Raw genomic sequence first — 144179 nt, forward strand, 5'->3', positions numbered from 1 at the left:
AGCCCCTTCCCTGGAGCGCTCGCTGCTCGAGATCTGGGTCTCGGGGAGGCTTCCACCGCGTCTGTGAGTGGAGCTATGTGCGGGCAGCCCCCTCCCCGATGCCAGCCCACGGCGGGTGGGCTGGGAGGGGGCCGTGGGCTGGGCGGCTCTCCCAGCACGCCTGCCGGGTAGAGTGTCGGTGCCCAGCGGGCCGAAGACAGCCCCGGCCCTTTCCAGCCAGGCCCGGCGGGGCCGCGCCCGCAGCGGGAAGACGACCTCCCGGGTGCGCAGTCGCCGGCCGCCCTCCCTGGTCACGGCCGGCTGATCTCCCGCCGCCCAGAGGAGGCGCTCCCCGCGCCACACGGCGGGCAGGGGCAGGGGCAGGCGGCAGCGGCCCTCCGGCGCCCCGCAGCGCGCTAGGACCTGGCGGGCCCCGGCCGCGGCCTCCCCGGGCGCCCGCTGCCGCGTACGCGGACCGGGAGGGGAGCCCGGCGGAGGCCTGCTCCGGCGCCCCTTCCCCTCCCCGCGGCGGGATGCGTTCGGAGGCGGCGTCGCAGCCGGGCGGCCTGGAGAGGTTCGCCAGCGCCGGCAAGGGCCGGGGGCTGCGGGCGCGGCGGCGCTATGCCGTAGGGGAGCTGCTCTTCAGCTGCCCGGCCTACACCGCCGTGCTGACCGTCAGCGAGCGCGGCAGCCACTGCGACGGCTGCTTCGCCAGGTAGGGCCCGGGGAGGCCTGGGGCGGGCCCGGGGGGCGGTGGCGGCTCGGCGGGCGGCGGCGGGGCCGGCCCCGGGGCGGCTTCTCGCGGTTCGGCCGGCGGCGGCCCGCCCCAAGGCAGCGGCGGGTCGGCCCACCCGCGTCCCCCACCCCGGCCGTGGCCGTGTCAGTCGGTCGCGCGCAGGCCGCTGCTCCGCGCCCAGGCCCCGCGAGTGCTGACCGTGGCAGCAGGGCCCCGCAGAGGGTTTGCCGGGGGGCTCCGGGGGCCTTTCTTCGCAAAACTTTCCTCCTCCTCGGCCCGTGGTTCTCTGGCGGCAGCGCCGTGACGAGACTTTTAGTTCACAACTGGTTTTCCGTGCTTAACTCTTCAGGAAAAAGAAAGAAGAAAGTTTTGCTCTTCACGTGTGCTGGCAGTTAACGTAGACACACGCGTGACCTTGCTCTCGCGGGAAGTTTCATCGATCCGTCTAGTTTTCCAGTAATGTAATATTCACTGACTTTAATGAAGTTTTGACAAGGAAGAAAGGGTCTGCAATTGCCTAATTCACGCTTTGCATTTCCATGGTGCAAACAGAATATATATGAACGGAATATATATCTGTAATGAAATATACAGAAATATTTCTGTATTTCTGCTTCTCTGTCCGAAACCTTAGTCTTCTGGCAAATTACTTTTACTAGGGCAAAGCACAGGCAGCAGTGAGAGGTTCGTTAGGGTGTGGTTGTGAGCCTTTAAACTCGAGTGCCTCGTGCGCTGACGGCAGGCCCGCTGCTGCGCGTTCTGTGGCTCCCGGCTCTGGCAGGCTGCGGGGTGCTCGAGTTTTCTGGGGGCTCAGCAGCTGCCCTCCTCGCCTGTGTGGAGAGGCGGTTTGACCTGCTGCGGGTGTTCCAGTGGTTGCCGTAAACCTCTCAATGTCAGCTGCTGCAGCAAAAAAAAAAAGCAGTTTAGGGTTATCGTTAGAAAATTAGGCATGGACGTGACACTGTGGCATGTCACACCACACCGCATTTTTAAAAGGTATAGTACTTTCCTGACTTCTGGCAGCTTACTGAAGAATCGCAGTGCTTACCTGTTATAACTCGGAACAAATGTTAGTGTTTGCCTCAGTACAGGAAAACAACTGTTGTACTTTTTCTGTTTTTATCAAAGTATTGCTTGCATATGTAGACTGAGAGGCAAACTGAAGAATATAATTATTACACTCTAGTAGGTCTTTTCATCTCTTGTCCTGTCATCTTAACTCACTTATGCTTTTCGTTTTCTTGTTTTCTCTTGACCTTGTCCTTTTTCTTTCCTCATCACATTATCTACTTATATGACTTACTCTCTTTATTCACCCCTCTCTTTGCATACGAACACTTAATATAGTTCCTAGTGAAGTCAGTGATGCAAGTCCCATTAACCTGAAGAACTGTAGAACTGAGGTGATTTTCCTCTCCTTCTTCACACCAGTGGCTTTTCCTAGCTGCTGTTTTGTTTTTTTTTTTCCTCTTGTGCCTAACCACAAATTCCCTTGTGCCAAAGAAACTGGCTAGTTTTGTTTATCACATCCAGAAGATTTCTCTCTGTAAAAGGACCAAGGAATACTTTGCATGCTGCATTGATATGAAGTAATACTGTAGAGATAATAGTTATCTCATGGAATAGCTTTTAAAGATCATCTCCAGGAGCAGCCTATTTAAATGCTGCTTGTTCTCCATGCAAGCTTCTCCCATGGAGCTCTGGAGAAACACTGTGATCAAGGAATATACAGAATGCAGTACCATAGCAGTTACAGTGGGGTAGTCTGAAACCTATTTCACACCAGGGTGATGAGGTTCCACTAAGAGGAAAGATATCTCAGTGATGTAACTTGACCTGCCAGTGCTCAGAAATGTGTTTTGTGTCTGCGCCCCGTTGCATTAGCGCTGAATTAGCACATACTAGATTACAAACTGTGCTTGTTGAACTTGCAAAGAGTGTTAGGAGGAAGGTTGTGGGGCTCAGCACTAGTCTTGGGAAGAGAAACTTTGCTAAGTGGTCATAGAACTGTTGTAGTAAAATGGGCAGAATGAGAGTAGAACATTGTATTTGCATCTAATAGTATTTGTTACTTTGAATATGCAGCTATGCTTGAGGTACATACTGTCAGCAAGCGAAGACATGATGTTAGCCTGACTCACTCACGTTGCACCTTCTACTTTGCAAGAACAACCAGAGGATGTCAAGACTTGACAGGCTTTATGGACTCCGAATGCTGGTGACCGCTGAAGTGTTGTACACTATCATATTGTATGAGGACACTCACCCTTGTTTTACTTCAATGAACTTACCTCAGTTTAAGACAATTTTTTTGCAACTTATACTGGGGAGGGTGTTGTAGACTTTTTAAAGTATTCAATACCGCTGAGAGACCCCTAGTGCTGTCACACCAAAATGTCACGTATTGGGTAACTCATGCTCTATTTTTGATGGAATCTGCTGCAACGCATGCACCTTGAAGCAGAAAAGGACCTTCCTTTTGGCAGTTCCCTGTGTTGGGATATATACAAATATAGAAAAAGGAGAGTGTGAGCCTTCAGTCACCTTAGAATACACAGATATCGGAGCAGACGTTAGCAGGACAGTAAGAGGCTATGTGGTGACAGGAGGTCAAACAGTGTATTTAATAACGCAACGTTTTCTTGGTGTTGGGAGGCAGTTACGAAACAACAGTCACGCTTTCTGTAACGAGGGAAAGAAACAATGGAACTGGCAGAGCAGAAGCAAAGGGTTAATATTGGTGAGCAAGTAAACAGCAGTTGGGAAGTTTGGAAAAGAAGGAAAAATTAGCTATCAGTATGCATCATATAGTGGCAAAAAAATGACGCTATCTGTCAAACAGCATAGAATAACATGTTTCCAAACCCAGCAATTTATCAGGACAGCAGAGTGCTTTTGCATAAGGACAGTTGTTAGGAAAAACTTGGTTTTGAAAGTCTAAACAAATAAAAATAGTGTCTGCTATCAGAAGATGGGGTTCAAGCTATAGTTGTAGTGTTCTGAAGAAAATACAGTTTTCATTGTGAAATGCAAAATACTGTGCAAAAAGTGATACAGGATACATTCGTATTTCATTCAGATTTATAGAATAGAATAACTTCTGTTTTCTTTTTAAGGAAGGAAGGATTGTCCAAGTGTGGAAGATGTAAACAGGCCTTTTATTGCGACGTGGAATGTCAGGTATGGTAATGCAATTTGTGAGGATGCGGGGGGAAGGAGGACGGGGGTTGCTGAACTCCATTTTTTGTTTGTGTGGCATTGATAGTCTCTAATTGTAGCTATGGTTAATAGTAGTCCAGTCAGTTTCAGCATCCCACAGATGCTGACCATGGGAGTTGTGCATTGGACAATTACAGGATTTGGACATGGGCTGTATGAGTCTTTCAAGATCAGTAGCTTCAGGGCTCGGTACCACTGAGACTTTGATTAAAGCTGCCTGTCAGCCCACTAATTATGTCTGTATTACTTCTTTCTTTAAGCACAAACCAGATAATTTAACATTAGCTCGCTAAACTGGTAAGAGAGTCGGTGTCTAATGGAAAAATCAAATCACTAAATAGCTATCTTAATGGTTTTTTGTTGGTTTTTTTTTTAGAATCTTTGCAAATATTTTGGGTGGCCACAGCTGACAGTAGTCATAACCATTTGGAACCTACCATGCTTTCTCCCTAACTCGCTCATTCTGGCAATGTTTATTCTTTTTGTATACTTTGTTTTTTAAAAGCCCCTGAAAATAGAATATAAGTGTACACTAAAGTAGAGCAATATGAAGACATCCAAAACTTTTGCATGCAGTTTTAATTTCATTTTTACTTCAAACTAGGATAAACACCTTTAAAAAAAAAATTTTTTGCCAGAACTAATATCTAGCCTTTTTGGGCTGTCAACTTGATATGGAAGAATTATCCAGTTTACGTGTGAAAAACTCAGCTGGATTGCTAGCTAAATAATGTAAGCTATGTAAGATCTGTGGTGCTGGGCACAGAGTATGGAACAGTGCTCGTGAAGGATTTGAGTCACCAAAGGTCTGGCATGCAACTATGTGTTAGCTATAAATAATCCAAACCTTCTCCTGCATGGTAGCGTGCTGTTGAGTGTGTGGGTGGCATGCAGAGTATTCTCCATTCTCATTATCTGGACGGAGGTGTTGTGGTTTGGGCTGTTCAGCACTTTGGAGATGGCTACCGCTTTTATTTCAAGGATGTATCTTATTCTCCCATTGCGCAAGTTGCAAAGCGAGCCTGGCTTCCCCTTAGTTTTCCTTCTATTGCCTCCCCAGATTCCTGCTTTCTCACAGTGTCTTAGTGGGTGAATCAAATGGCCTTTTGGTTTTTAAGCACCAGGAGGACTTAAAATGCTTAAAAGAAATAAGTTTTTTACAAAATTTGCAATAGTTCACAGAATATTGGAAGACTGACAGCCAGCAGTTGCTGGGAAGAATGAGAATGCTTACTGTATGAGCATCCTTAAGGCTCTTGAGAGAAATCTGGATGAGTTTTAAAGACAGTGTAGAGAAAACCCATGATTCATTCATGAGAAATGCTATTTGTAAGAAATGTTTCCATATGACATTATTTCTTAGGAAGCTTTTAACTAGATGAGGGAAGTAAATGCTTGAATAAAGCAATTTATTGGCTGTTTAGCGCTTTTTATCTGAGATTGTGAGTTTCTTCTCCTACCATGTAAAATTCACAATGGTTTATGAAGCAGGTAAGCAAGATGTACTGCAGTTGGAAAGCTAAGTGATTTGTGCTCAGAAAAATAGCAAGTAGATATCATGAAGTAGAACAACTTATTTCTGCTGATCCACGGTCCTTTGCTTTTACCTTCGAGTCCCTTCTTTAGTCCCTCCCTTGGTGTCCTGACTTCTAGCGTTGACAAAGTTTATACTTTTATATTTAGGAACAAGGAGGTTTTTTTCTCTCTTTCCCCTGGGTAAAGTCTTATACATGTATTGCTTTCTTAATTCGATTTTTTTAAAATTATTTTTTTTGGTGGTCAGAATACTCTTTCTCTAGTGGGGCATATTCCAAGAATAAAAAACTGAACTGCTCAAACTGAGTGTCCTTAAGACTGCAGGAGATGATGCTCAGCAAAAGCCTGTTTGTCTGATAAGTTAATGAATTAAAATCTTTTCCACCCGTTGGTGTGTAGTATGATGCTTTATATATGAAGGCATTTTTTTAGGTGTTGTGATGTCTAGACAGTAGTATGACAAGCACAAGTACTAGTACTTCACTCTTACTGGTGATATGCATATGGCTTTTCACTCCCTAGTTGTTATAACATTATCTTCCATGTTTTGGGCCCTTCTTAGGCAGTCTGATGAAATTTATGAATGTTGCTGAGATTGAATTCTTTGACATTCTTTCAAAGTTATCTTCAAGCATAATACTCTAGAAACCGGTCTCCACTGACTGTATGTGCTGCACAGACAATCTGCACTGCATCTTCATCCCTGTCTTGTTCAAAGGCACTTTTCAGCAGTTCAGCAATTCTTTGTCAAAGCCAAAAAGGACATCTGTGCCTTGATACTGAACTTGTAACACTGGGATGTACAGTAAATGTGTCCCTTTTGCCTCCGTGGATGTGAGACTTCTTTATGCAGCACTGATAAAAGGGCAGGCCTGTACCTGAGAATTGTGATGGCATTGTTCATTTGATTTTTATTTTTTTTAAGTTAATTTTCTCTGTAAATCCATGTTTTCTTTGCTCAGTTCAGCTAAAAATTACATGTACCCAACAAGGACATGGTATGATTTCATATGTTGGTTAGTACCTTGTTACTCAATATAATTCAGTTTGACAACTGTTCATCACATGAAGTATACTTGTATGGGATAGAAAACCAAATTTTTTGAGCTTACTCTTTTCTTACTTAACGATCTGCTATACCACAATTCATAGGAATTCTTTCTAGTGGTAGGGAGAGATGGATCAGAAGGAGACAAGAGGAAGGTGCCAAAATGTGCAGCAGGAAACAAATTTTTTGATGTCTTTTTCAGAATTATGGGTTTTATAACTGCAGACATCTTCCTCTCTCTAGTGTGTTTATGTTGAATGAGATTTTTTTTCTCTTTCAGAATAATGTGGTTATTGAAAGAAAAGCTAGTGACACTGCATGTATTTCCCACTCTGTTGAGAAACACAGTGTCCTTGTTTTGAGGTTCTTAAAATACTTTCCAAGCATTTAATGAATGAAGCCTCACAGCAGCCTTTGTGGCATTTCTGTTTTTGTGAATGGGGTATAAGTACAGAAGGATACATTGACTTGCTGAAGATCCCACAAGTGGTAAATGCCGTATGTCCAGGTGTTTGATGCATTGACCAAGTCCTGCTTTGCAGTATAATTCCTTTGTCCTGGTTGCTGGGAAAGGTGGTGTCACACTGTATGTGAGGGACTGAACCCAGGGGAAGACAAAGTCTTGCAGTGATATAGTGGCTGATTTATTTAGGACTCTCTCTATACACACACGTATGCACATGCTGGCCCTGGCACAGTTCCCTTAGTGCTAACATGTGTCTTTTGCCTGTTTTGGTCTATAATATTGCTTTTAAGATAGATAACCTTAAGTTTGACCTATATAAAGCTGGATGTTTGCATAGGCGTAGATTCAGTCTCAGATGCGGGACACGTAGGAGTGGAAGTTGTCTTCACTGCCTGTCCTTGCTGCCTTGAATGTTTTGTGGGTTGGTAGGATCTAGCCTGGGTTTGCTGCGTCTGTCTTTTCCCAGCCCCTAATCCAGTTTTCCTTTTAAAAGGGTTTGTGATTTCCAGCTGATTCATACCATTCTGCTCTCCGCTATTGCCTCCTCGAAGCACAGGCCTGTTATTATAGTAGTGGCTTTCAGACCCCATCTGCAGCTGTTCGGGTCTTGACTTCTTAAATTATAATAATTTTAGTCAAATAGCAGGAGACCTGTGCTCATTTTTTCTCTTCAGAAATTAGCTGCTGAAACACTCTGAAGAGAAATGTTTTAAGAGGGTTACGTGGTTGCAATTGTGGAACTGGTGAACTTGAACCAGCTCCTCTTTCTGTTATTACACATAGCCAGTATTTATCCCAGACAGAGTGGAGATCAGCTAGCCAAAGTGCAGAAAGAAATGTTTTTGTCATGACTTTCCATATTTGAAATATATTTGGAACAAAATATTTACGGTTTTTTCTTAACATGTCATGTTAAAGAGTGCTGTAGTTGGTATTTCTGGAGTAAGGGAAACATGTATTTTTAACCAGCTAGTAAGCCTCAAAATGTAGTTGTAGACCTGGAATTAGCATCAAGCAGACGTGTTTTAAATGGGACCTTGTAGAAATTATTCACTCCTCTTTGGTGAGCTCCAGAAAAAATATGAACTTCTTGCTGTAATGATTCTGCATAAGAGGAATCCGACACTGCAAGACCCTGCTTAAGATTGCCTTGGGGAAGTGTCTGTCCCCCTATCCAAAAACTTTCTTCGTGTAATTTTCTTCGATAAATGTCTCCTGTGAATCTTTTGAACATGAGCCCATGGAAGTCAAATGCCCTCTATGGCCCAGCATTCAGTAAATGATGGTAGGGAAGGATGGTTGTGAAGACGTGTGAAACTCTTACCTTCACTGCTTGGTGAAGGACTGCATCAGAGAACTTTACTGGAAAATATCAGACATCAGAAGTTGCCTCACTGAAATTCAGTTAAAGAGTTGGATACCATTTGAGCATAATTGGGCCCTAAGCTTTTGAAGAAGTGGGCTTAACCCCTACACTGGCTTGCCCAGCATTTCTGTCTGGTATTTGTGTGTGTTTCTTTTCGATCAAGTGAAATACAACAGAAATTTTACATGCTATTGAAAAAGTCCATGTGAGGAAGGAGGTGCGAGGATATTTGTTTGGACTTGAATCTTATTTTTTTGAGTACTCCGTTTTGTTGTTTTTTGGGTTTTTTTTTATGCTGAGCTACATGTCAGTGTTCTGGGAATTAATCCAGTGGTCCTGGACGGTGGAATCGTTTTGAAGAACTTGGTGGAGAAAATTGTTTCCATGCTTTGATGTGAAAAGCATAAGCTTTAAAGAACTTCCCTTCCAAAAATGTTGTCACTCACTCCTAAATGAAGGGAAAAATACTGCGGATGTAATGCACATAGGAAGAAAATATCATTAATGTAGCATTAGGGATTCAACTAGAACAATGCTACCTGTTATCATTCAAACTACTTAGCGAAAAACGTCGAAAAGAATGCAAAATACAGTCCTGCTGTGATCGCAGGGAAAGCTACTGTCACAGTGTTTCCATCCCAGGTATTACTCAGTCATCAGTACTCTCTCTTCTTGTGGCGTTGCAGGCTTTTATCTCATTTCGCACAATTCAGCCGTATCTTGTCCCTTTAACCTCCCTACTAGTTCATATAACTCAGTATGATTCTGCCTGGGGAAAGATTTTAATTAACAATGGATAAAGAATAAAGGGAACAAACAGATTTTTAAAAACACTGCTTTGAGACAGGCACGTGATTTTGCATTTTGATTTTTTTGTTTTATCAGGTAATCTCTCCTGTTTATTTAACCGGTGTGTATGGATGCGGGTCCTACAAAACTTCAGGTTCTGCGCCTTCGCTTCCTGAACACCCAGCAATCACGCTGAAGCTGGTGGGCGTTGTGGGTGTGCCAGAAGGGGTGAGAGATGAGATCTCCCTCAGTCTCTCTTCTTAGCCTTTAGCCTGTGGATTCCTAAGCAAAGGCTATCGGGAATTTTCCAGAAAAAGGTCTTGGGGCATACATAGGAAACAGGCCTCTCGGGGGACACGTTTTGTAGTGTGACAGCTGTAGGAGAGCTGAGAGTGTAATTTCACATGACATGATTGCAGCGTAATATACTATTTTGGTTCTCCTGGTCTGTATTGCCATGTCCTCTTAGAACATTTACACTGGACCTTATTTCAAGCAGCCTGTATGAAGGTTTTTTAGAAATACTACACTGAGATATCAAGGACAATGAAGTTGACATTGTGAGGGGCTGAATACCCTTGCAGTGTTGCACTGTTTCAAATCCTACATGAGGCTGGGGTGGGTGTTCACCTTTCTTTTCCTAATAAAATAAACTCCTAAAGCTGCCCGTGCCCAGGGCAATTAAAATGGCCATTTTCAGTGGATTTTTTGGCGTACTAACTCCGAAATTAGTGATCTCGGCTTTTCTTTTGATCTGCAAAGCCTGTAAATAAGTGGACCAGCAAAGGCAGGAGACACTGGGGCTCCTGATTCAGCTGAGTATTTGAGGTGCCTTGGGTTGTCCTATGTGGCCTCCAGCTACAGCTCCCACAAGGCCTGCATCTCCCAGTAGACCTGTATCGTATCTACTGGTCTTACATAGATGTTTTAGATAGCCTAGGGTGTCTCAAATGGCTCTTGCCATCAGTGGTTAGGCAGCTGAGGGAAACTCTGTGTTTATTCTGTTCCTGCCACTCAGTCATTCTGATGGGCTATATTGATTTTTTTTTTTTTAATTATTTTTAAATTTTTATTTGAGTGGGCTAACACTGTGTCTGTGATACCGGGTGAATCACAGTAAGGGGAATTAAGAACTTTCTGGAGGCTGCAAAAAGTTTTTCAAATTTTCACTTTCAATCAATTATAAATTTGTGGGATTTGTTGCAATTTCTTTCCTCTAGTTTCCACCAGTTTAAATCTGGTCTGAAAACAAAACTTGATGGTCCCTGTACAGGCAGAACACTATAGGTCTGTTCTAACACACTGCTATAAATGTGTATCTGGGATGAGATCTAGAAATAAATAACTGCATTGCTTGAATATAGAAATAAGAGTATTTCCATGTTTGAATAAATAAATAAATAAAATGAAATTTGATGTAGTCTGGAGACAGCCCGTGCCAGGCTCTGTGTGCCAGTGCAGAGGGTTAATCTGTGATTCTGTGCTCATCTTTGAAAGTTTCTGGTGCTTTGGAGGGAATCTGTGGAGTGCCAAAAGCCAGTGGCTTCTGCCATCACTCCAAGTGTTATTATACGTTGAGCTAGGAACATGCTATACATTCTTAACCAAAAGGTGTTTGTCTTTATTAGTGTGTTTACATTGCCTAGCTGTGCTCTTATTCTACAACATTTAAGGAAAAAATCTGATAATTCTATTCAGTAGGTCTGGTTTTGACCTTACATATACCGATTCTTACAGTGATTGTGAATCCATTGACTTCAGACACATTACTCCTGATTACACCAGGGTCATCTTGTAATGAAGGGCCAAGGTATTAAATGGAAATGAACCCAATAAAGCCATCAAGCTCAGACCTACTCTCTCCTCACGTGCTTGATCTGAACAGTAAGAACTGGTGATTTATAAATCACGTTGTCTGTTTGCTTCTTCGTCATTTAATTCTTCTTTTCCGTTGAATAAATGAAGATGTTCTGACCTTAACTCATCCCTTGTGAATTTGTTTGAAAAAAGCAGGATAGCTGTACCCCTTAAATGTGACTCAAGCTTTTGTTCAGATTTAGTGAGCGTCATCTTATTTTTTTAAAGGAAACACATTTCACTTGACCTCTAGGATCTGGCAGGACTTGCTGCATCCTCTTTTTCATCACTTTATCTTTGTGGCTTTTTTTTTTTCCCAATATTTTTCTACATTTTCAGAAGGAAGACTGGCCAATGCACAAGCTAGAGTGTTCCGCCATGTGCGCTTTTGGGCAGAACTGGAATCCCTCGGAGACCGTGAGGCTAACGGCGAGGATCCTTGCCAAACAGGTGAGCAGGACGCTAGACTTGGGAGGTACGTTCCTACTCTGGGTGCCAGGGAAGGCAGGAAAATGAAAATTGAGGGACAGTCACTGTCCCTGCAAAGCACATACGTACTAGCTTCTTGTGTACAGGCGGGTGTGATATAGAGCATGGGCAGCTGAACGAACTGACCATCAGACCACTGCAGCAGCATCAGGGCCACCATAGTCCAGCTGGAGACTTTTGGGGGAAGATGGCAAAAGGCTAGTGAGGTTTTAAGCTGTGTAGCTGCTGCTTACAGTCAAGGTACTGTTGAACAGAGTCTGGAAAAGTTTACTGATAGTTTCACAATGTGCATGGTGTTTCAGCCTCCATTCTGGTAGATTGGAGCTCTTGGTTACATGTGTGGGCTAGCACCAATGCCATGTTAGTGAAGAGAAAGAAGAATGAGGCTTAGTATATGTGGTTAAATTCTGAGGAATGCTCCTAGTGTTATATGTCTGCAGACACTGACATCTTTATGAAGCAGTTGCCTGTTGTACTATTTTTCAGCTATAACTGCGTAGCATTGTGTAGTATATAACTCCCAGTTACATTTGTGAGTACATTTGTGAGTCAAGAACACCTCTGAGGTATTCAGGTTTAAATGTTTACGATTACTGGAGTTACCTGGTGAAAAACAGAGATTGAGAGAGAAATCTCAGGCCCTTGGTCTTTGGAGAAAAAGAATATTATTAGTAAGGAAATAAGATTGCAATGTCAACCTCCAATTCAGTGTTCCCTAATTATATGGATACTGAGGATAACACAGGTGCTTGCAGGGAGGGGAGGGGATTCATGAGTGTCAAGGTTATTATGGTGTATATCTCTGTAGAGCTCTAAACTCTCTCTGCAAAAACAAGTCCTCTTTGAAGCATATCTGTGTGATTGAGGTCTCCTTATGTGGCAAGGGCAACCTGGATACTGTATGTAGTGAGGATTTTGACCTGCTGGGAAAGTACCTGCATACTTGCTCTGTGTGTAGATGTGCGTGTGTGAACATATGTGTGTGTGACTTAATTAAAGCGTGGTTTAGTGGTGATCCACAAACAAAATCGAATGTTTAATGACACAAAGTCATTGGAATAAATTTGTGCTTTTATTGCTTACAGGGAGGGGGGAGAACCCTACATGTCATATAAAAGCTAAATATGCAAACCATAGTCCCTGAACCTCAGCTGCTGGGCCACCTGCAAAGCCATATTTAATGGCCAAGATTACAAAGAAGTGGCCTTAGGCCAACAATGGAGCATTGCTTTTGAACTCTGTCAACAGTCAGTTTATTCACTTTCCTCAAAGCAAAGCCTGTCTCCTGCCTGCTTGCTATTGTTAGCAGCTTTCTGGATGTCTAGAACAAAGCAAATTACATATTTAAAATACTGTTCAGTTTATGTATATGAATTTGATAGGAGTTAATATTTGGCTGCCTAATTTGGTGCAGAGAGAATATTTCTATGGCTTTACTAAGGGTAAAAGCCAATTTAACTCGTTGCTGTTCATCAACTTCTATAAATTCCATACAGTGGGGATTTGGATTTGTTTTACAAGTGGGAGTTAGGAGCTTACAAATGAGTAGACAAAACTGCCTACTTAAAACATTAAAATATTTTCTTGTTTTTTTCCCCGTATTGCTAGAAAACTCACTCTGAAAGAACTCAGTCAGAGAAGCTGCTTGCTGTAAAAGAGTTTGAATCACGTAAGTAAAAAATGCTTGCAGGTAAACAGAGGCAGTTACCTATATTCATTATTTGCTTTACCCCCTGGTCCCCCTCCATCAAAACCTTTCAGAGCATCCCACTCCTGTTGGAGGAAGGGAGTAAACAAAGAGAATTGTGGTTCCTCATTTTTTGAAAGTGCAGTGCTCTTCTTTCTTTCTTTTTTTTTTCTTTTTTTTCTTGGTCACTTGTGGGGGCTGTGAAACAAGGGTGAAAACCTAGACAGGATTAATTATGTAGCATACATCCATCTCATGGCTTTTCTGGTACTCTAGCGTCTTTTGAGAATTGTAATGTTGTAAAATTAAAATAGCCGGCATTTGTTACCAGGAGGCATAAAATCAGAGGCAGCACAGTTGCTTGATGGTGACAGTGACTAAGGGGCTAATTGCAGAACCCTCTGGACTGTGCTTCAGTATCTGTCACTGCCAGTCAAATCTGACATGTTATATATGATTGTGTTGAAATTCCATGTCCTAAATGCTCCAAAATAATCCAAGGAAAGAGATGAGGCAATGGTTTGCTTTTAACTGGAAGGCTACTGTTTACGTCTGGTGAGGCAGAGTTAGAAATTGAGCAACTAGAGGACTAGTAACCATCCTGGCATAGTTTTCACTGGTCTTGTCCTTTCTCTTTCTTGGTGCTTGGGTAATATACAAGGAGACAATAGGTTTGTATATTCACATTTCTCACTCTGATGGTTTGCAAAACCCTTTATAAAATGCTGAATAAATGCAGTCATTGCTAGGACTTGTGGTAGCAGAGTAACCAAGCGTAGCAAGATTACAGTCTTACTTGCTTCCTGGACAAAAGCTCCTGTCACAGCTGTTGGGACAACGGGGGAAATAAGGGGGAAAAAAAACAACATTTGACTTCGCCTAAGGCAAGGATAGGTAGGTTAGTAGGATTGAAGTTGAGGAGGATGGGTAAGTGCTGAAGTAATTTCTGTATATTCTTCTGCATTGCAGCTTGTCTTCAATAATTTATTAATTTGGGAGCTAAAAGGCTGAAATGATTTTCTGTTGCAATGTCCCCCTTGTCCTCTAGGAGCCCTTATTTCATTTCTGGTTTTGTTAGTAAGAACCCCTTGTTCCTTCTGCCTTGTTGACTCTCCTCATCTCTTAGCACGCTTTTGCTGTGTTCAGCAGTTGCCTTACTCTTTGCAACACCCTGCACAGGAGAGGAAAAGGCACCTGGCTGTCAGTTGGAAGCTCAAAATTTCTTATTTGTCCTAATTCTCATCAAATTGTCCCATTTCATTTTCCTCAGTATTTTTTGTGACTCTCCTGTCATTCACATCTGCTCTTACAAATCGTTTCCCCCTTCTTCCACTGTTTTGCAGCCTTTTCCTTTCCTGCATGTTTTCTCTCCACTATTACTTTGAGCTGGAGAGGGGAAACTGATGAGTGCTGGCTCTCTCAGAGCAGGAGTGAGCTGGTGACACTGCCACTGTGAGAGAGGGGATTAGGAAAAAAACTTTCCAACACTCTGCTTGTGAGGAGAGAAAAGGGACCAGGAGTATGTGGTCGATCACCTAGCTTGCTCTGCATGGACCAGGCAGAAAAAGGTTCAGTGGCCACAGCTTTGGCTAGAACCTGTTATGGGCCTGAGGGTAAATCTCTGAACAAACCCATAAGGGAATACACTTAGCAGGTGTGCCAGGACATTTCCACTGATGTTCCTGCTGTCTCCTGTTATCCTCAGATATCTGCAGGTTAAAAGCACCTCTGTTGATGGTCACCCATCAGCCTGTGGAGACATGGGCGTGCTCAGGTAGCTCATAAGGTTGTGTTGGACAGCTGAGGATAGCTACCCACAGTTGATAGGCTTCTAGCGGGCCAGGGCTAGCTGGTCTGTTTGCTAGGGTTAGCAAATGCATTTTAAACACTGTAATCCTACTCCCAAGAAAGGGAAATTTGTGTCCAATTACCTGCTAATGTAAAGATGTTAGAAAATGCTTTTTAATCCTGCATGTTCTTGTAGTGCACGTGTGGCTTTGGCAGAAGCAGCATTACGTTTATGGAAGAACAGAGACTTCTTGCAGTACTTCCAAGTAGTTGTTCCTTGAGGGGTTTCTGTTTAAGTCCGGGCCTGTTCTAGCCTAGGTCTAGCTGCAGTTCATGGGGGAGTGTTCCTGTTACTGAAATGGAATGTATTCTTTGTCCACAGACCTTGACAAACTAGACAATGAAAAGAGAGAGCTGATTCAGAACGACATTGCTGCTCTTCATCACTTTTACTCAAAGCACTTGGAGTACCCTGACAATGCTGCCCTTGTAGTTCTCTTTGCACAAGTAAGTTGGCTAGAACACAGCCTGTTTAGGTGGATAGTGCTGTAGGATTTTAGCCTTTGTGAAAGGGGAAAAATGTTAGCAGCAATGGAAATGGTAGCTCTTTGCTTATCTTAGGGAGAGCTGAGTGCGCTTGATGGAGAAGATCCACTTCCTTGATCAGAAGTGGCTGGACATGCCCCATTTCAGTAGTGAGGGGAGACACTCTTGTCTGCACACTTTCTATGAGGTGCTTCTCAAACACTGAAGAAAAGGGGAAGCAGCTTGTATTAGACCCTGTCAAAGTTAGGCTTCTTGTGGGCCAAGCATAGTGCAGCTGTTGTTGGACTTGCATGGAAGGCTGCTGGTTTGAGATCCTGCAGAGGCAAAACCTTCATTCAGGCTTCAAACTTATGGAAATCCTTACTGGTTGGATCATCATTGCGTTTAACCTTCACAGGGAGTAAACTTCAGAGAAGTAGAAAGAGCAGTCTGAAACTTCTATCTGGTGTGTGCTTTTAAATGCAGTTAGGTAGTTTGGTCATCTGGAGAGATGAAGGAAAGGGAAGATGTCTTGTTAGGTAACTTCTGAAATGTGTCACCTCTTTTTTTCTCACCTGCTTTTCATGTGCATCTAAATGGAATGTATTGTAGTGGATGGAATAACACACCAGTGGAATACTGAAAGATCCATTTCCTTCTTTTTCCTCATGTACTTCAAAATAAGCTAGTTTTAAACTTAAATGTTGGAGTAAAAAGTTTAATTTTTTTGAGTTCAGGGCAAATGTTGACTGCCATGATGAAAGCTGAGATGGCCATACCCTGGTTGGTAGAGCTGGGCATCTACCAACAAGGAGGCATGTTTACTATTACCTTAATACAGAGGTACTGTTATTTTGTAGGGGAATGATTCTTTAGCATGTTAGCATCTGCTCATCATCCATTGTGTTATTTCTAATTATACATTTCCCTTCAATGAAAAGTTTTTTTCTGTTTTGAATACTCTGCATTTTATATTTGTCAGACGGATACTTTAAAGACATTGGTACATCTAGTTTCTTGTGGTGTTTCTGAATATTTTTGTTAGAACGTAGCCAGAATCCCCAAAGATTACATTATTTTGTCTATATAGACTTTCACTTCATGTCCTGTCCTGGACCAGCTCCACCAGATCATGGTACTTTAACTGACTTCTGTGAACTGCTGACTCCCAGATCTGATATTCCATCCAGTCTTCTCTGTAGATGTCTAATGTCACCCTTAGGTGTCACCTTAAGCTCATTCTGGTCATCAGGCAGCTATCTGCCACTGTGGACATTGCAATTTTTTGAACTAAAAAGTCCTAACTCCAAAGGTCATCTGGATGCTCCTCAGAAGTATTTTACAGGACACAACCTTTTGAGGTTTTAGCTCCAGCATAAGTCTTTCTAGAAGAAGGGGAGGCATGTTTGTACTTGATACTTACAAGCATGTTTCCTAATAATTAATTAACTTGACCTAAAACCAATAGTATGGATACGCTGCTGCTCCTTTGTTTTGCTTCAACACTTCTCTAGCCTCATGTTGTCTACTTTGCTTCTCCATTCAGCATTCTATCTCCTTGTGGCTCAGAGCAGTCATTTGGGACTTGGACACCTCTGACTCCTTGCTCACTGCTTTTTGGGGGCCTTGTCTGATGTTGTTTCTTACTCATTACAGCTAAGGTGTAATTGGTCCTTTTGAGTGGAGCAAAGATTTTTGTCCAAACCATCCTTGCCTTTCATTGCTCTCTTCCCCAGCTGTTGGTGTCATTCTACTCTCTTTTGTCTCTGTGGAACATAGCTCTCGAGACTGGTGCTCTTCCTCCTCGGTCTCACCTTGTCGTACTCTTCAAACAGTTTCTCTCTTGTCTCAAGCTCCAGCGTCTCATCCTTTCCTTGAAGACCTTGCATAATTTTGTGCCTCCCTTTGCACATTCTCTTTCCCACCATTGGGAACAAGCCTGAGCTCTAGTTTTCTCGCTGTTGTCTTTTTACTCCATCCACATTGCCTTTTTTAGTCATGCATTCATCTGATGAAACCAGTGGTATCTCACCCCTTCTAATTCTTCCTCTTGTGTCATTTCTGGTATGATGCATTCAAGAAGTGGGTTGTCTCTGGCTTAGTGGAGTGGAGTTGATGATAACTCACTACATATTTTTAAATATTTCCCTGTGATTCAGAACCATCAAGCTGTTCTTCATGTCAGCCTTTATAGCCTTATGTTCTTACTTGCTGTTGATATAATCTTTCCCTTCTATTGTTTTTGTATTCAGCAATTACATTTTGGTTTTGATTCAGGTATGCTCATACATTGGCTAGTGCAGTAGCATGCTCATCTTGAGAGACAGGGAGCCTTTGGATGCTACCTTGCTAAAAATAGCAGGATAAAGATCAAGCAAAGATAGCAAAGATACCGGTGAGTAAATCAGAGAAACAGGACACTTTCCTTAATTGTGAACTCATCCAAAACAGTTCATACCTGAGGAGTGGCTTTGGGAAGTATTTGTATATTTCTAAAATCCAATCCGAGCTGCATTCCAGCTTGGGGGTCGTATCATTGTTGGTAGCGTTTGTTGTCAACTCTTGCCCTTCCAGAACAAATGGCTGTTCCTGTGCCCATTGTAGCTTCAGCTGGATTTGCCCATGTGACAGTAGTTGTTTTAGTGCTTTTCTGGCACTTCTGTGAACATTTTGATGATTGTAGGGAGATGTTGGTGAATGTGGAGAGGGTTCTTTTTATCTTGGCATTTATGTGACTCGCGGTGAAAGTGGAATAAAGTACTTGATTGCGGTGCGTTTTGGTCACTTAAAGTCACACAAACCACATGAAACAAAGCTGCAACTCCTGTAAGATTCTCTTGTTTAGTGAGAATAAAAGAGGGAGAAGGTTTTAAAACCTGCTTGAATCTATTCTATAAGAAAGATTTGTGAACAGGCTCTTTTTGATCCTGTGTCTGTTTAAATTAGGAATACACTTCCTCTCATACTCTGTCCTTTTTCTGTCCCCTCCTATTCTATGTCTTTATTAGGTTCAAGTCTTTCTTGCTGCCTTTTTTGTTCTTTATCTGTGCTTTAGCTGTAGCTGATATGTGCAACCCTTGATGACAGATGTCATTGTGGCAAGTCTGTGTAATATATGCTCCATTAAAGCTCTGTACTGCCCCAGCCCGGCTGAGTTTGCTGCTGTTTGTCTACACTGCTCCTTGTGTGTGTAGTTCTGCTTCGACCCTTTACTTGTCATGGCCGGATTAAGTCTTTTTGCCCTCTGTCGGTGTCAGACTTTTTTCGTGTTTGCAATGGTCTTGCTTTGTCTGACACTCTTTCTAGCGCTCTTCTCAAGCCCTGTTTCTCTTGGTTGGCCTTCCGAGGAGCAATCCTGTAGATGTTGTGTCCTGAGCAGGTGCAAGTGTTGGACTGTCAGTTCTTCAGTGTCCTGCACATTCCTTTGGTTAGGGACTTTGTCCTCACTTCACTTTTTGAGATGTCATGTAGCTCCCTGTGAGTACTGGTGAGGTAGAAAGAAAATTGTAAGCAAATTACTGCAATTGACTTTGAAGTATGAGAATGTGATGTGTGAGTGTGGAGTACTTAGCTGACCAGAAGCTGATCTAATATCTTTCTCTTTTTCCTTAGGTTAACTGTAACGGTTTCACAATTGAAGATGAAGAACTCTCTCATTTGGGATCAGCCATATTTCCCGAGTAGGTTGATTTTAATATCTTTAAACATAAAATTAACTTATTTAAAAACAAACAAAGGTTCTTGCACGTGTATGGAAGTAGATCTCTACTGAAAGAAATTCAGTTAAACACTTAATTTACCTTGTTTTAAATATCTTTAATTAGCTAATAAAATGTGGCCAATGATTTGCAGCAGTTTTATTTTTAAATCTGGTAGATTTGGTAAAATTGCACTTGCAGTTTGTTTTGAAGCTTAGATTGTGAACTATATACAGGTTGGTAGGACACAATTACTTACTTGGCCTGCAGGTTCTGGGCAGGGACATCAGGTAATGAATGATCAAAGCGAAATGAAAAGGATTGCAGGTGACTTGCTCTACTCACAGCTTTCTGTTTTGGCTGGGTATAATCCTTCACCTGGTGTTCTCTGAACAACATCCCTTCTACCTTTGTTCCTTTGCAAACGGTAAATCCCTTTCATAACTTCTTTCAGCCTCCTCAGATGTTTTAAAAACTGCAGTGCTTTATGTTGCTATGACAGTGGAAAAAATATGTACAAGCTTCTTAGCTTTACAAATAAACTGCAGATGTTAAGTGCTAACTGCAGTTTGTGGACAGGGGAGCACAGCTCTCTTTAAGGCTGAGGAACATTTCTTCCATTTAAGTCTGTCCTTCCCACTTAATGTTGTAGCAAAGGAGGATATTTTCTGCCCCTGTTCTTTACAAACCCCGTACTGAAAGTATTACCACTGCCTGCTTAGGTTGACTTGCTTGTGAGGCATAGATTACTAGTAGCTTATCTATGCCAAAGTAATTTGAAACTTACAGATGATGCCCAATTAAAGCAGGACCTGATTTTGCATACAGACAGTACTTGCTTCACAGATTCTCCTTCTTCAGGCAGGTCTGTCTGAAGTCCGTATCCCTGATCTACAGATTGGAAATTAAGGTCTTAAAATGCCCAGGATTAGAGTCGTGGTGGAGAGAGGAGAGTATTAAACCAGGATGATCTGGAAACATGTCCAACACCATCCTTTGTAAATGCTCAGCATGCAAGAGCCAGATCTCTCCTACTTAACAGTTATGCCTGTGAGCTAAAAAGATTGAAGAGACAATTATTATTTTGGTAGATTGGAAGAGAAAGAAGTAAAGTTACACATTTTATCTCAAATAAGCAGCAAATTGCACTTTTTCCAAGCTTAGTAGTAAGAGGCAGTACTTTTCTCTAGTGGTCCAAGTTTTTGTGTAAGTCATGTGCTTGTATAATAGACAGAGATCTCTTCCCTCCAACGTCAAATATGGAAGCTGTTTACATTTGCACAGAAGCCAGCTAAAATTTTAATGCCCATCTTAAGTTGCGATGCAGCAAATGACTTTTGTTTTCCTGTATTTGCTTGTTTCCTTTAGATTAAATGTGTTTCTCTTTCTTTCTCCTCTGAGGAAAATAGTCTGTCTATCATAGGTACCGAAACAGGATGTTGATAGTTAAACTACGTGAACACCCCTGTCAGCTGTCCCGTAGCGCTATAAGAATGGGAAAATAATAACTTGCCTAGTCTCCTGCAGTAATAGGTTTTAAAAATTGTAATGATGCATTAGCACAGCCATTCTCCATATCGTTAGAATAAATAACAGTACCACATATTTTCCCAAGGTTACCTTCATGTTAAGCCTCAGAATAAAAACAGCGTACAGAGACAGACTGACTCAGTCTTTCAAACTGACTTGTTTTGTGAAGTGGTGCTTAACTTTTTGCCTGTTGCTTTTGGTGGTGGTGGCGGGAAAACGTTTACTTTCCTACTTTTACAGTGTTGCATTGATGAACCATAGCTGTTGCCCAAATGTGATTGTAACTTACAAGGGGACCTTGGCTGAAGTCAGAGCTGTTAAAGAGATTGAGCCTGGAGAAGAGGTAAATGCACTGTGTTTGAATGTACGCTGTACATATGCAGCCTAAAAGTAGGATCCATTCTGCTTTTCAGGATTCATTTCAATCAGATGACAATTTAATATTAGGGGGGAAGGATCTCTTGTTTCTCAGAGAAGTGTAAGATGTTGCTTTGGAAAAGTTGGGGTGGCTCTGGAGGACTGAAGTGATTCTCAGAGGCAGTATCCCATTTTGTGCTGAAACAAGGGAAGGGCACCTGCAGCAGTCACTGCGTATCTGGCAGCCTCTGTCTCAGTTTACCCGTCTGTAAAATGAGGCTGAGTTTACTGATGTTTGGCTGGTGCTTTGAAATTCCAGGATCAAAGCAAATTACTACTGCTTTAATAGTTCCCAGTATAATAGTAATGTATTGAAATTGAAGCCAGAATAAACAAGGTAAATGGGTTCAGATAAGTCCTCTAACTTCTAGTTGGACAGAGCATCCACAAAACACGGGACCTAGTCATATCACCTCAGCAGCCTTTGGCTGGGAAGTCACAGAAGAACAAGAGTGTGTTTTTAGGTGGGGCGAAGCTGAACAGCAATGGATAAAATTCTGTGAAATTGAATAAGACTCTGGGTTTGCCTTGAAACTTTCTCAATCAAATAATGAACTTGGCAGGGAGTCTTCAGCAGCAGAGCTGCTTTTTGCTTTAAAAAAAAGAAGATAGATGTTAAACAGAGTTGAGGAGGATATTCAAATATCTGCAGGGGAGGAAGATACGGAATGTTCTCTCTGGGGATGGAGTTTGCGTACAGTTTCAGTGGCTCGTTTGTTAATGTTAATTTAGCGGGCAAGGTTAATGCTGATCAAAATAAGTTTGGATTTGAGTTTGGTAACTCCTACCACTTTCTGAAGTATGTGATACCAGTTTTGAAGAAGGGGAGAGAGGTTATTTTTGTGGATTATAGCTGTTCACCATTGTGAACAAAGTGAGTTTAGTTGCTGGAGCCAAGGGTGAATGACTCAGGTGAGCAACTTCTTTTTATGCCATTTACTAACGATGATTTGTCTGTGATGTTGGCAGTCACTGCAAATACATTGTAGTAATGGACAAGGACTGATCTTGGTTTCGGAATTTTACTGTGGATCCTGGACATTTCAGCATTTTTGGGGAGAGCTTACTGTGAGAGATAGAGATGTAGAGTATTGCTTGGCATCTTCTTTTGATTGAGTTGTGTCTTAGAAGCTGCATCATTTCTCCAGGACCTCATGGCTTTTGCGCACTCGCTTTTCTGACACTTAAGAATTTTATAAATGTGAGCTTGTGGTTTTTCTTGGGCTCTGTGCAGTCTTACGGCCTGTGTCTCCATCTTCAGGTTCAATGTAGCTATTGCATCACAACATTTTTAAAGTTTTTGCTGTAAACGGAACTCCTGCATTTTGCGTGCTTTGAAAATAGGGAAGGGAGGACAGGAGTGTGAGGGAACGTGTGGGATCACACAGAGTAAGAAGAAGAAGAACATGTACTGTATGAAATTACATGTACATTTTACTTTAAAGAAGAAAGAAACCTTAAGCATAAAGACTGAGCAAAACATTTCAAATAACTATAAATGAGGAAATGGAACTAAAGCTGTTCCTTGGTCAGCAAAATGATCAACTGCGCTGTGCATATGACATGTTTCTTGGGAGAAATCTCATTTTAAAAACAGAGCATTAAAGCTAGTTGCAGGGGTTCTTTTCTGAAGACCACTGAAGTACAGGAAAACTTAAGAATAGTGTATGTGAAGGGCCTTTAAAATGTTCAAAAGCAGGTTTTCTTTGCTTTAAAATTTTGCTGCTGAAGTAAATCTGATATTCATTCTGCTAGAACTGGAGCACTGGGCCTCTCTTCTTTTCAGAGATCTAAAGGTCTTGTCCTAAATTTCTAAAGCTACTAGTGACTGCTGTTGCCCCAGTTTTTGTAGGTTTTCAGAAAGAAAAATTTGAGATTCCAGCCTCCAAAAAACCAGGCCACTGTAATTTATCCTAGGTTGGATACCTGAAATCATTATTTTACTTCTGAAAATTAGGCATCTCTTTTTAGTCTGACAGGAGCCTGAGATTTATTCTGTGATAGTTTCCTTATCCACACCTGAATCTTGCTGACCTGGGTTTAAGCCAGGGTAGTATTTGAGGGAAATTCCATAATGAATAGGAAAGGAAACACTTCTCTGTCAGATTGCATTCACAAATGGCAACTCCTGTTGCTGCTGAGAGGCTTGGAATGTGAGGGAACAGGCAGGTGATGTGGCTGCAGGGATCCACACGTTGCATGAATATGTAGTCATTATACTACATATACCAGAACTGGTAGTGATAAATATGTGTAGTTATACTGCTTTTCACTGACTGCTGTTTTTACCATATAGGTTTTTACCAGCTATATTGACCTATTGTATCCCACAGAAGACAGAAATGACCGGTTAAGAGACTCGTATTTCTTTAATTGTGATTGCAGGGAGTGCATTACAAAAGAAAAGGTAATAAAATTGGTGTGAAATATGCTTCTGACTGTCAAGGCACCTACCCAAGTCCTTAGATGTAATATTATATTTGTTTAATTAAATTTTGGAAAGGAGGATAATAGAGAGGGGGGATGGCTTTGTTTTTCTGTCTAGACTTTCTGATACTCATTCTTTCCACTGTAATCATGACACATCAGGAAATTTCCTGGTGGATGCCTATTTAAAGTTGAGCTACAAAGCAAAGATGAAAACTTTGTTAAAAGTAGATAATTATACTATGTCTACGCTACCTGGCCAAAAGAATTTAGCTCGGAACTTGGTTTTTGTAACTGCATGTTTTCTGCCAGCTCCCAGCAGTGAATCTTGCTTGAGGCATCTCTGGGGTCCTGCTCTGGGATAGAGTCCTGCTGCAGTTCCTGGGTGGGACATCTCAGTCAATTCTCGGTGATGTTGTATGACTTTCCTGGATGGTTTGGAGACCCAGCAGAATCTTTAAAACAAGCTTTCCTCCACGTCGTTCTCACGAACAGAGTAGTGCTGGGTCACAGCCCCTCGTGATGCACAGGCCAGATTTACATTCATTAGACATCACCTGGTGCCCTTCAAAGGGCAAAGGCAGACAACCAGACAGTGTTCGTTAGAACAAGGTGTTTGTTATTTCGAACAAAAGCTCTTACGAGGGATGGAAAAAGGCACCCAAACCCAGCAGATACTGAAACAACTGTGCATGTCCTACTAATTGTTCACTTATCCTTCAATGGAGGTCCTAGGATAATTGAGCTTCGTGTGGCTCATCTGTCATTCCAGTCAAGATCGGTCTGGCTGGCATAGTCTGATCCTTAAGTTCTAGATTATTTTCTTCCCCCATTTTCACAAAGGTGTCCTTTTAAGAGCTGCTTTCCAAACTGACCAGATAACCATCTCCTTCCTCTAAAGGAGGTGTTGTCTTTTGTAACCTTTTTCCAAAATAATAGCCGGTATTCTTGTTTGAGGCCATTCTGTTGATACCATAGTTGTGTTTTTCCCCACAGTTACCTTGATAATTTTGCCACTGAGTTTAATGAAGCCAGGATTTCATCTGTGATTTCCAACAACATGCTACTCTTGGAATCACCTGTCACTCATCCTCCTTCAGCTCTGGAAAGAGTCTCCTCTATCCCTCTCAGCTGGCAGATGAAATAATAAAGGACAAAGGAATCTAGCTTAACAGCAAAAGATGTCTCCAGATTGCAGCTGACTCTTCATGAAGTAGTAAATTAGATAGAAAGATAAGAGTAAGTGGAGCTGTCCAGCAGAAATAACAAAATATGTGGAAATGTGGTTTTGTCTGTAGATATGAAGGATCCTTTTCTGTGTTTAGTATTATCTCATTTTCCACTGAGCTATCACTTGGTGGTAAGATATTTGGGCTTTTCTAGCCTTAAAACTGAATTTGTTTAATCCCTAATCTCTTGGAAGCAGTGAAATTTCCTATGTAAAACTGCTTCCATCACAAAATCGAAAAGCTTTTGGATCTTCCAAAAGAAAGGGACTTCGTGGAAGTAGAGTATGGCAGATGAACTGGGAGGCACAGAGGATTCTAGGATTCCCAGCCAAGGCTTTAGAGAAAAATTGCAGGTGCACGTTCTACCTTTGTTTTTACATTCTTTGAAGAGCTTAAGTTTCTATCTGTGTCTGGTTTTTTTAGAGTAATTTTGTGTAGCAGTTGCACCTTTTTTTGTAGGACTTGGAACCTGCATTTATAACATCCACTGTGTTTCCTTCAGGATAAAGAGAAACTGGAAATCCGCAAGCTGAATGATCCTCCATCAGCAGAGACGGTACGGGACATGATCAAATATGCCAGGAACGTGATTGAGGAATTCAGGCGAGCCAAACACTACAAATATATCCTTTGTCTCATCCTGACTCCACTGGCTTGGTGTGTGACCTAAAAATTTCACCTGCTGGATTGCTTCAAAAGTACCTGCAGGAGAAATACTATTACCATTAGAAGTTAAACATACCTCTGTCCTCTTTGCGTCTGAAGAGTTGTCCCTGGAGACAAGGGGCAGTTTAACCTTGCAGGTGTTGTGGGGTTGTGAGAGCCTGTGTTTGTTCCTTCCTCTGCAGCTCTCAGTTTCTAAGCGTGCAGCATATGGCTGTCTCCACACAACAAGCCAGACGCTAGAGTGAGCATAGGTGTGTGCATGTGTTTGTCTACTGTAATATTGCCCGGTTTTGAGAGAGTTCCTGTGAGGCTGCAGCTAATGCTGATGGTCACAAGCCTACCTGTTGTAACAGTGGTGCGATGCAGGCAAAAATGCAAGATTCGTTGGGCCAGAAGCAGACCAGGCTATCTCATGCCTGAGTCAGTACCCACTGCAGGGGAATTTCACTCCCCCTTCCTCTGACACATTGCTGGTGCGGTGGTGATTCAGGAAAGCTGCTTTTTTTTGTTGCTTTTTAAATCTGAAAGCTAGTTTTGTAGAATATCTGAGTAGGCGGGGGAATAATCTCATGAGCAGAATACCTCTCAAAGTAGCTCTGGAGGTGTAGCATAAGTGCTTTGATGCCATTTGAGAGAAAAGAGGACTTCTCAGAACCATTCTGAACGAGTTTAAGTCAGTTCTTCTTTGGCATTACCAGGTAGTTGTCTAATCACAGACCACTTATTTATTTGGTTCCTTGACTGCTTCATACCTCCTAGTGAATTACTGGAGATCTGTGAACTTAGCCTGGACAAGATGGGTGCAGTGTTTGAAGACAGTAATGTTTATATGTTACATATGATGTACCAAGCCATGGGTGTCTGTCTCTACGTGCAGGACTGGGAAGGTGCACTGCGTTATGGGCAAAAAATTATCAGACCGTACAGGTAAATATGAGACTTTTTTTTTTTTAGTGCTCTAATTCAGTAATCTGAACAATTAAGACAAGTCTGGGCAGAGATCACTTCTCTCAGTACGTATTGTATAAACACGCTACCCATGACATCACTACTCAAAAAGGAATGTTTAAATGCTGGGACAGATTTTGCTGCTGTCAAAATGTGGCCTGCAATATATAGCAGAAGGTGGCTCTGAAATCCTTTCTTTGTGTTCTCAAAATAAGTTTGTACCACCTTGGATACTGTGCTAGTTCTGTTTAGCTGGATAAATACTGGGTTTTTTTTTAATATCCTAGTACTTTACTAAAGCAGAGCTTCGAAGTGCATCTGCAATCAGTATTTTGTATAAGGTATTGGAGGCAAAGCCGGCTGTTGCTGTCAGCCTCCCGCCCTCTCCCGATCCTTTCTCTCTGCAGTAGCACGGCGGTCATGGATGCGGGAGAGCAGAGCCCTGTCCCAGGGCTGGGGCTGAGCAGCAGAGGGAGCTGGAGCCGAGCTCAGCTCCTGCGCTCGGAGGCTGCGGGTGCCCCGATGTCCCTGATCTCCCCGGCCCTAGAGCTGGGGGCGTGGGAGAGTGTGCAGGCTGAAGCCCCGTGTGGGGCAAGGCAGCACGCAGCCTCTGCAGGAAAAAATTAATACTCTCTCCAATAAATTTTTCTGTGTTTTTACAGTAGTGATCTCGTTCATTAGAGCCAGCCAGTTACGCACTGTATCTGATCCTGCCATGAATCTCCCAAGCAGATTCTCATCTTGAGATGTGACTTTCTTGCCAGCTGGGGGGAGCGCAAGTAAAGCTCTCCCTTTGGAGCAGATGCCAACGTAAAGTCACAGATCACTTGGCAGAGAGCAGCGATACAAAGAAGGAGCCAACATTCCCCCTCCGGGGGCTTAGTACTATTTATCTTCCCTGGGACTTGCCCAGCTCCTCTGGCTCCGAGCCTGGCATTCCAGGTCAGCTCTGCTGAACCAGACTCTGCTAGCTCAGTGTGTGCGAGTGCAGAATGGCATGTGCACCGTACACGCTGCTGAGGGCCCCTCGCTTTCCATTAAAGACCAACTATTGTGGAATAGGCAGAGTTATTTCTGCGGGTGTAGGGTGGCTCCAAAAACTCGTAACAATGCAGTCTCTCTCTGTAGCTGGCTAGATTAAAACTAGTGGCAGAAAGTCATTGCCATCTGACAGCTGTTCAGAGGCATATGGTAGTTTCAGTTCAATTCCCAATTGTCAGGCGTCCCCATCCCAGAAACAATTGGCACTGACTCTTGGCAGTCATGGCAGAGTGAATGGGCAGGGGCAACAAGAGGCAGCTTCTTGCCCCCTGAGAGGGGGACGAGGGCTGGGAGAATGCTATGAAACTGCCAGGTTTGATAAAGCTGAATTTCCTTCTCTCTTGCAGTAAACATTATCCCTCCTACTCGCTGAATGTTGCCTCCATGTGGCTGAAGTTAGGGAGACTGTATATGGCACTGGAGAACAGAACGGCTGGAGTTAAAGCCCTGAAGAGGGTATTTATTTCCTGGTTTCTTCATTAATAATACCAGTTGAGGCATGGGATCATTGAAACGCTATGTGCTTCTCTGTCAGTAAGCCTGGCTTGGTAGGAAATGCACCGTGTGTTAATATATTTGGTTACTGGATTTTTGGCTCAGTTTTGATTTTTTCCAAAGATGCAGTATAGGTCTGTTCTCGCATACAAGGGGTCTTACCTTTTCATGGTGGACTTCTACCGCAGCAGCTGGAGTGAGCGTTATGCTTAAACATTTGCTGTACATTCTTCACTGAGCTAGAGCTATACTAGTGTAAATGAAGCAGAACTCGAGCTTCTCCTCACTTGCTAGGTAAGGACAGAAAAAATGCTTGGCTCTTACAAAAGGCACATAGTGTTTCATTGAGGTCTGTGATTTCTATATTCAAGTTAAACTAGGCATGCTTTTGGTGGGTATTTGTTCTGGAACCAATTGATTTTTAAATAGCTGAAGGGAATTCAATGCATATGGTAATGCTGAAATTGGCAAATACAGCATTTGGTTTTACATTTTTCTTCCCCCCTTTTTATTAGTCTGTTCCTTATTCTTTAGTTCTTTATTCTTCTCTTTTTATATTAGTCTGAACCATGTTTCTTGACTTTCTTCCCCTGTTGTTGTTGGACAGAAGTTTATTTTAGTTTCTTAAGCATCAGTGACTACTGTAGCATATAATGAATTGGTGTGGAATGTCATAATTTTTTGTTTTTTCCCTTCCTTTTTAGATGCTGGCAAGTTTTTAGCCAGCAATAACAGAGCCATCCAGCCATGGTGAAAGACACTACAAGCATATATGCTTTAAAATTTAACTGTTACCTAGTTTAAAATTAGCATAGGTTTTCCTTCGCTGTGGTGTTAAAGCTTTGACTAAAACTGGGATTTGTGCCAGTAGGAACATGGGATGGGGGTTGAGAACTGTAGGTAGATTTTGTTGGCATAGTTAGCTTCCTAACACAAACATTTTCTGTGTGAGCCTAATGACTCACTTCCAAAAGCTGCCTACAGGAACTGCCCAAAGTTATCCCAGCCGCTGATGTTTGGGATTTAGTGGAAAAACAAAACCATTGTTCTCGTCCGGAAGGCCCTCCTTTCTTCTTCTGGGCAGGAGGGGGAACGGAGTCATTTCTCACTGCTGCTGAGGTGGAACCAAAGGCTCTTGTTGTACTGACTTAACAAATATGAGCATCATTCCACAAATGTTTCCTGAGGAGAAAATGACTAAATGCTCTGGTGGCTGGGATGCTGCAATTCCTTGCTTTATCTTAGCACTGGGGTCTTTAAATATTCTCAGACTTACTCCGAACTTGCTTCCTTCAGTCCTATCTACTGCTGCCATTTATTACGTCTGTTTGGGGCCACTGCTATCCTTTTCTCAAGTGGAAATCTTGCCTCTACACCCACTCCACAATGCAGTGCGCATAGTGGGAGGAGAGTGCCAGTCAGGGGGTTTGGCTGCCTGAAACGTTCGCTCTTACGACCAGAGCAGGCTGGAGGTGGAAGGGCAGGGAGCTGGGCACAGCAGCGTCTGTCCGAATCTGACAAGATCTCGCTTTTGCCTCAGTGGTTGCCTAAGCAATTGCTTCCTTCGTAAAGCATTGGTAGCCCCTGGAACCAGCGAAGGGTTTACAGGATCAAGTCTGAAATGCCTTAACGTAACTTCTGTAACAGGCCTGCTGTCAGTCTGGCAGCTGAAGGATAAATTGGTAGGAACAGAGCTTCCTCTGATACTGGTTAAGTCCTCTGCCAGAATGTTACCCACCCTCTTACAGTTTTCTGTCCTGGAGCTGGTTGCATTCAAAGTAGTTTTGTCAGGAATATCATTTTGAAAGGTGCTTTGGGATCCTTTAAGATGAAAGATGTATTCTCTGAATGTAAAACCTTTATTACTTAGTTTTGAATTTCATTTTATTTCCTACTGGGTTTATGACTACAAGGGGACAAAAAGTAGCTAGAGGTGTCAGACTGTTTCAAACCTCTAAAGAGAGTATTTATAGCCTGGTGTTATATATGAATCAATTGTGTGAATATTTTTTTCTTTTCAAGGCAATTGCTATCATGGAAGTAGCACACGGGAAGGATCATCCATACATTTCAGAGATCAAAAAGGAATTAGAGGACCACTGAGCTTTTGAATCTATGCAATCCTTCAAACCTTTATTTAAAAAGCCTTGTTATGGAAACCTTCAGGAGCGCTTTGAAAAGCGGTAGAGTATGAACACAGTTCTGTCCTATAATTGGAATGACAAACACACTTAGGCCTTGCAAAATGTTCCTAGCTTCCACACATCTACAATTGCCTTTTTTTTCTTTTTTTTTTTTTTTTAAGGAAGCATCCATGGTTTCTTAAAGGTTATGCCTTTTGACAGCTCATGTGCAAAAATAGCCATTTTTTTCTTTATGGATTTTAATGTGGATCTTATTTGTGTAAAGTAAATAAAGTGGTTTTGACCCCTCTTGATTCCACTTGTACACTTACATGAGTGCAATAGTTTTGTGACATCTACTTTTGCCTAAGTCGTTTCATTTAATCTGCCAAATTAATTAGCAAAAGGCTGTATTTTTTTTGTTTGGTTTAGCATCCAATTCCTCTTTTCACAAATCGTTTTTGTTTCAGCTGATGAATTCTGTGCGTTGTGCTGGAAAGCCACCACCTTTCCCTCAGCCAGGTAATCTGCAGGCCCGTCACTGCTCCTGGCAGGTGGGGATTCATCACGGTAAGGACCTGGAGCTCAGCATGCGCTGTACAGAGAGTGCTGGCACCTACCTCAGAGCTCGAAGGCTTGCACAAAACACGAACTGTGCAACTTCTGGCTTTTTAACCCCCTTCACATGTTAAAGTGAGTGTATTGCAGAGGAGAGCTCATATCTCCTTACAGCCGTACCTTTGCCGCCAGTGGATTAGAACTATTCTGTTAATATGTTAGCATTTACTTTTAACAGAGGAACAAGAACACTTTCTCAGGAAAAAAAACCCAGGACTTGGCTTTCTCTGCCCATAGATGAGACCAGGGTTTTTTTTTTCCTCCATTTAGATCAATGGCAGGAGAGTGCTCTTAAGGATGGGGAAGGAAGAGGAGGGAGAGCGTGGCTGTGTACTTCCAGCACCAAAGTTGAAATACGTTGCACAGTAAAACTACCACGCCGTACTGCTTTCAGAGCTTATAAAGTATGATGGGAGAGAGAACACCATTAAGAACTTCCATCATATTTTCTTTCTTGTAAGCACTGCTCTGAAAATAAAACTGCTAGAAAACAAGGGTTTGTCAGCTCATTTTGCTGAAAGCTTTCATTGCTCTCTAGCCAGCCGTTGTTGCTGGAGCACATAAAACTGCACTGCACCAGATCTTACAGTTCCAGAAAGCCAAGGCCACTTAACCACAGCCAAGCCTGGGAAGAGGGCACCAGCTGACTATTTTTATCCTAACTTTATCTTGTCAAGCAAACCCTTGTCCAGGGTTTAGCCTAGCATGCGCACCCATAGGAGCCTTGCCCCCGTGAAAGTTGGATTACTGTTTACAGAAGGTTCTTCAAAACTCACTCTGGCCATGGCTGTGCCTAGCAATTTAACATGGGAAACCAACGCAAGCACAATCGGTGCAAATACAAAACCTTAGGCTGGTACAGGAAAGAACACAAGCATAGTTTTCCTTGAAAAAAATGGTTTATTGTATTCTGTAAATATGAAGGACAGCCTTACCAAAAATCCTTAGTGACTGAAGACATTCTCATATTTGCAAAAGCATTTAAGAAACTATTTACACAAAGGCAGTGAAAGGGGTAAAAAATTCTTGCAGTCAATTAATGCTGAATAGGACTTTATAAAAAGAGAAAGAAAAGAAACAGTGCAAAAATACTGTCAAAAGTAATCAGTTCTATACACAAGATAAAACTGACAAGCTTAAGCTTATGTACTGATATGAATAATACATTAGAATATAAAATAGCATGCATAGATTTATTTTTTTAAAGGCTTTCAATAGCATAGAATAGTTCTGCCATTCAGCCCTAACAGGAGGGAGTGGGCAGCAGGAAGGGCACATACAACTGATGTCTCATTTCTCTACAAAATGTGTACAATGAGGTTGTGAGATTCAGATCACTGTTTTGTGCTAAACTGTCACATGCAGAATTACAGAACAAACAAAACAGGAAGCATCAAAATACTGAAGTAAAACAGGACAGTAAAATCCAGTGACATAAAACTTACTTAAACATGTTATTTCATTTAACACATGTCCCACACAATTATATATGGGAATATTACAGTCATCTGCATGTGTAAACTTTTTTCCTTTGTAAAATAGCCAAAGAAAGGTACTTTACTAATGAGGAAAGTATGTTTCCATATGGAGCAATCTCAACAGGATAAACCTCCTATTAACAGTGTCTCTGGCACTAAAGATCTGTTTTCTTTTAAAGACCAAGTAGCAGCAAGAAAGTGTTTTTATCTAACATACACAAAAAGGAAGTTCTTATAGACGTAATGTATAATGAAGTTGTGGAACTCACCACCACAGGACATTGTGAAGGCCAGAGGAACAAATGGGTTTTAAAGAAAGGGTAATGTGATTCATGGAAGATGGATCCATCAGTAGTGGTTAAACACAGTGAGTGGGATATAACTTTGACCTCAGGAAGCCCCCAAAGGACTGGTTGCCAGGTGTGCTAGAGGGGCTGAGGACCCTCTTCTAGACGCATTCATATGTCTTCCTGAAGTGTCACCTACCAGCCACTCTCCAAGACAGGGTGTGACCTCCAGCCTGCTGTGGAAGTATTTTGTAAGGAAGCCTTCCTCTTTTGTTCTGCCTGCCTCATCAGGGAACACTGCCCCTGAAATACCTGGAGCTGAGTGTCCAAAACACCGAGTCCTGACCCAGGTGATTTAGAAGAGTAAAACTATTAAGCACTATATTCATTTCAGGGATCAGCTGAAGTGTTAATCTTTCCCTTGCTGTTAAATAGTGCTGGGATTCTTCAGTGAAAGCTGCTATTTTACCGCTGACTTCCAGTTCACCCTCCAAAGGCAAAGTCCTGCTGTTGTAGCATGTGGGAAATTCTCAGCAAGGGTGCACACAAGGCACAGGCATCAAAACTTTAACACACTGAAAAAAACACCAACCAAAAAATGGCTCAGAGAAACCAAGGGAATTGTAGTGTAAGATACTCTAAAAACCCTAACAAAATTTATTTACTTTTAAATATTTATATAAACACTGCTATTTTTGATCTGTGCACCAAGTGTTTTGTTTCACAATCTAACAATAGTTTATGGCTCAGACCTCCATCTTCTGTTGTTTGCCCAACAGCCCAAGCAGCCAGCTGTTCCCTTCCCCAAATCACAATCCCTGCAAGCCAAGGCTACATGCAGCTGCATGTATCATGTCCTCCTCTCCAGGAGGTACTTGGATGGCATCTGTAGTTCCTATAGCACCAGATTCTACAAGAAAACCTCTCTAGAAGGCTAAGAACAAGATGGAGACAATTGCCTTTGGGGTTTTGGACTTGCAACCTTTCTCTTGTTGGCATCAAAACCCACCTCCAAACTCCAGCTGACTTGGACTATACATCAGCAGATTTATATCCATTTTTATGGAGGGGTGGACAAATGATGTTTTCATGCAGTGCTTCCCTTTCAAGGTCAGTTCTGGGTATTTGCTACTTCAATATGATGCATCCTTTATTTCATGCAGTGGGTGCCACCTAGCTCTCTAGATGTAAAGCTTTCTTTTGCATAAAGACCAGCAGCAAAATTTAACTTTGACTTCTCTCAGTGATGCACAAGAGCTGCTAGAGCAGGTATCGGCCATACGGATGCTTCCACTTTCTGAGCACACCGTTCACAAACTGTTAGCGAGACTGACAACAGCTAATTCAGTCCTCATCTCCTCCCAGGAGACCAGTGCGAACTCAGCTGTTGAGAACGCAGCATGGTCAGTAGCTGCTGAATGTTCCCCGTAGATTTGTGTGCTATATCCAAGTACGAGATTGCCCATCGGCATTTGTTTTAGAGTCACTTGTGGGCTACACAGACATAGCAGGTATCGGATTAAAAAAGAATGTATTAGCTTAAAACAGCCATCTCTATTGAAGCACTGAGACTTACTCATTCTTTTCCAACCTATGTTTTGCCATTTGCATTTCTGTCTGTTTATAAGAAAGTAATTAAATAAATAAATAAAAAAAAAGCTCTTGAAATCATGCAAATATTTAATAATATTTGTAGCTGAGGCAACTGATTTAAATAAGTGGAACAGAAATGTCCTTCAATATACTTTTTATAAAGGACTGCATTAGCAATAGGTTGAATAAGTTCTCACAGATGTATCTCCTGCCAGCTGAAACTAGTTTAGGGAAAAGGTATTTCCAATAAGGCTGAGCATTTAGGGCCCCTATATACCTATATAGGAGAAAGTCTGTGGGATCAAGCTTCATCTTTCCTCAGGTAATGAAGGACAAGAGGTGCCAAAGCAGGCCTGTGGATGAGCTGGAACAAGTAGGACCTGAGCAGCTGATGTCCACCATCCCCCAGAGCAGCTTGTGGAGGATGGAAGGAAACAGGGAATCCAGAGGAGCATCAGAACTCAGCTGTCATCTCTCCCATCCCTGATCGGACAATGTTAGGCGCTGAATGCTCAGACCGTAACTTTAACCAAAAATTTGATGCCAGCAACCTTAATACTATCATTGTTAAGAGCTTAAAGAAAAAAAAAAAAAGGGTGTTAAATTGCAAGATTAAATACAGATTAAGAGTGCACAAACAGGAAAACATACACAACGGATTCCCAAGGCAGACTTGCTTATCCACTCCAAGTTCTCTCTTACAAAGAATCAGGGAGCGTAGGCTAAACGTGCCAGACTGCAACGTGGGCACCTTGGGAGAAGACTGCTTGTGTCAAACTTTTTAAGGTGCAGCTCCATCCATTGACGATGCATCTTTGCAAGATTTTCAATCCAGACTTTACTCCAAATGGATGGAACCGGTCTCTTAGAACCTACCCACTGTCATGCTTTGATGTTAAAAAAACCCCATGCAACAACAACAGACGGCAACCCCAAACTGTCCTCCTTTTCTACTTAAGGACTCTGCTGTTAAAGCCTGCAGGACACAAACTAAACGGTACTGTTGCTTTAAGTCTCATGCATTCATTCTTGCTATGACTAATGAAATTGGATGCAAAACGCATTTTCCTGTCACTCCCTAAAGGTTAGGAAATACTGCCCAAGCAATTTAGGCCTGATAAAACGACAACAGGTTCAAAGTCAGACGGTTGAGTTTTTCCCCTACAAAACTGTATCACATTTCAATCATAAAACATCGGCATGCTGAGGTTTGGTTGCAAGCTGGGGTGGAAAGGAACCTCTGAAGACATGCACCAGCCCAATTCACTTACAATATTAGCAGATCTAGTCAAGATAAAATCTAGCAGGAAAAAATACATTGAAGTCGGATGAAAGGAAAAGTTTAAAATTACCATTCTTTGACAATGAAAGGGAAAAAGTGAGTCACATTGGCTTCTATCTACCATACCAGCCACCTTAGGAGTTAATTGGAAATGACTGTTTACTATGTGGCCTCTTACTTGGCTCATTAATAGGCACTGACTTAATTTGGAAAGGATTTTTGGTGCCATTTTGTAATTAATATTTTTCTTAGACACCTATGATGCATCTTTGCATAAAAACCATTTGCTTAATTTTCTTCCTTTCAAACACAGCTCTTTACATTCTCTTATGCAATAACTTTCCTGTGCTCACTGTAGAAACAGAAGTACATGCTTCAGCCAAGAAGAGCTGAATAATAAGACGTAGGAACAGATTCTTTTCCCCCTGATTTTCTACCTCTCACATCCAAGTGGAGCAATGGGACTTGACAGCTCTGAGTTCAAACTTAATTCATCATTAGGAAATTATTCAAAAAGCTATAACAAGATAACTAATTTAATACACTTTGCTTCAAGGTTTATTCCTTGGCTGGTTTCCCAGATATAAAGCATCTCTGTGCAATTATCATGCAGATGCTGCTGAAAAGTCTTTAAATGGTTGCTGCTAATTTAACAAGAGATATGTTGGCATTGGCAGAAGAAATTAGAGGAAAACTGAAGTTGACTGAAAACTCAACTGATCCCTAAAAGGAACACGGTCAAGATATTACAGCTAAATAACTCCTCACCATTTGTTGGTAGCTAGAAGTCTCCACCAAAACCCTTGTCACCTCGTTAGGCCTGTATTGCAGAGTACCAAATCAACAGAGCACAGTTTTAAATACATGTAAGAAACATTCTGGTACAGAGCCTTAGATTAAGCTGCCGCTGATTTTAGGGAAAGGTGGGTGTGTAGGTCCCTTTAGCACTGAAGTTGAGAGCGCTTGTAGGCTTAGGCCTTTGTCCATTGACCAGGGGTTCGGAGGTGGGGATGTGACAGAAAAGCAATGATGGGACTAAAAGATGAAATTTATCTGGGAAAGGGATACCAGGAAAGAGAATTTCACCGTGACAGAGTAACTGCATTGCATCACGTGCCCTGAGAGGCTGCGAAATCTCTGACCCGGGGCAAGCCTGTCCAACTTTAGAGTTAGGCATGAGGTGAGCAGGGCTGGGTCTAGAGACCTCCAGGGCTCCTCTCCCGCTGATCCATGCTGTAGCGATCCCACAGGGCTGCCGAGTCGAAGCAGGGCTGGACTGCCCGCGGGAGGGTGGCAGCGTGCAGAGATGGGGAAGAGGAGTCAGTGTGAGGAGGGGAGCAACCTCAGTGCAGGAACTTTCCTTTCTATCTCTTACACCAGGAATAACTGTGTGGGAGTCCCACCACAACTTGCTAAAGCTTCCCCCCCCCCCTTTTTAAATTTTTTAAAAGTGCAGTTACTATCACTTCTAAATAACTGTAAGTAAATACTACCATGCACACACTGCAACGTAATTCATAACGTGATTTACTCCGGTGAAATAAACAGTTTGGAGAAAGGAATATGCACTAAGTTGTACAAAACAGCAAGCCAATGCTGAGGGACAGAGGATGAGGAAGAGAGAGGAGGACAGGTCTAACTGCTGAGATAGTTATAGGACACGTGGATTTTTTCTTAGCTCTGTCATGGATTTCATTGTTGGCCTAGGGCAAGCCAGTTAAGAATCTGTGCCCTAGTTATGCAGCAGAGGACGTTTGTTTCCCTTTTCTGTTCTGATTGTAAACTTCAGGCAAGGACTGTTTCTCCTTTATGTATTTATACAATATCCTCCTAATCCTAACTGGAATCCCTGAACACTACCAGGATAAAATAGTAATAATGAATAGGAGGGAGAATCCAAAGTGACTAGACAGAGAAGAGAGAAGATCTGTGCAATTTAATACAAAAAACCACCCTAACAAAGTGAGGTTTGCCAATACCGAACGGAAGACTGCTCCACATGTTCATAAACCACAAGACAGTGATGGGGGAAGAATCAAGGCAGACTCTGAGCTAGAGCGCTCAGGGGTCACTATTTGGAGCACTCAGATACGGAGAAAAAATACTGATCATTTTGACAAAGTTCAAATAATTAGGAAGTAAAATGATTACTGTGCTGAAGACAGTATTTCACACAGGCAACTAAGGCAACTGGAGATGCCTAACTTAAATGAGATTCCTCTTCTACAGGAGGTGAGCCTCAAGGCAATAAACTTTCAGTGTAATCCATGAGAAGGTGCTTGATTTGGGTTTTTTTCAGCTGCATTTAGTTGAAATTCCTCTGCTGTTCAACCCACAGCCCGCTGCAGTTACCGGAAAGACTCATGGACTGACTTCAGCCTGCTCTGGGTCACTGCACTTCACCCTGCACGGCTTCAACTCTTACGAATCCCTTCAAGGTTTGCAGACAGTGGGCAAAGGCCTCGTTTGAAAGATCCAATATTGCTTTTTTCAAGGACTAATCTAAAACCGTAATTCTCGTGGAATTTGAACAGTTTAGCACCCAAAACTCTCTGCCCTCACAATGGCCTGTGTTTGAGCGCTCTGTAACGTGCTCTGCTGCATGTGCAGAGGCTCAGGTCTCCCTGCCCCCGGGCTGTGTCCCCTCAGCTTCCACTCGTACAGAGCCGTAGCTGACATCTAGCAGGTCTTGTTTTTACCATGGAAGCCATGGGTCCAAAATGTTCTTACGTGAGAAAAAGCCCACTGCCAAGTAACTGTTCATTTCAGAAGTTGTGTAGCAAAATAAAAGCCAGTAAACTACCTTTACAAAGGATTGCTTTCCTTATGGACATGTTACAATGCAGACCAGTCATGACAAATGTGGTTCTATTTGAAGGTCACTATAAGTTTTACAAGTTATTAAAGTAATTCACAAGTTATTGCAAGAAAAATAAATTATATCTTGTATAAAATAATCCACGGGAGACTCTAGTAAAGAACAATCATTCCTTACTTTCAAGACAACTTTAGAAAGTGCAAGGTATGCACACAGTGTTGTCAAGGCAGTTCCCCTTGTTCATCAGTAAGGTTCAGTCAGATCCACAAAGCTGGGTCTGGGGTGTTTGAAAAGATTAAATAAGTCTGGAGTTTTGCAGGAACTGGATGAGCACTTGATAGACAAACTTGTACTGGGCTATGGTCTGGATCATAAACATTCTCTGCTCCCGCAGGTGTCTCAGCATTACAGGAACGTCCACTTTCTGTAAAGCAAAGGAAAAAAAGCATAAGGATGTAGGTTCATTAAATCAAACAATCATTGTCTCAATTATCAGTTATCTGACACAGGGAACTGTATTGTAGTTACATAATGTAATGAGTTATAACCAACTGTAGTGACATACTACGATTTTTTTTTCACAACTTACGTTTCAAGGAGTATTACAATAGTACATACAGGTTACTGCGCATCCAATGCTTTCCCCAGTAAAGCTTATGGGAATGTCTGGACTGATGTAAATGGGCAGATGACTGAAGACTTGTCTTCCAGTTGTGTACCACTGATTACCTCTCAGCGGATCATCAACTGAACACGTAATAAAGGGATTCTTCTCTTTGGAGTTTTTTCTGCTTCAACATACCTATTTTCAACTCAGTAAAATAAACCCAATATATCGTATTGTCCTGGTTTTGGCTGGGATGGAGTTGATTTTCTTCCTATTAAGTGGTATAGTGCTGTGTTTTGGATGTAGTATGAGAATAATGTTGATGACACACTGATGTTTTGGTTGTTGCTAGGTATTGTTTACGCTAGTCAAGGACTTTTCATCTTCCCATGCCCTGCCAGATGTGCAGGGGGCTGGGAGGGAGTGTGGCCAGGGCGGCTGGCCCAGCTGGCCAATAGGCTATTCAATACCATATGACGTCATGCTCAGCATATAAGGCTGGGTGAAGAAGAAGGAGGGGGGGCGTTCAGAGTGATGGCGTTTGTCTTCCCAAGTAACCGTTACGCGTGATGGAGCCCTGCTTTCCTGGCGATGGCTGAGCACCTGCCTGCCGATGGGAAGTGGTGAATGAATTCCTTGGTTTGCTTTGCTTGCGTGCGCAGCTTTTGCTTTCCCTATTAAACTGTCTTTATCTCAACCCACGAGTTTTTCTCACTCTTACCCTTCCAATTCTCTCCCCGTCCCGCTGGGGGTGGGGGGAGTGAGTGAGCGGCTGCGTGGTATTTGGCTGCTGCCAGGTTAAACCACGACAGTATTATCCCAGGTTAAAGGCTAGATTTATTGGCAAGGTCTAGTACAAAACTTAAACAGCCAAGATTATGTAGCTCAGTTCAGACTCTACCACTGAGTGCATCAACAGGCCCTGTGGCCACCTGCATACTGCACTCTGATCCGTGGTCAATCTCATTCATAGAGGGAGGATCTGAGAGATTTTTCAAATGGCAAGGCGGCAACAAGATCATTACAAAGGTTCCTTAGACAAAATTAAAGCGCAGGCAAATATACCAACCCTTCCACTAAAAAAGAAGGGAACTCACTGTCACCAAAAGATCCAGAAACTCTTGACACCTGACCTCCCACAGCCACGTCTATGCTAGTAAATAACACTCCAGAAGAAATACATCTGTGAAGTGAAACGAGGACCCAGTATCCACAATATGTGTTTTGCAGACTTCAGGCCAGCATTGGTCTGTTGCCATCTGCTGAATGTCCACTAGCAGCTGGCACACCTTAGGTGTTCTCCAAGAGGGCATCTTCCAGCTTAGTTTCATCCAAAAAAAATTCACTCGTGGGCCCTGAAAATGCCCTGCAACAGGAACTAAAGCACAGTAAGTGGGGACGGATCAGGAGATCCACTGTGAAAGAACATCCCTAACCCCATCGAGCAGCCTGGGGCACAGACACTCTATAATGGTCCCAATCAAAAAATGAATGAGTTGCGTGAAAGAGGCCCATGAGGTAAAGCGTTAGAAATCACTGCAAATTTCATTAGGTGTTACTACCGTATCTCCAGCATTTAGGGAGCAAACAACCTATGACGTTACTGTGTTTTACCTGTTACAACAGGTACACAAGGAAGTACGTGGCTCAATTCAGAAGTCATTGAGCCATGAAGCTCAGCCCAGCAGGCTCAAATTCAGAGAGTGTGTAATATGACCTAAGATGAGGGATACAAATCTTCTATGGCAGCAGTAAATACAAGCACTAAGATACAAGCTCCTTTTGAGGACACTCTTAAGCAGTTCAAGATATAAAACTGAAGAACAGTTACTCTATCAGGCATCACAAACTGCACTTTGTAATGCCAGTTTGCCATTCCAGAAACAAAAAGGAACTTAGCAAGTCTTTTGGGTGAGATGAGAAATGTTACAAGCACAATGCCTGGACAAACGGACAGAGAAACAAATGAAGATTGCTGCTAACCCTTGGAAGTGCAACTGAGCATGGAGTTTGCTTACATGCACATGGAAGTTTTCTGGAAAGTTTAAAACAAAATCACGCTGCATATCCATTTCTGTCCATAGATATAAAACTCATTCTGCGTAAACAAGCCCTAACTCACAGGCTATCACTTTCTGAAAACAAGGCTAAATATTCTGCCACATCCCCCAACAAGCTGTTATAAAAGGACATCTCTGGAGAGTCAACAAGCATAAAGCTTTGTGATGAGTAATGACATATTATTTTCAAACGGGTGCAAAAGAAAACGTAAGCTCTTTCCAGTTAACTCGGCTAACTCGGAGAAAGCCTCCCCGTGGACTTGGACGCTTACGAAAGCCACGCGGTCCTTGCTAAGCAGAGTCACGCGGAACCTGATCTCACCTGAACAACTGCAACAAAAATGCCGGCCAGCTTTGACCTGCACAACCACGTTCCCCTCTCAGCAGTTCGGTGCTTGACAGCTCCTTGATTTTTACTGGGCACACAGTGATCCGTTCACCTCCTCAAAATGGATTAGGCTTTGACTTAACTCAGATACGAAACAAAAGCCCATCCTGCCTATTCAACCTCGCTATTTGTAGTCAACTTAGCATTCTATTCCAGGTAAGCAGAACCTTCAAGCTCACCGTCATTACAACGTACACGTCAAAAAAAGACACATAATGCTTTGTTAAGGTGGCATTTGCAAAAAGAACAAACAAAAATGCTACTCATTTCTGACTCTCAAACTAAAAGATCTCCCCTATGAAAACGCACTGCAGCTTCAATCATGAGTTGATGTCCCAGTGCCAAGTCCAAACTATAAGTTGCTAGAGCAGGATCTCAATTACTTTCTTGTTCCACGTGTCTACAGCAGTAAGGATGTAATGATGCGACATATTACTTACTATATAGCAAGTTACTGAAACTATATCTCTGCAATGAGATACACAGCTTTAGATTCAGGCAGCAATTGCCCAGAAGCCACATAGACTGAAGCTGTATAGAATTTGATTAAACATGGCTTTTTACCTAAACCTCAAAATCAAGAGTTCTGGTTTTAGTGCCAGCACTGCTGCAGACTTTCCAAGCTGGTCTGTATCAGGATTTTCAACCTCCCTCCTCTTTTTTCCTTCACCGCTAGAACGTTAACACTAATACACCTACTTACTAGGACACTTCTAAGGAAATCAACCAATTCATAAGACTAAACCATTTTAAGTAATAAGTAATTTTATTTCAGAAAAACACCGATTAATCCTACTTCAAAATAAACCAATAAAACTGCTGCATGAAAAGGAACCCTCTCTGTGCAGAATGCAGTATCTGTCACATATGAAAACGTACTGCTTAACTAATTATAAAATGTTAAGATTTTTAATCTTTTTTTAGTTAGGTTTTAACAAACCAAAAATATTAACTTAGCACAATCTAGAGCAACAAAGCCCTTAAGGAAAATAGTCTTTAATATTAATGATGATTTCCACCATTAATCAAGACAAAAGAATGCTTTAATTAAGAGACATCAGAGAAATCCCTTATTATTGAGCACTACCGTCAGCTCCTAGTGAAGTTGATGAGAATTCTTCTGAACGTCAAGGCTCACCCCCATGCTCAGATGTTGAGGTACCGCCTTTATCTTCACTTGCTACTCAGCTACTCTTTGCCAAATAGGTAACTTCTGTAAACCGCAGACAAACCGAGGTGGCCAAAACATGTTGCACAACTGTTAGTGTTTGTTCCTGGCACACCATTAGCATACGGAGGTTACTGTAAAGCAGACGCAGCTACGCTGATGCTCACAAGCGATTCAGGTATGGCTCTTGTGACTATCCAGATTTCCTCTGGCGTGCAGAAATTTCATGGCTGCTGTGTGAACAACAGAAGCAGTCACTTCCAGATGCCAGTGCGTTAGGAAAGAAGTCAAGCAGGCTCAAGAGTCGGAGCCCTTGCCCCACACAGGAGCGGCTATTGAACAGCAGCCAGCTCAGGAAGGCTGCAGGATTCCCAAAGGACACACCTGTGGGTCCCTTCTGTCCGGGCCAGCTCCTTCTTCCCCTTGCTCCCCACTTATCCCACCGCTCAAAAAAAAAAAGAAAAAGCGTAAATTGTGACAGGTCTACAAGGACAGCTTCACCTCTAGTGAAGCCCAAACAGAGCTGGAGGAGGTTCCTCTCAGCTGAACTGAGCCCAGGATCTCCAGGTGATCTTGTAACTACAGAATGACGAGCTGCTGGAAGGGGATAACAGAGTAGAAAACAAAAAATGTCTTCTTGCATCACCTTTTCTAAAAATAGCGATGAAGAGGAAAGTGCACGGGTACTTGCCTGCTTTAGGGCTCGTGTTTTTGAACGAGCCAGAAGGTTGCACCTTGCATAGTGCCTTGCGCAGAAAGGCTCCAATATATAACTCCTCTCTCGTAACCTACAGAAAGTAGGTGAGCATTTCAGGTGCGTACATCCAGTCCTGCATTTCAAGCAACTCATCCAGTGGATGATTAATGGGAGGGGCAGGTGATATATGTCTATTTGTCACTCTTGCTGCATTCTTATCTCTACAAGAGGTTTTGGTCTTTGTGCAGTTTCTTTGGCAACAGAAATCCCCAGTTTCAATAGCTGTCATGTTGAAACTGTGTGGCACATTGTCATTCAAGATGTGATGTGCTTCCTGGAGAGTTCCCCAGTGACGCAGGGCACAGATGAAAAGCAAGTTGCTACACATGGTTACTCTGCTGGTGCTCTTATTCTTAACTCCAAACTGTATTACTAGTCTTGTAATATTGGCTGCAGTTCTTAAAGCCCTATTCCCCAACATACACACACCTTTTTCTTAAGACACAGTTAAGTTTTGTTCCAGATGAGATTAGAGACGATACAAGAGACAGGAGGGAGTCCAAAGAGTGAATTTAGAGAGCAGAAAACTTTAGTTAAAAGAGCATGGAAGCTGACATTATTCTCTAGCCTCTATCAGGTAGTCCTTGTAAACACGCTGTGTCTAGACTGTTAATTAAATACAGCTATGAATTAGACTAAATTCTTAAAAGAGAGAAAAAAAGCCTTAATTTCGGATGTGTTAAAATAATACTAATAAAAAATGCATATCATAACTCAACAGAAAACTACAACAGTAAACTGCCATGGCAAATCTCTGCCTGTTGCATTTAAGGCCCTCGTCTCATAAAGGTAATAGAAAGAAAGCACTTCAATGCCTTTTATTTTTAACCTCAGAAATGTAGCTGGTTAGTCAAGAAATGAGCTCAGGGTTTGTCTTGAGAAAGAAGCTGACTTACTTCATTATGCTCCAAGCACCCAATCATCAGTTCCGTTAGGATAACCACTCCGGTCCTTCCTACCCCTGCGCTGCAGTGAACCACGATAGGAGGGTTGCAGTTGTTGCTGCTGTCCAACACACTGTTGGTATGGCGACGCACTGACTGTATCTCCTCCAAGTAAGCTGCAAGATAAAATGCAGACAAGGTTGCAAACATCTATATGTCTAAATGTAAAAATTGGGGAAAAAAGAATATGGAAAAGTCATTCTTTGTCAAAATGGCAATAATTTACATTTTTTACAACACACTAATTATTTTGGCCAGGGTGCACTGAACAGCACTGAATCCAGCAAGTACCAGCTGGGTGTCAATTATTACTTGGGAGTCTATTCCTTTAAATTAAATAGTTCTTTTAAAAAATTAAATTCTGTTTTCCCCTCTGCAAATCTCCAGGTCCCCTAAGCAGATGATTCTAGACATTACTTACAGCAATTCCTGCTATTAACAGGCTGGGATTAAAACAACAGCTAAGTCCCATTGAAACCACTGCCTGTCAAAGCCAATATAGATGGGAAGCGAGTATCCATCTGCCCTGTTTCCCCCTCTCCCCCTTCTACCTTCTAGAGTGAGACAGAATCTCACCCACTTCTCTGCTCAGGGTTTGTTTCTCAACAGCTACGAGCCCTTCTGGGAGCTCGCTTGTCTTTGTTTTCCCTGAAGCCATTTCTATGCATTCTACTGTCAAACCGCACAGAGAACCTTACATACCGAAGCTCACCTGGTTAGAGAAACACACCATAAAATACAACTCCGACTCTGACCTCTAAACATCGTTCCAACATAGTCTAGATGCATGACAAAGATGATGGACCTCACCCAGAAAGATGCACAACTCTTAGACACTCGGCTTCCCACCAGTCAGAGTGGGAAGTGAGATCTGAGCCGAACTCTCCTGCCCTGACTCTTGGCGTCATGGCACTGCAGCCTGAGCAGTCCTTTCAACACAGGCAGGCTGCGGCGGGAGGCCTACAAGCTGCATTTTAAGGCAGACAGTGAAATGGGACCGTACGTGGCGGCAAACAATGGGATGGAGGAAATGGGGACAATCAGGTTCCAAGTACTGCCATGCCCAATCACAGCTACATGGGTTTGTAGGAGAAACAAAGTATGAAACAAAAAAAATTGGGCAATAGCTTTGCCTTCAAGACAGATCCCATGGCACTCCTTTGCCAAAGCTGAAATGACATCTTTATTTTCTGCCCTGATGACAGAACTGGGAAAAGAAGAACATGTCATTTACATCAAGCTTATACCTCGCAAAGGAGAGTGGATCACTAAAGGACTGTAGCCGTGTCAAGACTGAAGTGGAACTAACGGGCCTTGATGAGAGAGGACTTAGCTGCAACAGAGCTACGCTGCTGCAGCTGCAAAGCTTTCAGGAATTAAGAGGGCAGGCATGTCCAGCGCATCAGTACACCATGTACAGACTCCTTCAGTGGTAACTTGAAGATCTCTGCATCATGCTCTACCGTAGTGCCAGAGACGTGGCTTTAGTTAAATAATGGTTGAATTGCTATTACTTAATATGGTAGTGTTTATTACTTGGTAAGAAGTAGGAAGTGCTATTAATTCGTTACAGATGAATGTAATGGCTGTATTTTCAGAAATGCATGAACCAGGACCATATTTAATTGGGAAGGCCCTTAGCATTGCCTGGGTACATGTGGTTGGAAGAGTGGCAGTGAGTTCAGACTTACTGCATATGTGATGGAGCCCTCTGCTCTTTGGCAACAAGTCCAATGCCTCTGGACTACTAAATGCTGGCTGTCAGCAATAAGGGCCTCCTATGAAACTGGAGGAGTTGTGCCATATTTCACTAACATCTGAACCTCTCTCACCCAGATCTCTCTAATCACGTTTGTGTGCAGCCTAGTATATCCTACACTCATTAGGTAGCTGGGAAGTGGCAATAACTTATACTGACAGATCAGTCAGCAGAGGTATCCTATTATTTAAAATTTCCCGAGTCTTTAGCACTGCTGCTGCCTCTGATTCTTCCTCCTGTTATGTCAGGTCTTTCAGGACCAAAATCCTCAATCACCTTAGCTCGTACCTCTTGAATCCCACTTTTTTCTCCAAATCGCAGCAAAGTACAACCTAGTTGAAGCCTTTGTATGCCACAGCAATAACCACTTAATAGCAATCCCAGCTCTAGGTGCAGTGAACTGAATCCAGTGTAAGCAACCTTTTCCTTGATGTATTTTATCATGCAAGTTAAAGAAATCTTACATAAAAAGCCTTGGACTTCTTCTGGACACCCATGGTCTGGCCAGTCAGTATACTGCAAATGCCACACTGTCCTCTCTTGTCCAGAGAGAAGATGCTTGACCTTCAGACCAGTAGTTGCATAGCAGCCAGAGTCTGTGCGGAACTTAGTTGTCACCTTGAACTTCCCGTAAGTGGCTGAGCTGTGCTTAGAGCCCAGTTTAGGCCAATAACGATGACTCTTACTTCTTCCTCCCTCCTTAATAACCATAAAACAAGCAAACAAAAAAAATAGCCATTAGTTCGTGCAATTATAATTCTCTACAAACAGAGGGCATAAAACTCTGCAGATAAGCCAAGTATTTTTATTTCAAATTACTGGAAGAGCAAGGAGCATCCCACAAAGTAAAGAAAATATCCATTAGAAATATTATATGGCTGAGAGTTCTAAGTGTAAAAATGCTTGAAGAACTAACTCTTGTCTTGTGGCAAAAGCCAACTACTGCCTATAACACCTTGGTAAATACTCTCCTCCTGGGGAAGCTTCTCCTTTAAATGCAAGGAGATTCTCTTCAGCAACCTCTAAATATCTGTTGTTGATCAGCCTTGGGAACCGGACAGTGACTTGATGTGCTATGGCACTCCCTGTGTTTGCTAAAAGCAACCAGGCATAAAGCAGAATGCAGTGTTAGTTAGCAACATGTGCCAGTTTTTATAACATATCACATAGTTCTTGGATTACAATGGAAATAACTGTTTTAGTTGGCATAAGAATAAAAAGGTGGGTTGTTTGGGGTTTTTTTGTTTTGGTTTGGTTTTTTTGGTTTTTTTTTTTTTTTTCACATGGACACTTCTACGGAAACAACAGCTTCTGGTCTCTTTTCAGCTGATAAGAGTGATGGTATGCAGAACTGGCCTTGGATGGGGTGGAAGTCTGTGTCATTTTAACCAGGAGCAGTTCAGCACTCTCACATTCCAATGGAAACATCTTTCTTTGGTTTGGCCAAACGGAAGTGAAGCAAGGGGAAGGGGGGTTTCTGCTTGTTTCGCTTTAGTACTTTTCAAACTGAGTATCAGTATAGGTACAGTCTTATAGCAGCACAAGCATATGTTCAAACAGAGTAAGAGGAAAAAGGGTTGTTGATAGAAAAAACAGGTTACTAGAGTGGGAAGTGATGATAACAGGAGATTTGCTCACATCAGAAAGAACTGAATTCTGTGAATTTACATACCTCTTCAGCTGTGACCATGGCTATAACATTCACCCCCTGTTCCCACACCATCTGCCAGAAGTCATGGCACGTGTGTGGCAGAGGCCCTTGAGTGGCAATGTAGTGCCACTCCTCTCCACCTACAGTAACCTGGGGGGAAAAAAAGAAAAGAAAAATACAGTTAGTGCCCAAATTCCCAGCAGTATCTTTGCCAGAACTGCCCTTTAAACAAAAGAGACCATAATGAAACCTTTACTTCTTTGTTCTTCCACTTTTGTTCAAAATTTTGAACAAGAATCATCCTTTTGATAAGAGCAAATCTGACAAAACACAATCTTTGGTGCTTCCAAGTCCTTTCTTGATACCCATAAACATAAAGGTTTGAGCAAAATGTCATCTATTTTTCTTGCCATTGTATCTGGATCATACAGATGAAAAAAAATTTTTTTTTTTGAGGCCCTGTTTCTGATATGGCTTGAGTACAAATAAGCAGCTGACTGACTTCCCTGGGCTTGGTGACAGACCTATGATGAAAGAAAAACTGAGCACCAGAGGAAAGTGTCTATATGCACTAAAAAGGCATTGCATTGCTGCAAATAACACACAAGTGGTGTAGAAAACCTGAATGCAAATGGCATTTTGCACGTGGAAAGCTAAAGGCCTCCGCTGTTTAGGACCTCCCTCAATTATTTTCCACTCAGGCAAAAACCAATTTCTTGAACAGACTCTCACTACACTGATCGCTGTTGAAGATGTGGCCAAGCTGTCCCCAGAGGATGCAGTTATGCCCCTCACTGTACATAACACAGAGCTCAGATAGGCCTGTGGCCAGCTAGTGATGAGGTCAAGACAGGCTTCATTTCAAGCTACTCTTCCTCACTCATCTTGGGTTTTTCAGGTCAGAAGCTGCAAACTACTAGAAAGTAAATCCAGCATATTAAATGGCTTTCAAACGCCATGTGAAATTTAAAATTATCTAAAGCTGTAGTCATGTAAGTCTATATCCCAATACATAACTGGATTACTAACCATACCTTATAGAAATATTTGTGTGTTTGCATGACAAAACATAATGAAATTATTTTTAAAGCACCAACACACAGATTACACACTATAAATTAGGTAGTGCCCTGAATAGACCCAGCAATACCTTGGAATTAACCAGTATAAAACACTGCATCATTTACCTGACTGAGACAGATCTTCATACTTAGGCAGTTTAAAAAAAAAAAAAAAAATCACTTGTGTGTAAAAAATTATTTTATGACAGATTATTTGCTAAACATCAGGAAAGGTTTATAATAAAAAAATTTTTTTCAACATTTTAGGTAAAAAGCCAAACCACTTCTGGAGCTACTAGATATCATTTAAAAATGTGCTTACCAGCAAAAAGCAAACCCAGATGAACTAATTATTTTGGAAAGTTAAAATATTTTTCCTTCTCAGGCTAAGACCTCTTAATTCCACATGTTAGCCCAGAGCCAATTCTCACAACAAAGTTATAAATCCCAGAGAAGAAGATTTACAACAGAAATGCTGACACATCCATAAATATCAAGGTGCTGGCGGACAACGCTACAAGGAGCAATCAATAACTCTGACAGGTTTAAGCATATACAACGTTTGAGGTACAGGTCTTTAAATACATTTTCAGAAATAGGATAAATTTATTTGTTATTCAAACAGCTGTTCATTAAGCTGAGTTACTTGAGTTTTTACACCTGTAACTAGCATAGCATTTGTATGACAACAAATTTTTCATTGCACTGAAAATGGTTTTCCACCCTGTACACCAGCTCATTTTCTTATTTCATACTATGCAGCATTCTCCTCTGTGAATGATGGTTAAAATCTGCAAGACCAATGCAGGTAAAATCCTCAAGTTTTTGTACTAGGTGGGAATGAATATAAACTGCACAGCACTAACCAGCATCTTGCAACTTGGACTGGTCTTGTGCTTGCACGCTCGTCAGCAGTCGTGAGTGCTGGTATAATATTACTGAGCTTTTTAAGTTAATACTGACCTGACCCAAATGGTCAGATGAAGTGGTCTTAAGAACTTTTTCTGCTTAATCCATAAACTTAATTACAATTTGTCTCTCTGGTATAGACGACGATCCTAGTATCTTAACAGCAAAGGTCAACAGTAAATAAGCAAAGAAATACTGTAAAACTGTGGGGCTCGCAGACTGAGCTGGAATCCTCCAGGCATGGATCTTATCAGGATGATATAGGAGTTTTCTTTGTCTACTGACTTCTGGTCCAAATATTCAGCCTCCTGGCACATGATATGAAAGGACCATAAATAGTCTGGAGGGAATGGGATGCCTGGAATGTTTATTGCATTCTAATGCCCTGACGGTAGGATATTAAAAATTGAATATTGGGCTGCAAACACACACACACTGTGCTACTGAGGTAAATTTCGCAGATGTGATTTCACCTTCCAAGCAAAAGCACATCTGCTTGGCTTCCGTACGCGCCACTACGAGTGCGAGAGGAAAATACTGGCAAGGACCACTGTCATGCGCTAAAACATTTGTGCATGTTCCTGGGTGCTCGATGAATGTGAGATGCGTGCGTGCCCAACACTGATACACAAGGTAAAATGTGGACTCAAAACTGGCTGGGGAAAATTCTTTTCTGGCTAGTATTGCTTTGTGGGCATAATTTATGAATCTCTTTTTTTTGGCCTCCTAACAAAGTAGGTGGAAAATTTTGGGCTCAGAAATCCATCATCATAGCAACGTCTGATTATGCAAAAACTCAGTATCTGCTACCTACCAGGCTATGTAGAAAAGTGATAACCTGCCAGGACCCTTATTCAGAAATTGTTTTGAATCAACAGGATTTAACACTGTAAATCACAACCAAGGAGGCCAGTAAGTCTCTTTAAACTTTTAAAGGGCTTTTATTCCAGGAAAATATTAATTTAACAGGATGTGTTATTTATTATTTTTTAATTATTTCTTTTTAATCTGGATTTTGACAATGAGAAAAGGCAGACAACCCTCTCTGACAACAAGAGAATCTGTCATCTGAGGGAAAGGAGTGCTGTTACTTCTCTCAGGGTAGAGTAAAAGCCAACAAAGTACTGGAAGCTTAAAGAAAAACACGCATCTGCAACCACTGCAGGATAGTTCACTGTTAAAACTGTGAACGTTTGTAAGTAACAGAGTCAGATCATATTTTAAATTATTTCTACATTGAATTAACATGAAGAAATCTGAGTATCTTGATAAGAACTTATTTTGAAACACAGAAGTCTGATGCAGTATCCAATCAAAGACACAGGGATCTCATTAGTGAGGTGTTCTCTTTATCAATGCATACTTAAAAATTTTTTTTTTTAAAATGACTCAACTCTCAGGATAAAAGGAAGAAACCTGTTATTTATACATATAATTGCAGTATCTATGTGAACATGCATTACTCAGAACTACATACTTTTTCTTTGGACATGGAACTGCATACATGGAGCTACATCCTTGATTTCTAAAAATCGTATCCTATAGATAGTAAATGGAAAAACTATTTCAAATACTTGTGCAGTATTTCTTTCAGGCTGCACCAGCCAGTTGCAGGGACTCATTCAGCATGGGTTGTCATAGTCGCCCAATGGCCCGCAAGGCTATTGGGGTTGATAAATAGAACACATACTGACCAAGTAGACAAAGTTTAAGTTTGCCTGCAGCTGTCTGTCTCTCTTGAAAACTTCCACTGGTGGAAACTCTGAATATATTCCTCTCTAGGAGTAACATCTCCTTGCCCTGCACTTAGATGCTCTTTCTTTCAGGTACCGAATTACATTGGAGGTATTGGGGCTGATCTAACGTGTTTTCGTGAGGTTTAAGAAATATGGCATCTCTTTCTACATTAACCAATAAAGACATTCCAAAACCAGCTGGCAGAGGTGGACATAAAAAAGCAAGGATGCCTCTCTAAAATGACTTCCCAGTCTCTAGCAAGTAAGTCCATGCATGCATGTTAGTTCATAGGGGACTTTAGAGATGCCCATGCTGACAGAAAGGTACAATGATGCATTCTGACTAAGCTATCTTTTCAGAATTTCCAGAGTTACGGAAAATGCTGCTGTGCATCCAGAAATGCAAACAAAGCTTTAACGTACCTTCATTTACAAAGCAAAGTTCAAGAAACCTTTTACCTTTATGTGTGAAGCATTGATGTAGCCCGTATTATTTTCTTTGGTCGGCACCAGCTCTACTCGGTTCTCCTCATAAGGAACGACCTCCCTGATGCGGTTGCGCTCAGTGTTTTCAGGTAAGGCAGCAGTGGTGAAGATCCCATCTGCCTTTTTCTTTGGAATCTGCTCGTATTCTGTAAACACCATCCCCTCTTCCAACTTCCTCTTCAAGATTTTGCACTAAGATTTAACAAAAAGGAACACCAACCCATTAATTCCTCCTGGAAGAATGTTTACCACTAGACCCGTCCATCAGTTCTTTGAATTTCAATATATAGCCATAGCATTCTCTCCCTCACTTCTTTTTTCACTTGCAGTTATCTGAGGAAACACGACACACTCTTATTTCTACTGAATGAAACCACAGGTAAATTTTACATTTTTACATTCCACCTCCACATTTTTTAAGACTGATACCATAAAAAGCAAAACCATGCTAAATACAGTCCTGGTTCAGTATGAATTTGTATGTAATTTCACCACAACAGATACTTGTAAAAATATTTTAAATTTATCTTTTTAGGAAGAAGATCACACTGTGAGAAGTGTGATGAGGTCCACATTTTCAAAATACTCCCTAACTTGCACGCATGCAATTTCTGTGGTTGAATAAAACCCCACATATGTACAGGCAGAGGTTAAGTTCTGTCGTCTGCATACCAGACAACACAAGGCTGCAAATTTCTGTCCAGAAAGCCAGAAAGATTCTTTGCAAATATGTCTCTCAAATCTTAATGGCAGCAAATGTTTTTAATTTCTGAAATTCCATGTACATGCACACACCCACATGCGCAAACATCAGGAGGCAAACAACTTTTTTGTTTTGTTTTGTTTTAATTTAATCCCGTTAGAGACGTTAACTGAACTCCGTAATTGTATCAGAACATGAAAGATGGTATCTATGGATAATCGCTGTAGAAAGACTGCGTGATCAAGTGAAAAATGTGCAAAATGTTAGATTTACAGCTTGATCTATATGGTACAGATGACATTGTATGGTCGTGTGAAACGGTGAAGAGCCTCCATTTTCACCGACTTCAGTAAACGTTCAAGACATTTAACACTTTGCCAGCATCCAAAGACCAGTGTTAACCACAGACCTTTACATCAATGACTCTAAAAACTTTTAAGAGAAATTTTTTCACATTTAAAATCAAATTTTAATATTTTAGAAACTTCATGCTGCTGGGAACAAAGGAAACGAGTAACATTTCATGAGCCTCCATCTTACCCTCTCATCCATTGGCACCTTGGCGACTTCATCCTGGCTGTCCTCCGGCACTGGAACCCTAGCAACTGAGAGTCCGTTCAGTGCTGCCAACATCAAGGGCCTCTTCTGGGCCTCCAGGCCTGCCATCTTCTGCTTTTCTAGATTCTTTTGGCAAGAAAAGGCACGTTTTCATCTCTGTGTGATTATTTATAATGCCAGTAAAATGCTGGAATGTTTTTTTAATCTCCAAAATCTGCAACTCTCTGGCCAAGGAATGCAGATGATCACCATTAGCATCGTAAATTCAAATACAACCTCTATTCTTCCTGTTATTCCTCAAAGGCCTGCTCCTACATGAGCACAGAATTTTAATTTCAAAGAAGCAATCCCAGCGTATAATACAGTTTACATGCCATCAAAAGACACACAAATACAATCTCGAGCATTTTTCTGCAAACATTATTCTGAATGTAGGACACACAAAGCATCACCCTGTTACGTTAAAGCAGTGCTACCGAAGCCAAGATACCTGGGGCATCTTTTAAAAAGCAGTAATTTCAATCTATTACAACCAACAGTAAAACACAGGACAGTTGTTTCTCTTCTGTGATGGTAATACTTAAAATGAGAAGTCTTCTGATACACTCAGCTATTATGGTAATTCAAATAGTACCCATGATATATTTCACACTAAAAACTGAGCTCACAAATCCCAGAAACTGAAGCTAACAGCAGCGAGGGAGGGATATCATTTATCGTATTCATACATCATATTACGCTGCGACACGGAGAACCCGAGTATGAATTTTAAATTTATCCTGCTGCCCTCCTTACGCCATTGGGAGCTGAAACATCAAGCAAGAAGACAGACCATCTCTAGAAGGAGCTGAATTATGGATGTTTTATTCCATTTCCTTAACAGTTCTTTCTGCCAGATTTGGAAGGAGAGATGAGCACAAGGGAAGCCTGATTCTCAGCATGCACATAGAAGCTGTGGTCACCACACAGGCCAAGCTCAGCTCCTGGAAACACACTACTGAATCTGAATGCCCTCAGACATATGTAAATGGCTCGATTTTTCAAAAGGCTGTGAGCTTTTTCCTCACCACTGGGTTCCTCCAGAGCACTAAGTAAAAAACAAACAAAAAAGCAAAACAAAAATCCAAGCCCACTCTACTTTCTTTTCTTACTTCCAGAAAGCCGGAAAATGCAAGTATTTTCTCTTTTTTGGGGGATTTTATTATTATTACTACTTGCAAGGTAAAATAGAAAAGTCTGTGTTTAAAAAAGATCAAGGTCCAAATTACCATTAATATAACTTGTGATTCCTATGACAAAAGAAAGGTCTGCATGTGTTAAGACTGCTGATCTTCTACGCTGAAACCACCTTAAAAGCTTAATCCTAAGACCACCCCTTTACTTTCAAAACAACAGCAGCAACAGCAGCACCTTTTGACCAAAGGCTGATCTGAATGATTATTCAGAGGAAGAGTACTCAAACAAGATCTCTAAGCTCTCTTCTTACCTTCATTTCCATCCTAAAATCCTGCTTCTCAATATGTTTTCTTTCCTCAGAAGATCAAAAGCGCATATCTATGCTTGTTGTTACACTAACGTCTACAGTATTCATTCATGAAAGATTATGTTTTATAGTCAAGTATCTATTTTACGTTTAAAGTTTAAGACTCTGCAAGGAGTAAATTCACTCTCCATGATACAAGTTAGTGGCCCAAGTTTCATTCCTAACCATTACATCAGTGTAAGGATCACCAATGAACAAGGAGCATTATACATATGTTTAGAAAGTTTTTTTGAATCTACAATAGTATTTAAATCTAACTAGTTACTGATCTAATACGTTACAAACTCTTTTCTGCTCTGGACCATTTGGATGCTTCATTAATTTGTTTCTGAAAAAAAGAACCACGGCACACACTTTGCTTTCTGTAACTACGGTTGCACTTCCCAGAGCATTACGTCAAGCACACATGTAAGTCACTGAATGGTAAGCACCCCTCGTGTTTCTGCCATTGCTTGCAGCGGCACTGAAGCCTTAAAATACTTTTTATTCTAAATTCATTGCAAGTTTAAAAGGACCATATTTCTTATACTTCAGTACATTTAAAAAAAAAATAAAGAATCCAGATCCTCAACCACCCAGCCTCCGCTTCTGTAATTAGATATTCGGTCACTCATTTAGTTATTGGCAACACCGCCAATCCATATTCTACAGCTACCAGTGTTTTATTCAGATAACTGTGTTATATAAAGTGGCAGGAAAGGCAATCAAAGAGATAATTTGAAAAACTCAAGAGTTTCCATTGTGTTATATATTATGTGATACTTAACTCAACATCCCTGCAAAGAAGGAATAAAATGCTAGCGCCGACACACAGTCTCCCGCCCATCTCAGCAAACACATTTCAGTCTCATCCTGCCCTCAAATCCCCGGGGGCTAGAGAGCCGCGCACGCAGAAGGGGAGCCGGCATTGAGGGGGGCTTTGCGGTCAGCCTCCTCGTCACCCGGCTGCGTGCTCTGCCACCCACCTCGGGCTGGCACTGCTGCCAGGGTGGTGGCACCATCAGCTGGATCAGTCGCGGATCTGGCCAGCAGCCGGAAAACCACAGAGGAGGACGCCGACAAGCCCGATAGCAGTGCATGGGATCAGCCCCTTTGGTAGCCATACAGACCCACGAAACCAAATTGTATGTGGCACTTAATATCACATTTCCTAACTTTAAGCAAATCAACATCTGCCCGCCCACGTGCTCCCCACAGTTTACTGATCCAACAGTTTTCTGGTATGGAAACTGACCTGTATGATCACTCATTTCCAAGAAGCGACTGCAACAGAGGAAGGGACTTACCCTCATCATGATTTCTCTTTCTATAATGCTGTCCTCAATAGAAAACATTTCAGACACAGGCCTTTCCTTGACAGGTTCTTTCTTGACCCTCTCCTTCACACTGGTGAGGTCAGGCTCTGAGATAGAGGGCCCGAGCGAAGACCCGTTTATTGCCATTTGATCAGTCCGAGAGACACTAATGGCTTTGGAAGGCCCTGGCTTCATGGCCTTGGCCCTGGCTACAGCCACAGAAATGCTAACATGGTCCTGCCTCAGGGCTCCATTGCTGACACTTTTACGAGGCCCAGGATACTCTGGAGGAGGTTTATTTGGTATTCTAGCCAAGGCAGCTTGCAGCTGAGCACTATACTCCATGTTCTCATGGAGGGCTGTTATCCGTGACACAGATTCTGGGGTTTCTTCTTCCTCTTCACTTTCACTGCTGTGTATCAGCATGGTGGCATCAGAGAATGTCTTTTTGTGATGATAATGAGGAACCTGCTGAACTTCATGCCCCATCTGAACAGACTCTTCTGGCTGCACCTGCTCCCGCAAAGTGTTCCTGCGTGGCAGAGGGGCATTTAAAGTTTTTAATGCCATGGCTTCTATACCACGTACCATATTGCTGATGACCTCCAAACTATGGCGCTTGTTCACAGCTGCATGATGCTTCACTGCCATGAGGGGCTCGCTGACCTCCTGCAGTGACTGACGGACGACCGGCGAGCTGTCCTCTTGGAAGGTCTTTACTGAGAGCTGGACTTTGCGAGTGACCAAGTCAGGACTGCTCCCACTGACATACTTGTGCCGGTGGCTTGCCAGGTCCGGCGTGCTAGTGGCAGGACGTGGGCGTGGGTATGGAGGTGGGGGTCTGAAGAGATAGTTCTTTAACATGTGAGCGGTGTTGTAACTCTGGCTGCTCTGCAGCTGCATGTTAGCCAGTTCTGGCGTGCTGACCGTGTGGGATATGGCACTGGCTGCTGTCTTATTTTGCACAGCGTTATTAGGGTTCATTTGGTCAGACGGGGCGACAGGCTTGTTATAGCCGCCACCCTGGGGCCCATATGTAATCGTGTAAGGATGTCTCTCTCGAATCTCAGGCTGACTGTAAACTAGGTCTTCCGGCTGGTTATAAGCATGTGTGTTTCCAATATTGAGATTCCTCAAAGACTGACTTTGGCTATCCATCTGGATCACCCCTCTCTTCATTTGCCTCATGACAGTTTCATAATCTGGAGTTGGCCGGTAAGATGGTACTATGATTGCACTATGTCTGTGGCTGGGGATATAGTCTGCTCTCATGATGTCGCTTCCAGGGATGCTCAGATTTGAGGACATTGGAGATGCCTGGATGAAGTTCTGTGAGCGATTGAGGGAGTTCATGCTGTGGGCACTGCATACGCTCCCATTGGGTCCATTACCATTCAAGTAGCTGAAGTCCATTGGACACCTGTCCAAACTGGTCTGAGACCTACAGTAGAAAGTTTCTTCATTTCCATGGAAAATGCTATCTGTGTAGAGCAGAGATAAAGACGCTGACAATTTTAACATACAAGGGCTCATTCAATGTTAACAAAACTTCAAATACAGTCTGCACCAATGATTACAGAGACAGCTTAGTGTACAACAACGGCAGGGAACATTTGGTACTGGGAGAATCCTTGGGTCAGTAAAATAGAGCTAAAACAAAACTACTCCCGTAAACACTCCCAACAGTTAGCCAAGTATGGTAGTTCAGATCCTTGTGGGAGACATGAAAGGGGAAAGAGAGGAAGTGTTTTTGCCTGGGGTAGCAAGGAAGAATAAAGGGGCACCTCCTCCCTCAGCATCCTGGAAGGATTCACTGCTACTGCCACCTTAAAAATCCAGTGCTGCTAGCCTATCGTAATCCTAAAAATTCTTGTCTTTTCTGTTGATGCACTGCTCTCTGTGATTCGAAGTAGCAGAGGACTGCGGAATTGGAAATCCTACTTCAGACCAACCAACAGTTTTGAGGATCTGAAGTATAACACAGCAGGGTGATCAAGACTCGGGGGGCGGGGGGGGAACACAACAACAACAACAATAACAACAACAAACCACTCTACAGATGTGCTAAAGAATATTAAATACTTCAGCAAAAGATATTTGGAGGGAATCGAGATGGTAAAGATGATGTCCTGGATCACAACTTTAGTGCAAGACTGTCAGTGTTGAAAAATCTCGTAAGAAAAGAGTAGCAGCTCCCAAAACTCTGAAATCAGCTAGTTCTTCAACAATATAGAGAAGTCTGTGGTAAAACTACGGGAACTTTTTCTAAAATTGAGACTATCCCCCTTCACAGCTTCAGCTTCACAGTAAAACAGTAGTAGCCACTAAGCCAAATCTTCTACCGTATGCAAGGAACTATACTGAACGGCTCCTTTCAAAACTTATCAAATTCTACCTTAAAATTAGTCAGACCACCACAACTCTAAAATGCCATCAGGTATGACTAAGGACTCCTCTGCTGGTGAGAGCACTTCAACTGTACCTCTCATGAACTGCAAAGAACAGACCTGGCTACGTGTATTCCAAAAGGTGGTGTGGTTAAGGGTGTGAGACTCAAGGTGTGGGCTCCATTCCCAGCCTTGATCAAAGTAACCTGGTACAACCTCTTAGAGAATTTATTTGTCAAACGCAGGGGTGAAAATAGTTAACTCTCTTTAAGTCCGTAAGGTAACAATGCAGGCAGATGTTGGTGAAAAAGGAGCAGAGAAGATTATCTAAATATACAGTTTCGTGACCAGGAGCCTATGATTTCTCCTACAGTAAAAGATATTTGCTGTCTCCTTTTCCCTCACTTAGTTTCTCTCCCTGGCCCCAGTTGGCACTGCCTTTGAGTACAGCCATCATACTTCCTTTAGAAATTATTTTTTCAGCTCACTGAACTGGAATACCAAGTTTAAGGTCCATATAATCATGCACAGACATTTTAGAGAAATTTGAAAACTGAAATTGGACTTTAAACAGAAGACTTACTGCAACATTAACTATAAAACTGCTAGCTTTCCTCCAGCAGCAGCTCCCATTTGACCATGATGGCATTAGAAATCTAGACATAAGGGGTAAGAGCTTCTTTGCGTACACATAAAATTGAAGTCCATTAAAGGAATAATATATGCTCTAAGTACCTTGTGAATTATGTGTTTCAGTGTAGTGTTCTCCACACTGGACATGCATAGGAGGCAGTATAAATGGATGTTGTCTTGGCTGAAATAAAAGCAGAAGGGAAAAAAAAGCATTAGGAACTTCGTTTGCTACAATTTTTGCAGCTGAAACAGGAAAAAAGGTTCTATGCCCTTTCCACTGAATACTGTTCTTTCTTACCCAGCCAAAGACACATGGCTTGGCATTTCTTTATAGAACAGAGAATAACATTTTGTAAATTGTTTGCTAAATTTCGTTACGGAGCCCAAAGCTGACCAGTTAAGACTCCTTTAAGCTCAACCACTTCAGAAAACAACATCCAGACTCTCAGCTCACGTAGAACTTTTCAAAAGTTTATTAAAAGCCCTTGCCCTTGAAGAATTAAACCAAAACAAAACAAACACCTAATCAGGACAAAAGCAGGAGATGGAACAAATTCAAGGACCTAGAGCACTGTTATACAAGCAAAAGGAGCACATGTGGACTTAAAGTAACTGCAAATTACATGAATATCGGATTCCCTAGATAATGAACTGGAGCCTTCCTCCAACAATTTGCACTGCAACAAGCTTTTTAACACAAGAAGTACCACAGGGGGCATTTCAGCATTAAATCAGCAGGATCATTTACAGCAAAATAAATCACAGCTCATGTTGTATTCACCAGCTTTGTCCACTGGTAAACCGATGCATTTTTGCAATCACATTCTACCGCCTGCGCTGTAATGTCCTGTCCGGTGTCACTGAGCAAAGTTTATGAAAACATACTTTGATATACAAAATAAGCAGAAAGAGAAGGAAGATACTTTTGTCTCGTGAATATGTCTTCCTTAACAGTGGAATAAGGGCTTTTCATCTAGGCTGATTCGAGTAGTTCAAACTATTAAGGAATACTGTGGATGCCCAAGGCAAGAAAGAAACACCAAATAATTTACCTTTGCATGCACATGCACAAAATGAGCACCACACAAGTTAGCTACTGAAGAGGGGGTGGGGAAGGGGTTAAATTTACATTTTCTATGTAAATGGGGAGAAGGAATGAGAATCAAAGAAACTGAGCACACATATGAATTCTTGCATAGAAAATGGTTGTGTTAAGCCAGAGCTGGAAGATGACAGGAAATACTTCTGCTACAACAATTACTTCCAAGGGCATAAAACCCTACTCTCACTGAACAATCTGGGCAAAGGAGCCTGCTGCTGACAACCCGAGTAGGGGAGCCTAGCCTGGAACAAACCAAGATGTTGGAAAGCCTAACAAATGGGGGGCAGAGGAGAAGTGCAAGGAAGAACTGACTTGTACTGGGAATGTATAGATCTAGAGCAGACAGTTTTCTTTGTGATAGATGTTATGGAAGGTATCTGCAGGAAATTAGGAATTATTCTTTGTGTGTTTTGTTTTGTTTTTGTTTTGTTTTGAGGGCCCATCTGCCTCTTCTGACGAAACAGGAGAAGCTTGAGGTCTGCAGAACGTCAGTATCCAACTTAAGGATCACTTGGATTTTTTTTTTTGAAAAATCGGCTAATTAAACGTATCGTCATATTAAGATCTCCTACACTGAGGGGGTTTTGCTGGAAAACCAGCATCATTGGGTGGCCTGACAGGAAAAAGAAACAGCATTAAATGGCTTTAAAGTAATAAAATACAGGTTCACCATGATGCCAAAACCATATAAAGGGTCTTAATCTGAAAGTAATGAACATGATCCTCAGTGAAGTGGCAGAGCCTCACCTCAAAGATCCCACTTCACTACCCATTTATGCCTACTGATTTATTACTATACAAGACAAATGAATAGGTAGGTGTATAAAGGTATGTACAGTGCAGACAACAGTCAGGAGGGCTTTTTTTTTTTCTCCCCAAAGAGAACTGTTCTAACAAGTTAACAAAACAATTATGAAAAAAGCAGTTGAAAGTTCAACATGAACGGTTAGCAGCCCAGTTCACTTTTTAATTGATGAGCACACATTCCTCCTCTTGATCTTCCTGAGACTTTGGGTTTTTTAAAAAACTTGTTGCATGCTTATGTTCAAAACATAAAGAGGCAGCAGAATTTGTTTTTCCTTTGAAAAATTAGATTTCCATTTTTCATATCTAATATAGAAGGCAGCTCTCTTTTTCCCCTTGTGATACATGTGAGGCCATAGCATAAGAATGCAAAGCACATTCCACTTCTTCACCTTCAGTTTTTCATCGTCATCTCCAGGGACCAAACTAGCAGATACCAAAAATACTGTAAATATGCCTCAGAGAACATAATACACAGCCTGTGCATTGCATCATGACACCTTAGAAACACGCCGAGAATGAACGGACAAAGAAATCCGGAGCCAGCTACAACAGCTTTCCTGCCAATGGCTGGGAAACACAGAACGCAACTTTTAGATCTAATGGACCATATATACGCACACAGGAAAACAGCCTGTGATGAAATCTGCAAAGATAAAGCTATCTTAGTATCAGTACCTGCTTAAGCTTAAATTTTGGAACATTTTCACAAGCTGTAACCACACCGTGGGGATATGTCAAGAAAACACTCCTGCCCACGTTAGCTTTCCGCCTCGCAGCAATAGGCTAATGGAGTTATCACTCTGGGAAGGTCTACAAAGCAGGTATAACCTATATCACAAATGACAACTGGCAACCTGCATACAGATAGTATTTCCCTCTGTCTAAGGGACCAGCAGTCCTGTTGCTACTCTTATTTAAGGGGTTCTGAATTACTTTAAGAAATACTAACATACTAGATGTTAAAATTGGATCCAAAAAGGTGTCTTTAGAGCTAACTGGGCAAAAAGATTCCCACAGACGTTTTTGGTAAAGATTTCAGGAAAAAAGTTAACCTGTTTTGTCAGATTTACAGTATTTAAGGAGGTTAGTTAAATGGAAACAAATATAGTTTAAGAAAAACTCTGAATCACAATCCTGTACTGATTAGAATAGTTTTACTCAGAATCGCAGTAACTTCACACAGAAAATAGGCTCTTAACCCAAGAAGTTGATAAATTGTAAGTAAACTTTGTACAAAAACATAAGGAATGGAAGAAACGCGAAAGGAGAAGCTGTAAAATTATGTAATGACTAGGTTTTGATGTACACAGCACAAGACACTTCAAATTCTTTCTAGAGGATTATTTTCTTTACATATTTAATATAACCTCAATCCAGTAGAAAAGATGCTCAGTTTCTGCAGGGCAAATAAAAATATAATGCCTTGAAGACTGTAATTTTTAATACTCAGCGGTGATATTATCCAGTTAAATTAATCAACCTGGGCAGCCACACCCTTGAAACTCATTCCAATCATATTGCCTACAACAAATGAGTTAATGTGCTTATTTGAAATTTAGAAAGTATTCCATCTTACACAATGCCCCATCCCATTAGAAATAGTATAGACATTCTTAAAGACCCCACCGTGGCACATACCAAGGATGACCTACTCCAAGTGGGCCGTCGTCGGATAGGAGGAGGAGAACTTGATTGTCTGTGGAAGAAAAAGTAAAGAGAAGTACTAGAAACTACAATATTTCAATTCTGATTCAAGAATGAATGGGAAAAACAAGAGATGAAGAATCTGTAAGTATTGCTCATTAATGAGATTTAAAAAAATATGAATAAATTAAAATAGTTCAGGTCCTTCTCTAAATACAGAAAGTATTCCAGTTCCAAAATATACATGCCTTCTGTTCATTATCCTATTTGACTTACTTGGAAACACAAGAAAGAAAAAACTCTGGTTTAAAAATGAATCAAACAAAGAAGTCTCTTAAGCAATAAAAGCTGAACATGGCACGCAGGCACAGTCTCAGGTGACTTAAGGTGAACATTAAAACAATGACAATTTTACGAAATTCATAGCAATCACTCCAAAGCAATGTGCACAGATCAGGAGGGAAAAAAAAGCAGTTGGTTAGATAATACTAGCAGAGCCACATACAATGTTAGAGTAGCCAGGTGCAATGGAAGGAACAAGGAGTGTCGGAGGGGAAAAAAAAAAAAAAAAAAAAGAGGAAGGGAAAGAAACAAGTTGAAGAAGGCAGAAATATAGTGCTTACGTGAAGAGAGGAAAGGTGGAATTTGTCCTCTTACAGTTTCTGATCTGGTGAATGATGTTATGTGCGATTAGAGGAAATGCACACAGGAAAACAAACAACTATCATTTTAACAGAGGGCAGGAAAATTATTTGGCTAGAAAACACACATTGGCATATGCTGTCATCAATATCTGTGGCTCTAACACAGAAGCTGATACCACATGAGACTGTGGTAAGAAGGAGAGCTGTTCTAATGGCAAAAATACATTTAAATTCCAGTTATTTCACTCAGTGACCTCATGACATTCCCTACCTTTATTAGTCCAAATATTTGTAAGTTGTATGAAGCCGCTACATACACCCAGTTCATGGTACCCACATAGTTACGGCTCAGTGTTTAGAAATAAACATGATCAAAAGCTGTTGCTTCTGCAGTCTGGATTATGAATGGTAACAGAACAGTCCTCTCTGTTGACCCCAATATACAGCTTCAAAAGGTAAATATTCCAAGATGACAGACTATGGTATTTTGTTTTCTTTCTTGACTGTCACAGGGGAGACAATCAGGAGCTTCCTTTGAACTCAATTCCTCTGAAACCATTACAATTAAATTTAGTATTGGACTACTGAAATGCACTATATACTGCTAAGAAGTGTCTTTTCTGGTCTTCCACTCACCTCCTAAGAACTGTAAACACCATCTGAAATCTAATCAACATCTCTTTTCTGTAGGTGAAAAGATCACTCTATGCAGTTCACCTCATTGGTCTCTCCAATACCCTAACTCACTGTCTGTTAATATATTGTGTGCATACGTAATATTAGAAAGCTAGACCTTCCAATCTTCCCTCCATCATTTTGGCTTTATTTTCCAACAGATGGCATCACCCAGCTAAACAGATGGGATGTCCAGCTCTAACTAGAGGTGTTGATAGAGACGAACTTCTTCCTATCTTTCCAGCTAACTAAGTTGATAAGTTTTGCAAGGGATTCATGTTCTCATTGCTATACAAACCCTGCACATCATGAAAATTTCTCAAAACTTTAAACTTCTCAAAGCAAAATTTTCTCAAAACTTTAAACTTCTCAAAGCAAAATTTATCTCAAACTAAAACTGCTGCATGCTGATATAAATGAAACATAGTCAGGTAATAAACTGTCTTTTGACTTATAACTAAAGCCTCATGAATTCCTCCTTCAGTTAGGATGAATCCACCTGTGTGAGAGGGCTAGCTCAATGCCAGTTCCTTAATAAGTGCTCAAAGTAGAGCCTAAAGGAGACTTTGGGTTCAGATTTACAGCCTCTGCTGTGTCGTGCTAATATGGCTATGCAGATTAATGTTCCCAGGTGTCCTCCCTTGTTTGGTGCACGTAAGAAGCAGATAAATTACACTGCCCAAATTAGAAGATGACAACCTGTGTTTTCCACCAACCTTAGCTGCTAGATGGGTAGTGCATCTTCAAAATGCTACTGCAATTCACATTTTGGCATGTTAACATGTCATCTTTCACTCCAGTTTGTACTAATACGCTGGGTTATGAACGGCAGAGACCAAGGGCTTCAATTTAAGATTCTCTGTCAGATTTGGCTGTTTGGGAGCATCAAGCCTCACAAGGCTCAGAGTGAAATTTCATTCTCAATTGTCTATTCTTGCTGGTGGTTAAAACAAAACAAGAAAAAAAGGGAAAGGGGAAAAGAATAACTGACACAAGTGACTAGAAAAAACAAACAAAATCAGACACGCCAAAACTCAGAGCAATTCCAAAGCAGGGTATCAGAAAACAACTCTGAAGAAAGAGTACTCACTCTGTGCAGATTTTGTTCTGTTTGTAAAACTTGTGTCTTGCTGCAAACAGCCGTGAAATATATTTGGCATTTTCAAGGTCATCCTTTAAACACAAGAAAAAATAGGAAAAAAAATTATTTATAATTATTCATTTTGTCATTCTTACCAAGAAGGAATAAAGATGAGTTTTAAAAATCCAACTGCAGTAACACTTGGTAGGGTCCGTCATGTACAGAATCTGGCTGCCAAGAACATGTCTAGTGCCCTCAAGAGCATTCAAAGCATTGAATTACTGAAATACAGTGGCATGCCTTTACATGCTGCCACTTCTCTGCTAAGTCACAGTGGGAGGGGAGGAGGGACAACAAAAAAAAAAAAAAAAGGCTCAGGCTTGCTGGTCCAGTTTCGATACTGGCCTTGGTTCAGGGAGATGTGGAGTTATTTTAAATAGCACAGAACAGCACTGCAGCCCCCTGAGTTCCAGTATGTGCATGCATGGTAGCTTATGCCCAGTTTCTACAACTGCTTATGTGGCTATATTCATGCCGGCATGAAAGATGTGGCACTGTGCCACAGTGTGGCACTGTGGATGTCTCATCCAACAAACACTTCAGGTTTTTGCAGACTTCCCAGCATAGTATACTTTGGGATGCTTGGAAGAGAATATAAATATTGGTAGCTAAATGAAGTTAATTTCACACTCTGCATAAAGTAAAATGTCAACTTTGGGTAGGGAGGGCTTAAGGTGAGTGAGTCCCTTTGGGAAAGTGGAATTTTAAAGGTTTATTTTTTATATAAGGAGCTTTCTTGATGACACTGGTTAGATCTTTTTCTTACTGTGTGAAAGAGCACATTCTCTTCTTTGTTGATCAACTCTAGAACAATCGAAGACTTGTTATGTGCTATATTCCCAATGTCATTCCACCTGTAGAGTGAAAAAACGCGGTAGAGTTTGCCAACACATACATTCAAACATTTCACAAACACATTAAGAATCCCTTAGTCAACATTAGTCTCGTTTTATGGGAAAGCTTTTCAGTAGCTGTTTGGTGAAGAAATATGGTCAGGAAAATAAGGAAGTCATGCTCTGATTAAAGGAGAAACAGATATTCAGCTCTTAACCCAAAGCAGGAGAGTTAAAAGCTCTCTTTAAAAACACCAATTTGAAGACTCACAATAGAAGAGACATTGAAAATACATTAATGATAAACATTATACTGAACTGTGGCATTTTTGCACTGATTGATTTTAGCCACATGTAATAGAAATTTTAAGGGTTTTTTTAATAGTGCCATTCCTCTCCAAATGCTGTTTCCAACTTTCCTCCAGTGCCAATTCTTCCTAAAGAACGTTAAGTTGACAACATGGTTATGTAGACTATGCATACCATGTTAATACTCTGGTTTTATGTTTGCAATCTTTTTTTTTTTTAAGTAATTGTCAGGTTACCCAAGATCAGAGTTATAATCTTCTTACAAATAGCTGACAGACATTTGCGTACATTGCATGCAATCCATGGGGATGGAAAGGACTTGTTTGTTCTGTTTGCAGCATGCATTCCTCTTCATGTCATGGCAGGATGCTTGAAGTGCATATTTCCAAAGAGTAAGGATCCCAGCACCAACTGTCACTTCTACAAAGAAACTTCTTGCTTTTGTCACCTGGCACAGTTAAAGGATTATCTAATTTCTTCTCAAAATTAAATATGCAAAACATCAGCTATGTGGAAAAGGGAGCCCTAACATTTTTGAAGATGACCACTGAAAGCCCTCTTAAGGCAAAAAAACCCAACATTCCAGCTTAAGTCTGATACAAGCCTTAGCTACTGATTAAAAATTAGTGCTCCTCATAAACCACAATTTTTTGGCTGCACAAATGTTCATGTTCTAATAACAGGGACTAATAAAAATCCACGTCAAGTTAACACTGACAGTAATGGAAATACCCACCAGAACAGTAGCAAAGAGGAATGAGTGAAACCCTAGCCTCCCTGGAATCATGGAGATTTCTAGCAACATTTTCATACAGAACAAACTTTTATAAGTAGTAACAAAACCACAGAAGAAAAGTTAATGGAAAGGCTTAAGTGATTCTTAATAACCAAAACAAACAGCAGAACAATTAAACAAGTGACACAACCAGGATTTTCAAAAGTACAGAATGAGAAAGTTCAGCTTTTTTTTTAGTGGGGCACCTAAATATGGCAACCAGATTCTCAGAAATGTTGAGTGCCTAGGCTGCCAACCGTGAGGTTTGACAGATTTGCATTCAGAAGCATCAAAGAAGCAGACATAAAGGCAAGAAAAGAAAAGGGATCAAAGCCTTGTAAGTGGAACAAGATACATGACAGACAACTACGTCTTTCTTGCCGTCAAACCCATTCACAGACATCAGAAATTATTCTTTATCACATCTCTTGCAGCCAAGAGGCCAATCCTGAAAACAGCGAGGTGACTACTCCTTAGATAGAGGATTGGCACTATTGAAGTCACATATGTAAGGAAAAAAACCCACACATGGAGCTCTGAAAGAAACCTGCTTTAAATACAGAAGACCCTAGTTTTTACCTATAAATCACAGTTGTCCTTCCAATTCTGTTTTTTATGAAGATTCCCATGAAGAAAATACCGAGGTGTATGTCATTTCCATGATTATCCTGCAGAGTAAGGATATATATTTAGTTTAATAAAGAAACTGGCCAATAGATGCATATGAATGCATGCTGAACTACCAAACAGAAGCCCTTCTTCGGGATGAATGCAGGACTAACCCTTGACTAATGTATATTTTGCTGCTTGATTGGACTATGATTTGCATTATTTCAAAGCAGTTAACACTTAACTGGATTCATTCTGTTGATTGGTGAGAACAGACAAAGGCTAAACAAGCCTATCAAACAACACGCACACCACAAACGCATTCATTCTATAATACCCCACATCCCCTATCATTGTGATTATAGCTATCTAGAGCCCATACGACTACCAAAAGCTATAGTCCTCTTTCACATTCACAGCATTTCTCCAGTCACCTGTTAAAACACGTCGAGATTTCAGAAAACCACACCTGGAGATGGAATCCCTCTCAAAAGCTATACCCTTCACGGTTCCTCCTTTAAGTACTCCATGCAGAAGCTCACAGCATATCGCTCTAGAAAGTACTTGTATCTCTATAAAGATACATCCTCCATTGTTTTTCAATTATTGGGTTAAATATTCATCTGCATGCATCACATAATGTCCACTGTTCTTGCATTGTTTTTCAGAAGTTCTATTGTTTTCGTGCCTACCCATGTCTCCTTGCAGGCTCCTGTCTGAAAAACATGTGCTCCTGTTCCATTTTGCAATCAGTTGTTTTCTTAAAAATGCTTTTTCTTTTTTGCTACGAAAGTTTAATGCTGTTGACAAAGAGTTTTTTCTACATTTATCAACAAAAACAACTCCCCCTCAGCTGCATATACAGTAATTGATTCACACTTTAAAGTGGTAAATAAAAATCATGCTAACACAAAGAGTGTGGTTAAAAAGAACTGCTAGAAGAAAGGATATGAGAGAAGTTAATGCACTACGCATGAGCAAATTCTAGAAACCATCAGGCATCCCTGCATTTTAATAGATCAGATTAGAGCTGCTCTCCTGGCCTTGCTGTACTTGACCCCCAGAAGGCAGCAATGGAGTATCTGCACCTGTTTCTAACTACTAACTACGAAGTGTTAGGCCTTTTGCATACAAATAATGGATGCCAATTTTCAAGCCCCAGCCTATGCATTGATTCTCAGTGCCGCATACACCAATGTTCTTCCACATATACTACAAGTCAGCAGATGTCCTATGGCTGACAGTCTTCAGTTCAGTCTGATTACAGCCTACACATTCCTCTGCCTTGTCCCAGAGGCAGCTTTAGAAGGCAAAGAGATTGGGAAAATGTTGGGGAAAATGTATGTATTTGTACACATATACAGGTGTGTGTGCCTATATCGAAAGAAAGAGAAACATATTTCTAATAGCATTTTCTACAACAGGAACAAAAGAGAAATCTTTCATTTTTCCCTTTGAATGCAATTCTATTTGTCTACAAGGCCAGCACACTGCTCTTTGATACACGGGTAACATCTTCCTGCAATTTTGCAGAGCACCCAGTCCACCGTTCATACTTATCTTACTGACTTGCAATAATATCTAATGACAATTCCAACACAGAAATCCCTTGCAGCAGCATGGAGTATTAATCCAAATTAATTTGAGGAAAACATTGATTTCCTTGATTTTTTCAATGATTTTCATTCATTGGCAATAAACATTCCATAAGTTTTTCTGTTGTTGGCTAGGGGTTTTTTCTTAACCATTCAGCTCCTCCTCTTCAGGCCAATTTTGAGATTGGCCAAAGGATCAATTTTGACTTCAGCAGAAAGCTTTTTTGTTTGGTGTGGGGTTTTGTTTGTTGTTTTGTTTTTAAATTCCAATTCAACTTTAACTAGCAGAAAAACTGCTAGCAGTCCACTACTTACGGTGGCTGAGTTGGTTAGCAAAGAGAAATGGGCACTATTGGTAACAGCAGTTTTCAGTTTCTCAGCACAACTTTATCATGTGCTCCATAAGGCCAGGAAGACCATCCATGGCAGAAGGGGGCTTCCAGCAAAGGGAAAGCAACTACAAATGCAAAATAAACCTTGAAACCTCCCCTCAATTTTAAATGTGTGGAGGACCTGTGCATACATGTAAGAAACTAAGGACAGGTAAAGTTAATGCTTGGTAAATAGCAACTTAGAAAGACATGAAAGGTCTTATCTTCCTATTCTGTTAAAGATGACCAGAGCTGAGGTTCATTTGCCCCAGCCACTCTCCCTCAGACAGCGCTCAAAGAAAAGCAAGGAGCATCTCTGCTTCCCAAGTGAGCAGGCCCTAGCGTACAGCAACCTCTTCTGTGAAAAGGATTTTCGTGGGAGAGAAGTAACACTGCAGGCCTAAGATACCCTCTACAATGTCCACTCAAACTACCAGCAGTCATTTCACGCTCCAGAACAGTGAAACAAGTCCTGTCTCTTTTGGACAAACGCGACTTGCATGCGTTCCAAAGGTCGCTGCAGACTCCTGCATCATTTGATTCAGAGGTTCTTTTATAATATACACTAACATACCTTCACAGGGAAAATTTCCTGTCCAAACCCATCAAGGCGTTCCACTTCATTGATGTACATTAGCTCAGCTTCTGCTGCTGTAATGCCACTGCAATTAGAGTAACAAAAGGCAGCAAAGGGTTCAATATTATATGCACACAAAAAATACTAGTGAAAAAATGGAATATTCACAAACCACTTCAGAAGACACTTTGGATATGCTGCCTAGAAACGCACAACACAAAACTAACTTTCAGCATTAGGACCATAATCAGCAAGGGGAGGAATTTTACTAAATGTGGCTAAGGTAAGGTACAAAGCGCAGTTCAAATTACAGGAGGAACAAACTGAACTGATCATATTACTCAGTTTCTTCTGCACACATCAAATATTTTCCAGGCTTTATTAAAACATTAGGCCATTGCATCAAGTTGTGTCTAGTTCTGGATGGCCAATTTGAGCCATAGGGGTCCTAATTTGCATAAATAATATACAAATCCACTGAAGTTGCTTAAAATGACTTAAAAGGGAAGACCTACATTTTCATGTTGGCTGTTCAAAAACACAGGCGCTAAATCAAATGTTGAGCAGATTCTCTTTCATAATAGAGAACAAATCACCTGAAAACTTTTACACACGTGTCTACACATGCTGCTGTCACAGCTCAGGAATTCAGACAGATTTCAGTTCTCAAAAGCAGGTCAGAATAGATTGCAGGTTGCGCCAAAAGAAGGCCACTATTAATGTTTCTCCTCTTTGCTCCTCCTTACCACAGCTTACAGAGATATAGGAACCAGACAAATACTTAGGAGAAAAAGGGAGAGAAAGGAGGTGGAATGTGATCTACCTGCTGAAGTAAGGGTAAGTATTTGTTCTTTGTGTTGCAGAAATAGCACTAAAGAGCACAGCAGGGGAGGGAAATCTTTCCTTTCAAGTCTGTGAGTTAACGAAGATCACACAAGCAGCCCATGGCAGAGAGAGAAGAACAGAACCAGGCCTGTTCATGGCCAGCTTGGAAGCTAACCCTTTGGTTGCATCAAAGGCCCAAGCTTGCATTGAAACTCAGACTGAGAAAGAGGTTTGTATTTGCCCCTTTACAACCATTTTCTGTCATATAATGGGGAGTGCTGCAACCTTCACCTAATATTCCTATTGCATTTCATGTAATAAAGCTTTAAATGCAAATTCATAATATAACACAAAAGATTATTTCCAATGACGTATAGGCACTGCCATTTGTCTAAGAACAGCACTCTGCGGGTTTGAATACTTCCCCCACCAAAAGACCTAGATGACACGAAAGAAGCCTGCTTACAAAGAAGGTATTTGTACTGAAGCACTAATACATACACTCCTAGCTCAGTAACTAGTAACAGCGTATTGTATCTTTTCCACAACTAGACTTAAAACCCAACCCCTGTTATTTTCACTTCCATTACATTGAGAGTGTGTGTATCCCCCTCTCTCTTGAATGAGAGAAAACCCTCGAACAGACCCTTGGACCACCTCCGATCAAGTCACAGGGTCTTTCATCATCAGGATTTAAATGAAACCAAGAAGAGAAAGGAGTCTACTACATAGCGCAAGTAGTTACACATGCTCGTTAAACCTTATGGTGCAAATGCTCGTTTATTTGGGATTAAGTTCCTCGGCCATTTTGTGTTCACAGAGGCAGATGACCTTTTGTAATAGACTAATTAAAAATCCAGTGAGACATAGCATAATAGTAACATGAAGATAGGCTAGTTTACCCTGCCAGAAAACCATGGGGAGGAAGGGAAGTCCTAGGAGGATGATGAGAATAAAAAAAAAAAATATCTGAATCTTAACACGTCAAGCTCACCTGTGAGTTCGGTGCTCCTGAGCAACCTTTTGAGTCAGCTCCTCCAAGACAGCTTCATCCTGGGTCCAATCCTGTAAAAACATGAAGTGGCATCGAAAACTAGTCATCCAGAGAGAGAGAAAACAAAATGCAAGACAGGAATTAGGACGGCAGATGTTTCAGGATTTGTTTCTGTTCACGCTCTTCTAGGTAGTTACAGAGAGAGAATATATCACCAACTGCATTGAAAATTCAGAGCATGGGATGCTAAAAATGTGCAAGGAGAACACAAGGGTCTGGTTTTTTTTGGATCTTCTTTTGGGGGAAAGTCAAAAGATACTGTTAAAAATAGGGGTAAGGTGCTTATTATTCCAAAATAGAGAACAGCGTATAGAGCACGGATAAGGGATCTTTTCCTGGATAAGGACCAAACAAGTCTCTAAAAACACTTGGAAGTCTACAAATTAATATATACCTTCTAAAACAGCCCAAAAGAATGCATAGACCATGGAAAACGAAGTTATTTTCTGTCCTGCAACCTACAGGTACTTCCTTCGCCATGTTAAAAGGGATTGAAAGTTTTGCTACTTTCAAATATGTAATAAAATGTACTTTATGCTTGCAACACATTTCTGAGCAGAAATTTTTATCTTCTACAAATTTAAATAATGTGTGGTAGAAACAATTCTGAAATAATTGGAAGCAAGTTAATAAAGGAAGTCTGCTCACAAATTCAAGGCAAAAAAAAAAAAGGAAGCTGAAAAAATTTCTTGCAAAACCTCAAAGTTCTTATTTTTATTTAAAAAAGCCTTAAGGCTGCATGTAATGTACTTAAATACACTGCCTGTTTCTTGCTCAATGGAGCCCTCCCTCTGATATTTGCTTCTGCCACAAAAAAATGTGAAAGTGGTAGCGTGCTAATGAAAAATGGCATGGTACATGCCTATGCACAGCTACACACCTGTGGGGTGTACTGTGTACATAACTTTGTTCTTTTCCCTGCTGAAGAAATGCCATTTGACACACATTGTAGCCTCACAAGATCAAACAGTACAAACGTAGCTGCCCCTCCCTCATCCACCAGCTCACTTCACTAATGAATTTATAGCAGCATTCTCGTTGGAGGCTCTTTCCATGCCTGAGATTCACTCAAATCCTCCCACTTGCTTCAGGACTAGCTTGTATCTGCAGCACTTAGCAACTGCCACTGAACTTGCAGTGAAATATTTACTATTACTATTACAGAAGAGCAAAGATAAGTAGTTAAAAAAATGTCTAGAAAAACAGTTGATTTAAGAGTAGGCTTCTGAAGACTGTAGGAAACAGACACTTTGCTGATTTTGTTAAATTTAGCAATAGTAGCATGGATGAAAGGCAAGATAGCACAAAGCGAGCACATGCAAAACAGAAGAGAGCTGACCACACCACCATGTAGGCAGCTGACTCAAAAATGGAGGTTCTAGGAGATGGGCCCAAAGAGTAAACTGCTGAACCACATAGAAATTAACCACCTGAAAGCTCATCTAGAGGCCTAAAACCTTCCTCTAATCTTTTTCTGAATAGAAAAATAATATCAGTATATTGAAAGAACTTTGCAGAAGTTCAGTAACTTACAAAGTGATAGCTTGACGACGCATTTCTCTGTCTATATTTGCAGCCATCTTCTTTCCCACTTAGGCTATCGTACATGACTTCATAAGCCATCAACTATACACAAGATCATCAATTACTTATCAATAGATAAAGGCGGCCTACCAAAGAAATCCTGCTCCACTAGTCAGGCTAACAGAAGTTTCTTAGTGAAAGGTCAATACTGAAGCCACATTCTAGCTATACAAGGCATATTCAGATCTCTCTACATTCACTAATTCCCCTTCTTCCTGCTGACTCTCTTTTTCAGGTGGTATTGAACTCTGTCTACCAGCTCAAAATTGCACTTTCACATCAAGACACTGTGCAGCTGTCACCTTTTTGGACTTGAGAATGGACTATCCGCTGCAGTTCCTGTACAAAGAGTGCTGGAAAATGGGATGAAATGCTTCTGGAAGTGCCTTTCTCAAGCCTGCAAATTACAGTGAGATGAATCATTCTCCCTCTACCGCTCCACTAATTGCAGAGGGAAACCAGATGCCTTAACTTCTAGGCAGCTGCACTCAGGGCATGGGAACCCCACCCCACTTCCAAATTTTTTTTTCCTGTTAGAAAGAATTCCAAGACCTTTTACATTTTATGAAGCTCCAGACTTGTGCTGATGGACTTGTTCATCTAAGATAAAGCCAGCCTTAACCTCAGCAGGCTTTTTTTCTTCCTCTAATCCACCCTCCCAGAGAGGCTCAATGTCATGGATTGCAAGTGCTTGGCATTTGTCACCAGAGTTTCTAACATCATTAGTGACCTAAAACACTTCCCTCAGCCTTCAAATTATTTGCTCATTTCCAATGTAAATTTAAAACAAATATACAGCACGGTCCCTGAAGAACATTTTGAGAAGACCTGATTCATGTTTCACTTCAGTCTAATAGTCAGTTGATGTAAATTCACATTCTCTTGAGGAAAAGCTGCATGGTTTGTCCTGTTACACAACATTTACTACATCAGCAGCCCTCATATCCCCTTGTTATGCCATGTTACTAATACTGCAGTATTGCTAATATACACCTTTTTAAATAGCTGCAAATTCTTTTTTGATTCAAAGAAGTACATTTCTTTTGTTGAGCCCTATTCCTAGTGGAGGCTTAACAGGAACTGAAAAAGGGCTAAATTTCCATAGCATATATTCATTCAGATACGATCAAGTATATTGCAGATTTTGGGGAGCAAAGTTTATTTCCACTATTAATAGTTCAGCGCTGGTGCTTTTACACTGTTATCAACAAAGCCATCTCTGAGGCATGGAGAAATTATTCATAAAAGACCGCAAAAGAGAGGGATAAGGAACTCACCATAGGGAACAAGACATATTCTCGGAGGAAGTCATGAGATGCAAACTGATTATAGTCTCCAAAACCCGCTGGAAAAAACAACACAATTACTCATTTTAGCACTTTCCACACATGTTAAGACCACACTCAACCTTTGCACAGATGCTTAATTTCAAGTGGGCGAGTTCTCTCTGAAGCCACAACCCAGCACAAAGATTTCTGCTTGTACTTTAGCTTTTAACATGGAAGTCTGAAAATAATAGTGTTATTACTAGAGATCAAGTAACAGCCAACAAGTAATTTCTCTCTTTTGATCCCTAATATTATGACCATTTGCAATGCTTAACCATCAGGAGTGAAAGAGGTTTTTTTTCTGTAGCTTCCATGAACTCATACCACCACCTAACAAGGCTGGGATTGCTCAGCCTCTTTAAAAACGGTGCACACTTTTGCTTCTCCATCATTTCCAAACCTGAACAGGGAAAAAAAAAAAAAAAAGAAAGAAAATTAACCTACCTCTGCTACAGTTCTACACAATTGTAGAAAAGAAGCTTAGTTTTACAGCCTAGGAGGTTAAAATCCACCAGCCAATTCTATTAAAAATTGTCAACAACCAACATGGTTTGAGAGGAGGGGGGAAAGATCTTATCCTCCTGCAGCCAATATAACAGTACAGGCACTGTGTCCCTTTAACTGACTGGCCCACACCTTTCTACTTGCTGTTCTACATCTCTTTAAGAGGTACTTGTCTCCATGCTCACATGCACTCATATATTGGGCTGAGGATTCTTGTCTAAATGTCCTTGAAACCGTGGAGTTTTGAAAATGCTTCCTAAAGGGTAAACTATGTTAAAAAAACAAAACAAAGCCTATATTTATCTATCTGTTAAATACACAACAGCTTATATCAAAAGAATATCTTGCCAGGAGGTTTTTATTTTATATTAATTGAACGGGATCAAACGCCATCTACAAGATCCTCATATTATAGAAGTTGGAAATTCCCACCATAAATCATATTAGCTAAACATTCTTTCAAAGCTTCTAGACAATTTCACGTATTGCAGGATGCCAAAAATGCAGTTTCATTTTGTTTTTACCTCAGAGTTATGTTTTAACATAAACAGAAAGAAATCAAAATGGATATGAAACAGAGTCTGTATGTTTAAAAGAAATAAGTATTTCAAATATCTTCTTGCATCACATGCAAAGGACAAAGGGAGTAATACAAGGTCAGGAATAAAGCGAACAAGATTAGGTGCAGCATTCTGATGCAATGGTCTTCGAAATATAATAGATTATGTAGAAAATTCAGAATAAAAGTGATTACTTCAAACTGATTACAAAGACTGACTCACTCTCAAAGTTAGCAAAAAGCTCCAAAAACACAGGACCAGTGAAACATGTTCAGTATCTATTGAGCCCTAACTCACACACTGGAAAAACTTCATTTACTTAAATTGCAAGGTCAGTATGGAATCTTACACATATATTTTCCTTTATTAATAAAACATTTCACAATTTGACAGGAAACATTTTTTCTTCCATTTTTAACCAAGAAATAAGATACCAAAATGGAATTTCTGCTGCCCTAAGGAAGATCATATTAGCATTACTCTCCATTGAATCTTTAATTTTCAAGAATCAGATCTTCATGTTTGCTATTTATATATATACTTCCCCCTTTCCTCTCATTAGAGGACATGCCCAGAGCATGATTGCTGAAACTCTACCTTAGGTTCTCATAGGCAGTTGTGGATGGACTGAAATATACTTTCTCCAAATACAGGGCTTCCTCCTCTGCCCATATACATTATGTGATCCCACTTTTATTGATGTCCTTAGGAGGCTCAGAATAAAAAGCACATTGTAAGAAGTAGTTTATTATTAATTTATAACTCACATAACAACTATGGTCATGTGTTTTTTCATACTTTAGATAGCACTATACAGCAAAATGAGTTTTTAATTAAAGGCAAAATTAAAGCTGCTGCTATGCTCTTTGATGTAATTGCATTTCAAACCAGAGAACGTGAAGCAAATTCATTACAGCAAAGTACTCTGTGGTTGGGGTTGGAAGAACTGGAGTTTTGTTCAGATTCACTAACATGGATTTTAGAAATAGGAAAGTTGAACACTGTGATGTGGTCCATCATTCCCTCCCTGAGGGTGTGTTTCATCAACGGCAGTCCACCTATGCACTTTTAAATCAATAGAAAACCCAGCTGTTGTGAGTAGGAGTCACACAAGGCCTTAGTTAGTGCCCAGTCAACATATAGAACAAACCAAAAAAGCCAACGTTGGAAAAGGGCTATCAGGTCATGTCATCTTACCTTGCACTGCCAAACCAGCCAGTCGAATTCCCTGCTCCAATGAAGAAACTAATCGGCCATCAAGAACATCCTTTTTCACTTGTAGGTAATACTGATATCTACAAACAAAAAAAGAGCACAAATTAGAACATCTATATGTTTGTACATTTTCTATAGAACAAATGACTGCTGAAAGCAAGGAAAACTCACCACAAACAAGTCAGGCAGTTAAATAGCAGTCTGTGCCTGGCTTCAGAAGTTCCACATTACAAAACAAATCAATATGAACCCTACTACATGTGCAATGCTTCCAGGTGGATGAAACTGAAAATAAAAAAGTTCTAATTTGTTTTCGCTAGACCACAGAGAAGAGGGACATCTGCTGGGATTACCTCCTCCATAAATTTTGTAGAGGTTACGGAAGACCATGCAATGACCAATACAAAAAGAGGCTGTTGCATATTTCTTCTGTTGTTTTTGCTCCAGTGTCACCATTTTGATAGAAGAAACAGAATTTTAGCAACATACTTTGGCCTACTGACATAACTTTAACTATGGCCCATATAGAAGTTTTTTAAATTGGCATCTCTCATCTGTAAGCATGACTTAGACACACAAATCAAGCAAAACCAGCTTCTAATATCATGCATTTTCTGATCTGCAGTAACTAATCACAAGACAAACTATGTTAGTTTTAACCACAGCGACAGAACTCACACATTTCGCCTTACATTTGCAATAGAGTAGATGAGGACAAACAAGAATCTTTACATAAAAAGCTTAACAAGTTACTGTCCCCATCCGTGCATCCCTCCCATCCACTGAACTGGACCAGACCCGCAGCAGAGCTGGCGAAAGTGGCAGGGATATGTACCAGTCCCTCCAGTATATCAGGTTCAAGTCCAGTGGAGACAGCTTCGTTAACAGGCCACAACTTTTTATTCTGCAGGCACCAATGCACGTTCCCTCGAGGTACCTGTGTGGCCTGGGTAGTAAAACCAGGCAGGGGGCAAGACAGGCAGCTGAAGAAGTTACAGCCACAATTGCAAGGACATCATATCGGCCACTGATGTGCCAACAATCAAATACAGTTGAGTTACAGTGATATAATGATCTCACATCCACCAGCTTAAACTTTTGGTGCAGACATAGGTAACCTGTTCCAACTGAGATGAAACAACTTCTTCTCAGCCAACATGCAACAACTCATCAGTTCTGAGCCCAAAGGTAGAGGTACTGTACCAGCCTAGCCACAGTCCATGTGTGCACTCATGCACCAAACCCCCAGACCTGCTGATAGTAACTGATGCACCCGGGTGACCCAAGTTAGGAAACCCCAAAAACCTACAAAGGGTTTTCTCAGGCTGTGACCAGACACGCCAGTCTGGCTGCAGCTGAACCAGGTTAGGAGGTCACTGCTCCCTTCAGCTGCATGCCTGCTTACGCCCCTAATACAAAGGGCATCCCCTCAAAATGGCATGGATTTAAAAAAATAATTGCTTGAGATAAACCAGGTTAGAAAGAAATGGTACACAAGCTTGCTAGCCAGTCTCAGAGACTGCAACCTCTGCAAGGCGGACAGCAAAGAGCCGTCAGAAAGACCGGGGGCAGTAAACTCCTCAGTGGACTTGGCTGCGACCAGCACACCACATCTGGCTTTACCTTTGAACCTTTGGGAATCGCAAAGAAACTGTTCTGGTCTTGTTTTAACGATTTCAGACATGTGTGTGTGCATGCGTGTGCGTGTGTAAGTCACCTTCCCAGTACCAATGCAATTAACCTTTCCTTCTTGGAAAAGAGAACCACTGTAACCCACGTTACAGGGACTGCACTGCCTTAACTATACTTGAAAGTGTTACCATTTAATTTTGCGTGGAGACGTTAGAAAATACCTACGTGCTTCAAAACCAGCGTAACCCAAGCCATGCTTTGAAGGCTATTAATCAAATGCAGCATTTTACTTTTTTCTTCAGTTAACTCTTCCGTCAGCGATGTGAGATGCAGTAACTTGCCACTAGACAGCACCAATGCTCTGACCAGACCCGTACTCTCAAGGCAGCAGGGTGTTTAGAGGCTACAAGCACTGCAGGGCAGAGAAATCCTCTCAGGGAAGGCCTCTGCACATATTCTTCAGCTCACAATTTTTACGTGCGCTTAAAACATAATTGTTGGGTTACTTGTTTTAGGCTTCCTCTTCCCCTCTCTGCCCTACAACAGGCAGAAGAACATTTTCAAACAGGAAAAATATAATCTCATTTAAAATGCTTAGATTTGGCTTTCACACAGCCTAATGAAGATTAAAACTTCAGGGGATTTTGAAATTTGACTGAGAGAGGCAGTGTAAAAAGCATACGGCTTCTCAGCTTGAGCCCTCTTGAAGCAGAGGTTTCACACTTGCTCTGTCCGAGAGACAAATCCGCTTGTTTCCACTTCTTTGCAATGACTAAATCCCAACTCTGAAAATATGCACGCTTTCATACAAGCTTGACATAAGCTGCTTTATCAAGTATGCAGGTGACCAAGTGTTTGCTGAATCTGATCGTCGAGACTTGTAATCCCGAAAGCAAGCTATTTATGTCAATGCTACATATACATGCGTGAGTTACATATTCTGGTCTAACACAACAAAAGTAAAATCCACATCTGCCATAAAGTTAGAGCTACTGTTAAATCAAATACGAAGTTAAGAGACTACATGAAAGTCATAACAATATAAAATCATACAGTGACATCCCAGCTCTATAAAGGTCAAGAATGTCACCAGCTTTAGTGGAGCCATGATTTCAGCCACAAAACTATAGTTTTGTGCCCACAAAACTATAGATAAGTCATAGAAAGGATTATTTAGGTAAGCATCATCAAAAATACGATGTCAATGCAGTTACTGTAGTATCAAATATTACAACCAAGACTTTCAAAAGAAACAGTGATGTGGGATTTTAGTTGCAATTTTAGTTGCCAATACTTTAGAAAAATTGTTTTAAGACAGCAGTCAGCACCCACTTTTCGAGAAAGATGCCCATTTACAGGTGTTTCACCCTGATTGTCAGAAACAGGTCACATTTAAAAATCTTAATAGGAATATTCTACAATATTATGGTACAGCATTGCATTTACTAACACTGTAGCAGAATAAAAGTTTAGGATTTATTATATATTGTAGATTGACATGCAGTAAGAGTTTAAAAGACATATATAATTAGCTCGCTGACATTAACTAGTGTATCCATCAGGAAAAACCTCATGGAGAAAGTTGTCACCTTTCACAGGCAAACGCACTGAAAAGCAATCCCCTGCCGTGGCTCTGACACCTTTTTCAATGGAAGTGCCAAGATAAACTGAAGAAGATTGAGGCAGAAACCTATGGTCTGTACCACCTTCATCTTTATCCCTGGACTGACAGTGACAAGGGCCACCCACCTAAGGTGTTCCTTGACATCTCCTTTCGTCATGGCCACACAAGGCACAAACCGGGACACCTCCTTCACGAACTGGCGTGGCTAATTCCACTGTCAAGGAAGAGGAGGAGCATACCCTGGAGGAAGCTCTGCCAGAAGGCTCTAATAGCTCTACCAGCCACAGACTCATGGCTCAGCCGTGCTGCAAAACTGTGGTCAGGCTCTCTGCCCAGCCAACGGAGAGGAGAAATTGGCCCACATTCTGTCAAGGATTTCAGGCTCCTCCATCTGAAATTATGTTAAATGCTGTTATTATGTCACTATGCTAGCTGAGACTGCTCTTTGTTCACTTGGATTGCAAAAGTAGATCTATAATTTGAGGGAAATCAACATTTTAAAAATTATTCAGCTATAGATTCACTGAGGAAAGCTGCTCCAGAACAGCCGACAAAAACATGCATTTCATAAGCCTCCTATTAGGTGGTTCAGTTGGGAAAGCATATGGAAATTGAACAAAAGAGAAGTTTGCAATCTGCACCCCCAAATAATAAAAGGCAAGAAATTAAAAATTAAGACTTGCAAAGCTTTAATCACAGAGCCCTTCTGGCATACTAGGAGAGCACAGGGCAGAAGAGACACCACCATAGCCAAGTGGGCTGAGAGCTGAAATCTCTCACCTTCGTTGCTCATTTTGGGTTAAACATTTTTAGCAGAGCCGTTGTGTATTCAATATAATAAAGGCTACTACAGTTTGCCAGCCTGTAGCTAATTCCAAGGGGAATGGGAGTGGACAACAAGTCTGAACAAAGCCATAATTATAAGGATATCATTTCCCACAACTCTATTTAGCCAACACAGAAACATTAGAAGTATATTTGCATCTATTGCATCAAAAAGCACACTTTTTATAAAGTAAATAAGCTGCAACTGGACAACTATGAGACAACATCTGAACTCCAGAATCAACATCTGCACTTTAGCAATCCATACTACATCAGAGGAAAGAAAACCCAAATAATATTAGTAAGCAGGAGATAAGGGTACTGGTTTAAAATTTAATTGCAACACCCAGATTCAGACTGAGCTACAGCTGTGTAAATGTAGAGAAACTCCATTTGCCCATACAATTCTGCACAGACCTCCCGAGATCGGGATTCGTGTTTGTTCTCCTGTCACTTCAAAAAAGAACGTGGGTGTTTGTATAGTGTCACTGAATTCATTGCACTCTTCCATCTCCACTGTTTAGCTGATGTATAACCTCTGTTGCTGTTTAATATATGCAGAAAATAACTCAATTCATTTTACTGATTTCCATTCTCTTCAACAACCAATGTTTCAGACACCACAAGCCACACGGAACCTGGCCTGATCAATATTGGAAGCGAGATCTTTGTGGAGAAATTAAAGGATGTTTTACAAAAGTAAGAATATGGGTTAGTTTTGCAGAGTAATTGCACTGGTGTACTGCATCTTCACCATTTTCCTATTAGTGACTTCCACAAGAACCACAAGGCAAATACTTCATTAATAATTGCTCAATATTATCAGACCCTGTAGCCTTAGTAATCAAGCAGCATCCAACTCTGCTAGGAAATGTACAAGAACAGAACAAAAAATGCTTATTGCCCCAGGGATTTACAATCTAAATATGTATTTCATACACATACCTAGGTCTATATGTTTATACAAAAAAGTGACAGGATTGAGATAATAAGGATTAATACTGTTTGAATGCTGTACTGTGATCAGTCTGGATTTTTGTTATTTTTCCCTGGTTTTATTTTCCTTCTCTGTATGTCAGGGTCAGGAAGGGTTTGGAATATACACATTACCTCTAGTGCATCAGAAAACACTTTTTAAAAACTTTTTTTTTTTTTTTAAATCAGTCAGTATGTTTTTCTGGAAATTTCAAGTCAGTATGAATAAATACATTACAGTTTCAATACCAATAAATACTTACCTTGAGTGTATCTGAAAATACACAAAGTACTACAAAACATGTACTAGCTACCCAAGAGGTATAATTCCTTTAAAATCGTTTCTAATGATGCAATTACTGGCATGACTAACTTTTTTATAACTCATTAGGTACCTTTTTGGCGTCAAGCCTATCTATTGGATAACTGCATAGCTATGTAGTTTAACTTCTTCTCTGGAGGAAAAGAGAACTGCTTTACCGTTTCATATCTCCAAAATAAGAAGTCTTTAAGACTCAAAGGAGAAACAGATTGGCCCACAAGTGGTTTAGCTCAAGACCTTCAGCTGTTTTCCAACTTCAAAAAAAAAAATTGCAATTAGACTACAACATGATCTTCTAAAATTAGGAACACAATAAAAGTCTCACTGAATCACAACAACAGTCCGACTCAGCTCATTTGGGTTTATCTTAGTATGGTAATACACTTCTGAGCAGAGACGCTGCAATGCACACTTATGCAATAATCTGCCCACAGGGGAAGCAGTTTCTCCAGAATAGAGGCCTTTTATCATTTACTAAAATTATTTTAAGCATTAGCTTTGATATTGATGTGTCTATTGTTCGTCTCACACCGTAAAATCTGCCATGATCTTGGCTTTGATACTATTTAGCAACAGGATTCCACAGATACCTATATGCTACATTTTAAAGAGAAACCCATTTTGTATTTTAAACACAGGGTCTTTCATATTTTCTCAGCCTTTGAGTTAGATGAGCCAACGACTCAGCTATTCAATGGGCAAAGGAACTAATTGATAATGACCAAAAGGTTATTTTTATGTATTTATTACATATTTGAGACAATCATAGTAATACTTAACTCTTACTGGTTGCTTTTCTGAGAAAAACATGCTTTAAATAGTATTAATGATCATTAGCGTAATTTTATAAACAGAACATCTGAGGCACATGGCTGGTGAAGTTACTTGTGCAAGGAACTTGGGCAGGAAAGCAAGGCAGATTTGGGAGATCTAGGTTTTGTTCCCAAGTCTCAAATCAGAGTACTTACTGGATGCTGCTTATTTCATGTGGGTCACTCAATATACTGCAACAAAACTGACCGCAAACTTGGACTGGGTTTTATATGGCAAGAAAGGAAGGCAGGCACGCAGACAAGACTGGTCTTTTCAGATACAACCTTCAGTATATTGGCAAAGATGGTGTTATGATTTCTGGGCTTGAGCATGCTGAAACACATTTTAGATGCAAGGATTCAATCAGCACATCTTAATCTACAGGCACTTTAAAAAAAGAGGTACATACATTGATGATGTCATTGTCAGTAACGCAGAGCTAAGGCCTTGCCTTTGCCGTTGTAAAAAACTTAGATGGTGTTGATAAACAGAACATCTCCAGCTCGCTCCTCTGGAATTTCATCAACTTCTCTCCCAGCGAAAGTCTGATGTTTCGCGGTACTAGACAATAGCCATTTATCTGGGATTTGTGGTAGAATATAAAAAGCAATGGCTGTGCTTCCACTACTAAAGGGTAATATTTTTGGAAGGGTATTATTGAGAATAAGTCTACCACACCCTGTCACAGACCTTCAGAAAGATCAGCAGACTTGCCAGAAAAAAAAAGGGAAGGAGACAAAAGAGCCTTTATCACATATGCAGGAGGAAATTCCTCCAGAAGCTCAAACTGTCAATGCCAATAGTAAAAACACAGTCATAACAGTTTCTAGGGTAGGAACTCCTTGATCATAACAACCTTATAAAATGGGTCAAGGTTAGCTTCAGGTAACTGAGAAATGAGGTTGTTCAAAAGCAGCATCCAACTGTCTAAATCCTGGTTTCCTCTAGCAGCTGGATGGAAAACATGACTGAAGCTAAAAATAAAATAAATGAAATACATGGAAAGATTTGTGTCATTCCTTTTCCTCTTCCTAATGAGACAGAACAATGCTGGGTTAGCATCATTTTCACACGTAGGACTGAAAAAGGAGGACAACTGAAACACAGTTCATATCACCTATTTCCACATCGCTCATTCTCTCTTTAAAAGCAACAGTTTATAGCTGAAGGGGAGAAAAGGGTATTCGGCTAAAACAGGCTAATTTCACAATGACAATCCCTTTCCGTTTGTTTTGATATGCAACTTGTGAGCATAAGGACAAACGGTACACAGCCTCGATGGCTGGCTTGCTCTCTGGGCTGCAATGAGGCACACAGTGAAAGGTAAGCGAGCACATCTGACCAGCGAAGTTCCTACCAACGTCTTCCAAAGGTTAAGGTCTAGCTACACAGTCAACTCCTGGTTAAGGACACTAGAACAGGAAAACCTTTGCACACCTAAAAACAGCCTAATCAGAATTTTGCACTGCTTAGTTGTTGTTTACCACCTCTATTTCATCAGTTTACTACTGAAAGGTTGTTTGTTTGCATGCATTCCCAGTCTATTAAAATTTCAGATCTCCACCAAGTCTTTACACAGCTGGCAGAAGGTTCCAAATGTAAATGCAAAGTATAAGCATTTTAGGAGCAATAAGCTTTTTCTCTGGCGTGAATCAGTCAAATTTTTGCAGCAAAACTGCACATTCGAAAAAGAAAAGAATACATGTATTGCAAACGGACATGGGACTGTTTAGGAAGGTAACACGTGCTTTATAACCTCTCACATATAAGCAGCTGCTTCCAGTACAGCCTGGTATCAAAGTGTGGTGGCCCTTTGGTGCCCGTGTTAAACGGATGGCTAGTGAAACCCTTAGCAGTTAGACAGGAGACGACAGCATCACACTCAGCATTCTCGTTGGCAGCAAAAGACCAAGCGTGGATTCTAAAGAAGTGCTCTGCGAGTGTTTTTCTTTCCCTGCCATTTCTGACAGGCCACAAGCACGGACATGCACCCAGGCCTTGTTGCGGCCCGCAGACATGACACAAGGCTTCCAAAACACGCACTCCTTCCGCCAGCAGCTGCAGCTTTACAGTATCCACCAACTTCTCTATATTTAAAAAGGAACCCCCCAACCGCAACAGGTCCATCCTCTGTACTTGTACTTTTTGTTAAGAGTGTATTATACTTTTTGGATACTCCAAGTTCAAATAAACCCACAAACACAAAGTTAAACCTTAAATAAAAAGGCCAGTAATGGCATGCTTTAGCAAGAAAGGAAGGCATGCCACAACCTGATCCTGATTTTCTGCCCTTGAACTCTTGAATTAATTATAACAAATTACAGGGAGCCCCACTGCAATTCATAAGCACAATAAACTCCCTTACAACCACATATAATTTTATCAGAGTTAATCCAAATACCTAAGGAATTATACAGCACAAAACTCCAGCATGCCTTTTAGAGTAAAAAAATGGGGGAAGCCATATTCTCTTGTCTTCCGAGCCCTCTCTCTCAGCAAAGGCTACATGTGGTATCTGCGAGCTGGAGTCCAGCAAAGCCAGGCCCTGGTGACACCACCATAGCATTTATCCTTATAAAGGCTGGAGTGAGATTGCAAGAGTAAAGCAAAACAATCAGAATCACATAATGCGAAGAAATCTGTATTTTACCGTTTTCAGCTGAAAAACAACATTCAATGCAAGCATAAATATTGCACGGAAACACTAGAATAAAACATTTAGGAGTGAAGAGTTCGTTAGCCAAACGTCTTTGAAAAAAGCCATGTATCCATCTGGTTTGGATTTTAAGCACATGCTGGAAGTGTTATTGTTCAACATGGCAGTCCTATTGACTTCAGACTACTCGCATAGTTAAGCTTAAATACACGCTCAACTACACGCTCATGTCTCCCGAAGTGAGCAAAACACTTGCATTTGGCTACAGAGATCCAAAGGAGGATTACAATACAGGAGACTATTTTTTCTTATTAGCTTCACTTTTTTTTTTGATCATAAAAAAAGAAAAAAAGTAGAACTGAGTCAGGTAGGTGAATTGCAACAATGCCACATACTGCTTTTCATACGTAGATCTTAAATGCTATAGAGGAAGATCAGTATTCTCATTCTCCCACCCTATCGCCAAAAGAAAAAAAAAATCACAGTGAGAAAACAGGGACCTGAGGAAGGATGCAACTTCCCATAATGGTAGTAACACTGGAACTAAACCCAAATCACCTCTTCATCAGTAGGATCCACAGGTCAAATGGATATCAAAGCCTGTGAGAAAAATCCCTCTTGCTAAACTTCCTTCAGCTTTTTTGCACAGTCTGCAAGGAAAAAAATATCAGTACTCAACAGGGTTTTTTTCTGAGTGCAAACCCACAAGGTCTCACACAACTGCTGCCTCCACCTTCACCTTCCTACTAACGCGATCTCCCCCATTCCCATACAGGGTCCTAGGGCTCTTTCTCCTCACCCGGGGCTGTGCGTGCCAGAGGCAGCTATTGCTTTGGTGCGGGACTCTGAGTTGCCAGGGCTTTTGCGTGCAAAGCCACCATCCGGCTCAACAGCAAAATCAGAGGGACAACACTGCAGAGTACCACTCTGTATCATCACCCCTCCTTTGCTGCATGACACAAAACATGGGCTCCAACTATGAATAGGAGCTCCAAAGACGTATAGGCTCCACCTATTTGTAGGTGCTCAATAATATGACATGGCACGCAGCCTACATGTCATTTCCCACTTAATTAGTCACATCCTCAAAACATCAGGTCCCACACACAGAGAGCAACTCATGTCCCCAAATCCTTAGATGGCATAAAAGTAATGGCAGCTGTGAAGAGCCATCCTCACAAAGATGCAAAAATGAAAAGATGAGCCATGGCTATGTATGCCGAAGACTACTAAACCTCATGGGAAGAGGAACACAAAAAGCCCTGTTGGCTTTCCTGATTTGGAACCAGGAAAGATTTCAGCAAAAATGAGATTAGACCCCAAAAAGTTAATAATAGCTTAGATTTACTTCCTTTACTCATATGTGTTGACTCAGTTCAAAATATGTTGTTCCCTGCCCTGAAAAGAAAATGCAGCTAACCTTCAAGCTGTCTCCACTGTGGGAAAAGGTGGTTTAAGTTACATATGGAAGCAATATGAGTCAACAGTTTGAAAATTCTCCTGGTAGTCAGCCAGGTTAATGGCCAAGCAGGTTAGAGTATCATGCTAAAAAAATGTGGTGAGTTAACTAGAATATATGTATACTCTAGCTCATACTCTGCAACACTGAAAATAAACAGGTAACTCTTTTTAAAAATTGGGCTAAGTACAGGCATAACTCTAAACTATTCTTTGGGCACAAAACAAACATGAAGAGTTCTGATTGCCCCATGCTCCTCCCTCCATTATGCCAGTTGGAGTAATAAAACATATTGTATACACCCCATAAACCCTGTCTCATTTTTCAATATATATTTTAAATATTCTCCTCCAGTAGGGCTCTAAACTCTGGAATGACATAAGTCCACCAGTCTTTTCTGGTTAAATGTACTGCTGTGCCCTGATGGAAAAGTTGAACAGAGTGAACACATATACCAGTGAACAACTGGTATGCATATGTAAGCACCCAGAAGCACATCACAAAATGTTTGTGGGTGCAGAGCAGTGTGAAGTGTATTCAGGTGTTACTTTATTCAAAGAGCAAGTGAACACGTTCAAACTTACAGAATGTGTGGTTAACCTGAACTTTAAAAAAAAGAAAAAAAAAAATTCTCCGGTAGCCTGCAGTGAAACCTTGTTAATGAATTTATGGAACTCATTAAAAAACCCTATCAGTAAAACCTTTAGGTAGTATCCCAACCTCACGTAATCAATGACCGAGAAAGCTCTATTGATTTAGTGGAATTTTACCTTGTAGGGAGCTAAAATCCAGTCCATTCACTAGCGCCTTTTACAGTAATCTGCCCTGGTAATAAGAAAACACTGCTTGAAATGTAACACAATGACGTTGCCACCTATCTGTAGGCCATCAGTACAATAGCTCATATTCCTGTGAAAAGATTGCTGAAGCACCTACATTAGCGCTCACTGCCAGCAGAAAACAGGAAAACTCAGGTTATTTCCACCTCCCAAAGAGCTTGGTGACCCTAGTGTTTTCACAGGAATTGTTGAAAACAGTCACCCCACGCATCAGTAAATCATGCAATAAAACCATGGCCCAGGAAGTTCCAACGTCCCCGTGAACGCAACCCTGCAAAAGTGAACACAGCTCTGATAACAACGGGATGTTGCCAGAGAAGTATGTGAATCAGGGCCCTGTTGGGTGGGTAAAGTAGATCCATTTCATGAAATGAATAATTATTCTTTGTAAAAGCTTCAAAAACAGCTGAAGATATCAAGTGCAAAAGCAGCTGCCAAAGATAAAACAGTGAACCAGTAAACATTTGACTGCACAGGAATCTGCCATCTTCCGACACTGAGATTTCTGCCAAATTCTTGTTGAGATTTTCAGCTGCATAAGGGCCTCCACACAAATGCTCTTTTAAACACATTCAGAGACTTCAGGATTGTACTGACATCCAATTGCAGCTCCTTTAGCTTTATAACCTGCCAGCAAGGCAAAAAATACTAAAGGTATTCAGCTCCCTGAGAAAGGCTATGTTTAGAACTAGTTTTTGTGGTTTGCATCTCAGCTATAAGAGAAGGGAAAAAGTTTGCTCCCGCCTGCAGTACAACCATCAAAATTCAACAAATTTAACTGAAAACTGGCAATGCGACTGTAACCAAGATTTCCACTGCTTACTGAATTCTCAAAATTTAGAAAGCAGTTAGAAACCCCAATCAAAAAGCACAAGTCTGTTTGCTCACAAGTTGCTGCTACTGGCTTGACCCTTTTTCTGAAGCTGCAGGCAAATTTCAGACATCTATCTGGGACTTCTAAATAGAAGACCAGTGAGCCGCAGTTCCCTTTTCAAAACATGCAGTAGAAAAGAGAGAATGAATCACCTTCAGAAAGTGATGCACCACAGAGGAATCCTGAATCACACTGTGGAAATGCCCATTTCTTCTCACTGATTACACAGGAAGCCTAGAGCAACCTTCATTCTTGAGGCTTCATCAGGAGAAATGACACGACTGAGGTAGGATCAGTTTGTGTCATGAAGACTTTAAGTAGCACATCCCATAGCAGTCTGCACTTCCCTAAGGAGAAACTGCTAGTCACTGCTACTGCATCACATGGGAAGATAAAACGGGAATACTAGCCCCAATCTAGGTAACATTCGTCTGTCAAAAACAGTGCCTTAAACTACACCGGGAGACAAGTCAGAAGCAGCATACCAATGTATGAGGTACACCATAATATTCACTGTGTACACAGTGCTCCTTAATGAATGGGCAACCTCATTCTGCAATGATATACATTGCTGCTACACCTTAAGGGGAAAAAAAGGCAGTCAAGCACTTCGCAATAGTCTAAATGACAAAGGCAGTGAACGGCACAGCTCACAGATTAGAAGAGGAATGATCCTCTTCATCTTCATTTGAGGAGATGCATAAAGGCTGGTGGGCACTTCTGTGACTCAAGCAGCTAGGGATGACAAGTGTTTTCCGTTTTTCCACTTTTCTTATCCTTTCTCCTTTTAAACAAAAAAATTGAAGACATCATCTTTTTTCCTAGGGAAAGCAAAATCACTCCATGACAGTAACGATCTCTATAGCTTTTACACTAAAATTTCACAGAAGAGGAAGAGAACAGTCATTATGTATTCAGTAATTTTCAGAATAACTCTCAAACTCCTCACTGTTAGCCACAAGTGAGAAATTAGAAATAGATATTTGCTGAAATAACTCACTCCTTTGTTCTGCCTAAAAATTTGACAAATCGATGCATAAACATGCACAATGCCTTCTCCCAAAAAAGCTTTGCTTAATAAGACCCTAATGGAACAGGTCAGAACCAAGCTCTGAAAAGTTGGGCAGGGCCTTGGTAGGGCAATCGTAAGTGAAGTGGATGATAAGCTGTTCCTCTTTCATAAGTAACCAAGCATCATTTGGCCTTTACTTTGAAATTCATTTTATGCAAATGTACTTTCTAGTTTATGGGCAACAAGAGTTCATTTTCTTTTTCTTTTTCTCCTCCTCAATTAAACAAGCAAAGAGAACAGTTCTAGTACCAGCATGTCCCTTGTTTGATACTAGAACTCCACAGGCTTGTTTATTTTCATAAAAGTATATTAAAATATGGGCTATTTTTAGGCTAGCAAATTACTTCTTGCATCTTTTCCATGCTGCTACAAACCAAGTCCTCTGCTCTGTGCAACCTACCAGTTAGAGGGATGCCTGTGTATACAACATTTATACTGATGTAATGTGACGCACCCACAAAACTGAATCGCATCCACTATCACAATTACCAAGTGCTTCCAAGACCCTAAATATTCTTACCTGTGGCCCATACCAGTGGGAGACACGACTAACACTACCTAGCAGCTCAGAACCAAGACCTTTGATGCAGCTTGAGACCACTGGAAAAGACACTGAAAAGACAATGTAACAGATGCCCTGAAACATTGCCAGTTTTCCAGCACATAGTGGCATTCCCATTTGAAACCAGTATTGTCCTTACAATTTTTTTAAATGTTGTAACTGCTGCATAGCAAAGCCAAGGAACTACATTCCTCCTGCCTCTGCTGCTGTTTCATTTTTTAAGGTACAGGAAAACCTCATCAACTACTGTAATCTCTTCTCAGTGCTCTTCCTGATGCCAGTAGTAAATGAAACAAAGAGAAAAGAGATTTTTAAAAAGGTATCTTAGCTTTAAAGAAGTTTACTCTTGGCATATGTGCACCAAGAAAAAAAGAGCTACTTCACCCCCAAATTTAGTTCAAATTATCTTTTCTCTTCATGCAATGCAGAAAGTCATGAAGTGTAAATGAAAGGAGCAATTCTGCCTTACAGGAAAGGAAAAAATCCCTCTACTTGCTTTTAGTTGTGTCTGTCTGGTTTAAGAAGATGACAATATACTAACAATCTTCAGGGAACAAAATCCATCACAGCTGATCCTATTGAGAGTCATTCCAACAGCCACCACAGCAGAAGCCTCTTCGCTAAGCTTACAGAAGCCTCCCAACCGAAGCTCAGTCTTCGCTTCAGAGATAAGGCAACAAAGGTGGCAGGGAACTCCCTGTCCATCATGGTGATGGCAGCGTGCTCCTGTCCGTCAAGAAACATTAGACTTGAATTTCAAGTCTACAGAATATTATATCTGTTTAGAAATGAAACTATAATAAAACCAAGTCCGTTTTTTGTTTGTCATTTTGTATCTCTACATCCTATCTTAAGCCTGACAGTCCTTGAGAGTAAATACCTAGCTGAAGGTTCCTTGTAGAGTCTTCAACTGTGAGTAGATCTAGCTGGGCCAGGTTGTTAAATACAACTTCTTCTGACAAATCCTCCAGCTGTGTAAGCAGAAGCTTACTATCCTCTTGCCATAAGACAGTCTGCAGTTCAAAGAAAGCAGGATGCAACTTTCCACTTCATTCCAAAAAGCAAGTTGTAGTTTTCATGAGGTTGTTCTACTGCCAATGACAGCAAGATTTAATTGGCAGTATTTAATTTAATCACTTTTCAGCACTATTTGAGATAACCTGCTACAAACACAAAACAAGAACAGGGGGACATGTTCAGATCATACAAGCAGATTTTCAACCAGTTTTCCATAAACACACACACACACGAAATGGGTACTGTTAACAATCAGCTAAGAATATGCAACCATATGTGTGTGTGGCACTGGGAAATTTAACAGGGGAAAGCCAAGGGCCAAGAAGGACAGATTTAAATAGAAGAGAACTGATGCTCCAGGTTATCCCAGTGATCCACATAACACAAGTGTTTATCGCCAACAGCGGTGAGAACAGCTTCCTCACAGGCTGAGAAACAAAAAGCGGTAGGTGTGACTCATCCAAACACGCAGCTTCGTACACAAAGCAGGCTCTTCACTGATAAAAACAGAAGGCCAGATTTCTAGCCACAGCACCATTTCAACTGTCAGATATCACAGAATAAACATATAGGCCACTCCAAACATTTTCATTTCCTTGCAGGAAGGCAGAAGACTCGCTCTCCTGCATCAAAAGTTGGTTAGATCTCCAAAGCAAGTTTCAAAATGCTTCATTTATTTCCTTCTCTTTAAGGATCGTGAAATGTCCTAAGTATCAGGTTCAAACAGACTCATGGACCTTCGGCTCTTCTTTCTGGAATTAAGGTTCAATCCTGACTGTCCTATGCAATTCAAAACACATTTTTAACATGGTGGTTTGCAGCCATGTCCTAATCATAAACAGTCGCTTCCTCCGGTGACCAGGAATAGGACACGAGCAAATGGAATGAAGCTGCGTTAGGGGAAGTTCAGATTGGACATTAGAAAAAGGTTCTTCACTGAGAGGGTGGTCGGTCACTGGAACAGGCTCCCCAGGGAAGTGGTCATGGCACCAAGCCTGTCAGAGTTCAAGGCGTGTCCGGATGACGCTATTAGTCATATGATTTAGTTTTAGGTAGTCCTGGGCAGAGCAGGGAATTGGACTGAATGATCCTCATGAGTCCCTTCCAACTTGAGATATCCTATGATTCTATGATTTCTCCTCTGTCCTGCTGCACATAACTACATTTTCTATTATCTGGCTCCCTCTGCACTTCTGAAATGGATGCACAATTAATGTACTGTCATCCCTGAAGTTTCACAGGCCATGAATCAATCCCCCTCAAAGCCATGCTATTATTGAAGAATGATACTTCTTTATTTGGTAAAGCTAGGTGCTTTTTTTCTTTCTGGTTTTTGAAAGCTATAGAGTACTTGGAGTTATACCTCTCATGCTTTTATTTCCTTGCTGTGTTACCAATCTAGTTTGAGTTTTGTTTTGAACATCTAAAAAAATCCCGGACTGAAATTCATATCATCACCTTATTTCAAGAGCTGCAAAGTTTACGGAAAATCCTAACATACTCAATAAAAATCACAAGCATGGACAATGAAATTGCTACATCTTTCTAGCCCGGTGCAGAATTTTTCAAAAAAATCTGAATCATTTCTGGTTCCCAACTATGGTAAAAGCCATCCACATTCCTCACCCCCCAGCAGGAGTCAGCAAGAACTGCTCAGCGTCCAATGCAAGCTCAGGCCACCCAACCAATGTACAGGTTCACCAAGTGTCTCCAACAGCACACGTGCCCAGGTGGACAGGAAAGGAAGGTACAAAGTGCCTTTTCCCAAGTGCAAATGTCTCCACCAGCATGACTGGCATGGAAGGATTCAGGCTGGTCTACCTAAGACCAGAGAGGAATCTCCGGCACTGTGTGTAAATGATGTATCTTTATCGTATGAGAAGAGTAGAAACTCAAAATGTAACCTTTGCTGCCATTTAAAAGGGCCCAATAAAAAGCCTAGAGTGCTCCAAAAGTATCTGTTCTACTAAAATTGAACATACAAATAGTTCCCATCAGGAGAGCGATATGTGAGAACATGTGACTAAGCCCCAGAACATAACATAAGTATTATTTCCTCATGATCAGATGTAAATGTGATACCGCCTAATGCCAAGACATTCCTGTTACAACAGTTCTAACCATCACAGCCACTGCCTTCAAAACACACTAAAGCAAGAATGCAGGCTGAAGCATCCAACACTGTATTTATAGTTATGCAACACTATTTTTTAGAATTGCTACATATGTACTGCCCAACCACACACATGAAAACACATTCACTTTCTGGTCTAAAAGCACAGTATAATGTAATAGATTAGATCTAAGCGTCAACAGTTTCTTAAAATATCTGGCACAAAGAGCTCAGCTTTCAATAACCAACACACAGAGAACAAGCTCCCCATTCACTGAAGAAAGTCAGCTGGGAGAAGGGTTTGCCCTCCTCAGCAAATTATTTTATAAACAGGGAATTAATGTTGAATCTTAGGTCTGCCTTGAAAGAGTTCTTATTTTTAAGTCAAAGTTTAAACATCCACTAAAATACACATCCAAAAAGAACCAACTCAAGAATATTACTGAAAAGAAAAACAACACATATGCTGCAATAATATGAACACAAGAAGACCCAAGCAAATACTGCACATTATTTGTTGTTGCTGTCCTCTAAAAACAACATTAAAGCTAATTAAGTATCAGCTTGTTTACAACAAGGCAGGCTACAAGCCTAATGTGTTTTTTTTAAGCTGCAGTAGCCACTAATATTAAAAAGTCTAATAATTAAAACAAAACAATAAAACCATCAAAGGAGCACCAAAATGCAAATACCCCAGACTGTCTAAGCCTGGGTGGCCACCCAGGGCTCTTAAGACTCATGCAGCTTGCAAGCAGTTCCAGAGCTGCTCCCCTGCCTGGGCTACGGGAGCTCCTAGGCAGTAGCTGGGGTGGCTGAGAGCTTTGCTGTTTAGTCCCAAATTCCTGCAGCTGGGGAAGGGGGGGGGGGGGAAGTCGACATTACCAAGTTACTTCAGGACCCATCCACAGTCTTGTCCAACAGAAGAGTGCAGAGATCCCTGGGGACTCAGGACTCCCTGGGGGTTCACGACTACCTCCACCTAGCAGTGAATCCCAGAGCTTGCCTTTCTCCCAGCCTTGGGAGATACGGTGCAGTTCCAGCCATGAGACCATCAGGACCGGGACCTGTAGGGTCAGGCCGGCTGGCAACTGCAGTCTAAACCAAAACAGAATTCTGCTCCAGCACCAATTTCTCCGCTTCCCATCGATTTATCAAATTTCAGCTCCAGAGTTCCTGCTGCTTCCTCTGGGAGACCCCACCACAACGTCTCATGAATATTCTCATGAATAAGACATTTACGTTGGTACTTGTCCTAACTCTTCTTTCACTGTGTTTCACAACACAACAACTACCTACAGCACTGTATATTAGTTCTTCAGTTAAAAAGGAAAAAATTAGTACCACCACATACAGGTCCGTTGGCACCCCTGCCATTTCACAGTTGTTCCCCACCATTCCCCTGAAAAAATTATCCAGTAATTTGACTCTCCAAATCATTTAGCTGAGAACAAAAGGTTTGACAGCATTCATGGGATGAAATTATCTTCCATTTCTACGGTCTCCCGTTCTGACAGAACATCCTGTCCTTTTCTGTTCATTTGATACGACTTCCATGTACAGCAGTGATTGTCTTAATTCATGTGAATCATTTAAAATTACGGTCCATTGACCTGTAGCTCGCTATAAAACAGAAATATGATATATATAAAATATATATAATTATAAAGTTGGAAATATTCTGTTAGAAGAAAGGAGCTACACTGGTTTATGTTACGCAAGGATCCAGCCCAATATAAGAAACAAAGAGAACCGACAGAGACGTTTTAACTGGAAATAGTTAAAAACATAGGACTGTTCTGATCATTAACACTATATTTGTGTTGAAGAGAAGAGTCTTGCTTCTTAGTGAAAAGGTGCCTCATTTTTCTAGTTGGGCAAGCCATATAGCTCTTTCTAGTGCCAAGAGCGGGCTATGCGTCATGGCCTTTCCTGCATGCTGTGAGCAGAGCTGCTCCCTAAGCACCGCACGGCTGACCGGCACACGCACGCTAGTTATAACATTTCCCAGAAAAGAGGGCAATGAGAAACTGGTTGTGTTCATTTCTCTGGAAGCTACATAGCCTGCTCCCAGATACCATCTTTCCAGGAGAGCAGGCATGCTCTTAAACCATGTGCTGGGAATTACATTGTAAACATGAAATGACGAAGGTTCTTGGGAAGAGACAAATTTGGACAAGGCAGTAAGGCTTCCGCTGAAAACCAAACTTTTTTTCCCCGCTCAGTTACACCAGTAATTCTGAATGCTTAAATCCTGACTTAAATCTCCAGGTGTGAGAGACCAAGCTCTGGCCTTTTTTTTTTTTTTTTTTTTTTTTTAAATACTCCACCTTCCCACTTGCCATATATCACTCAGTTCTCGCTCATTTGCCAACCCATCCAACTTAACCACACATCTCTCTTCTCCTTCCATCCTGCATGATGTTTCTCTGTAGTTTCATAGAAAAAAAACATTTCAAGTGTTGCTGAATTTTTAAGAACCATTGGCATTAAAAAAATCCTGTGGGTCTACCAGAGGTGTATTAACAAGCATGGCCACACAACCTGTCACAGTCCATCACTTCAGGCAAGCACAGTCAAGGCTGTCCTGAACAAATCAGATGGTACACGTCGTGCTGTTTTTTTCTGACACACTGTGATATACAAAATAATCATTTTGGACAATGAAGTCACCACAGTGCTCAAATCAACTACCATGAGCTCGAAGGCACACACAGAGACTTCACAGCCAGCCACAAGCTGCAGGCGTGACCAAGCATGCAAAGCAAGGCAGCCTCATGTACCTTACAACCTTAACAGCCAAGAGTTCCACATCACGGAGCTTGCCACAAAACCAGGCTGGCACAGGAGGATATGTGATATCCGGCCTTAACACGGCAATTAAAAGCATCATGTTAAGACAGCAGTGTCTGGTACAAAACTCCAGCTGATTGTTCTTGTATTAAAAGCTAGCAACACAGGAGGATGTGAAACTTTAGCTTGTTCAAAAAAAAGTAAAGCAAAGCAGACTAAAAGCAAAGATAAGTTCAAGTAGGCGAGACATTTAAGAAGGACTTTTTTGAGGGGAAGGAAAAAAAGTCCAGAGTTTATTAAAAGAAAAAAAAGTAGATGTGCCAGAACATTTTTCCCTGTAAACATGAAGCAGTCAAACACTAATTTTTTCCCCCCTCTACTTTATCCTCACGTGATTTAAAAATTCATACAGTCCTAAGAGTCTGTAGCTCTGTATGGTTTAGAAGAACATCTGTTTAAAAATTCTTCACCTAACACTTGAAGAAAAATAAAGAAAGAGAAAGGCGGGGAATTGTGAAGAAGAAATATTTCCTTAAAAGACAAACAGAAAAAAAAACAGCTACAAGAAATGGTGAAGAAAAGGGTAAGGCGGCAAAACTTCAGAGGAAATAAGTGTTCACTTAGTTAAAGGAGGATAGGTTTGAGGCTGATTTTTCACAGGCCCTCCAGAAGAGAGGCCTGGCAGCCACAGGCTCTTATTTTCCACCTGCAAACACACTCATTCCCACACTTCGCAGGTGCAGCTATCCCATTCCAAACACTCCGTGTTTTCTTTCGCAGGAAAGCTGTACAGCACGTTCTTCAGGGAAAATGCAGAGCTGATAGCTGAACTTGGGGCAAAAGCCCAATGCAGCACATTGCAGACGCTGGAATATGTCCCTCCCTACACAGTCATGCGTACCAGACCTACCGTGCACAGCACCATGGGCACCCAGACTAGGAATTGCTCTCACTTCACAGGATTATGCCCCAATCTGCAACAGCACAAACACCGTCGGATATTACTGGCTGCAGAGCACATAATAAGATACTGAAAGCTTCTTCCAAAAAAGAAAAAAAGAAAACCAGACCAAAGCACACCTTAAATCCTTCACAGGAGGCACAGCAGTATCATATGTGAACATAGAGATACTGTGGGGAGCAAAATGTAACTTCAGTTTTCCCTTAGAACTGTGGGGTGGAAAAAAAAAAAGGCCATGGATTGTCTGATACTTGTGCAGAAAGCAGCATCGCACCCACATTTTCAGAAAGCCACAAGAGTGTGTGGGTTCTCTGTTTTTGGAACAAGAGCACAGTGAAAGCAAGCCTGTTTACTTTAGACACTGTACAAAGACTTATTTTTTTAAAATAAATGGATGAAAGGATGCCTCCCCTCTAAGGAGTTAGCAGAAAATAAAAGGCAGATTTATATTTCTAATCTATGCAAATATCTACTCTACAGGGCATCACAAAGACTGCTTTATATCAGACAGTATGCAGATCCCAGGTGCTTTAAATATGCCAAAAGCATGCGCAGCATCTCCACCTGCAACGGCTGCTCACTCTGAGAACAGCTGGATGACTAAAAAGAGGTTGTCTAAGTAGCCTTCCATGAAAAATGCCTTTTGCTGATGTGCCAACCCCCATACTCCCACCCAAATGGCTCCTGCTGTAGCTGCCATCAAGCCTGGAGAGGGTTTTTTTGTTTGTTTGTTTGGTCTTTTTAAATTTGGTTTATCACAAATTCTTCTAGAAATTTTCAAATTACAGCAATTACCACATGGTGAAACTCCTACTGACACCTTAAGAAACTATCATGGGGCTTTAATTCATAATTCCCCCTGGAAGATGTCTGTGGGATGGGTGCAGGTAGAATGCCAGGACTAGAGGTGGGGGAGATGCTGAAGTCACTGAGATCTTGGAGGAGACAGGATTAAGATCAGGGGATATGTACAGAGGGGAGCCTCAACCCAAGACAAAAGAAACAGAGTAGAAAGAGTAGGGAAATAAGAGGACTAGACGGTAGGAAATAGCTCTCCTAGGAGAAGGCCCAATGCCAAGAGTACAATGCTATTACATTGAAAGGAAGGCATAGCAATAACATTTATTTCATTGCCATTCCCAGAAAGAAGAGACAGGTACTCTACAACTGCTTTCTGTATGTTTCCCTAGAACATTCGCAGGAGGATTCCGTCACAGGTCAAGAAACACGGCTGTCCTGAGAAGCCTCACCATTCGCACTCAAACTCACTAACCGAGCAAGACTGACGATGTCCTGCTGGCACTTCTTACCCTGTCCCCATGCTCCACTTAACTTTGTCTGAGGAGGAAAAAACCCCACACCACTAATGTTTGCATCTTTAAGCAAGTGTCAATTTTGTAAAAAAGAAGTGAAGAATTGCAAGCCACAGAGTCATATCTGACCTACTAAAACGATTAATGTATCCCCTGGAGTACGTTTTGCCTCATCTTTTCTCGCAGGCCTCAGAGGTTGACTTCAAAGAGCTGTTAGCTGAATAAACTGCTCTGGCAGCCTTGTCTTTTCATTTTCTTTCCCAAGGATCCCACAGGCCCCTCTTTCTCACGTTATCAGAAATACCTCCCACAAATTAACTACAGGCATCTCACATTAAGTCATGGCTGTGCTTGTGTTTATATGACAGGTGCCTGCAGCTCTACAGGTCCTCAATAACCAGTTACATGGCCAACACAGGTAGCCCATTCACCCACTCAGTCACTCAATACCCATCCATCTTTGAAATGACGAGGTCGTTTGGGCACAAACTGAAATACAAGAAATTCCTTCTAAACATAAAACCCCCTTCTTTATTGCAAGGGTGATTGAACACTGGAACAGGTTTCCCAGAAGCGTGGAGTCTCTCCATCCATGGAGATATTTAAAACCCAGTGGGACACAGTCCTAGAGCAATCTCCTCTAGATTGACCCTGCTCTGAGCAGATGATCTCCAGAGGTACCTTCCAACCTCAACCATCCTGCAACTCCGTGGTTAGCACTGCCACTTGCGTTTAGCTTCAGCAAGTCAACTGACACTCCCACACCGCACCTCTGAAGGACAGCACTGACTTCTTACTAGGTTACTCTTCCACTCCTCTCCCAGCATGTCACATACGGACAGACTTCCATAGAGTCTGTTCACCGCTGGGGGACATACCACTTGGAGCTGTGTTACTCACCCTTATTTCTGCATCCATGTTTGGCTTGTGCAATACAGGAAGTTACCAGCAAAACCATGAAGAACTCCTGACCACTACCAACACCTGTAGGCAGCTAAAATCCAGGAGCCTGCAGGCATAATTAGCATTTTAGACATCCAACAGTAATGATAAAGTGTAAAGAAGTTATGATTTTATAAATAAATTATTATGGCTTCACCTAAATATGAACTGTCTTATTTGTACAAGGATTCCTCCTGTTGGTCCCAATCGCCAAACAACAGTAGAACACAAAACGGTCCACAGATTGTTTTGAAGAGTCATATGGGTCTTTCAAATAAAAATTATTAAGGAACACTGCCTCAGAGCCACTGACCAACTCCACAAGTAATGCTCCTCTCAACCAAAAAAAAACCTAAAAGCCTTGGATCATTTTCCCTCTTTGCGATGACAGCACATGAGGTGCGGGGGGCTGCAGTTGCAGGAGGAGGAGGAGGAGTTGCAGGGAGGAATATTCAATTCAGGACAAATCTCTCAAAACCAGCTATCAAGCCAAAGTCTATAATCCTACAGATCAGAGGCGGAATAAACCATCTCAATACAGCAATTCCTTGGTTTTTGAATACTTGTGGATTATGTAAGTGTTTGCTGAATTATTCTCAGAAAACTTTTCATCATCTTCAAGGAATATTAATCAACCCTGGAAATTCTAGAGTCTACAATTAACTAAAAGCCTGGACTGAGAGATGGGTTTCACCTCAAGCTCCAAACATGGTCAGGCAAGCTCAGGGCTGGAGATGTTTCCACCAAGAGAAGGTTACAAATGTAACAGGTTCGCTGCTAGCAGTGCTGTCACTAGCTTTGCAGCTTCAGCCTTTGGTGATGGTTTTGTTTTGGGGTTGAGTTTGTTTGTTTGTGGTGGTTCTGCAGCTTCCCAGAATGAGATGAAGTGTCTGATCACGAGTTTTGCATTTAAGACAGATTTGTCATTTGTACATAAATGTAAGTCAGACACATAGGCACTAAGTGGGCAAGTCTAGTGCCTACCTCACCATCACAGGTAATCGTATCATGATCAAGCCTAATCCTAAAAGCAGCCAGTCTCAATTTCAAAACAAATGTTTAATCAGTTTACCAAGAGCAAACAAAGCTAAAAAACCCTACAACCCCCCACCCCTGCATCTGTCCATCTAATCAAGTTAGACTAAGCCTTTCTCTGCCATTTGTTTCAGAAGAGTCCTCTGTGTCCCCATCACTCATTGCTTCAAACATGCGATTTACAGTATCTACCTAGAATTGCACAGTTGAAGGTTTGCTGCCATCACATCATCTACAGTGAAGCAATTCCACTTCAGGAAACAAAAAAACCAACATCACCAACAAAATCTTAACATGCTATTCTGTATCTGAGATCCATTAGTAAGCTGCTGGTTTTGCTGCAGACATTTAAAGAAACGCAAAAGGCACTTATAAGACTCTGCAGCTTATGTTATCAATCACTTCAGAAAGAAAAACAATTCAGCAGCCACTCCAATTGAGAGTGCTGTGAACTTCAATTGTCACTGAAATGTTTTGTTATTACCAACCTGGGCAGAATGAGCAAACACACCTCTGCAGGTGAGCTATGAATGAGCAATCAGCACTGCAGGCTGCAGCTTGAAGAGATAATAGCATCCAAGTAGCTACAATGCTTCCTTGCACACAGCTAGGCCAGGATTGGAATGACAAAAGTGAGCAACAGAACATTTCAGACATTCCGACTGCGTGTTAAATAATTCTGAAGGAAAAGGTATGAGGCTTCCCTCTCCCAACGTGTACAAAGCCTGAACACACAGATACAGACAAGCATTGATGTTCAGTCTATTCCCAGAGAAATTTAAGTTTTGCCATGCTTTCAGCCACTGTTTGGCAAGAATTCTGCATATAGGGGACTGCTTGACAGCTGTCATTTTAAGAATTAAATCTTTCACAACCTACCAAAGTCAATTGTCCAGTTCAGTGTGAAAAAAAATCTCTTAAAATACACGATCTGTAATACAAGAAATGCTTCACACCTTCTTGCACACCTTCTAGAATTAAAGTCACTCTTTCTCTGCTGTTTATACATCTTTTTTAGACATGATGACCATGTGGTGAGTGTCAGGTTTGCAGCAACAGAACACTTTTTTCAGTGTGGAGGCCTCTGCCACGCTGTAGCCCTCACCCACTTATTCCAGGCTTTACCTCTAGTTGTGCTGATGCAACTTTGCTTTAGACCAGATAAATGAAATAATTTTGGTTAAAAAGAAAACAAGCGCACCCCTTTTTGGGTGAGGTGGGCTTTTTTTTCCTCTCTCTCTTCCCCCCCCCCCCCCTTCAAATACAGCACAGATGTGCAAAAACCACACAGTGATGTGGTTTACAAGAATAGCCCCTTAAAACAGTTGCATTGCTACAACTGCAGAACAGGGCTCTGAATAAAAGAGTAATTCCCACTGAAGTTGTTTGCAAAGGTGCACTCTGATCATAATTAAAGGGCTAATACCCTCTAACAATTTTAATCCTTTTGTGAAGCGTAAGGGGAAAAAATCAGGAGTGGGATGGGCAAAATCCAGAAAAGATGCCAAAGTTCACTTTCAGCAAAGCACAGGTAAACATAAGGATAATAAACTAAAACTGTATATAGAGGTCCTTTGCCTATAGCTTCCTTTTAATCAGTAGAAGGTTACAGAAAAAAGAGTATGGTCACCATGGTCCCTTTTAAAATTTATGTCAGGTTTTTAAACATATATCTATTATCCCTTTTTGTTTCTGCAGTTGGTCATGTATAATCATTCACCAATACTGCCTCTTCTCCCCCCCCCCCCCTTTTTTTTTTCTTTTTTTCCCCTCAAGTGGTGATTTCTCTCACTTTTTCTCATTTGGGCAATCATCAGGAAAGGAAGGAACCAGATGATACCTGAGCAAATATTGAATGCCAAAAACAGAGCAACTGTCTGTTCCCTTCCAGCTATATCACAATAGTGTGAACAGAGGGAAACCACATACCTTGTTACCTCCTGCTGCAGTCGGGAAACACTGGGCACATAGAACATTACCCCAAAGAAAAGCAAAGGCTCATTGGCAAATTTGTCCAGCTGCTTCTTCAGAGGCTTTTCCAGTTCAACCCAGCGGGCTTGCTGGCTCTTGCTGAGAAACCAAAGGCCGAAGTAGTGCGTCTAGATAAAGAAACAAAATAGAGTCAGTTTACCTTTTCCAGCCAGATCACACACACAATCAATGACACAAATGCAAATAAGAACAGATGGCATCGTGTAAATTTTTCCATATGCAAAATCAGAGTAATTTCTTTTTTACTGTCCTTTTTTATTTTTCGGACAATCTTGAAGACAGTGACAAATTAATATTGCAATATAATATGCTTCATGGAGTACTATCTGTCCCCTACCATCTCTCCCAAATGCGTATTAAAAAGCTCTATCTGACATTATGGCACAGGTGACATAAATGATTTACAGAAAGCGTCTGAGTCTTTGTTTTCTTTTACACCTGTGCCTTGTGAACAGACAGCAAACACGAAGTCTCAATCAAAGCACACAGGCTTCATGAGACTTTGGATCAGGCCCATTGCAGGAAAGGACAAGGACTCTTCCAACTATAAAAAATAATGCAAACCCACAGGCATATGTCAAAATATATCTACCAATACCAGAACCATTTACCCAATACAGAACATGTTTATACTTTTTTTTTTTTAAATGCACTCACAAAGTTTTATGATGGACAAGTATTACACTTAAAATGTGCATCACACACACAAGTTGTTTGCTCTTGGCTCTTACAAAAATACCAGGTTGAAAACCTCAGCTATTTCCTATCCTGTGTAAATCTCAACGGCTGTGGTACCTCCTGTATAAGCCACATGGGACTGTTGCTGGTGGAGAGGAATTAACGAGGAACGATGTTCAGAACTAGAGCTTCAAATACTACAAATTGGTAATAAGCAGCTGACGGAATAGCCAATCCATCATGAAGGATTCTACCAAAAAGCCCTTAAACCACTGTATTAAACACACACTGATCTACTACTGCAGGCAAATGCATACTACCGCTACAGATCTGAAAAAAAGGAGAAAAACGTTCGTGTTTAGCAAAGGAACTAATGCATCAGTTGCTTGGAAATCTAACTGTAGCCCTAACTGTGAAGTTTGTATAACATCTTTTTCTTCAGTATTTCAGCTGACAGCATCTGGAGATTTCCACCAATGCCTTCAATATAAAATACCACTCCGTACTAACACTGGAATGAATGAAACAGAAACTGAGAGAGGCACTTTTGTGGACACTAAACAGGTTTATGATCTGAAAGTGGGATCATTACTATTTCTGCATATTTCTATCATTTTATTTCAATAAACTTTCTTGGTGTTTAATCCAACTGACTCCCTATTCAATGAAAACTTTCCAGTAGTTTCCATTAGAATAGATTAACCCTAAAGCAAATAAAATACTTATTTTGTTGTTATAGCTTAACTTACCTCGACAACAATCCTTCTACAGGCAGTCAAAATCCTTTATACATAGCACCACATTTTAAATAAAGATACTTGAGATAAAGAATAGAGAAACCCCTATTTGCTGTTTTATAAAGCTTTCATTTGAAATTACTTTTAATACATTCAAAAAGTTTAGCCTATAAATCAACCATCAAGATTTCACCAACTGGATTTCCCAGATGTTCATGCTTTTAAATAAAAAGTCTTCAAAAGTAGCAGACAAATTGCAACCATTACACTTTGTAAAAGCCACCATCAACAGCCTGTTTCACTTTGGTAAGGATACTTCTCTAAAAACCATTGCATGTACCATGACTTAGCATAGAACACAAGGGCAACTAATGCAATATTGAAAAATTAAAATGCTTAGAAATGACAACAAGCCAGCAGGGGCAACACTGCTCCAACTATTTTATAGCTGAGGGCATGCAAAAGAGAATCATATGCAAAAACTCTGAATGGAAAGTGCAGGTGTATTTACTTTAGGGTCTCATTACGTACATATTTTCAACTTTGGAGAACGTCCAGACTAGCATTTAACTAAGGTGATAACTAATTCAACTTGATTCCTCAATTAAGCCTGACAAACCTGCACTATAGCTTGAACACTGCTCAGTCCTTTCTCTTTAAGCTCAGTTTGGTACAGTGAAGCAAGCTAGTTCTTTTTTTGAAGAGAATCAATGCAGTATTTCCTTCTAGAATTTAAAGGTATCTTCAATAAATCAATCATTCCAGGGCACAAATAAATCAAGAAGTCAGCATCTCCCATAGGATAAACCTAAAACAAAACTAACCAATTCACTGATACATGTCTACTCTCCCTCTGTAGTAATCACTGGATAAAAAGTTCTTTCTGATGAGCTCACCATGATCGTAATTAGATTAAAATGAAGGTGGGAGGTACAGTGGAGACAGCAAAGGAAAGGAATTCATGTGAAGGCAGAAAAAAGCACAGTGATTTTACCACCTCATAAGGGAAATCCTTTAATGCACAAACTCTTGAAAAATCACTGCAGGGCAGCTCATCCTCAGCAAGAAACAGTGCAGAGCTATGAAAACAGACCTTCCATATTACTTTAAAAAGTAAACATTCACATCACCTAGGACCCAAATTTGCAGTGTCAAGTACTCGTAAAACATCTAGCAACTAAGATGATTTGGAGTCTGAAGTCTAAAAGAGTTATTCAAGGGATTAAGGGTATTGCAATTAAACAGCTCAAATGAGCACAGTCCCTCCCCTTTGAGGGGGGGCAGGGGGACAACAAAAATTTAGATTTGCTACAGTAGAAAGGCTTCCAAGTCCCAAATCCAGAATCTTGAATCACTTCCAAGGAATAAGAAGTGAAGGGAATGCAGTGTTTAAGCTTCTAGACTACAGCAGATACAGTGGACCAACCACGGCAGCATGCATTTCACACAAAGAAAAGACGACCGTTTTCCTGGAAAGCAGCCTGGAGAGGATCGAGCAACTGCAGATGAAGCACAAGGACTGCAGAGCAGTCACAAATGCATGCACTTTGGAGAGACAACCAACACAGTTATCTGAAAATTAGCTCCCTGTCGCCAGGAACTTTACTTCTTGAAAACATTAGCATTTTTTAACAACCCAACAGTGGGGAAGGACTTCCGTAGTCACTACTGTGAATGCCTGAAGAGACTCTCTCCCCTAGGAACATTAGTAATTCCCAAACAGAGGAGGAACGTAGGACTGGAAATGGCTGGACCGTCAAGTTCAGCATGCTATGACCAGGCATATGACTATCCAGAAGGCCTTACAGAATCTGAGTCATGTGCTGCCATACACGCCAGCCCATAAAATATTTTCAGAATACAGACACCCCACAAATTAGATGAGGGGATATAAAAATGGGATCTTTTTCTCTATACGCAGCTGATTGAAAACTAGGTTGATTCCAAAAGCTGGTCTGTTTGTCCATCTGTGCAAAGTGAACCACTGGCTTCACTCCAGTTTTCATGGAATAAATACCTACACCTACACCTGGCAGGCTCTGAAGTAACACAGGCTGCTCTAGCAGGTACATCAGCAGTCAAAGCGGCAAAGAAAGTGAATGATGCTTTCACTTCTAAAAAGAAAAAAATCCTTCTTCCAGCCGCAGCTGACAGACTGGTGATACACACTGAAGGAAAGTTTTTCATAACACTAAATGTATGCACACACATCCCTTCTGCAGACAAAGAGCTTCAGCTGCTAGTGCTTTTGGTCTGCCTAATCTGCAAATACACGAAGAGCTCTGTTAGAAAAGAGTTTACATTAATTTTCTCTCAAGGTTTTAAAATTTGTCTTCAATTTGACTTCATATGCAGTACAAGGAAACTCTGCTAAAGCAGCGGACAAGAACCAGAGCACCTGCACGCCCCAACCACACTACGTGAAAAGGTGATCCTCGAAATATGGCGAGTCAGAAAAGAAAACTGGATACACAAAACCTGTGCTGAGAAGTCTTATAAAAGACGACATTATAGCTGCCAGTTCAGGAGGCAACATACTTGTCTTGGACTTGGCTATAGTCCCAAGAGCAGAACTACCCCTGCCTTTATGTCAGGCAAAAAGAGTAGAATTGTCAACCACAGGAGATGACAGACACTTACTAAACCAGCAAATCTCATTCAAAAGGATCCAACAAGACAGGCTTGCTTTATTAAAGCATCTGGTTAAGCAGCCAACTAAATATTTATCCTTGAGAAAGAGGCAGAGTTCCAGCTCCTCCGGGCCAGAAGCATTAAACCCTGCTATCCCGGGGCGCTCGCACAGAGGGGAAGGCACCATTTACGGTGCCAATTGTTCCTCGAAGGTCTCTTGTCCAAGCGCTGCCTGACCCCCATCCCAGCTTCGCTGGCAAGACGAGTCAAACCAAGCCAAACTTCGAGGCAACCTGGCTGCCAAACACAGGTTTTCAATCGTGCCCTACGAGGAGGGGACACCTTCTAGGGCACAAAAAAAAAAAAAGGTCAGAATGGCAGCAAAGGGCCACCCTGCACAGAGGTCAGCGTCCACCTGCGGTGCTCAGCCCGACATCCTCCTGCTTTGGTTTGGGTTTTGCAGCATCGTAGTGCTGGAGGTACCATTGTGAAATTCAGCTTGAAAGAATAATTTTGGTTGGAAAGGACCTTCTTGCCGCCCCCTCCCCCACCTTACAATACATCAGAACGTTCCATCTTTAAACTTTTTATCATTTTATAAAGTGAATTAAGGAGAACAAAAAGGAGAAAGAGACATGAAGTCTCACAACAGATTTGTACAGATTACTCTGCTATTTCAAGCAGGTTCACTTAGTCTCACTTGAAGGGGAAAATGCCATTACATTGGGGGAAAAAAATCCTTTTTATAATCTGTGCACATACATACAAGATTATAAAATGACGTTTCTGACCTTGTCTTTCCTCTCTTCCCTTCCTCCCCTTTTCTCGTCTTTACTTTTTACATAATGCTGGCATAAGATCTCATTTTATTGGAACCAGTAACTGTTCAACTAAAAGACCCAATGCTTTGTCAAGAGCTTTGCTGAAAAGGATAAAACCAGATTTTACAGTAGTTACATGGCTACACTTTCTACTGACCTATTCCTGAACCCTGACTCACTCAGGGAGGGAGTTGCATTCCCCAGAGATCAAATAGAAATATGCATAATCCATTAGATACTGTTTTTCAGTCATTTGTGGTCTAATGATTGACAGTCCTTCACAACAATACATAGAGTAATCTCAAACAGTTTTGCTTTTTAGCAGGGGGGGGTTAGACAGTTTTTTGTTTCTTTCTAAGAAATCGGCTTGAGTGAAACATGGATGTATTCCTAACACGAAGGTAAAAGTTGGAGTACACCTGGGATTTATTTAAACATAAGACCAAACTAAAGTATCAAAAAAAAAAATTGATCTTTACTTTGAAGAGAACACATATTCTTACCTGAGACTGCACGGAGGAGACAAACAGGATTTTAGTACTGTTTTGTGAGCATGGGATTTAATGAAGCTTAGTTTCTTCCTTACTTGTACATCACAGTTTGCTGATTAGGATTTCTAAGAAAAGGCATATTCCAACTAAAGTATTTGCTGCATTTGGGGAATTTAAGAAGTCTCTGTCCAATATGGACACTTGCAAGGATTTTCTCCTCGGTACACTTAATGGGCTTCTCTCCTCTACTCAGCTACCCAGTTGCACAAATCTTCTAGAAATTTGAGCTTTGTCAAAGTATTTTTGACCCTTCTGTAGAATTTGATTGGCCAGTGAGTTCAAAAATGATGGTAAAGCCTAGAGAGGGGAGGGGACCGTCACCAAATGACTGCATCAGCCTTGTTTCCCTACAAACCATGGCAGGAAGACTAGAGGGGCAGAAGAAGAATTGAATTTTGGATCTGAAGGAAAGGACATCACCCAGCACCAGACACATCCAAGCTTGCTAGCTCCAATTATTCCTCACCAAAGGAGCAGAAGAGGATACAGGGAGACTCTCTCAGAGCTGAAAGAGGTCGGTAATTCTCTTCTCTCCTAAACATTTGAAGCAGCAATGGATGCTACCAGAATCAATCAGAAAAAGAGATTAAAAAAAAAAAACAACAAAAAACAACTTCTGTCAAAAAATGCTGTACTGTTGAAATTTGAACTTTACAAAATCGGTTCAACGTTGCCAAAACTTTGTTTAGAAAAAAAGTGGGGAAGGTGATGAAAGAAGGGGAAAGTGTTCCAACAACATCAAAGCATTCTCTTCTGTGTTGTTAAAATATTTTTTATCTTGAAACACAAACTTTTTGTGCTGACATATTTCTTTTTGCATAACACAAATGATTTTGAAAAAGAAAAAAACCCAAAGCAATAGAAAACCCCCATGAAACTGAATACTGACCAAAATAACTTCCTTTGCTACTCTACTGTCCAATTTGTTTTCTCTGGAAAATTTTGAAATGTCAGGCTTTGTTCCAAAGTGGAACAAAACACGTTCTGAAATCACAAAATGCTTTGTGGAAAAAAATGCTAACCCACTGACGGAGCTTTTGTTCGCAAACGCAGGTGGACCTCCAGAGAGAATCATTAGGCCCCAGACTTTTGCTGCACCAACTAGATAAGCCCACAAGGAATACGAGGAGAATCACTTCATTCATTTCGCTCCTTTCTGCACTGGAAGGAAAGGGAAGGACCTAACCTCTCTGTAAGGACACCCTAAAGCATCACCAACAGAAAGGGAAAAAAAAGTAATTACTGGGAAATCTTCATCTCTAGAAGGGGAAGGGGAAGATGATTCTATTAAAATCCACATTAAAAAAAAAAAGTATGAAAAAACACTATGCAATACTCTGACTTTCTGCCCTATTCCTGCCTGCATATTCTCCTGCCTATTCTGCACACAAACACACAGAGTGAGATTCTTCTCTCATTCTTTATCATTACTGATGTACGAAAAAGGAATTTTTTTTAGTTTTCATCTGCACTAGTTATTTGTATGCTACCTTCCACGTGCCACCATTACAAAGGGCCACGGATCAACAAATGTAAGACACTGCAAGATTATTAGATTTCCCAGCTGTGCTTACAGAAAGCATCAGCCAGCACAGACAGATGATAATGCAGCAATTTCCAGGCAACCGTTTTCAACTTGTGATTTGCAAAAGCCTAGCAGCATGCAGGATACATGTAAGGAGTCCACAGAAAGTAAGTAAGAAAAGACAGTTCATTTGTGCCATGCACGTTGGAGAGATATTTGTAAAAAGGCCTCAATACTTAACACTGAACTCTACAGCAAGAAGTAGAAAATAAAGGATTTCAGTCTTTAATAAAGTAAGACTGGGTTTCTTCAGCCTTTTCAGAAGCATTGGGAACGTAAAAGAAGATTTTCAAAGTTTCAAATCTGAAATATTTCAGTTAAACAAAAAAGAAGGAAAAAAACCACCATCCTCAAACTGTTACTAGTTGCTCCTGCTAGTAACACAGCTGTTGTCTCTTTCAGTATGTTAGTAACAAGAATATATTTATGTGAAGGTGGATATTTAAAAGCCAGTGGTCTCCTTCCCACTGGCATAATTCAACCAGCAGTGTTGGTGAAACCAGGGTTACATTTAGATAAAAGGTACTGTAACTTGGCCCTTGGCATCCCAGTTCAGAAAGTAACACCCATCGCTTTCTAAGAAAAGAAGAAACCTCATCTTCGTATTACAAAGAGCTCTCAAAGCTATGATGAATGAGCAACAGCACAAAACCCTGAGTGCCGTTCTGCCTTCAGTTTTCATGCAACCAGAATATGTTTGTCCAAGCTCCAGCTGCTGATCATATCTGGCCAGCTCCGAGAACAACATGATTCAAACAAACAGACTGCCTGAGCTAAAAATGTGTCCAATTATACAGCGACAGATGGTCTTTCCCGGGTTACTCTTACCTCACGTAATTCCAGCCTCTGAGCCACAGCTTCCAAGCACTCCTGCCCCGTGCTCTCCACGGAGAGGGTGCACTCGATCACATTGTTGTCCAGCAGACGGATCCTTGTCACAAAGCAGTTCTTGCTCAAGACGTTGTAGCGTCTGGTCCGTCGCAGTTTCAGCCCGAAAGGCATGGCTGTTGGCCTGGAAGGTCACCCTTTCCCTGTACCCTTCTGAGAGTTATCAGCACACTTGTCGACTTGCCTTGAAGGCTTCTTCAATAGGCACTACTCTCCTCCAGAAATGGAGGTAGCTGTCCATTCCCAGGGCTAGCTTCAAGGGATTCCTGCAAAATACATACAAATAAGTAGAGTTCAGTGTGAAATAAGATGTTCCTAAAGATCAGTGGGAAAGAAAAAAGCTTAAAGGAAGAGAGTCACATTTAAAACCATAAAATAAACACCTCCACACACAGTATTGCCAGGCACTTACTACATCTCCCAAAAGAACACCTTACACAACAAATCTTTCAAAATTCTATTTTGGCGCTGAATTTAAAGCACGGATTTAATTGCAAAGCCGTTCTTTGAGAAGCTCGGTACAAACAGCAACTCTACAGGGCACACATCCAGAGGTGCTAACTCTCCCACCATTACCCCCACCACAGGGGTCTATAACATAATCTTCAAGTTAAGTTTTGGTGCCCTCAGGCCAGCTTTGAAAGCTAGCTTAAAAAGCTAAGGAATAGAGGCATTTAAAAGAGGTGCGATTTTGAAAGAAGAAAGGCTGGCTGCAGCCAGCAGGAAATGCAGGCGCTCAGCATCTCTGAAAAATCAAACCTAAAGTATGCATGTGAAAGGCAAGAAGCATCCCAGCCGTTTCAGAGAAGGCTCCTCTGAGGCAGTCCCTGACATTTTGCTCACTTCCAGCTCCAAAGCAATTCTGCATTTCACTCTTTCAGGTGGAATGAGTAACTGCAGGAGCAGCTGTCAGAGACCAGGATAAAACCGAGTGGGAGGAAGAGGACACATACTCTAGATGTTGTTTCTAATTACTACTCCTAAAATTTATCAGGGACACGTGCAACTGTTAAGCCAATATACAAAGTAGAAGAACTAGAGATACAGAAATAATGACATTTAAGAAGCTATGATCCTCATCTGCAAGATCCACTTCTTTTTTTAAAAAAAAAAAGTTTAGTTAGGAGTAGGTTCAAACTAAACCAAAACAAAGCATTTGCACCAGCATAACCAGCTTTAAAATGTCACTTTCCACATGCAGAGAGGTATGAAATAAAAAGCAAATTACTTGCTACCAAACCTTCCTGGTTTTGTTTGAATATTTTGGAGAAAAAGATGGAGGGACACTGGCATTTAGAAGTCCATTTTTCTTAACAAATAGTACTGCAAACAAAAATTAGCTCCCATTTCCTTGCTTCTTAAGAGAAGCAATGGAAAGCAATGCCAGCAGAGTATGCATCATTTAGCTGGATGTGACACTTCAAACAGATAGCACATTGCTCACATGTATCATTTGGCATAGAACTGCATGAATCAGTTATTTTCACTTTTTACTGAACGTAGTTGCTATGGAGATTATTAGAAGCAGACTGACTGACTACAGTGATTACCATTACGCTCGAAACATAACTATCACGTATTTGATAAAGTGTATTTTCCAAAGCCGGTATATCTTGACATTTATTAGGGGGTTAAAGCAACACAAAACAAAAAAACGTCACACACAGAAAACCACAAGCAAGCTCTCACTGGTTAGGTGTGCAACTACCCTGACAGTCTCCTAGCTTTACCAGAGAAAAGCCTAGAGACTTTGAGAAGGGGCTCGTGCTATTTGACTGAAGTGCAAACAAACCTATCAAATTAACTGCTGTGGTTCAATGTCCATTTCTAACTTTCGTGGGTACGGACATAATGTATTACTTTCACACAATTGCACGAGAGAGCTGTTATACCTTGCATCACTGTAATGTCAGAAGCCATCAAAGGCACATCATAGAATCATAGAATACCAGGTTGGAACGGTCTTCAAGGATCATCTGGTCCAACCTTTCCTGGTTGAATACATGAATACATCCTCACAACAATCTGATGAGGCAGGGACATGTTACCCAGGACTCACGAAAGAGAAACTGAAACAAACATCAGCCAGCTTGTCCAACATCACTCGGGAGAACGGCAACAGATATGTACTAAAACACACAGGCCAGGCTAGTGCTTTAACTCCTAGGCAACTATTTGGCAATTACCTTGCCTACCAACCTATCCAAAACTACAGCACAAAGTTGAAAAGTGGGAAGAATGGAAGGAAATTACAAAGAAGGAAGGGTGTGGAGGACTACGTCTTATCAAGAACAGCATTTTTGTTCAGTCTCTGGCTTTGCAGATTATTCTAAGTCAGACACATGGAGAGTTTTAGCTAGCCAATTCAATTTTAAAAAAAAAAAAAAAATCTTATCTTGCATTACTGTTAGTTGCACACATTTCCTCGCAGAACATGAGCCATTCTCTGTACAGTAATTGTATAGTTAATAGTAGCCTAAAGATGAAATCAATGTTAGTAAAAAAAAAAAAAAAAGATGAAATCAATGTTAGTAAAAAAAAAAAAGCGATTGGCCTTGCTCAGCAGGCACATTGAACACTACAGCTATCGCAGGATAAGCCATCCCAGAAGACTTGTGTGCAAACATGCTACTGTAGGATAAACCCACCAATTCCTGTAAGACAGAAATGTCAAAATGGATTGCAAATGAATTGTTCTAAGCTATATCATACGCTCAGGTAAACAAGGCCAATATTTCCTCCATTTTTCAAGAGGCAGTAAAATAAAAGGAGTTTTTTCCTTAATTCTGCCGGGGGCAATCAGCCAGCACCGTTTTCTAAAGATGCAGACACACAAACCGGTTAACGGATGCACTTTGTGTAACAGGGTTTGGATTACTTTTTCATTTCACTTAAATACACATGAATGCCCGATGACAGCTCTTTCACATGAAATGTCACACTTAAATTAGTTTCCAGTTAACGAATGAATTGGGATGGTGAGGCTGGGACAGTTTAAACCATCTCCGATTGGTCCAGCCTGTAACAACTATTAACTCTTAATTCAATGCACACATCTAACTTTTCTGTTTACACTTCTTCTGGATGTTTGACCAACTTTCAACTTGGGTTTTCTGTTAAGTTGACACTCAGAAAGCTCCTGGTAAGCTTTCTAAATAAGATCTCAAAGGCCCTCGTCGCTTACAGGTTCCTAAAGCAAACAGGGTATTTAGTTTCTTTATGTTTGTTTAATCTTAAAAGCATCAGGGGCATCCATTTTTATTCACAGTTATTTTGTAGACAACTAAAAAAAGCAGAAGACTGGAGGTAGAAGAGTTTTGGTCTTCCAAATGAAGGATTATTTCATTACAGGATCTTCTTTCCTGGTTAAAAGGTTGCCAAGGAACAGCAACATCCCTAACCAAGTTAACCAAACTATGCAGGCGTTCACAACACTCCCCTCCTCAAACTCACACTTTCACTACAGTTAAAACAAAACAAAAAAAAAGAAACTAAAGCAAGCTTATAAAAAGCTCATCAGATAACCATGAACTCATTCTCCTTTTAAAAAAGGATTTCTTTTATGAATATTTCAGGTGTGAAAGAGACAGACGTGACACCTTTTAAACTGACATCTTCTATTTAAGGATTTATTTTTCTGGAAAGAAACTAGACTGAGCTCTTTACGAACCTTGGGTATTTTTTCTTTTTTCTTTTTGTTCCATGTTTTGATTATTTTGGATTCTTTCTCCCCCCTCCCACTGTCATACTTCCAATTTATGTATCAATTGCTCTCTGCGAGTTAAGCTTACTCTAACAAGCGTGCCGAACTAAACAAGGTTTTTAATAGGAGCATAAGCTTGGGAATTTAAACATTCTGCTAAATAGAAATTCCCTTCGTATAAAGTACATACTTTGCAGGCACATAAAACAACCAAAAAAAAAAGTCCCCCAACCATGTCCCAGAAACCACAAATACAAAAAAAATAAAACACAATGCTTTGCAGAAGCACAAACAATTTACCTGCCCATCTAACCACTCATCTGTAAGTAAGCCATCACTAATACCTGATATGAATCCCAATTCAAAAGTAAAAGCTCAAAATCAGAAGTTGAAATAAGGTCCCTCTAAAAACCAAAAGCCTGGCAGTAAAACTCTCAAGTATCTCAGAAAGTATCGGTCCGAGAGACTAAGACTTCTGTAACGCTCAGACAGGCGGGTGCTGGGGACGGCGCGGCACAAAAGCTGGGGCGCTGCCAGGGAGCAGCAGGAGCAGGGCTGCCCCGGGAGAGGGGACGAGCTGGGAGCCACGGGTGACCCAGCAGGGCACTGTCCTCACCCGCTGCAGCACAGTCCTTCAGGAGATGAGCCAGGCCAGCGGAGCTGGGTGCTGGAAACGGGTCCGTTGACAGCCCCAGGCATGGCTGGGGTTGAGCCAGGTCCAGGGGCCAGCCAGGGAGCCCCATCTGGGGCAGCAGGAGACACGGCTGGAGACCACCAACCGCAGAGCTCAGGCAGGGACTGACAGCCCCGGGCTGATCCGAAATGGAGGTCCCAGACCTGTGGGCAGGGTGGGGTGGAAGCCACAGGTGAGGCTGGTCAGGGCCATTAAGGCATACAGGCACACGCAGGGTCCCCACACCCAATATAATTTCCAGGTGCAGGACCAGGCCAGCAGAGTATTCTGACTGCATTTTAAACCTTTAACTCCTTTGAGTGCATGCTCATTCGAAAGCTAAATTTCATTCTGCAAAATATTTCGTCTGAAACAGTTTGATGACATTGTGTACAAAATGTAAAATCAAAACAGTTTTTTGAAAAAAATACAGTTTCATCAGTACCAAGATGAAGAGATACCATGTCGTAGTGGATTCTTGGTAAAGTTTAATATTCTACTGTTTTAGTAAACCAAGGAAAAAACTGAACAACGAGCCAATGCCTTTGCTATCATAGACATTGGAATCCTATTTCTTACATTATTTATTTCAAAAAGCCATATGGATAAAGCCAATGGCTGTGGGGAACACAGGGAAGACTGAAGATGGCAAAAGAGGATAAAGAACGAAAACAGATTTGATACAGAATAAAACTAAACCTTTAACCCGTGATCTCATTCCAAGCACAACATAAGTTCTCTTAACAGCTTTCCCAGAAAGCAGCTTAAAGATGGAGCCTGATTTAAACCACCTATGTCTCAGCTCAAGACATGCTAACTTGTCTCGATACTACACGTGGAAGCCTTACCAGCATATCGCCTTTGCAAAGGCAGCAGATGTGGATGTATGTTCTCTCCAACGGTATTTGATTCCCCCACAACACCACTGCATCTTGCAAGGGGAGAGAGGAGAAATCATTGAGCATTCTTGCAAGAAATCCTTCCCTGTACAAAAGAAGTTTCAAGAAGTACCACTCCCCTCATCGTTCAGCAACAGAATACTGTTATTCATGTACACAGCGGTAGCAAAAATCACATATCTCATACAACCAAGAATATCTTCCAAGCGCAACGTTGGGCACCAAACTGAAACACCTTCAAGCCGCAGATGGCACAGCTGTACTGGTTTAGGAAGAAAAAGGCTTATCATGACCCAGAGCAGTAACGCTACCTATTAGCCACCAGCCTTCTTCACTGGCCAGTCCTGCATGAAGAACTAGGTTAGATTCACACTGTGATATGTAACTCAGAATTGCTTCTGATTTTTAAGAAAACTTGGTTAGTTTCTGTATAAAATATAAAAATTTCCTGAGGGGTTTAAATTACCTGATGCAGATAAAAATTTGTGCGTTTTCAAAACAGTAACTTTTTTTCCTTTATGAGACACTACAGTGAAACTAGGTCAAACCACTAGTACACAAAAAGCAAATCAATGAATATTTTACACCTTTTCCAAACCTAAAACCAAAAGAAGCCAGAAATATGAAAAGTTCTTCTTTCACTCTCCCAAAGTCAGCTGGGGCTGGCCAGATTTTTTTGTTAGTAGTTTTAAAAGACAGACTGAAGGGAGCAAGGGAAGCCGCCAGGCGTTTCATGAGGAAGAGGCCATAGAGCAGAAGCTGCTTGGTGTGGTGAAGGACACTGCTCCAGTCACAGGGCATTCTCCTGCTTCCTTAAATTTATTTGAAGGCCGGGAGAGAAGAAAGGCTTATAAATAATTAAGGCCAAGATAACTCTCGGGACATTTCCAAGTATGTGACTTGCTCTTCTATTACAGACTCCATATATTTAACTGTACCACATCCAAAGGAGCGTAAAAAAAAAAAAGCGCATCTGATATGAAATGCACTTAAAGCGGAATGCTTTCTCTCACTTCATTTGCTTTTGTACGTAATTTCTGAAACTCCAGGAAGAAAGCAATTACTGTCAAACTGCAGCCTGTATTTACCAACAGCGCGTGGCACCCCTCCAGCATTCCTAGCACTGCAGGAGCAGCAGCACACCTAACAGAAGTATGTAACCCTGGGCTGGGCGCGAGACCGCAGCATTTGATGTAAGCTGCAAGTGGTGCGCGAGCCTAGAGTTTTAGGGAAGAATAAAAATAACAGTGTATGGGAGACGGGACGTCTGGCACAATCCATCTCCATCTAGTTGAGTTCTGTCTAGAGGAGGAAATCTCTCCCTGAGAAACAGCTTTCTCTGTCTTGATTGCTCTCATGTGAGAGTTTCATGCAGGTAGTGCTTGGCAAGGAGTATTCCTGTACCTAACATGATGTCTGTATCCCACCCAGTTATGGGTGGAATTCCCATCAAGCCTGATAAAGTCTCAGGAGTCAAATTCATCTCTGGACAGATGAAAGCAGTTTTTAACCCTTACGTAAAGCCGCCTGCTGCAAAGCCACTGTTTTCAACTACTTGCTTATGGAGTCCCTGGCAAGACATGGACCTCATCCCCAGGCATTTAAATCTTTAAAAATTCTTGGGGAGATTTAAGCATTACCATAATCCAAATAGTAATAAACCCAATCACATTCTCACCTCTACATTCTGGAAAAAGAATAAAATTATACTTTCATTTCATTTTTATAACTATTACAATATCCCATGCAGAACTTTCAACATCTCTAAGCATCTAGAGATCCTATACCTGTGTGCACGAACAGATGCCAAGGACTCTAGAACATTCAAAGCAGAAGACAACTGCTACTGGTTCTACTACTGTGCATCATCAGACACCAATACACAGCGGCCAAAGATCCAAAATCGTCTCAGTTAGCATTTCTACTTTCCCAATTCCATCACAGCTTTCCCTTCCCAGGAAAATTTCAATTTTCCATCAGATCCATCTTTGCTGTAACAGATTTTTTGTATCTAACTTGTGTGTTTTCACTGTATCCCACTTGAGTCAGATTCTGCTTTCAGTAGTCCAAATAAAATGTCTAGAGAGGTTTAAATAAAGTCAAAAGAATCACTCCAATTGGGACCGGTTAAAATTCTACCCTTTCTTTCTTCTCTTTTGTTGCAATACCTGCGAGGGTATGTACTCACTGACTCCGAAGTGCATAAATGTTAGTAGGTGCACCATTCATTATCCCCTCCTCCCCTGCTAAAGCCGCACCTGTGCATCTTTGTGTAAAAACAGCTCTAGTGCATCCACAGAACAGTTCTGTGCAGTTTTGTGGATACGTATCTATCACGCAGACACCTAGTTACTCTTCTGCATCAAGGTGCACAAGTACCAAATATTTTTGTGGATCTCACTAAGTCAGTGTCTGACAAATAGCCTCTATCACAGAAAAGATGTGAACTTCCCAAACTGCAAATTAGCACCTTATCCATTACTTCCTCACTGATCGCTCCAGAATACCCTCAACAACCCAACAGGTCTTTATAATGAAACTACTTTTTGAGTTAGCGTAAGCATTCAAGTTAGGAGTAACAGCTGCATGAAGTAACATACCTAAATGACGCTTGGGTTGCCATTGTGATCAGTTTTAATCCACAAGAGTATCAGTAACGAAGCTGAAGTTTTTACCACTCGCCTGTACACCTTGTGCTCTAAAGTTAAAAAAACAAAACAAAAGAAAATGCCAGGCCCCAGTAGTTTTCCTTCCTGAGTGGGCAATGCTGCCTGTCTGTCCATGCCAGGTGTCTGCAGCAGCTCCACCTCCCTGCCATGGCAGGGCTTAGCGTGGAGCAGTTAACCATTTACAACCTTCTCACACCTTGGCTGTGTTATTGCAGGACTTCAAATTAGACACAGCCAAGAGTGATCGGTGCCTGGACGGCACCTGTCCAAGGATGCAGTTTTGTACGTGAGGCAGTCTCATCTAAGAGCTCACTACTGCCAGGAAGCAGAGCAGGTCCTGCTCTTTTTTTTTTTTCTTCCCTTTTTTTTCCCCCCCCTTTTTTTCCCCTCCTTCTTTTTCTTTTTTTCCCCCTCCCCTCCTTAATTCCAGAGCATATCGCCACAGCTTGTCTTATGCCAGCTCTGGAAGTCTGCTGGGACTTCCTCCTGGTTGAGCCACTTCACCTCCCTAACTTAGTAATAGAACAGGATCCTTTTCAGCTTGGTTAGTTAAGTAGCTCACAGTTGGAGCCCAGCATGAGTAGCTCACCTGGCGCAGGGAAGAGAGCAGAACCACCCAGCTCAGAGAAGGAAGAATAAGAGCGGTTCTGCCTTAATTGACAGCAGTCAGTCAGGTCAGCTAAGCAGTTTGTGAAATCACAGCCCAAGGAAGGCTCCCGGTCTCAGCAGGCAAGGGAATTCCCCAGAACACATTCCCATTCTTCCTGTATGGCAAAGCTACATTAGAATAAAAGTTATTTTCTCCAAAATAGCCAATTCATTCAAAACATACTATTTTTTTTTTTCCCAAAAGAAAACAAAATATTCTGTAATTGAATGTCCATAAGAGGAATTGATATTGCAAAATCTAGATGGCTTACGTTTTCTACAGGGACAAACCATTCTGAAGAAGAGAAGCGAGACCAGCATTTCAGTATTTTGGCACATCCTTTTTTCAGACCTTCAGAAAAGGCACCAAATTCACAAAGTCCTACATCCTAAATTTTTACTAAACACTTCCTAGCAATCAAAGATCAGGAAAACCTAACTGCTATTGTAAGGGTCAACTTTTTAAAATCAATAATGTCCAAGTGCCTTAAAACCTCTCAGAAGATTTGACAGGATTCTTCATTTTTTGTCCCTATTTTACCCCATCGGCTACAATCAGCAGCAACATAGTATCGAAGCGATTACTTTTTCTTTCAGTTAGTCACTTAGTCACCCCTGTGAACGGTTTGCAACTCCTTCAGGCTCGCTGGAGCTATAGTGACTACAGGAGATTACATTTCCTGCTAAATGTGATTGATAGGCATGCAAAACCAGAATAAAAACAGGGAAGGATATGCTTAGTAAAAACCACAGAAAAACATCTTACAGCGTGTTTTCATTACTCTCTCATGTTACAAAGACATGAGTAAAACTGCAAATAAAAGTTCTAAACGCAGCATAACATGAAGAGCAGAAGCAATAACTCTAATAGAGGCAAGTAATTGAATCAGATACGGAGTAAAATTATACACCCCAGCACATTCACACTAGTTAAACATACACTAGCACAAACTTAGGAAGCAAAGAGCCACCACGGTTGCAAGACTGCAAGATCTGCCCGCAGCTCGTTACATGGGTACCGCTGCTCCGGCGTCAGGTGAAGACTGGAAGCTGCCTAGCTGTGTTCACGCAATGCTGCGCTCGGCTGAGACCCTGCCGGGAAAGCGTGTTACCCTGGCAAAACATGGTCCTATGCACTTAATAAAGGTGTGATATTTCTGCTCCTGCCTTTCTTTTGATTTTAATACGGCTTATACAACTGAGTTTCTACAATTTCTACTCAAACAGTGGTCATGCGTGTGTACCTCCCATTCTCCTTCGCTTCCTTTAATATATATATTCGGAAGATTATAAAGTATTTCAAATGAGCAGAAACTGGGAAAACTTGGATTATAACTACAGATTTCCAAAATGCATCACACTACCCAAGATGCACACATCTTACTCCAAACATTGCAAAAGTCAAAAAGGTACCTATTTAATGTAAGGAGGTTCCAATGTATTGGGATTCCTTGGCCCACCAGGAAAGAAAATGTTTTCTTAAAAAAAAATCTGTCTTGTAAAACCCGAAGAATCACATATACAACTGGGGGAGAGGGGAAAGATCAGCAAGAAGCACTCAACTTGCAACAAATCAAATGTAAACAGTGTGGTGGCCCCTCCAAACTGCAAATCTGCCCGTTTCCTTATGGGAATGAGATCCAGTGCTGCACCCACTGATGTCAGTAACCAGACTGGCACCAAATCAAGCAAGACACATACCTGCAGGCTCACAGTAAGAATAAAACTTCGTCCAGTTTCTTGAAGTTCGGAGCAATGGTCTACTTCCCAAGAGAGGCTCAATTAATTCCATTCAGGTATTAGATAATGAACGGGGATAATGCAATGGAGGAAGTGTGGCTGCAGACAAGCAACGAGAGCCAAGTATGATGGGGTGGAGGAGAAAGGGAGGAAAAAAAAAATTTAAAAAGCATGCACACTGTACATCGTAACCCACAACCGGGCACATTTAGTTACATAAGTAGATATTTCATACAAGATCATAACATGAACTTTTGAACTTGCATGGAAAAAAGCCTCTCCACTACTCAATGCATTAAAACATTGATGTTACAAAATGCTGAAAAAATTCCTTCAAGTTCTATCAAAGGAGGATTATATTGTGGGCACATGCACGAAGAAAGTAAATCTGTTATCTTTACTGAATATAGGCCTTGATGTAAATCACGCAGCCACAGTCTATGAATAACTGCATTTGTTTCGACAGCAAAACACCTCATCTGAAATACAGAATAGCTGCCGGAAATGAGCTAATGGTACTTTTATTTCTGTATTAAAGGATTATTTTCCAGTGCCCACTGTGTGGGCTTAAACACTAGCCTGAAACAGTCAAAATACTTAGAAGTGAGATTTATGGCTAAAGGAGGGGGTAGAGGGGACCTTCTTTGAAGCGACTGACTTCTTTGACCGGTGTCTCAGAATTACAAGGCTACAAAAGGACCCCTCTCTGTGAGCAGCCCTCTGCGCTCTTCCTTCATCTCTGTTGCAGATCGTATTGATAAACAAGATTTGAAAACAATTACCTGGTTATCACGGAGCTGGATAGCACATAGGAACTGAGATATTATTAACAACAGGTGTCATGTTTTCTTCTAATAATTTTTAACAGGGAAACTCTTACGCCTCAAATACCACTCAAGCCATCAATATGAATCCTTCAGCACTAGTATATTTTCCAAAAGCTTTCAAAGGAGCTTTGGAGAAAAATTATTAATTTACTTCCACAGCATTCCAATAAATGCTACTAATTGCATTGACAGAGGAAGGAATTGTACAAACTGTAATCCCATATTGTTTCATTGTACAAAAGTGTAATTTTTCTTTTTTAGTTATAACAGGACTATAAGAGATAAGTTTAGATTGGCTGCTTATTTCCTCTAACCTATTATTTGTAATTAATTCTACTCAAGAGAACAGCTTTGCACTGAAGGCTAGTAAAACTGTATTAGTTTTGGAGTGTAAAACAAAAGTTGCAGCTTTCTACACAAAACCACTGTAATAAATTATAAAAATTGTGGCATGCCATTCTTTGCTCAGCTTTCATAATAGTGATTCAATAAATGCTTTACTTCCTTTCGCCATAAGTCTGGACAAAATACCCACCCTTTACATGTGATGATAGCTTTATTTGGAATCATACTTGAGGTTATCAGCTTTTAATGAGATTAAAGCCTAATTTGTATTAACTGACCCTATTAGAGAAGGTAGTCGCTTCGTAACACTTCAGAGGGGAAAAAAGCCTTTGCAGAAACCTTTACTTGGTTATGAGCTGAAAAGAAATTCTTTAAAATAAAACAACTTTACTCCTTGCTCAGATTAATGCACTTTTATGTTAACGTTCTAGCATACAACTGGAGCAACAAAGGCCAAAACTGACTTGTAAGCTTGTGACCCTCCCTAGCTTGCAAAATAGACTTTGTATATTAACATGGAGAGAGACAAACATTAACATCTAACATTAACATTTTCTTATTTTGCTGTTCTTTACAAGCAATTCAGATTTAAAACAGAGAAGTTAGTCTGACTTTTAGTTCTCATATGAAAAACAGTAAGGCTACTCCAAATTTAAGTTGCACAATTTATGAAAGAAACCTAGATCTAAGCACAACTTGCACAAAATCAAAACATCTTCTGTATGACTACAGGTAGGTGTATTTGTGGTACGTGCATATCAAAGTGGCACAAATAGGCCTTTGATCCATTGTCGTGGCCATTGAAGTGCTACTGAATGCCAGCAAAGAAAAATACTATATATAGATTATTTAAGTTTATTTTCTTATTTATAAGTACAAAACCTAAACACCAGAACAGAAGAAAGTGGAGTAAAATAAAAAACGGTTAAACAATCTCTCTGTACGTATCATGTTCTCTTGTTCAGTATCACATAATTGGACTTGCAGAAGTCTGAGGAGACGAGGCATCTCTAACATTTACACTCAGTGTTAACTGGAATGCAGGGAGAAGCAAGAGGAGAAACAAGGAACAAAAATAAAACGTGTGGAGAAAGCCCATGTGGTACAGCCCTTCCTGTAATTCTGTCTCTGGTTAGCAAGCTGGAAGCATCTCATTTCTTTAACTTGAAGCCTGATATTCACATTCCTCTGCAGCTTAATGCGGACATGGACAACAGATCACACTCATGTCTTAAAGGAGCTAAATGATTTAGCACAGCAAGACCTCAAGCTACGAGATCGACAGCAAGAAACCTTATGTTTACGTCCACTTTGAAGAAAAAGGAAATCAGATTTCATAAACCCCAGTTCTACTGCAGAAGTAGACAATGCCATATGGATGTACTGGTCGCATTAAACAAAAGAAAGAAAAATCTGTCCTTCGCAGTTGTGAAGACACTCATGCCTACTGAAGTGCTGTGAAGTGTGGCCACCACTCCTGTGAAATCAATTAACCTGTACCTACGCAGCATGGGAGTGGGAGACGTCTCCAACCACAGCCTTTCTAGAGCCAGTGCTGAATGGCAACAGGCTGAACAAGATGTGGTACCGGTGTGCATTTTATTCAACAATTTACCACAAAGACAAGTCTGTGGTAATACAAATTCCTATGATCACGGAATAGTAAGTTGCTGTACGTGATGAAAAAAGCGGAGCAGACAAAACCACGCGTGGTGCTGTCTTACAGCAACATCTACCGCATACGAGGCAACAGTGTCAGTGGAAGGGAAAGAGAAGCGCTCCCTGCCAAGCGGCCAGCGTGCTGCAGTTCCACCCGAGCTGTTTATTACTGCTAAAGTTCATCATTTCCATTTGCAGAGCACAGCTCTGAGACAAACTTGCCAAGAATTAACCAGTTTGCCTTTTTTATAAAATGATTAGCTGTGCTTTTGAAAGAGTTACTAAGGACCAAAAGGTCACAGGGTAATTATTTACAGAACTGATGCCAGGGATGAAGCGACAGATAAAGCCATTACAAAGACCATGCAGAGTAAGGAATGAGAAACTCCCACAATTTGTTGACAATCCCTGCGAAGTGCAATTCAGCTCAGAGCTAGCACCACCTCTGCTCTTCCCTCTTGATACAGATAGACTATAATGACAATACAAAATTTGACTCAAGGCCTTCAGTGCTCCATTTCCAAGTTCACATTGGAACTACTTAGGAAGAAAAACAGAAGAAATCAAGCCCACCACACGGTAGACATCACGAAGTGACATTGCCTTGCTTTGGTTTGAAAAGGTATTCAGCTCAATTGTGACAGAATTAAAGAATTCCCTTTCAGCTAAATAAAGGCTACGTTTGCAGAGCAAACCACTGTCCCGCACCTCAGTGCAAGGAGGGTTTATAACCTCCTCTTGTGGAGGCAGCAGAGTTCAGCCTTGACTCTCTAAGGGGGAACAGGATCACTGGAAAAGAGTTTTAAGTATCCTCATGAAAGAAAGCACAGCTCGTATCTTCCCCAGCCACTCCCCCCCGCTGCAGAATACAGGACACTCAGTCCAAAAGTATTTTCAGTGCCTAAATATAACGCAGGCATTCACATAGCATAAATAGGAGAATCCTTCTGAAGGGCTATCTTCAAAACAACTTCCATTTCTAAGTAAGACGAAAGTTCAAAGTCATATACTGGCATGTCAAATTCAGGATATCCTTGTAAGAATAATGAATTTATTGTTATTGTACCCGGCTATTTTTATAAAGTTTCTGGAAGCAAGAAACATGAAATGTGCTTAAATGACTACTCATATACCTTCGTGTTTCTCTTCAGTCACAAGCCAAGAAGATTTGATGGAATACGGTCATATCCTTATGGGATTTCATAACATCAGTTTTCATTGGCAACCATTGATTACATACCCCAAAATCAACATTTTTTCAGTCTTTTTTCTAAACTCCGATATATAAACTTGTCAGAGTAAAATACAGCTGGCCCTTAATACTACAGTTTATGCCAAAAATAATATGAAACTATTAGAATCACAAAGCCTAGAATTCAATTGGAAAAAGAATACTGCAAAATATCCAAGCATAAACATTACAATTATATCAAGAAAGAGTAAGGGAAAACAAGCGGAGTTTTGAAGAAAAGCTAATACGTAAAAAACAAACAAAAAACCCAAACCAAACCAAAACAAACCAAACAACAAACTCTCACAGATAGAGGACTGACAACGAATCCCAAAAGCTCACAGAAAGAAAATCTAAAACACAGTCTAAGAATCCTGTTTCTTGTTGTGATCCTCCTACTCCATCAGGTGTTCTGGTAGAGGAAACCAATCGTCGTTAATTTCCAAATAAAGTGTCACTGGGGTCCATTAAATGCCATGCTATGAAAGGATTTGTTCCTCTTTCTAACCACGTTATCCCATCTGCACAACCAGCTCCTGCAGGACACAGCGTTAGCTGTTCACAGCTATCGAAAGCGGCAACCCAGCTGCACCATAAATACCCGGCAGTGAATTAAACGCTTAAAAGTGACAGGTATCTTCAGTTCTTACTACAGCAAGTGTGTGCCAGCTTGGGAGATGTAGCATCCTGACACCAGCTACTCATGACAGAAGAATTTCAAAATCCTTCATTACTACCTCTAGACACTCAAGAAAATCAATCTCTTTAACTGGCAGTGGGATGTATGCACTGGCACATACACCTCTTCTGACAGTGACACGGGCAGCACAAAGTCTTCTACCATGTTTTCCCAACTGACATTAAAATAAATTAATTAGTAGAGCCACAAGACCAAGTTCATATTGCAGGATCCTTCTTCAGGTCACTGGGCTAAACAATGTTTTGCCTGCTAGTAAGACTCAAATAGCACCCTCTCCTTACCATGAGGTATGAAAGTATTCAGCCTTACAGGAAGAAAAAAAAAACCTTTTTTTCTTTTTTTTTTTTTTTTTTTTTAGTTACAGCAAGTATTTAGTTTGCAGAGGGGAAAACACCATCACTTTGTCTAGCATAAAGTGGAGAGAGAGTGGGGAGAAAAAAAAAGATTGGCAAAGATAAGCAAAGAACATAGAGAAAACATTTCTTCAGTGCAGATAGGAAAGGGCAAAAATCTTTCCAGCTGTTGGCCAATTTGTACAAGTTTCAAAAGTGTTCTGAAGAAGTAAAACAGTGGGTGACATGAATCCCCTGTAACATACATAATTAGAAGACCAGACCCTTCTCCTAAACTCCTTTGCCTATTCAGTCCACACTTTTTTTCCACTGCAGCCAAAGCTCATCTACTGTTTTTTTTGTAGAGAGCTAGTAAAAAGCAACTCTAACTCATCTACCTTGTGTTCTAAACAAAAAAAAAGCACAAAAATCTGGGACTTATACCACTGATCAAATACAAAGCTAGAAACCACCTCAACCCTAATTTATCTTTTAGCTCCTTCAGTACAGAGGTCCAACATAACTCCTCATTACCCATTTTCAAGAGTCAGGCTAATCCATTTCTGTGGGTTATTATTCAGAGAGCAGAAGAGAGCAATTATACCACTCCATGAAAATAAGTTCACATTAGCATATTGCTATCAACTCCTGAAGGTTCACTTCTGTTCATCTAGTACCTCACAGAAGTGAGAATGATATATTTGTGTACAGATGTGAAAAATATCACAGTATTTTCAAAAAGCTAACAAGTGAAGTTAGATTGTTGATTCCATTCAAGAATCAAGACTGCCTGCCACCCTAGACGTCAAATAGCCTCCCAGTTTCTCACTTTGCTTTTCCTTGGAACAGTCTTTATGCATCTTAAGGAGTTCTAGAAAACAAAATTAACTACTTTTATAGCCAAGAAAAGTAATAATGTACTACATAATTTCCTACCACTACTACCTGTGGAGTCTTAAGAAATTACAAACACAAGACAAGATTGTCTGGGATCGTGAGAATTGAAGGGAGATGTTCAGGCATGAAGACCTACATTAAAGAATGGTCCACACAGTTGAGGAGGTTTGAATACCCTCTTTCAGCTGGAGAAACAAGACAGGAACGACATAAAAACTCTCAAGTGGTATTAAAATTATGTGCCTTAGCAGTATCCCATATATAGTTAGCTCCCCTTCATAGGGTGGTACCCTGAATACTGCACAATGAAAACAGAGGAAGAGTCTGGCTATAGACATTAGTATAAACCTGCTTTTATAAGTATTGTTTTCCTTCTACAGAACAGAGGGTGAAATACACCATGTAACATTTTATTCTCCTGTAAATGAAGAATACAGCATGCAGACTTCCTGTAGCGGAACACACTTTTCTTTTCCACAGGCAATTTACACTGCCAAGTTTAAACAGAGAAAAATATTGTATGTATCCATGGATATCTAATTTTAGAAAGACAAACAGTTCTCCTGCTCCAGCAGCGGGGAAAGAGATGGTAAGAAACAAATAGTTACTACAAGTCATACGGAAAGGAACTATGACAGTACATGACATGCACAGAAGGTAGTAAGGACTGAGTTGGGCAAGGGCCCATGAGGGAAACAAGGCTTCTGTGGGCTCTGCACCTGAAACGGACTGACTACAATCAGAACCATCACGTCTTATTGCCAGCTTGATAAAGTAATTTTTCTAAAATGGAAAACCTTTGAGAAGGATAATGCCTTTAGAGCCTTTGCAGCCATTTTCAAGCCCTATGCCGTGTTAGTAAGCACCGAGATTGGCATTATTATGACTCCATGAAAGGAACTGTAATGTCTGCATGTAATTTATATGCATTTTTTCCCAAAGTCATTGTGGTTTTGGCTTACAGAATTTGGCCAGAAGTCTTCAGAAACTTAGCTGGGAGGTTTTCATATCTACAATCTGAAGCAGAGAGCATCTAGACAGTTTTATTGCATGCAAACATACCTCCATCACATATTGTAGTTCTTGCAACCAAAAAGGAGTAAAACCCAGCATCTGAAATGTACTATGAACATCCCAAAGGGAATACAGACTGAAAAACAAAACAAAAAAATTGCAAGCGACAGTTGAAATTTGTTTCTTTTCTAAGAAAAAAGAAAGTCACATTTCTCAAAACAAATACCTGGATATTAACATAGATGGTCTGGAACACTATAAGCAGCCAACAGATCTGCTTGAGCAAGCAAACTAGCCAGTAAACATAGGATGCTACTAGTAAAGAGTTTTCTGAAATTAAAAAGTAGCATTCTTTTCATTTTTAAAAAATAAGAACTGGCAACACAAAAGCTTTTGTGGAGAATGCATGTTCTGTTGACACAAAGCTACAAAAAACCATTGCAAGATGCACTGTTTCAAAGTATTTTGGATGCTAAGTGTAAATTCTTTCCTATTCTAACTGTAAAAACAAATCATGCATGCTTGAATTTTAAAGTTTATTTTCTATTTCAGTTTTAGGCAACATAATAAACATATTGAAACCTTAAAGGAAAATATTTATGTTCACTATAGGACACATTGTTTCTGTATGAAGAGGTCCCAGTAAACAACAAAGGCAAGCATCTAAAAAGAGAAAGTGGATAAAACCTGGTATGTTATGGGTTCTGGAGCAGGAGGACAGACTCTCCTTACAAATGGAGTATCAGTGCTGGAAAACTGGTGCCAAAACTAAGATATGAAAAGGCCCTTATATTTATCTTAAGAAGCTGTTAAAGGTAGTAGTGCTCTCCTTAATAAAAGTCACTAGTCTCCGCTACTAGCAAAATTTATTCCTGTCAACAGAATACAGTTCCTCAGAATTACAAACTGTCTAATTAGCAACTGAGTTAGCTAGTTTCAATTATGAACAAGCTTTATAATTTAGATATACCTTCAGGTAGTATTACGCAATTTATAAAACACTTTCATTCTTTAAATATACTCTGAACTAGATCCATGAAAACAAGAATTGCTATCTCACCTTCAGAACTGAAGATTGCCTTCCATTTCTGATCTCTTGTCCAGAATCAGAAGACAAAAGTTTACCAGTCCTCAAGGCATGCTGAATCCTATTTAAACTTTCCAGGTCACCTGGACTTGAAAATTATGTTTATTTTCCTTCCTCAGCTCTTGCACATAGAAACTCCCACAGGATTGTACCAATCACAAATATTTATCATATGAAATCAAATTAGAAATCTTGGGATGATCTTAAATGCTTATTTATATTTGTTGACAATATCATTAACAAGGCAAAAGCATCTAATCCAGAAGGACAGAGAAAGGAAAAATAATTGGGTTATCATGATATCAAAAGTATGACAAGGCTCATGACTTTTTAAGGATGGACACTGAAAATTATTGTCCAACCTGAGAAGTTGCTAACATTCAATCCCAAGAGATGTATACCCTGTTCTTAAGTTTGGTAAAATATTGGTCAGAGATGCACCTATTGTTCAATGTGATTTGCAGTTTAATTATCTCAGTCAGTAAAAACATTAAAGTATACACAACTAAAATAAATTTCATTTAAGTAGATGGTCTGAGGACAAAGTAACCACCCACGCCCATCAAAAAACCAAAAAGTCTGCAGAAAGTCCAACTGAAAAGCAAAATAACAAAGCATTTTTAAAGGGCAGCTTTGAAATTTGCTATAAAGTCTAGAAATAGCCACTGAACAATTACAATTATGAATTTAGCTTGCCAAATTACAACTGCATTGCGCAACTTCAGCGAGTTATGCTGGATCCCATGCAGGGCACTAACACCCCATCTCAAAGTCCTACCAAGACCTTATAAATTACAGACCAGCTGATCTCCTTCCTCTAACTCTCTATGTGGTTCTTTGTTAGTGCCTGGCTTAATTTTGTTTCCTTATTTTTCTCACACATGAGAACATTGGGATATTTTGACTACTTACAGTGTTCAAAATGTTTTTGAACGAAAACAGCCAAAATAAAATTAATCAAGGGAAAATAATGATACATGACATTCATTTCCCTCTGTTAAAACCTTGCTTTTCAACCCAAATTTTATCTGCTAAAAGTTTACCAGCCAGATTTCCTCCCCCGGTTCCAGCCACTCAGGCACTGCAAAGTCACTGAACCTCTCTCCCAGCAGCCAGCCAAGAATTCCCTAATCTCCGACCCATGCAGTGACCCAGGCTGGAGCGCCAGGCCAGAGGTGCCCTGACAATCAGGTAGCCCTCGTCTTCCACTGTCTGTGCTGAGCAAACCTCGACGCAAGTTCTTCTTTTCAAACACCACAACTCTAAAACAAACCAAACAAAGGCTCCTAAAAATCCCTGTATCAGGGAGCTGAAACATGTTCGTGAACACACACAAAAAAAGTTAAACCAGATATAACGTTGCTCAGGAAGCCCAAACCCTGGTCATGAGCATGTCTCCAAGACCCGACAGCCAGAGTGGTTTGAAACACGATACAGTCTCTTTGATACAGCTCGCTAGTTCAGAAGTGGAGGGGCCATATCCTATTAAAAATAACAGGAAATTGACCACAGCAATAAATCTAAAGCTTCGGCTGCTGCAATTTCTTCTCTTCCATGAGCAGTTGTTGGTGTGCAAAAACCATGCAACCTTTTCTTTTTAAAAAAGAAAACAAACAAGCAATTAAAAATCACTCCAAAACTGGAGCTTCCACTTGGTAATAGCTTACATCAGCCAGTCACAGCCTTGGGAGACCTAGATCCCCGAGATCTTCTCCCTGTCATGCCAGGATATACTGTTATATTTTGATGGTTTACTGCTGCCTCCGGGCAAAACCATGTCACTGAGAAAGTTAAGTCAGTGCACGACGACTGACAAGTCCCAAGGAATCTTATCAGAGGCTTTGGCACTTCTGACAGGACTTGTGTTACTCTTTTCATGCAATTTCTGCACCCAAGTGATCTCTCTGTCTCCTCTGATAGCGTTTTTCTCTTTATCTACTGAAACAAGTTAAGATCTGAGATGATGGCAGCTTCTTCTAATGGCTTACCAGCACTCAAAAGGGATTGCACCGGCAGTGTTATCTCCACAAATCCCACTAGAGGAGACGCAGTTTCTGCTGGGCTGGAGAAAAAGGGATGGGGGGCAGGGAAGGGGTAGCCAAGCCTCTTCCTTGAATGGAATAAAATACATATGCCAAAGGATTTCATTCAACTGGCAGAGACTACACCGAGCTTTTTGCCGGCGTAACTGTGTCTATTGTGGGTACGATTCGTTTTCCCACTCCTAAAAGGCAGAGCTTTGCCAACAAAACTTTAAAGACTAAGACCAACAGTGTGGGTGTGGGGTTCGGTTTGTTTTCAGTACGCACGGGTGAAGTTAACTATGGTCCAGTTTCCTGCCAAACTAATCCACACATCATATAACGCCAGTATTTTCTTTGTTTCTTATTCTGATTAGGTCCTACAAGCATTTCTGGAGCAGACTTTTCAGGCAGGCCATCCTCCTCTGAAGCCATTTTATGTATTTTTTTTTAAATCCCAGTGTAAGATTCCAAAGGTTGGAAAAATATCAGGCACAAATGGTTCAATACAAAGGCCAGATATCTACTTTAAGAGCTAAAAGCACTTCTAAAACATGTATATTTTGCCTACGTTTAGACAACCAGGACATGCTAGTTGTACGAGATATTTACAATGGAAAGATCAAACCACTGCACCTACTAAAAAAAACCAACCACCAACAAAAAAACACTCTTCCAGCCCTAGAGACTTAAGAACCAAAAGCTGAACCTCCTTGCACGAGGACTAATTACAGCAGAGTAGTTACAACATGTTTGGAGATCACCTCACCTATGAGTATGTGCCAAAAACAGGGCTCAGTTCTCTCCTGCTACCCTGGAGGAAGGTGGGAGGGAAGTAACTTCCATTTTGGATCCTGCAGGACCCCAAGAACTATCTCCCTTTGGAAATATATGTAGGAAACCAAGTTGAAAGATCTTCCTCTCCCTTGCGTAGATTATTTTTGTAAAGCTGTTTCTTTGGCTGTAAAAGCTATGCTAGAGCTGGGACTGCTATGTGCATCTTCTCATTTCAGTCACCTGATTTTGAATCTCAACCAGTTCCTGATCCCAAGCATGAGGAAGACACCACATATTTTTCAGAAGATCTGCCTCCAAGCGCAAAAGCTTGCTAGCCAAAAAGTTCCATTTCTTGACATTACTCCTGGATAGTCTCTTCTCTAGCATCAAAAGGCCTAATACAGAAGTCCACAAAGTGCATGGTGATCCCACTGGCAGGAAAACTATGTTACATCGGCAAAGGAATCATCATCAGGCCACCAAAATGACTTTCCACTAGGGAGAGTTAGAGCTACGGAATTTCTTCATGCTTGAGGGGTAACTCTTACCAACGGCAAGCCATCTGTTACGCATTGTTTTATGTCTGCTTTGGGTTTTTTTCTCTGCAAAAAAAGGGAATGCACCATCAGAAATGTTATGGACCACCGGATTTGTTTCATATATTATCAAAGCTAAACATTCAAGCATTTTATGGAGATTAAGAGATTAGAGTCCAAGAGTTTTTATTCTTCAGTGTGCAAGGCTCTCTCTTTCAATCAAATTAAAAAGTGGAGTTCAAGGTATGTTGTTAATTCCTGAGGGGAAATGATACATAAGCCACATGCACAAAGAAGTTGGCTTGCATGTGGTTGTTTTTACAGCGTGGAATCTGTTTCAATCTATGTTTGTTTAACAAGATGCGAGTCGAACAATGGTAATTTACTAAAAGCTTGTGCACTAAGTATGTACAATACGAGAAACAATGGTCATAACTCCTTCCAAAGATACAAAAGCATCTACAAAACTACCAAAACATAAGCACTGCCCTGAATTAGTTGTGTCAAAAGCCCACATTCCAAACAGCTTCATCATTTCAATAATCCATCTATAAACACTTTAACTAATTTTGGACTACTGTTTCACATTCCAGCGAGTTATTGCTAGTGAATCCAGCACAAAATTTCACTATTTGTATTTTCATTGATTTTTTTTTTTAATCCATAGTATCATTACTGTTTGCTCAGATACCTTTTGCAAGAGTAAATCTTGGCTTAAGTACTGTACTAGAAACACCAATCGTTTAAATAGCTATTTACTATTAAGCTCCTCAATCTATATTTAAGCACTTGACTAACCAGCTGCTTGTACAACTAATGGTCAGGGACAACACAGCTGCAGGAGGCGAAGCAGCATTCTGCCTTTCCAACAGGCCTGTTTGTCAATGCCCAGGCCCAACCTGCATTCTGCAGGATTACAACCATAATCGCATTTTGAAATGATTCAGTATTTACAACAGTTGCTTGAGGCTGACTAGATGATATTCTGTTCTCTCTTAAAAGCTGATATAGCTAAATGAAACTTTGCGATGAACAACCACCTCTGCCTCTAGCTATTGCATCAGATAGGTCAAAACTTCTTCAATTCCTACCCTGTGTGTTCCCAACACACGTACATTACAGAACGTATCTCACCATGATTTATGCTAATATCTTACCTACTTACTGTCTGTGCCAGAAGACTGAACTTTTCTTTGTCTTGCTGAACATGTGGACTGTAAAAAAATGTTGGTACAACATTTGCATTTTGCTCTTACAATCAGAGCCCGGATACAGTTTTAAGTCAAGATAGCGTGGAAACTTCTAAACCGGCAAGTCGCTTCATTAAAAAGGAATCAACCAGAAAACAACCAGGTGTAGCAATTCTCACAGAGGCTCATTATCATTAGAAAACAATTAACAACAACAACGTTTAAAAAGTGAGTTAAAAATGTTGCTTGGCAACAACAAACACTTAATGCACAAACCTATTCCTGAGGACAACTGTGGGAGTTTTTGCAGACAGTTATATTGTAGTAAAGTCTGTAAACTAGGGGTGTTTACAGTGCACTTCTTACTGCCTTCAAAAATAAAGTGTTTCACATTTCAGATACATTTGGTCTTAATCAACTGCGGCAATCAGTTAACCATCATTCAATCACACATACTTGGAGAGTGACTCATCAGATGTCAGGTGTTTAACCTGCATGTTCCTGAAGTAACCATCTAGCTGCTGACATTTTTTCCCCCCTGTCTCCAAAGCACTGTGCACAAATGATCACAATAGCGGAAAATTTGCATCAGAGGATTAATATAATTAGTTATCATGGTTAGGATTAATATCATTAGCAGAGATCTGCAATGCCATAACCACTCTGAATCTTGCAACAACCATGAGCTAAGCTGCAAGTTGTCTCTGCAAAGAAAATAATTAAGGGAATGGAATTTCCAAGACTATTTGGAAATCCCTTTTTTCTGGTAATGTTCTACTGCTCTGTTCTTCAGCCAGTACAATGCAGGCACCATCATAATTCTATTTTTTTAAAAAGTATAAATTCAGTAGTACTACCTATTTGAAGTAGATCTGTCATTTTAATTTAGCACATTTCAAAAAAGTAGCAAGTCATACACCTCATTGTTTTGCCCATTACTGGCAGGTGTCAATGTATTCAGCACTCGTAGAGCATCTGGTTAGCAAGATGTGGCAGCCTTCAAGTTTTGGAATTCCTTTCAGTGCTTCTCTAAAAGAGAATTGTTTTGATCCCCAAGTTGGTCCAGATGGTACCTCAGAGTTGTCCAACTCATCCTTTTGAGACAGCTGCCACTATTGTACCAGAGGGGCAAGCAAACAGGCTTTTCAAAGCAAACCATCGCTACTGGAGATGATCTACCTAAGGAAGTTAATAACATCTAAATTCTCTAATAAGCACTGACAGGAGAGTTTTTGTAAATGAAAACTATTTCTCCAGAGTGTCAGACTAGAGCTTTGAAGTCTCATGCAGCTGTTGGGCTGGTAGCACCAGGCGACAGATTTCCTCAGAACTCTCTGAGTGCTGATCCTAAAATTGCAACAAAGAGCCTATATGGTGGGCTTAGGCTGGAGAGCCTGATCCCATGGCTGGCAGAATGTCAGAGCTTGCATGGAAAAATCAACACACTGAAAACACTTAACAGCAACACAAGGAGGCAAGAAGAGCAATTCTCTAAAAGTAAATCCTGAAGAAAAGACGATTCCCATTACTAAAGCACCTTGTGCAATGCCTCATGCGCCTAGCAGTCCTCTTCCTGTCCCACCAACTCAAGCCGGCCTCAAAAGCCACAAAAAAAAAAAAAAAAAGCCCAGAAGCCCAGAATCTCTCTCTGTAGCAACACTTAAATACAGAAGGCACAGCAACACTGACAATCAATGCACAAAGGAAAAAACAAGGGGAAAGTCAAGCAAGTTTCTTCCATTTTAGTAGTGCCTGTCATCTCCAGCAATGCTGCCATTACAATACTGTGCAAGCCAAGCAAAGCCAAAGCCTTTCCTCTGGCTACTTTGCCTAAGCAATAACTTAATGCAATTCATCATGTAACCAAATAAATAAAATGCTTTTTTGATACTTCAATAGGAAAAAGTACATGTAGATGTACATGCAGAGGGATCCATTGATAACTGACAGCACTGCAGACTTAAGCCTGGCTTTATGTACCAAAAAAATTTACAAGTATTATAAGGGTATCCTCAACCTCTTGCAAAATAATGCCAACTTTTCTGCAAACTGTATAAAAACCATGGACATTAAATGCACCAGAAGCACTGTATTTCTGCAAAACCCAGACAATTTAATATAAATATGCACGTTTTAGAAATAGGTGCAATTTTTAGCGGTTTAATATAGTGAGAAAAGAAATGCCAGTACACATCTCGATCTCTACAATTTAATCCCTGTTACTTGCACTGAATTTTCATCTAGTCTGGACAGCTAGCAGAAATCGCATTTTGCAGCAACTAAACCAGTTTCAAAATGAAATAGGGAAGTGTTTATTTGTACCTTTTGGATGGAGGCACTTTAAGGAAAGAGTTAATGAGTTTAACTTGAATAATATCTTATAGTATATAGAAAAAGATACTTGGCAGTATCTTTTCTATCATGGTGACGGAGCACTTTGGGGGGTAAAATCAGATATTATCATCATCATCATCATTATTATTATTAACCCTTTATTACAGACAAAATAACCGAGATGTATAAAGAGGTGGAAATGAGGTACTCAAGGCTTCTTAATAACTCCAACCAACCAGAGAAACAGACGCTCCTCAATGCTTTGGAGAATTCCTTTGTCTAATCCAAACTGGAAGTCAAATTATCCTTCTGGAAGTGCAGAAAAAAGCTGTGTAGAGAAAGTGCTTGTATCAGTATGATTAAGGAAATCCTCTTCCTCCAGGTTGGTTTCCCCACCACAACACTGCAAATTCAACAAACCACTTTCAGTCCAAGCGTTTAACAGCTATATATACTTTAGGAGCCCTTTTAGTTAGCAAATATAACATTGTCCTTTAAGTTACCAAGGAAAAAGTGTCATCATTCCAAGAAATGCTCCAAAAACAAATCCCAATGAACGAAAAATTAGAAGTAACCTACTCTCCAAAATCACCAGACCTGATTTGGAAAATTCAGCAACTTCCTCAAATAAGGCAAAAATATTTTAATCTATAAGAACTATCAAGACAGTTTGTTAGAGAAATGAGGTGAATTTCTATAACTATTCGTTACAGTCCTACATATCTAAATATATAAATACCTTATTTCACTTGGATAAATGTTTTTCAATAAAAAGCCAGACGAAACGCCAAAAAATGTTCTCAGTTTTGTGAATACCAAATATTAACTCCAGTAAAGGGATATGGAAAACGTACCCATGTGCAAGATATTTTGATTTTTTAACAGAAGGATTCACTTTGCCAGTACCCATTCATCTTCTTTGAAAGGTGTATTTTCCATTCACCCAAAGACTAGTTTTCAAGTATGGCTGATAAGGCCTATATTCCAAATACTGCACATTGTGTTTTTTTGCTTGTGCTCTAAACCAACAGTATATATTTACTAAATGTAAATTTTTTTAAATTAAATACCAAGCTAATAGTATTTCACAATAAAATATGGCAGAAAGAAATTAACTCCCCTGTGAATGTCACAAATACCGCTTCATGTTACTCCTCAGCAGCAAAACATTTTGCTTGGAATTGTTGTGATTAACGCTTTGTTGACCATAGAAATCAAAGTGAAAATGTTTAAAAATATCTTTTCTTCAGCTTGTTAAGATGGATTATATGCAAAGTTTATTTAATGAAATTTTCCATCAGCCTTAGCAATTTGGAGAACACAAGAAAGATGCTAATTCTCCTTCAAGGTCTGAATCTATTAATCGACTTTCTGATACCCTCAACATGAGGGTACATCACGGTCAGAGAAGGGCACTTTTTCCACATACACTAAGGTCCTCCCTATCTCACCACAAACCGATGGGAACCCTCACTTGCTGTTTCCCCTTCCTATTTGGTGCTGTTAGATATAGAGAGCGCCAACTCTCTGCGTATCTACTAATAACAGTTCTGCTTCCTTATTGCCACTGCAAAATCACTCTTCCGCTAAATGTCATCTCGGAATTTCTGGAGGCAGCAGCACAGGCAACCAAAACCGCGTTACTGGAGAGCCCCTTTCTTTCCTTTCCTGTTCAGTGGAGGCTCTCTGAAATCAATTCTCTTTGATGTCCTCCCAGCTTCGGGACAGAGGATTGACGCCCCAGGTTGCTGTGCCAAGGCCACTGCTTGCTCTCCCTTCTCCTCTCCTGTAACTTTGCATCACTTCTTTGATGCGGCTGGTCTGGAAGGCTCCAAGAACAACCCCGTGTCCTTTGTTGTTTGCACATATGTTGCTGTACCATACACATGACAACAACAAAAAACATTTCTGAAGTAGAAAAATAAATTACTCTGCCTCAGACAGGCTTAGAATGTGAAAGTCAGTTTAAAAGAGTTAACTAGGTCTTGATTTGATGGTATCTCTTTAAAGTCTCCAACAACTAAAATTAACTTCTGGTTTTTAAATGTAATTTTCACACTGTAAATCCAAAAAGCAGAGGTACTTGAGAAAAGTAGCTTTAGATAGAAACCTGACCTCTGGTGAAAAAGCAGCATAATCTAGCAAAGGGACAAAGAGATTGCTCAAAAAGAAGGGTTTTTTACATCTCTTCTACCCAGACGTGTAAAATTCACATCCAAATAATGTATTTCTAAATGCTGAAATTGGTGGATTTCCTAGAAGACATTTTGGAAGATAACACTGAAATCCTTCAGAAAGACAGTCCACAGCAGAATCCTCTGTCTACAACAGACGCCTCTTTCATTGGCATTATCCAAACGTGTTTCCTTACACGGTGCAAACTACTGGACCTTGAATGCGCGTTACCGAAGAGTACTGAAGCAAAATACTGATCTAGGCTAATAATTTGCAACAGCCGAATCATACCACTGCAGTTACACCTAACACAAACTTTGAACACTGATGCACTTCAAAGGCCCAACTCTGGCTGGTGAATGCACTCACACAACAAAATCTACAAGCAATCTATATTTCTGCGTACGCACGTGCAGCACAGACAGGGTCCTAAACTCATAGCAGTGTCTGGTTTCATAACATATGCCCTTCCTTATCAAATGTCATTTGTATTGCCATCCCTGCATCTGTCTGCACAGATGTCATCCCATGTAATGAAGCATATGGGCTTAAGCTGACATTGTTTGCAAACAGGAAGAGCTTTTGGCAAGAGGAATCGAACATAAAGTGTTCTGCGGGCTGCCTCTCTTAACCCATCTTTGGTTGGCTCCTCTGCTCAGCTGAAACGGGTCGGCTACTTTCTGAGAGGGCAGAGTGCCAACCTAACAGATGGGCAGAAGTAAAGTCATGCCAAAGAACCAGAATGTGCATCTAATTTGATAATTAGGGGCTGAATTTCCCCTTAGAAATATTGCAATGGCAGCACGCACCAAGTTTCCAAGCTTAAGGGTAAAAGAATATGCTTCAGCCTATCCAGTTGAGGGTTAATTCTGAAAATGACAAAAAACCAACAACAAAAGTGAGCCATGGAGGAGGGAGGAGACCAGTCGTGGGCTCCTATCATTCAGGATTAGTGTTCTTCAAGGAGAGATGAAATAGAGAAAAGGGGAGGAAAGAAACAGTAAGATTAAGCCTTTATCCTGAAATAGCTGTCCACAAGGGACACCTACAAATCTTGGCCAAAACAGTTCTGTGGCCTTGCCGAAAATAATTTATGCTGAATAGAGATAAAAGCAAGGAACTGATGGCCACTTTACAAAGCATTAAACACAGCTTTCCTGTCCACAAGGAATAGCCAAGCCAATAGCTAGTAAAAGGCAAAGGACAAAGAGTGTTTATGGCTCGGTGGAAATCAAACATAATAATGTACACACGTACTTGGAACTGTTGACAATTATTGTCTTGGTTTTGATATACAGTGATACAGAGCTATGGCATTCAAATAAAAAAAGTTAACGGTAAAAGAGAGAGAAAGCTGGGGACCCAACTGAAATTCTCTTTTCATACATTTTACCAGTTTTCATGCAATAAGGCAGTGGTCCTGTAACTATTCTAGAGAGTCCTGTTGAAGCAGGCTCTTCTGGGCTGTTTCCCTCTTCATCTTGTGTGTTCCCTCCCCTTTCTCAAACCACTTTACTCAGCAGGACGAATGCCAACAGCCATGCAAGGCACAGTTTGGAAAAAACATTGTTCTCATTCATTCTTCTCTTTCCAATCCTAAAGTGACTCTTCAGATTTACAGCTTTTAAAACGAAAATATTAAGAGGAATAACTATGATGGCTTCAGTTAAGTGGGATTTACAGGCTTATATTTTGGATAAAAAAGAAAATTTTTAATCCTGTCTTTTTGTCATACAGCCCTGTGTCATTCCAAGAAGCTAAGAGGTTGCTCACTCTCATCTCACCTACTTTGGGAAGAAGACGTTTCAAGGGGGCTTTCACGTTGTTGGTGGATAGAAATTAGCTCTCCAGCACAAGTAGTGTTCTGAGTCACATCTTCCGAGCAGAGCAGAAGATTTAAAATAATTTAAAAGTGATAGCTGGTAAGTGCCTAAAATCACATGTGCTGCTTTACAGACCTCCACTGAGACATCTTCCTCTGAAGAAATTTGTCAATGAAACGTCCTTTGTTCTACTGTCAAATTCTGGCAAGCTACTTCTCAGTATAGCGTGAGACTTAATTGGGCTTTTGTTTAATTACCATCAAGACAATGATGCTCAGATGAAGAGCACAACATAGGCAAGTGAGTGAAAGCAATCAATTAGGATGGCCCTGAAACTATCTTTTAAGGGAAAGGAAGGGGCTACTTGTTACCGTGGTCACAGACTAAAAATGCAAAATAGAAACCTGTCACTTACTAAAATAATATGTAGCTTTCAGAAGCAAATCAATTAAATGACAGTTAGTAACTACAAAGAAAAAGCATCACTATGAAGCAAGCTCAAGGTTTTATACCACAGTGCTGCTGCCACAGCTTAGGAAAACATAGAATTGAATTAGTGGATTAATGTGAATGCTGGTGTCAAATTGGGGCAACTCCCATTCAACTCTACCACGAGTGTCATATTTAGAAAGAGCCTAGATGATACAATAAAGGAATCAATGAACACAGAAAGAAACTGTCATGGGAGATTTTAGGTAACAATTAGCATGCAATGAATCAAGAAACTATTAAGCATCCCAAAAAATAAAATATGAAAAAAACAAATCTAAAGATCATCCTGATAACTCCCAAATTCAATACACATTGAACTCAATACATTTGAAGGCAAAAGAACACAAAATGAGCTAATGCATACTCTACGGCAATAACACAAGAGTTGATGTGAAATCCACAAAGAAACATCGACTGGCAAAGCAGCAGCTGCATTTGCGAAGCCAGAAAAGTTTAATCAGAGAGGTAAAACCTCAAGACAAGCCTAAAGACCTTCACATTCAAGTATTACTTCAATCATTACTTACACTAAAAGTTGCAATCTCACCAACATTATAGGCAAACACACACCCTGGCAAGCAAATGACATCCATTAATGAAAACTGAGACTTAACCATAAGGGACGTGCAGAAGGTCAAGCAGGATATGCAGCAAAACGTTTGCCCATGGTCTAACTAAGGTGGGACTGTCCTGGAGGAGGTCTACCCCACTGTTCTGAAAATTCAGCTCCGCTTTTTGCTTTAAAACCTCATGTCTAGATCTACCTTTTGCTTTGATAAGTAAATGAGCACATGTGAAATCCAGCATGTCAATTATTTTCAGAGCCCAGAGTTTCCATGCTTAACGGTAAAAGAATATGCTAAAACGTATATATTTCAAGACTTATATATTTCAATATCTCTACCCTAGATGAGCCAAACATGACCCTGTGCTTCTCAGATACTTATTTTTTCAGCCAGAGTTCACAGTTGAAGGGTCATCTATTAAACAGCAGCACTTTCCCCACAAGAGGCCAAGAAAAATAGCACAATGGTTGGTTAGAGCAGGTAAACAAGACAGTTCACGCCATTTTTATTGCCCAAGCTGAGATATCACACAGGTGAGTTTACCCCTCTTCCTGACACACAGACATCTAACAAACCGAAAGCAAGCAACCAAAATACCCACACCATGATGCCATACGCTAAAGGACCTCTTTCGACTCATGCAAACTGGAGTAATCAATCTCTGGCACAGTGAAGGACACTGCTCCTACAGCACATACACCATACTTAGAAGTTCATTTAAAAGCCTGGGGTACTTCACAGAGCGAGAATAAGAAATGATACAGCTAAACAGGTTTTTCAGCTTTTTGTACAAATTATTAAAGAGCACCACTGCAGACAGAAGTAGTATTATGCTTTCTTAGCCTAAATGTTATTACAATAACATCTGTCATTAAAAAAAAAAAATCTGAGAAAATATCAGAAATAGAAAGCTATTTTAGACAAAGTAAAGAAAGTGGAGAGAAAAAAAAAGAATAATCCCAACAGGAAAAAAAACCCAACCATAATTTAAATGAAACTCTTATTACAGAAACATGATATCGGTACCTCCTGAAAGAGATTGTAAAAATAATGGAAAAAACCCTGGTGAGACAGGAAGCTTAAACACAGCTAATCTAACGATGACTTTCGTAACACAGGAAGCAAGCATGCTACCGAAGAGATGACAAAACCAGAGATTATTTTAGGTGTTTACTTATTCCCAGATCTAGCTAAAAAGTGTGCTAAAGGAGCTCAGGTTAAGCACAGTCTTACCACTACAGCTTTTTGTTTTAAAATAAAACCATAGCAATTGACTTTGCAAGTAATAATCCTCCAGGTTTAATACAACAGAACTGACTTTGCAACAAGCTGTCAAGGGTTACTGACCCCTTTCACACGCTCACCTTTGGAAATGCAATTTCCTGTTACAAACTGGTGTCCCGATCCTGCAAACCTCTACTCGCGTGAACACTCCTGTTTGGTCAGCAGGGCTGCAGGTTGCGCCGGCAGCAGTGGGGCCAGTAAGCAGACGCCGGAGGCTTTGGGACGCAGTGCTCACCAACTGGACTTCCTGCCTGGAGCTTACAGTGCCAGGGAAATAATCACGATACCACATTGACAGATGTGTCAGAAGTATGGGGTATTAACTAGATTGACTATGGTCTTGAATAACTGAGTTGTAATTTTCCACTCTCCTAGCACGTAACATAACGATGCGAGGTGTGTTACGATGCCAGTATGTACCCAACTGCAACACTTAACCTTTCATACCTTAGAATCTGTGTGGATTGTACTGGCTTGTCTAGCATAAGACTCTGAGCCCCTTTTGTCTAATTATGCTGCTCCATAACTACCTCCAGGAAGAGGTCTGAATTTAACCTAACGAAGTCTCAATTACCTGTGCCCTATAGTCTACCCGGTCAGAGGATATAAGACACAGTTGTCATCATCATGATCCTCGCAGGACAAGGATAGAGTAATCAGTGCTCAGTCTTACCAGACATGGCAATCGGGTGTTCTTTTGTTTTTAATTTCCTCTGACCTTGCAGTTTGTCCTTGTAAAGTTCTCGCTGTTCATGAGCTAACGCATCTGTGTTTAAACAAACTCAGTACACAAACTGCTTCCACATACTCAATAACATCTTCTGCTTACGCTTCCACCAGATCATCAGAACCACCATTCATTGCCATATTTCTTAAGTCAAGAAGAGACGAAAGTATGCAAATCACTGAAAATATAATACGAAAGACTTGATACGTAGTCTTTAAAGGCATATACAGACAAATACTGCAATAAAATACTGTAATTGATTCCAGTATTTCAAATTTCCTAAATACAAAGGGAACTTTTCATTGTATGACACATTTCTAATTCCTGAAACATATAAACTGCAGAGGTAAAGCTTACGGCCAAACCTAGACATCACTTTTCCAAAGCAAAATGCCACAATGCTTGTGGTGATAGGCAACACACAATGCAATCGTACATGGCCTGTAACAAAGCACATCACACCTGGGAGACTGCAGATTAATGGTTTCATCAGTTGACAGAACTACTCTTAAGCAATATACCTTTGATATTTTATAAACTTCATTTGCCTTTCCTGTATTTCTCTACCATTATGGGGATGAGAGATATGTTATTTTTTTCAAACAAAACAACAACAAAACCCATTTCAAGCTCTCCTCAATCTCTTTTCCTGACAGGCAGAGGACTCGCTGCATAAAGACTTAATAAAACACCTGACACTGACAACATCATCCAGAACAGATTCCGCACTGTTTGGTGCAGAGTCCCTTCCGCTGCAGTTAGCACTTGACACCCAGCACTGTCAGTTTGTTACACTGATCAAATTCTTTTAGGTTTGACCCCTGTACACAAAGATCGCCACACATGCCAATAAAATAACTTCACCGAGACAGCAGTGGAGGAAATCTACATTTGAGTCATCAGACAAGCAGTTCCTATCCACGCTGGTTCTTCATGAGATGAATTTAACACCTTGCTTAAACCATGTTGTGGCGAGCAGGTCTAATGACGTCTGATGAAACCTGGCGTACAAAGCACCCAGCGTAGCTAGCGTGAAATTAGCTCGGACATCACGCCTCAAGACAGCCGTAGCCAGGGCAGGAGTATACATGGGTGAATGAATATATGGCCTGTCAAATGCCTCAGGATAAAGCAAATGAAGCGCATATCAAAGTACAGGTACAAAGGTATGAAACATTGCAAAGGAGATCA

At 40.8% G+C, this 144179-nt stretch overlaps 2 protein-coding genes across 8 annotated transcripts; one reads left to right on the plus strand and one right to left on the minus strand.

Annotated features, from left to right (window-relative positions):
- Window positions 1-371: 371 nt before the first annotated feature.
- SMYD2 (SET and MYND domain containing 2) lies at window positions 372-35047 on the plus strand. Of its 7 annotated transcripts, XR_012673155.1 has the most exons (14): window positions 378-694; window positions 3832-3895; window positions 11336-11446; window positions 13094-13154; window positions 15343-15467; window positions 19098-19165; window positions 20954-21056; window positions 23427-23537; window positions 25289-25409; window positions 26205-26379; window positions 27789-27897; window positions 29959-30119; window positions 30530-30629; window positions 30948-35047. XR_012673155.1 is itself a non-coding variant. In XM_075147071.1 (12 exons), the coding sequence occupies exons 1-12, from the start codon at window positions 513-515 to the stop codon at window positions 30037-30039; spliced, it is 1311 nt and encodes a 436-aa protein (XP_075003172.1). In that variant the 5' UTR covers window positions 378-512; the 3' UTR covers window positions 30040-30369. The 7 variants fall into 7 exon arrangements, 5 of the variants coding, with proteins under 5 accessions (XP_075003175.1, XP_075003174.1, XP_075003172.1 ...); XR_012673154.1 differs by having other exon boundaries at window positions 30530-35047; XM_075147071.1 differs by lacking the exons at window positions 30530-30629; window positions 30948-35047 and having other exon boundaries at window positions 29959-30369.
- A 3201-nt stretch (window positions 35048-38248) lies between these two features.
- On the minus strand, window positions 38249-110753 carry PTPN14 (protein tyrosine phosphatase non-receptor type 14). The gene is made up of 18 exons (XM_075147078.1): window positions 110580-110753; window positions 102686-102855; window positions 76915-77012; window positions 74603-74670; window positions 71682-71752; window positions 69860-69947; window positions 67290-67378; window positions 65560-65647; window positions 64743-64825; window positions 62328-62385; window positions 58883-58961; window positions 55752-57241; window positions 52905-53048; window positions 51635-51853; window positions 47491-47619; window positions 46283-46517; window positions 44012-44175; window positions 38249-38559 (listed from the first exon to the last, which is right to left on the minus strand). Exons 1-18 carry the CDS (start codon window positions 110751-110753, stop codon window positions 38431-38433), a joined length of 3576 nt encoding a protein of 1191 aa, XP_075003179.1. The 3' UTR covers window positions 38249-38430.
- Window positions 110754-144179: the final 33426 nt, after the last annotated feature.

This window comes from Calonectris borealis, chromosome 3 (assembly GCF_964195595.1).
Source record: "Calonectris borealis chromosome 3, bCalBor7.hap1.2, whole genome shotgun sequence".
NCBI classification, from domain to species: domain Eukaryota; kingdom Metazoa; phylum Chordata; class Aves; order Procellariiformes; family Procellariidae; genus Calonectris; species Calonectris borealis.

Excerpts from the sequence above, each read along its gene's own strand:
- SMYD2 (XM_075147071.1), top strand. The coding sequence starts at position 513 with ATGCGTTCGGAGGCGGCGTCGCAGCCGGGCGGCCTGGAGAGGTTCGCC. Across the intron at positions 15,468-19,097 it reads TTGTAGTTCTCTTTGCACAA|GTTAACTGTAACGGTTTCAC; the intron begins GTAAGTTGGCTA and ends CTTTTTCCTTAG. Across the intron at positions 19,166-20,953 it reads GGATCAGCCATATTTCCCGA|TGTTGCATTGATGAACCATA; the intron begins GTAGGTTGATTT and ends CTACTTTTACAG.
- PTPN14 (XM_075147078.1), bottom strand. The coding sequence starts at position 110,753 with ATGCCTTTCGGGCTGAAACTGCGACGGACCAGACGCTACAACGTCTTG. Across the intron at positions 74,671-76,914 it reads GGCTGGTTTGGCAGTGCAAG|CGGGTTTTGGAGACTATAAT; the intron begins GTAAGATGACAT and ends TGTTTTTTCCAG. Across the intron at positions 38,560-44,011 it reads GGTGCTTGGAGCATAATGAA|AAAGTGGACGTTCCTGTAAT; the intron begins GTAAGTCAGCTT and ends TTTGCTTTACAG.